This window comes from Bufo gargarizans, chromosome 10 (genome assembly GCF_014858855.1).
Source record: "Bufo gargarizans isolate SCDJY-AF-19 chromosome 10, ASM1485885v1, whole genome shotgun sequence".
NCBI classification, from domain to species: domain Eukaryota; kingdom Metazoa; phylum Chordata; class Amphibia; order Anura; family Bufonidae; genus Bufo; species Bufo gargarizans.
The window spans coordinates 18,410,428-18,554,606 of record NC_058089.1 but is presented as its reverse complement, the minus strand read 5'-3'; the positions used below and the strand labels follow the sequence as shown (position 1 = coordinate 18,554,606).

Genomic DNA, 144,179 nt, shown 5'->3' with positions numbered 1-144,179 from the left:
CAGCCTTTCCAGAGTAAGAACTGCCACATGGGGCTGCTAGCATCTCCTCAGCTCCTTCTCCAGAAGCATGTTCTGCTTGCTCTTTGTTCCCCATTCAGTTTTTTTTTTTTTTTCTTCAACAAGAAACCCATCTGCCACAGGATCGCCTTGAGGTTTCTTAAAATGCAGTTTTACAAGTTTGGAAGAATAGCTAAGCTCATTCATAAAACAGGAGAGAAGAATGTTCATGTTGCCTGTTCGCCGCGCAGCCTTGCAAAGTATGTGTGGGAAGTGAGCGGCAGACACAAGTCACCTCCACATGTGTGCGAGAAAGCAGCGTGTGCAGATGTCCTCAACATGTGTGTCGCCGCAGCCATGCGCAGAGTTTACTGCACATAAGTTCTTTGTTTTCATGAGAGGACTTTCATGCACAATTTCTGCACTGGGGTACGGCCGCGCGGTCAGGTTTGTGCGTGCAGTTTTGGAAGCCAATACCAGGAAAGAAGAAAAAAAAAAGAGAGAGAAGTTGTACCTGTTGTTTATACCTTCTATACTTTTATGATCCCCTCCTGATTTTGGCTTCCAAAACTGCCTCAGAAACCTGACCGCATGGCCGTACCCTAAGGCCTCTTTCACACGGGCGTTGCGGGAAAAGGTGCGGGAGCACGCGCGATTTTTCCGCATGAGTGCAAAACATTGTAATGCGTTTTGCACGCGCATGAGAAAAATCAGCATGTTTGGTACCCAAACCCGAACTTCTTCACAGAAGTTCGGGCTTGGGATCGGTGTTCTGTAGATTGTATTATTTTCCCTTATAACATGGTTATAAGGAAAAATAATAGCATTCTGAATACAGAATGCATAGTACAATAGCGCTGGAGGGGTTAAAAAAAAAATAAAATAACTTAACTCACCTTAATCCACTTGATCGCGCAGCCGGCATCTCTTCTGTCTTCTTCTTTGCTGTGTGGAGGAACAGGACCTGTGGTGACGTCACTCCGGTCATCACATGGTCCGTCACATGATCTTTTACCATGGTGATGGATCATGTGATGACCGGAGTGACGTCACCACAGGTCCTTTTCCTGCACACAGCAAAGATGAAGACAGAAGAGAAGCCGGCTGCGCGAACAAGTGGATTAAGGTGAGTTAAATTATTATTAATTTATTTTTTTAACCCCTCCAGCCCTATTGTACTATGCATTCTGTATTCAGAATGCTATTATTTTTCCTTATAACCATGTTATAAGGGAAAATAATAAAGATCGGGTCCCCATCCTGATCGTCTGCTAGCAACCGTGCGTGAAAATCGCACTACATCCGCACTTGCTTGCGGATGCTTGCGATTTTCACGCAACCCCATTCATTTCTATGGGGCCTGCGTCGCGTGAAAAAGGCACAAAGAGGAGCATGCTGCGATTTTCACGCAACGCACAAGTGATGCGTGAAAATCACTGCTCGTGTGCACAGCCCCATAGAAATAAATGGGTCAGGATTCAGTGCGGGTGCAATGCGTTCAACTCACGCATTGCACCGGCGTGGAATACTCGCCCGTGTGAAAGGGGCCTTAGGCCCCTTGCAGACGAGCGTGTCCGGATTAGGTCCAGATGCGTTGCGTCTGCGTTCAGTGAAAACTGAGTGAGTTCGCAGGCAAAGTCATTCAGTTTTGCCTGCGTTCGCGCTCAGTTGTTCAGTTTTTATTGCGCGGGTGCAATGCGTTTTGCACGCGCGTGATAAAAATAGGCATGTTTGGTACCCAGACTCGAACCCGGACTTCTTCACTGAAGTTCGGGTTTGGGATCGGTGTTCAGTAGATTTTATTATTTTCCATTATAACATGGTTATAATGGAAAATAATAGCATTCTTTATTACAGAATGCAAAGTGAAATGTAAATAGAGGGTTAAAAAATAATAAAAACATTACTCACCTCATCCACTTGACCGCGCAGGCGGGATCCTCTTCTTTGTTCTTCTTGAAGGACCTGCAAAAGGACCTTCGCTGACGTCATGGTGAGCGCCTAGGACCTTCTATCTTCATTCAGCAGGACCTGCTCTGACGTCACCACGTTCACCACATGGAAGGTCCTGAAAGGAGAAGAAAGAAGAGGATAACGTCTGCGCGATCAAGTGGATAAGGTAAGTACATTTTTCACATGAGCGAGTTTTCCGCACAGGTGCAATGCATGACGTGAACGCAGAGCACCCGCACTGAATCCTGACCCATTCATTTCAATAGGTCTGCGTACATGAGTGTTTTTTTCACGCATCAGTTCTGCGTTGGGTGAAAAACGCAGCATCTTCCATATTCTGCGTTTTTCGCGCAGCCCTGACCCCATAGAAGTGAATGGGGCTTCAGTGAAAAACGCATCGCATCCGGAAGCAAGTGCGGATGCGATGCGCTTTTCACTGATAGTTGCCAGGAGATGCTGTTTGTAAACCTTCAGTTTTTTTATCACGCGCGTGAAGAACGCATCAAAATGCATTGCACCCGCGTGGAAAAAACTGAACAACTGTAGAAGTGCATTTTATTTCTGTTACACTCTACAAATATTTTTTACAGTTCCTTAATACGTTAAACCTTGTCTTAAGATTTGTCCTAAGCACAATGAAAAGACCACATGCAGTAAGCTCCCCCTAGTGGTGGCTGTGGGTTACCAGAATTTCATTATTCCATTATATCTATGTAGGATATTTAGAGCTCTGAAACTGAAACCGCAAAATGGATATATTAGGAAATGAATCAGCACAGGATGTTCAATAGAACATGTACTTTAAAGAGCATGTCAGCAGGATCAACGCAATGATTCCAGGCATGTCACCTGGTCGGATTGATCCTGCTGATTAAAATGACACCTGTCTTATCAAAATTGATTGCGAATATCCTGAGAAAAAAAGACTTGTATTCTTCACGCAAATCAGCTTTTAGTGCACTGGGGGGCGGAGCCTGTCTTCTCAGTGCTGATCCCGCCCCTCAGTGCGCTGAAGCGCTCTAATGCATGAAGAATAAAAGTATTTTTTCTCGGGAACGCCACCACCAATTTTCAAAAGACAGGTATCATTTTAATCAGCAGGATAAGCCCTACCAGTCAGCATGTCTGATGACAGGGTTGATTCGTCTGACAGGCACCCTTTAAGATCTTTTGGAGCTCTGGACCATCACAGGAAGATACATCATAGATGCTGCACACATTGACTACATGGCTGTGAACATAAAGAGGAACACATTCAGCGACAAGCTTCTTCATGCCATCCAGAGCCCGTACATGAGCCTGGGCCTTTACTTGTGGGAGCGCTGATCCCAGGGCTCTCACATATTGTCACCTAATCCTTTCTTTCCTCCTCTGCCATGTGTGGTTTTCCCTTCTCCCTCCTCTCTGCTCTCTTTTTCCTATTCCTCGTCTGCCCTCTGCACATTCCAGGCCGAGCGCCTGCAGCACAAGGATTTTGCAGTGTGAGGGGGATTAGACATGCAGGAGACAGCCGTGGGCTCAGTATAACACTTTACCCAGAGACTGGGGGTTTACGGTGGGTGTGAAAGACCGATATTAATAAATCCACTTTCTCTCCGGAAATTAAGTTTGGATCTCAGGGATGTATCCAGGATTTTTAGATTCCTCCTCTGATCTTATCTTGCACCAAGTTCAATCTCCTTTAAACTGAAGAAATTGGTTTAAAGCGCATCTAATCGCTTGACCCAGGAATCTATTGCATGAGATGCAGAGTTTAAGGGGGTCTATAGGTTTACGTAAACGAGACTCGACCTGTAGAAGACGTGTAACACACGGCAGTCGGAATCTGGCTTCAGGGTGGAAAGATTTACTTGAGGTTCTTCAAGTTCTTGCCAACTTTTTGGGATGGGAATGCAGAAGGAGACATTTTTCTGATATCAAAGTCTCCTTGTAATGATGGAAGCCATATTGGCCTGAAAGAGATCAAACCATATAAGTTCCTCTAACAGTATCAGTAATGGCGACCCCCACAACTTTGCCAACCACAGTAATACACTCCCAATCTTTGCTCTACATTTCTCTAGCAGAAAGTCTCAAGTGAGCAACCAAAGGTTGACTTTAGTAAGAAGTGGTCTTCTTGGGGTCCAGGAGGCCTGCAGATGTATCAGAGACTTCAGGTGTGGACCCGTAAATCAGCCTGAAATTTTAAGACAACCTACGATGCTGACACTGAGAGTCAAAATGCAGGATTACCCATTATTCTATGTATCAATATGGGGGGAAAAGTCAAGTTGTGACCATGCAAACCACTCCAAATATCTGACTTTCTGGTAGCGATAGGCTGCTGACAACTTTTTTTTCCACAGGGAAAAACTGAGGATGTGTCATGACAATGGTGTGACTTTGCCATGACCCATTGGCCATGTCATTGTGGAGCCCTAGGTTTGGGTTCTTCTACACTTGCAGGAGCGCTGACCGACCATACAGCATGTCATGTTGGCCGTGTATGGGTCCACACGATCCTTAAAGGGGTTGACTCTTCTCAGACATTGATGGCGTATTGCTAGGATATGCCATCAATGTCTGATAAGTGCAGACCTTCCCACCTCTGGGATCCACTCCTATCTCCAGAACAGGGTCCCAGAAGTGTGTTGCTAATACAGCCAGCCTCCATTTACTGCTATGGGAATTCCGAAAAATAGTCAAGCGTTGGCTGGTCTGTGTCATGACAATGGTGTGACTTTGCCATGACCCATTGGCCATGTCACTGTGGAGCCCTAGGTTTGGGTTCTTCTACACTTGCAGGAGCGCTGATCGACCATACAGCATGTCATGTTGGCCGTGTATGGGTCCACACGATCCTTAAAGGGGTTGACTCTTCTCAGACATTGATGGCGTATTGCTAGGACATGCCATCAATGTCTGATAAGTGCAGACCTTCCCACCTCTGGGATCCACTCCTATCTCCAGAACAGGGTCCCAGAAGTGTCGTTGCTAATGCAGCCAGCCTCCATTTACTGCTATGGGAATTCCGAAAAATAGTCAAGTGTTGGCTGGTCTATTTCCACCAGACCCATAGAGGTAGAGCAGGGGCCGTGCTTGCACAGTAGGATCTCCATTCACCTCTATCAGACTTCCAATAGTAGCCGATCACACACCCATAGAGATGCGTGGAGAAACGCGGTTGCCCCCCTTCATTTTGCAAGCCTTGTTCTGTAGTTAGGAGCAGGTCCCGGAGGGGAGACCTTCACCTATCTGACAATGGTGACATATCCTAGCGATATGCCATCAATGTCTGAGATGGGATAACCACTTTAATGCATTTACATAGGGCAAAAGGAGCTGCAGGCTACCAATGCCACATAAAAGATCGCTCGTTTGCTGGGTGGTCAGGGGCATGTTTGCACATTTGCACCAGATCATCGGCCCATGTAGAAGGCCCCCGATGCTCCATAGGTTCGTACTAACAATATTAGTTTTCTTATGACTGGGCAGGGCAGACACGTCACCTTTCACTCTTCGTGCACATTGCCGGAAGGCTTGCAAACTTTGGCACGTACAGTACTTGCAGCGAGAAGTATGCCGATCAGTCAGGATTCCGGTGTAACCATTAACATGACATATAAGCATGTGCTTAGCTGGGTGTATTTCTTCACGATTTACTGCAATTATTTTGGCATATGATTGACGGCCATTATGAAACGTCAGATAAGATATGTTAATCCCTTTCCTGCTTCAAGGGTCGGTGAAATTGACAATACTGTAATATCACTGAGGTGGAAGGAAACGTAGCGTTAACTTCGGGAGCTGAAAATTACCCAAATCTGCGAGATACGTCTTGTAGGGATAAACCATATAGACATTACAGGATTTAGCATGTAACCTGGGAAGAGAGATATGGAATAAACTATAGGGATGGTTGTGCACTGCCAGGGCCCTAACTCATCATGGGCCCCAGTGCAAGAGTTCAGCTTGGGCCCCCCTTCCCTCACTGCTTTGTGGCCAGGGGCAGGGAAGCACATAGCCCTCCTGCTGCCTGGGGCAAAAATTGAAATGGCAGCCCCCCTTCCCATGCCAAAATTCTTGACATAACCCTTTACCTCCAGCCAGAGGTGCAACTTGACCAGCATGCGCTTTCTATAAGGCCTCTTTCACACGGGCGTGTGCGCCCCGTGGTCGTGCTGCGGCCAGCGAAATGCGGTCCGCAATGCACCAGCACAGTCAGTGGGGCAGCCGCAGCGGATCGCGGACCCATTCACTTGAATGGGTCCACAATCCGGACGTTCTGCAAAAAGATAGGACATGTTCTATCTTTTTGCGGAACAGAAGTACGGGACGAAACCCCACGGAAGCACTCCGTAGTGCTCCCGTAGGGTTCCGTTCCGTGGTTCCGTTCCGCACCATTCCGCATCTCCGGATTTGCGGACCCATTGAAGTGAATGGGTCCGCATCCGTTATGCGGAATGCCCACGGAACGGCACCCGTGTATTGCAGATCCGCAAATGCAGTTCGAAATACGGCAACGGGGCGCACACGCCCATGGGAAAGAGGCCTGATAGCGGTGTCTTCTTAGACTACTTTCACACCTGCGTTCGGTGCGGATCCGCCTTGTATCTGTACACATTCAGAACGGATCCGTTTGCATTATTCTTTCAAAAAAAAGTCTAAGTCAAAACGCACCATATTGTATCAGTGAAAAGGGATCCGTCCCCATTGACTTACATTGTAAGTCAGGACGGATCCGTTGACCTCCTCATAGTCAGACAGTCTCCAAAACGCTGCAAGCTGCGTTTTAGTGACCGTCTAAAAAACGCAACGGAGACCAAACGCAGCCAAATTGATGCATTCTGAACAGATCTTTATCCATTCAGAATGCATTGGGGCTGAACTGATCCGCTTTGGGCCGCTTGTGAGGGAACGGATCTCACAAGCGGACCCAGAAACGCCAGTGTGAAAGTAGCCTTATGCAGCACAAGGGTCTCTGGGCCCCTCAGGCTCCTGGGCCCGGTAGCGACTGCCACCTCTGCACCCCCTATAGATACACCCCTGTGCACTGCCTACTCAGTACTGGCCTGTTCTAGAGACTGGCTTGGAGAGGAATGGTTTGGTCTATGGATGATTAATGGAATCGTCAAATCTGCAGGATGAGGAGGTCGCCTTCCCTGCCTGAGGACTTACTGCGTACCGCTATACACTGACCTCTTCATTGGCGACACAGCGGGACGGCACTTAATGGTCAGCTTTGCTCATGTATGGTGCAGTGATGGCAGGGGGTATTCCCATCAAAGACATTTATAGCATATGGATAACATAGGTTAGGGTTCCACCTCCCAAGAACAGGACCCATCTAGCAATGGTGAGCACACCACGCATGACGTCCTCTCCATTCACTGCTTGACTATCTTCAGAGGTCCCATAGCGATGAATGGAGTGGTGGCCACGCATGCGCAACTTGCTCTCCATTCAATTCGGACAGGAGCGGGTCCCAGAGGTGGGATCCTCACCTATTGGACCGTTACGACATATATGTCTCTGATGGGAATATCCCTTTAAGCCTGCACCATACCGCTGTAACATAGAGCTGAGGTCTTGGCACAACTGGGTAAGAAAACACTGGGGGGCATTCACTATGCCGGTCTTAGATTTAGTCCTGAAGTGACGTAAGATTTGGCTAATTTATTGGCGAGGTGTCATAAATCATCATAAGATTAGACACATCTACGGCAGTCATGGGTCTGGCGAGAAAAACCACTCCACTCCCTGAGTGCGGTGGGTTTTCACCAATATTTACACCGGGAAAAAGTGTAAATGTTATTAAATTTGCTGGTGTCCATGTCCCAGACCACCTCCCCGACCAACGCGGACGCCACTCCAAAGTGGCGAACATGGCACAAAAACGCCCATGCGATAATATATGGTCGCACAGGTGAAAAGGGGATTTGCTACTTTTTTGATGCCTAAAACAGTCGTAGCTGCTCCTATGCTACCTACTGCTGCAGCGATGACGTGCCCATATACTACATGTGACCACTGAGTGGTATACAGCGTGAGACTGCTGACGATAGTGAACGGCTGCAGCGATGACGTGCCCATATACTACATGTGACCACTGAATGGTATACAGCGTGAGACGGCTGACGGTAGTGAACGGCTGCAGCGATGATGTGCCCATATACTACATGTGACCACTGAGTGGTATACAGCGTGAGACTGCTGACGATAGTGAACGGCTGCAGCGATGATGTATCCATATACTACATGTGACCACTGAATGGTATACAGTGTGAGACTGCTGACGGTAGTGAACGGCTGCAGCGATGACGTGCCCATATACTACATGTGACCACTGAATGGTATACAGCGTGAGACGGCTGACGGTAGTGACTGGCTGCAGCGATGACGTGCCCATATACTACATGTGACCACTGAATGGTATACAGCGTGAGACTGCTGACGATAGTGAACGGCTGCAGCGATGATGTGCCCATATACTACATGTGACCACTGAATGGTATACAGCATGAGACTGCTGACGGTAGTGACTGGCTGCAGCGATGACGTGCCCATATACTACATGTGACCACTGAATGGTATACAGCATGAGACTGCTGACGGTAGTGACTGGCTGCAGCGATGATGTGCCCATATACTACATGTGACCACTGAATGGTATACAGTGTGAGACTGCTGACGGTAGTGAACGGCTGCAGCGATGACGTGCCCATATACTACATGTGACCACTGAATGGTATACAGTGTGAGACTGCTGACGGTAGTGACTGGCTGCAGCGATGATGTGCCCATATACTACATGTGACCACTGAATGGTATACAGTGTGAGACTGCTGACGGTAGTGAACGGCTGCAGCGATGACGTGCCCATATACTACATGTGACCACTGAATGGTATACAGCGTGAGACGGCTGACGGTAGTGACTAGCTGCAGCGATGACGTGCCCATATACTACATGTGACCACTGAATGGTATACAGCATGAGACTGCTGATGATAGTGAACGGCTGCAGCGATGATGTGCCCATATACTACATGTGACCACTGGATGGTATACAGCGTGAGACTGCTGATGATAGTGAACGGCTGCAGCGATGATGTGCCCATATACTACATGTGACCACTGAATGGTATACAGCATGAGACTGCTGAAGGTAGTGACTGGCTGCAGCGATGACGTGCCCATATACTACATGTGACCACTGAATGGTATACAGCGTGAGACTGCTGACGGTAGTGAACGGCTGCAGCGATGACGTGCCCATATACTACATGTGACCACTGAATGGTATACAGCATGAGACTGCTGACGGTAGTGAACGGCTGCAGCGATGACGTGCCCATATACTACATGTGACCACTGAATGGTATACAGTGTGAGACTGCTGACGGTAGTGAACGGCTGCAGCGATGATGTGCCCATATACTACATGTGACCACTGAATGGTATACAGCATGAGACTGCTGACGGTAGTGACTGGCTGCAGCGATGACGTGCCCATATACTACATGTGACCACTGAATGGTATACAGCGTGAGACTGCTGACGGTAGTGAACGGCTGCAGCGATGACGTGCCCATATACTACATGTGACCACTGAATGGTATACAGCGTGAGACTGCTGACGGTAGTGAACGGCTGCAGCGATGATGTATCCATATACTACATGTGACCACTGAATGGTATACAGCATGAGACCGCTGACGGTAGTGACTGGCTGCAGCGATGACGTGCCCATATACTACATGTGACCACTGAATGGTATACAGCATGAGACCGCTGGCGGTAGTGACTGGCTGCAGCGATGACGTGCCCATATACTACATGTGACCACTGAATGGTATACAGCATGAGACTGCTGACGGTAGTGACTGGCTGCAGCGATGATGTGCCCATATACTACATGTGACCACTGAATGGTATACAGCGTGAGACTGCTGACGGTAGTGAACGGCTGCAGCGATGATGTATCCATATACTACATGTGACCACTGAATGGTATACAGCATGAGACTGCTGACGGTAGTGAACGGCTGCAGCGATGATGTATCCATATACTACATGTGACCACTGAATGGTATACAGCGTGAGACTGCTGACGGTAGTGAACGGCTGCAGCGATGACGTGCCCATATACTACATGTGACCACTGAATGGTATACAGCGTGAGACTGCTGACGGTAGTGAACGGCTGCAGCGATGACGTGCCCATATACTACATGTGACCACTGAATGGTATACAGCATGAGACTGCTGACGGTAGTGAACGGCTGCAGCGATGACGTGCCCATATACTACATGTGACCACTGAATGGTATACAGCGTGAGACTGCTGACGGTAGTGAACGGCTGCAGCGATGACGTGCCCATATACTACATGTGACCACTGAATGGTATACAGCGTGAGACTGCTGACGGTAGTGAACGGCTGCAGCGATGACGTGCCCATATACTACATGTGACCACTGAATGGTATACAGCGTGTGACTGCTGACGGTAGTGAACGGCTGCAGCGATGACGTGCCCATATACTACATGTGACCACTGAATGGTATACAGCATGAGACTGCTGACGGTAGTGAACGGCTGCAGCGATGACGTGCCCATATACTACATGTGACCACTGAATGGTATACAGCGTGAGACTGCTGACGGTAGTGAACGGCTGCAGCGATGATGTATCCATATACTACATGTGACCACTGAATGGTATACAGCGTGAGACTGCTGACGGTAGTGACTGGCTGCAGCGATGACGTGCCCGTATACTACATGTGACCACTGAATGGTATATAGCGTGAGACTGCTGACGATAGTGAACGGCTGCAGCGATGACGTGCCCATATACTACATGTGACCACTGAGTGGTATACAGCGTGAGACTGCTGACGGTAGTGACCGGCTGCAGCGATGACGTGCCCATATACTACATGTGACCACTGAATGGTATACAGCGTGAGACTGCTGACGGTAGTGACTGGCTGCAGCGATGACGTGCCCATATACTACATGTGACCACTAAATGGTATACAGCATGAGACTGCTGACGGTAGTGACTGGCTGCAGCGATGACGTGCCCATATACTACATGTGACCACTGAGTGGTATACAGCGTGAGACTGCTGACGGTAGTGAACGGCTGCAGCGATGACGTGCCCATATATTACATGTGACCACTGCATGGTATACAGCATGAGACTGCTGACGGTAGTGAACGGCTGCAGCGATGACGTGCCCATATACTACATGTGACCACTGAATGGTATACAGTGTGAGACTGCTGACGGTAGTGACTGGCTGCAGCGATGATGTGCCCATATACTACATGTGACCACTGAATGGTATACAGCATGAGACTGCTGACGGTAGTTAACGGCTGCAGCGATGACGTGCCCATATACTACATGTGACCACTGAATGGTATACAGCATGAGACTGCTGACGGTAGTGACTGGCTGCAGCGATGATGTGCCCATATACTACATGTGACCACTGAATGGTATACAGCATGAGACTGCTGACGGTAGTGACTGGCTGCAGCGATGACGTGCCCATATACTACATGTGACCACTGAATGGTATACAGCATGAGACTGCTGACGGTAGTGACTGGCTGCAGCGATGATGTGCCCATATACTACATGTGACCACTGAATGGTATACAGCGTGAGACTGCTGACGGTAGTGAACGGCTGCAGCGATGACGTGCCCATATACTACATGTGACCACTGAATGGTATACAGCATGAGACTGCTGACGGTAGTGACTGGCTGCAGCGATGACGTGCCCATATACTACATGTGACCACTGAATGGTATACAGCATGAGACTGCTGACGGTAGTGAACGGCTGCAGCGATGACGTGCCCATATACTACATGTGACCACTGAATGGTATACAGCGTGAGACTGCTGACGGTAGTGAACGGCTGCAGCGATGATGTATCCATATACTACATGTGACCACTGAATGGTATACAGCGTGAGACTGCTGACGGTAGTGACTGGCTGCAGCGATGACGTGCCCGTATACTACATGTGACCACTGAATGGTATATAGCGTGAGACTGCTGACGATAGTGAACGGCTGCAGCGATGACGTGCCCATATACTACATGTGACCACTGAGTGGTATACAGCGTGAGACTGCTGACGGTAGTGAACGGCTGCAGCGATGACGTGCCCATATACTACATGTGACCACTGAATGGTATACAGCGTGAGACTGCTGACGGTAGTGACTGGCTGCAGCGATGACGTGCCCATATACTACATGTGACCACTAAATGGTATACAGCATGAGACTGCTGACGGTAGTGACTGGCTGCAGCGATGACGTGCCCATATACTACATGTGACCACTGAGTGGTATACAGCGTGAGACTGCTGACGGTAGTGAACGGCTGCAGCGATGACGTGCCCATATATTACATGTGACCACTGCATGGTATACAGCATGAGACTGCTGACGGTAGTGAACGGCTGCAGCGATGACGTGCCCATATACTACATGTGACCACTGAATGGTATACAGTGTGAGACTGCTGACGGTAGTGACTGGCTGCAGCGATGATGTGCCCATATACTACATGTGACCACTGAATGGTATACAGCATGAGACTGCTGACGGTAGTTAACGGCTGCAGCGATGACGTGCCCATATACTACATGTGACCACTGAATGGTATACAGCATGAGACTGCTGACGGTAGTGACTGGCTGCAGCGATGATGTGCCCATATACTACATGTGACCACTGAATGGTATACAGCGTGAGACTGCTGACGGTAGTGACTGGCTGCAGCGATGACGTGCCCATATACTACATGTGACCACTGAATGGTATACAGCATGAGACTGCTGACGGTAGTGACTGGCTGCAGCGATGATGTGCCCATATACTACATGTGACCACTGAATGGTATACAGCGTGAGACTGCTGACGGTAGTGACTGGCTGCAGCGATGATGTGCCCATATATTACATGTGACCACTGCATGGTATACAGCATGAGGCCACTGAGGACAGTGAATGGCTGCAGTGGTCATGTGCAGTATACAGGCAAGTCACCGCTGCAGTCAGGAAAACAAAGCTGGCATCATAACAGAGGGGGCTCGGGATGTGAGTATATATTTTTTTATTATTCTTATAGCTTCTCTGCCTTTTTTAAATTAATTCGGACAACCCCTTTAAGGTTCTCCACCTTACAGAGCAGCAATCACATCTTCATCCCTCGCATTGTGCGTTCGCTGGAAGACGGTCATTCTGCATTCCGCGCTGTAATAAACACCCTGTATAATCTTCCTCGAGACATCCGGGAGAGTGCAGTTAGCACACGCTGCTCAGGGCAGGGAGGTCACATATAAAACACCACAAGTAATTGGGGCTAAGTCTTTCGCTTCTTGTGTGAGCCATTGTACAGTCTATCCTCCTTAATTAAAATGTAATGGGGCACTACCTCTGAAGAGCCTGAGAAGGAGCTTTTCACCACTGATGGATTTTTCTGTGCTGTTTAGCTAATTGCCAGCAATCAGTCCATGGTGGAGGAGAACCTTGCAGTCTCTTACAAAGACAGTGATCTCTCTTTACAATGATGCCTTAAAATCGATGCGGAGGCCGTTATACTTGAGGTCCTCTAATGTTAAGGACCTCATTCAACTAGTCCTATAAAAAGTCTCAGTTATGCACACACATGATCTGAAATGAATGGGCCTTGTGTGGTAGGACCGCTGACGACTGATTTGAAGAACATGTGGACATACTATTAGGGTATATGCAGTGGCCGGGCTTGGTGTTGCTCCAATGCTGTGCTGGGTCCCTGGACACCTGTCACCGCCAGGTCTGTGAGAAGGTCCTGGATGAGTTGTTCACTGCTGGAGCCTGCTTCTGCTGATTCCTCAGATAAGTCTGTTTCCTCTATTTGTGTTTCCTTGCTGGCTTGATTCTAGGTGACCCTGACTCCGTCCGTATTAAGTGCAGGGAGTCGGTGGTCGTGTCCCCTCACTATTATAGGGTTTTCAGGTGTCACATAGTATTAGGTACGTGGACATGCAATCGTCTACCATAAAGACCTTTGCATGGGCATAGCAGTCAGGGAGAGCTCTAGGGGTTTTATAGGGCTCACCCATATGCTCCTTAGTTTGGGATCAAGCCAGTCGGATGTTTATTTATAAGTTAAAGCTTTCTGCAACACCATCCGTGACAACACTGTTGAGGTGTCACCATGTGTTGCTCCTCTCAGGAGGGAACGGTAAGGCGTGGTGCACCCCAATGTTAAATAAGTCCAGAGAGTCAGGGTAAACCAGTGTGCTTCTTTACTGGAGGAACTCAAGTGCAAAACAATACAGGCAATGCACTGAGCTGGCTTCTCCAGTCTCCTCCCTGGAAGAAGGTTCTTTGCTGAGGAAAGGTCTGAGCTAGATGTCCCTTTCTCTCGCAGAAGGCAGGTACCCTGGCATAAGGGCCCAGGATCTGTGGCTCAATTGTCCTGTTGGGCCTCTGGTCACAGGGCTGGTGAACCGACGTCTTTGGCAGACTATCCTAATTTCAGTGTCTTGTTCTGGTCAGTCGTGAAGTCTGGAAGAGTCTCTTCTAGTAAACACTGGTCCCTATCTGCAGACAACTTGGGGCTCTGACTGCTCTCCTTATATACAGTTACTAACCCTACTAGAACCTTCTAGTTGGAAGGGTGGAGTGGAGAATCATAGCCTAAACAGAAAAAATTATGCAATTTCAGTCTGTCATAGACTTGTATAGAGTTTCATTGCAAGTCTATGGGAATGACTAAACAGTTTTTCCATACATAAACAACAGAGCTAAACTAGACAGTCACTGTCAGTGTGTCTGTTTTTCCCTCTAGAACTTTGCATAATTCCTTTAAAGTAACCGTGGAAGATTTCTAACTTCTCAGTGCATAGATAGAAAGTCCCAAAGTCTCTCAGTATTAGCTGGCTGTGCATTAACTCTTTCCACAGTGCAGTGCAGATATAGTGCAAATGAACTATTGTAAAGATATATTACAATATGCATATAAAATGTAGTTCAACTATATAAAACAGTATAAACAAAAAAGCATAAATCACAGTGCAAGTTAACCCCTCAAAGTGCAATAGTGGCAAATGTTCACAAACATTCCTAGTCCAAAGTACTGTTGCTCCAGGGCACTACATATACTCTGGCAATGTGGTACGTGTATGCTTGCTGCTCCACTATGGGATGACCCGAGGACCCTTTACTTGCCTGTTTATACAACTGACTTGGATTCGACCTCCACGTCAATCGGATAAAAGAAACACCCACGCCATATCTCATACTCCTCCCTAATCACTGACCTATTCTGACCAGTGACATTACCTCTGTGGCCAGTGAATGGCTGCAGCACCACACATAATCCCTGTCGTGGAAATGTTCCTATATCATATGGGATCAGCCCAAATTTGCTGTGACTGTCTCTGAAAATTAGGGACTGTTGGCAACTATGCTGGTGGCCCTCCATCATTTTCCCCATCTCTTGAGGAACCCCTTAGCAGTCTCATGGGTGGCCTTTATGATACATGGCCCCGCTTTGAAGCATATGGCACAGAACACTACTAACCGCAATGTAGCGCACAATGCCGTCCTGCATTATGCTCTGTCCTCCGGAAACTCGGAAATTCAGCATATTCTCATTTTCTCAGCCCTTGGTACTAAAGCTGACTTTGGATTCCTATTATAAATGTTTTTAAGTACACAGATAGGAATACCGAAGTCATTCACCGAAGTCTTGTGCAACTTCGGCCAAGGCGAAGTTTTGCTACACGGAGCCCATATATTTGAATTGACTTTGGATCTATGATAGGGAGAGAGAGAGAGATAAGTTCTGATGATCTCAATGATATTAGAATACATTGTTTGTGATGGGGGAAAGGGCAGGGTTAGTGTATGCATTCATTCACAACATACTTTCCCTGAGCTCACCGATGGATTAAACAGCCCCACTTACCACACATATAATTGGGATTCATGTTAATCCTTGCAACATTCTGCACCGACCACCAACATCCAGAGAACATTTGTGGTTAGAGTTAAAAATGCCAAAATAACATCTAAAAGATTCTTGTATTCATATATGGAATATTTCTCCAAGTGCAGTGACCCACTGGTTCACTGCTAAACGGTTAAAGGGAATCTGTCATCAGTTTTCTAGGGCAATATGAGCTAGAGACAGATACCCTCAGCAAAATGCTGGGTCACTTTGTTTAATTGACCCAACCGGATTGCTAAAATCTTGTATTGAACAGCTCCAGCGAATGCCGAACGAGTCCCCATATTCATGAGCTCATGGCTTTCTCCACCCATCTGCTGCTGATTCATATGGGGGAAAACCTGTTAATCGGAGTCAGGTGGGCGGGGGGAGCCGTGAGCTCATGAATATGGGGACTCATGCGCTGGAGCTGTTAGGACCTAGCAGCGGAAACTGGTGACAGATTCCCTTTAATGCTATAATGTTATGGTTCACTGCTAAAGGGTTAATGCTATAAGGTTATGGTTCATTACCAAAGCTGTTACAATCTTTACTGAGGGGCTGACTATGCACTATGTATTCCAAAAGGCTATGTATGTGTCAGAAATAGTTAACTGGCAGTCTTTAGTTTTAGTTGCTGAGTAATAGGGTGGTCCCATTTTCTTCTGGTTAGTTGAGAGTCTGCTGCTGTACAAACTGAGAGAAGACCTGTTTGCATGCCCTGCTGCCAAGTAGGCCAAGACATGCGCTTTGTCCAGGAAAACGCCGTTCTTGAGAGTTAACTGCCAAAAAATCAGCTTTGCTAAGGATTACCCTCTGAGAGAAGGAAGCATTGAATGTTTGCGTAAGATTGAGGACCATAAAGGCCACGCTGGACTGAGATAGTAAAGGTAATGCACGCATACAGCTTTAGACTTTACTGCATATGGTTAGGGTTAATTGCTTCTGGTGCTTGTCACACTATTGAGACAGACTGGCCCTCTGATCTAGGACTGCTCCCACAAGTGGGCATTACAGAGAATTTTTAGGAATTTGCAAGCCTCTGGTCCATTTGGGAAGTTTGTTAGTACTCACAGAGGACAATCATTACAGCCACCTCTTATTATCAGCGTTTGGGGGGGAAAAAAGCCTAATCTATTAGATGCCTGAGAACTATGTCTACTGCTGGTGATTGTACTGCAACCCCCATCATCTATACAGTAGAGAGAGACTTTATTTTATCGTAACATAGCGGGCCTCCCTCATTCGCCAGCTTTACTCCTGTTGTCCTGCCTTGTACCCCACTGCTCAGCTAACATCAAGGGCCCCCCAGCTGACATCAGGCAAGAGATCCCCAGGGTGTGTCCTAAGAGGATGAGGGTTGTGCCCCTCCATCCACTGCATGCACTGTCCCTGGCGAGCACTGGAACAGGGATTAGCCACCGTTAGGACTATGACCACCCTCACTGTCACTGCCATCACTCCTATCCTCCTCCTCAACCCCCTTCACCCCCAGTAGGCTGCATGAGCAAGGGAAATGTCAGAAGTTTACTGAGAAACCAGTTACAATGTCTTGTAGGGCTACTTTTAATCTATATGCAAATGAGCAGTTAAGTGCACCGAGGGTGGGCCCAAGTCACTCAGGGCACCCTTGCTCCTCCTGCTTCTTCTGCTAGCCCCTCCCTCTCCTTCTTGATTGACAGGGACAAGCAAGGGCTATGTTGTCAGGTTGAACCAAGACCACAATAGAATAAGGACCGATGCACACGACTGTTGGACTGTTGGATGTTTTGTGGTCAGTGTGCATTCTGTTATTTATGGAACAGTCCAATCCTTTTCAATAGGACAATAATAGCACATGTTTAATTTTTTTGTGGCCATGTGGACATACGGACACGGAACGCACACGGCCTCATTTCCGGGGTTTTTTGCGGCCCCATTTAAATGAATGGTTCCGCATATGGGCCACAAAAAAAAAAAAATGGAACGGCCACGGAAGAAATATACATTTGTGTGCATGAGCCCTTAAAGGGATATTTCCATCCAAAGTATAAGGATAAGTGCCGGTTCAACTTCCAGGATCCCCACCTATCTAGAGAACGGGGCTCCATTTCCGAGTGTTTCACTATGCCAATAAACTTCAATGAAGATAGTTTGACCACCTCTCCTTATCTACTCTCTTTTCTGGAGTGACACATGGAGGTCTGGAGGGAGAGATATGAAGGATCTCAGGGAGGCCAAACAGTGCACCAATAGCACTTATCCGCCCTGTTCCTGCACCGTGCACCAATCCTCCTCTTTCTGACATGTAAGCAACCACCGGGATATAGACAAGCATGTCTGTGACCAGATGGTTGGGATGCAGAGAATGACTTAGCGGGTCACGTCGGGTCCCCGGCCACAGATTGCACGCCCATCCTATATACAGTATGCAGTAAGCTCCTTGGCCATATGTGCTAGGGAGGCTGTGATGCTGAAATATCAATCTACTGCAGGGATCAGCAACCGCCGGCACCCCAGCTGTGAAGAACCTACCACTCCCAGCATGCACACTTGCTTGGCTGTTTTCAGAACTTCCATACAAGTGAATGGAGAATACTGGGAGTTGTAGTTACATAACATCTGGAGTGCCACTGGTTTGCTTTAGCCTCCAATGTCATATAATTGGTAACTGTCATAGGGGAATGCACTCCTTGCCAAAACATTGGTTAAAGAAATCTTCACAGATTGACTCGTGTTTGATGCGATATGTCTACCAATAACAACAATTTTATTTTACTATGTCGCACGTGGTGGGTTTTCGCTCCAGAGGCCTCTCCTCCGTCACAATACATAAGGATAAGTCTCTGCCAAACTTACATTTACTGCTACTGAGAACTCCATTTCCCCTGCAACACCACCACCGGAGAGATTATTACACAGTGTATTTGAATTAAAGGGGTTGTGCCATGATTAATGTGAAAAAAATGAAAATCAGACATCACATAGTCGTCATATATCTTCTATATAAAAGAATCTTCATATAAAAGAGAGGATAAAAAAAAATATGTATATAAAAAAAAAATGATATTATCCTTCGGGCGGACATAAACACGCCTCTAAGTTCTTTTTATCAAGTATCATTAGATAATATTGTATACGTATGAAAATGTACATAGTGCATGATAATTTTTTTCTAACAAAGCCAGAACCAGCCCTGCACCTCACATGGACCCAGAGATCTCCCCATTCATTGCTCTGCTAGATTTATTTTAAGCTGACACCTAAGGGGTCATGTCCTTTCTGCTGCAGCTCTCTCCCTATCACAGCTCAGGGGGTTTGTCACTTCTGCTGCAGCTCTCTCTCTATCACAGCTCAGGGGGTATATCCTTTCTGTTGCAGTGCTCTCCCTATAACAGCTCAGGAAGTGTGTCCTTTCCGCTTCAGCTTTCTCCATATCACAGCTCGAAGGGGGGTGTCCTTTCTGCTTCAGCTCTCTCCCTATCACAGCTCAGGGGGTATATCCTTTCTGCTGCAGTGCTCTCCCTATGACAGCTCAGGACGTGTGTCCTTTTCTGCTTCAGCTTTCTCCCTGTCACAGCTTGAGGGGAGTGTCCTTTCTGCTGCAGCACTCGCCCTATCACTGCTCGGGGGGATATCCTTTCTAATAAACAATAATAATAATAATCTTTATTTATACAGCAGGTGCATTATATAGCAACTAACAAGTCAGCAATTGAAACAAGAGGAATGAGGGCCCTGTTCACAAAAGCTTACAATCTGCTGCAGCTCTCTCCCCATCACAGCTGAGGGATTGTGTCCTTTCTGTTGCCATTTTTTCTTCCTGCAACTCTCTCCCTATTACGATCTAAGTTTTTAACAATAAATATGGCTGACGGCAGTTGAAAGATGGAATTGAGCATGTGCGACCACCCCAGCAATGTTACTGAGGTGGACAGAGAAATAAGGAAAAGAACACACAGTAGGTGGCGCTATACAGATTCATCATTTTTAATGACATGCAATTACAACAGTATTCAGATCCAGGGACTGGTTTAAAAAATGTAGAATGTTTTTCATGGGATAACCCCTTTAATGGGATCTCTGTTGGATGCACAGACATGCTGGATCCTCCAGAGTAAGGGATCATGCACATGACTGTTGTTAGAAAGTGCCCGTATTGCGGCCAGTGGGTCAGCAATATACGGGCACTGGCTGTTTGGATGATTCACTTGTTCTATTTTTGCAGTGTGGACAGTTTCCGGACCCATTCAACTGGAATGGGTCTGCATCCGTCTGCTCCAGCCACACGGACGGTGCCCGTGCATTGAGGACCACAATTTGCGGTCAGGCGGAACAGGCGGCACACGTTCTTGTGCATGAGCCCTAAGAGATGCTGTTTTCAATAGAGGTCCTTAATGGAAGACCCCAGCTCTCTATTGAATCAGGATTGACTAATAGGCTGTTTGGCTGTTGTATTTTCGTGAATGTCATATTAGGGGGTAAAGTGGGCAACCAATCCATAACCCCTATTGCAGGTTTTCTGTGATGAGTATTACGGTATTCCGTCATCTCCATGCTGCATTCCCATATATTTTCAGGTTATGTTCGAGGTAACGTGATCGTCTGGAAAGTATAATCAGCCGCATTCTCTAGGAAAAGTACTTTTTTGTGTGTTTTCCTCTTTGAGACCTCCCGGCAGGCAGCTGACGGTCACATTGGCCTGCGGTGCTTCCTCTCCGATGGCTCTCACTGAATAGTGTACATTATGATTTATGGAAACAAGTCATTCTCTCCTTTCAGGAAGTCGGCTTCATACAGTCCCACGCTGAGATGAGGGGATTTATTCGGTTGCACATTGTGCATAAATTATAGTTTGAATCTATTGCTTTTTGCTTACCTGGCTTCAGTCATTGTGTGATGGTCGCATTCACAAGGTCTGATTGTCAGCTCCTTATGCGTTATTAATCCCTTCAGGCCATTTTTCACTTTCCCAGCAGAGCCTATTTTTGCAAATCTGACATATGTGGTCGTAATTTGCTGTATGGGCACACGGCAGGCATCAGAAGAGAAGGAGCGCCATATGGCTTTTGGAGGGTAGATTTTGGTGGAATGGTTTACGGGCGCCATGTTGCTATTGATCAGCCTATGGACACCAGCACAGCCATTATCTGATAACGATACATTTTATTTTTCACTCAACGGAGCTTTAACATTGGCTCTATTTTGGGGTAAATACGACTTTTTGATAGCTTTTTATTTGTCTTTTTGGGGAAGCAGGATAAAGAAATGGGAGCAACTCTGCCATTGCTTTTTGTGTTTAGTTATTGCGATGAACACCATGCGAGAACAATACCATGTTACCTTTATTCTGCTGGTTAGTACGATTACTGGGATACCAATTTTATATCTTTTTTTTTTTACGTTTTGCCACTTTTACTTTTTTGAAAAAAATCCTGTTTTTGTGTTGCCATTTTGAGAGCCATATTTGTTTTATTTTTCTGCTGATCGTCTTATGTAGGGGCTCATTTTTTGTGGGACGAGGTGAAATTTTCATTGGTACCATTTTGGGGTTAATAGTACTTTTTGATTTCTCGCTACTACACTTTTTGTAAGAAAACGTGACCAAAAATGGCTATATTGTCACAGCTTTTATTTATTCTTCTTACGGCGTTCATCTGACGGGGAAGATCATGTGATATTTATATACTGTAACAGTAACGCTCCCGTTGCTCCTAGAGGCTCATTTGCATATATTAAAGCATCATTTTTCTCAGTAATGCGGGCACATAGGAACATGGGACCAAAACAGATGCCTTCAGCTGCCAAGCGCACATGTAACAGGTCAGCCAGTGTCAGAGGTACAAAACTGCTGACAGATGCCCTTTAAAGAGGAGCTCTCTGTCACCTCTCCTGACATATTTGGCTTGGTAACTACTTGTATCCTCCATGTTATAACAGTTCTGGAGCATCTATTCATATGACTCTGTGACATGCCATTCCTCTATTATTTCTGCTGGAAGTTAAGGGGGTTCTCTCACTTTAGCAAATGACATTTATCATGTAGACAAAGTTAATGTATTGTGATTGTCCATATTGCTTCCTTCACTGATTTCATTCATTTTTCCATCACATTATACACTGCTCATATCCATGGTTACGACCACTCTGCAATCCAGCAGCGGTGGTCGCGCTATAGGAAGAAGTGCCTGACTGTGTACGCTCCCACGGTCCTGGCCGACAGAGAGGCCGGGACCTTTTTTCTATAGTGTGCAAGCACGACCACCGTTGCTGGATTGCAGGATGGTCGTAACCCCTGGAAACGAGCCGTGTATAATGTGATAGGAAAATGAATGAAGCCAGCAAAGGAGGCGATATGGACAATCACAATACATTAGTAAGTGTCTTGTAATAACTTTCTCTACATGATACATGCCATTTGCTAAACACCTTTCATACAGAATTACTAACAGTTTGCCGCGAAGGTCCGCAGTAAGGAGGTTTATGTTTCATCTTCCCATTTTCGGCATTCATTCATAGAAACGAGGAAATAACATTGCGTGTAGCATACTCATCAATTTTTTTTCAGCTGCCAAATTCACTTTTTTTTCTGCTTTCATCATGAATCAGTCGTGTTTGTTTGCACGATATGGCATTATATGGCCACTGTGGAGAACCTGCGCTTCCCTTTATACAATCAAAACGAGAAACAGAACGGTTATATCAGAATACGAGAGAGAAGGTTACATTGTGTCAACGGCAATTCAATTCTTCATAGTCGTGTTTACAAACAAGTAGATTTGTGGGCGATCTGGTGGCTAGAGCTCCCAAGTAATAGCAATTATTGGATGGAGAACTGCACGTTTAAGGGGTTATCTGCTTTAGAGAACCCATTTTCGTCCTAATAATAAAGCTTGGTATCTGATAAGTGTCTGATTGGCGAGGGTCCAACCACAGGGACCCCCTATGGAGTTTGTGAGTTTCCAAGTCCCTTGTGTAATTGAGCACTGGTGCACATGCGTGACCACCTCCGGGCAATCTCCAGCAGTCCCATGAAAGTGAATACAGTAGCAGTTACACATGTGCCCCAACCCGTGTCAGTAACCTAATAATCAGGAAAACTGGAGTCCCATGCCCCCTTTTGAATGGGGTGGAATTACAGGACTGCAGTGCATGCCCGTCTACCGCTCCATTCGAAAAAGGGACCCTCGTTCTCATGATGGAAGGGCATCCTGTGGATAGGAGATAATTGTCATTATGGGACAACCGCTTTAATATACATTGAGCAGCTACAAAGAGCATAACGTATCTTACTCTGGAGGACCTGGTACATCATGCACTACAATACAGTCTGTTGATTTCAATGGGAGCCACTGTGTAATGCTTCATCTCCCCTGTGGAGGCGCCGCAGAGGAATTAAGTACTAGCTGTCAGGTCCCCCCAGATTACAACTGGTTCCATAGTAGTGACAATTGACTGGGATTATTTCCAACATACAATATGGTATTATGCACTAGGCTTGAGGTACCTAACCTTTGGTATGTTGTGATGGTGAGGAGAGAACGTTTTGAATTTGGAGAAACAAAAAAACATGAAACTGCAAATGTTTTTCCGCATAAATATTTTAGTATGAATTTTAAAAGTATTATTAGACCATCCAAATTGGCACCGTTTGGTGGCAAATCTAGGATAGGTCTGCAACCATGTCAATTGCCAGTACATATGGTGATAAATCAGGACTCCTGGCGAGCCACACAGCAGGGGCTCCTGAGCCACTGGTTGGGAACAACTGCACTGGGCCGCACTACGGATCCATGTTGTAGGCATCCATTACATAGCCATAATACTGCCTCTCATTACCAGATGGATTCTACATGTTTCTGTGCAAAAAAAAATTATTATGGAAATTTTCTTCCTTAAAATGTCTATATTTCTAGGGGAGAATATGACAAAAGCTGCCTTATGGTGACACACATAGATCCGCAATATAGTCTTCTAGAAGCTCTGTGTGTCGTCCTATATAGTGATGAGCGGCAGGGGCAATATTCGAATTCACGATATTTAGCAAATATTTGGTAGAATTTTCGTCATATATTCGCGAATTCCAGATTATTTTCTTGATCGCGAAAAATCGGCAATGTAATATTAGCGTAATGCGCGTGCATTTTTCAAGCTGCTAGAAGTTTCCTGAGACTGAAGAAAATGGTTGGCACGGCAGAACGTTACAATATCTTTATATGCAGATAGAGTGCTACCATGCATTTGCGATTGCGAAATCGGCACTAATGATGCGAATATTTTGGCGCAATACGTGCAACTTCACATTTTAACAGGTCTGACTACTTATTAGTGATGGGTGCACTAAGTATTGTTGTGAACTTGTGACATCACAGCACTGTGTATGTATATACAGTGGATATAAAAAGTCTACACACCCCTGTTAAACTGTCAGGTTTCTGTGAGACAAAGATAAATAATTTCAGAACTTTCTCCACCTTTAATGTGACCTATAAACTGTACAACTCAATTGAAAACCAAACTGAAATCCTTTAGGTAGAGGGAAGAAAAAAATTAAAAACAAATGATGTTTGTATAAGTGTGCACACCCTTAAACTAATACTTTGTTGAAGCACCTTTTGATTTTATTACAGCACTCAGTCTATCAGCATGGCACATTTTGACTTGGGAAGATTTGCCCACTCTTCTTTGCAAAAACCCTCCAAATCTGTCAGATTGCGAGGGCATCTCCTGGGCACGGCCCTCTTCAGATCACCCCACAGATTTTCAGTCGGATTCAGGTCTGGGCTCTGGCTGGGCCATTTCAAAACTTTAATCTTCTTCTGGTGAAGCCATTCCTTTGTTGATTTGGATGTATGCTTTGGGTCGTTGTCATGCTGAAAGATGAAGTTCCTCTTCATGTTCAGCTTTCTAGCAGAAGCCTGAAGGTTTTGTGCCAATATTGACTGGTATTTGAGACTGCTCAGAATTCCCTCTAGATTAACTAAAGCCCCAGTTCCAGCTGAAGAAGAACAGTCCCTTGGTATGATGCTGCCACCACCATGCTTCACTGTGGGGATGGGGTTCTTTTGGTGATGTGCAGTGTTGTTTTTGGGCCAAACATATCTTTTGGAATATTGGCCAAAAAGTTCAACCTTGGTTTCATCAGACCATAACACCTTTTCCCACATGATTTTGGGAGACTTCAGATGTGTTTTTGCAAAATGTAGCCTGGCTTGGATGTTTTTCTTCATCAGAAGAGGCTTTTATCTTGCCGCTCTACCCCATAGCCCTGACATATGAAGAATACGGGAGATTATTGTCACATGTACCACACAGCCAGTACTTGCCAGATATTCCTGCAGCTCCTTTAATGTTGCTGTAGGCCTCTTGGTCGCCTCCCAGACCAGTTATCTTCTCGTCTTTTCATCAATTTTGGAGGGACGTCCAGTTCTTGGTAATGTCACTGTTGGGCCATATTTTCTCCACTTGATGACTGTCTTCACTGTGCTCCATGGTAGATCTAATGCCTTGGAAATTCTTTTGTCCCCTTCTCCTGACTGATACCTTCTAACAATGAGATCCCTCTGATGTTTTGGAAGCTCTCTGTGGACCATGGCTTCTGCTGTGGGAAGCGACTAAGAAAATTTCAGGAAAGACCAACTAGAGCAGCTGAACTTTATTTGGGGTTAATCAGAGGCACTTTACATGATGGCCGGTGTATGCCGACTCCTATTTAACAGGATTGTGAATGTGATTGCTTAATTCTGAACACTGCTACATCCCCAGTTATAAGAGGGTGTGCACACTTATGCAACCACATTATTTAACTTTTTTTAGTTTTCTTCCCTCCACCGAAAAGATTTCAGTTTGCTTTCCAATTGAGTTGTACAGTTTATAGGTCACAATAAAGGTGGAAAATTTTCTGAAATGATTTATATTTGTCTCCTTTTTTTTACAGCACAGAAACTTGACATTTTAACAGGGGTGTGTAGACTTTTTATATTCACTGTATGTATGTTGCATACATACATACAACACTATGTCTGTAGCATGTATGTATGGACAGCAGAACCAGCTACACTATATCACTATCTAACCTAGACTGACTATCTCCCACTAACTATCTCATGTAATGACACTGCTGTCTCTCTCCGATCTGCAAAACACTGCATACAAGGGCTGCTGGGGAGGTTCTTATATAGTAAGGGGCGGGCAGCTTTCCTATTGGTTGCTAGGGATGTTGCTAAGCTCAGACAAAGACATTGCAGCCTTCTCATTGGCCCACAAGGGAGAAGGGAGGTTACTGATGAAAAAAAAAACTAGAATATTTGAAATTACAAATATATATCACTATATTCTAAATATTTGTGAATTCTCGAAGTGCTGATATTCGCGATTAATATTCGCGATTCGAATATTCGCGCCCAACACTAGTCCTATAGCAGGGATCAGCAACCTTTGGCACTCCAGCTGTGGTGAAACTACGACTCCCAGCATGCACACCTCCTTGGCTGTTTTCAGAACTCCCAAAGGAGTGAATGGAGCATGCTGGGAGTTGTAGTTTCACAACAGCTGGAGTGCCTGAGGTTGCTGATCCCTGTCCTATAGTATCCATGGCAAAAAAAGGAGGTCAAGGAGGTGAACCCTTCTCTACGCTCGCCGTCGTAGTCTCATGAAATAGATGCTGCGCACACGTCTGTAATACATTGTATCTCCTGTGTTTATGAAAACATTGTATACGGTGTGAAAACGTTTTGTAGCTTAAAAAACATACATGAAATAGATTGTACGTGCCTGCCCCACGTGTCAGCATGGGCATTACGCACGACAGCTTGGCACAATCGCTCCCTAGCAGATCTCAAAAAGTTTTAACATCTCAAGAAACTTATGGAAATGAGCTCCCCACGTAGCATTGTTAATACGCATTGATGGCACGGACCATCTGAGCTGCCCCCCCCCCTGCCCAATCCACCCTAGTATTGTGTCTCTACAGGAGAACAACCCCATAGGAGCGCTGGATGCGTGCTCCTGAGATGGCACATGGACAGCCGTTAACAGCATGCTTAGAGACAAAGTCGCCTAGCAGCAGTCGTGCACCTTATGTGGGCTTTCTTCTTTGGACAGGGCCCACCGCCGCTATGACTGACTTTGGGCGTTTTTTTTTTTTTTCCTCTTGGCCGGCTCTGCGTGAATAGCCTCAAGCCCTTTGACAATTGTCCCCCCCTAACTTGAAAGCTTCTCTCTGCTACAAAAAAAACAAAAACGTTTGACGGGGGCTTGCAGAGAGCCACACAGGCGCTTGAAGCATTGTAAGGACGGGGGACCCTTTTCTGGAAAGCAGGGGTCACTACAATGACCGGGGTGGGTGGGTGGGTGGGGGGGAAACATCTTTATTAATTTATAGCGTCACCGTCTTTTGAAGCGAAGACGCCAAAGTTTTGTCTTGTAACTAGAATAAAATGTTCGTCGCAGCGTGACAAGAGTGGGTATTTCTAAGTAATAATGCACTTTTTTTAAAAACTCGTAAATTCACTTTTTAATTATTCTTTCAATTCCATTCTCTATAGCAAATTTGAAACACTGTTCATTAAGATCTGTCTGGCGTTTGAATGCAATGCAAGAACTGCAGTGATGGCTGACACTAACAAGGGCAGGACAATAGGATAAAAGGAAGCAGAGGGATACTTATCTGTGTAACAATAGTTGTTCAAAAGTTATTAAAAGTTTGTGGAAAGTTAGTAAACAGCCCCCCCCCCGGGGTTAGTAGTGGTTGTCACTAGTAGTTGTCAGAGAGCATTCAATCCAAGGATAATATTAAAGCGTACCGGCCTGTCTTAGTAAATGCTTGTATTCCCCTATGAAATAACAACGCTGAAGCATCTTACTTTGGAGCTTTGCTTTGCACTGTTCCTCTGCTATTCTTCCTGGAAATGAAATGTATGAATATATTGACATCTGGGTGTTACCATTTCCTTTTGTCAATAGGGTTTATCTCTGCACAGTATAAAGCCTCATGCAGACGTCCGTGGAACGCGGTCCGTCAGATACCGGACTGGCATTGCAGGAGTCCGCACGGCGACATAGCAACCAATGTCGCCGTGCGCTCCTGCAATGCCAGTCCGGTATCTCACAGACCGTGTTCCACGGACGTCTGCATGAGGCTTAACACTGTCAGCACTGATTAGGCAGCATTAGGGCTCGTTCACACGAACGTGTGAAGCCCGCACCCGTGCTGTGGACCGCAAATTGCGGTCCGCAATGCACGGGCACCGTCCGTGGGGCAGCCGCATGGGGATCGTGGACCCCTTCACTTGAATGGGTCCGCGATACCTCCGTTCCGCAAAAATATAGAGCATGTTCTATCTTTTCGCGGTGCGGAGGCACGAAACGGAACCCCGGGAAGCACTCCGTAGTGTTCCGTTCCGTGCTTCCGTTCCGCATCTCCGGATTGAAGTGAATGGGTCCGCATCCGTGATGCGGAATGCACACGGAACGGTGCACGTGTATTGCGGATCCGCTAATGTGGTTAGAAAAAAATTATCATGCACTATGTTGTACATTTTCATACGTATACAATATTATCTAATGATACTTGACAGTATTTTTTTGCGGTCCGCAAAAAGGGGTTCCGTTGTTCCGTGATCCGTGTCCGTTTTTGTTTCCGTGTGTCTTCCTTTATTTTTGTAGGATCTCCAGACATGAAGGAAAGTTAAAAAAAAATCTAAGTCAAGTTTGCCATGCAAATGATAGGAAAATAACGGACACGGACGCGCGGACGACAATCTTGTGTGCCTTCGTGTTTTTTCACGGACCCATTGACTTGAATGGGTCCGCGAACCGTTGTCCGTGCAAATAATATTTTTTAACGGACTGGAACCACGGATCACGGACGCGGATGACAAACGGTGCATTAGCCGAGTTTTCCACGGACCCATTGAAAGTCATGGGGTCCGCAGAAAATCACGGAAAAAAGAACAACGGACACGGGACACAACAACGGTCGTGTGCATGAGGCCTTAACCCTGGGTTCAGACCTGAGCGTTTCTGAGACGCGCGTTTTACGCGCGTATTTGTCGCGCGTTTTTATGCGCGTTTTTTGCAATAGTAAACGCGCGTTTGACGCGCGTTTGTGTGCTTGACTGCAGTGTTGTCCAATGAGTCTATGGGCCATAACGCGCGACAAACGCCCCAAAAAAAGCTCAAGAACTTGTTTGAGCGTAGGGCGTTTTACAGCGCGTTCAAACGCGCTGTAAAACGCTCAAGTGTGAACCAGGGCCATAGGGAAGCATTGGTTTTCATGTGTTGAGCGTTTTACAGCGCGTTTGAACGCGCTGTAAAACGCTCAGGTGTGAACCCAGGGTAAGGGAATGATTTCAGGAGAACTGTATTTAAAGATGGGGTCCGTCCTACCATAGCAGAATGAACTGAACACTTTAGCAAGACCCCCTGTGATGCCCCAATATATGTGATGGGTTTGTACAAACAGATTGACCCTTAAAGGGGTATTCCAGGATTATATTATTGATGGACTGTCCTCAGGTTAGGCCATCAATATTTGATTGTCAGGGGTCGGACCTTCCCGCAGCCCCTCATTGAGCAGTGGTTGCAGTAACCAGCTCCAGTCATTGGGTGGAGCCGTGCAGTTTTGGTGTCGGAGCTAACCGGAAACAACTGATTGTCGGCGGTGCGCGGTTTCAGACCACTGCCGATCAGATGTTGATATCCATCAGTAATAAAATCCCGGACATCCCCTTTACGTGTAGATATTCAGCGATGACATAAAAAAATGTATCATTTAGTCGTAACTGCCTCAAGGATGAATCATCCTTTCCATGTCAAGGGCTGGCGGCATTACGATAAGGCCCACAGCGGGCGGCTGATATGTGAACGATACTTACTTATCGGACGGCTGCTTATTTTGATAATGGCAAAAAAAAAAAATTTACAAAAAAAGTCAAACAAGGTAATGTAGAAACAAGACTAAATAGAGGGGATGGTGGAACAGAGTCTCCGGAGAGAGGGGAAGAAAGCGGTCTTTGAACCCATGTGAGTATTAGATATCATACAGCACAAATGTTTGTTTGTGTACATATAAGACCGTCTCGCCAGACAAAGTGGCCGGGGGAACCGCAGGAGCGCGCGCCGCCATCATACACATTACATGGAGGGAGCACAGGCATGCACACATAGCACTAAGCAAATACAGGAATCCCTGCACCCTATGGGGAGGATGTTTAGACAGACACGCAAAGAGCGGAGGAAATACTGGCACCAACTCAGAGGAGAGGAAACACATGAATGGACTAGGTGGTGCCTGGAGGTCACCCTTTCTGGAGAGCGAGCCCCTCAGTCTTGCCCAGTGTGAATAAAAATAAAAAAATCAGACATGGTCATTTAGGACCTGAGAAGCCTTTGTCCTGAGTATGTCGTTTGGTTTCTCCAACTTTAAAGGGGGCAGCTAATATTTTTTACTTGCTCCACTGCAGCGAAAAGACCCCCCAATGAAGCCAGCTAAAAACGATCTTGTATCTCCAGAGGTTAGAAGACCTATGTGTCTCCATGGCAGGGGTGCACCACCAATGAGGCGAGGTGAGGTGATTGCCTCAGGTGGCGCCAGGTAGGGCCAAGTGTGGGCATCGGGGGAGCCATGGGCAATAAGTGGAAGCGCTCATCTCTGCATATCCCTCCGGCACATTTTACAGTAGGGAATGGGTTAAGTTGAGAATTTGGCATTGGGGGGGGGTTGCCGTTTCAGTTTTGCCTCAGGCAGCAGAAAGGCTAGGTGCACCCCTGCTCCATGGTTACAGACTACCCCTCTGTAGTCTGATCCTAAAGCCTGACGAACGCGTCCGCTCCGTGGCCGTATTGCGGACTGCATTTGCGGATCCACAATACGCGGGCACCGTTCCATGGGCATTCCGCTTCACGGATGTGGACCCATTTGGGTCCGCAAATCCGGGAGATGCGGAATGGTGTGGAACGGAAGCACGGAATGGAACCCTACGGAAGCACTACGGAGTGCTTCCATGGGGTTTCATCCCGTACTTCCGTTCCGCAAAAAGATAGAACATGTCCTATCTTTTCGCGGAATGGCCGGATCGCGGACCCATTAAAGTGAATGGGTCCACGATCCGCTGCGGCTGCCCCACGGTCGGTGTTCGTGCATTGCGGCCCGCAACGGCCACGGGGTGCACACGTTCTTGTGCAAAAGGCCTGAGACAGATTTTATTGTCAGGGCCCCCTCAACAGTATTATACAATGACAGTATATACAGTGACAGTATATATGGTATACAGACAGAGCGGATGCTGGGCCTGGTCTGAGAGAGTGAGCTTGACTAGCCACAGGAGTGGGGGTTGTGAAGAAGTTGCTGAGGGGGGCCCCATTCAAAAATTTGCTGTGGGGCCCAGTCATTTCTAGTTACGCCACTGGACAGCGCACTTGTGGGGCGTGCGCTCCATCCACTGCTATGGGAGCTCTGAAAATAGCCAAGTGACTGTGTTCAGCTATTTGTGGGAGTCCCATAAAAGGACAGGAGGGTGGTCATGATTGCACGGTGCGCTCTACTTCACTTGGGGGTCCCATTCTGGAGATAGGAGCGGGTCCCACACCTATCGGACATTGATGGCATATCCTAGCGATATGCCATCAACCCCTGAGATGGGAATATCCCTTTAAAGAAAGACCAGTGTTATAAATGGCACATTGTAGATGGGCGATCTTGTTACAGATTTTGCACTGGGGCCCAGAACTCCTGCTTCTGTCATGATGTCACTAGAAATGATGACATCACACTGTACAAGAATTGCATACATAAAAATGAAACCGTGTCATCACCCACTATAAAAAATGCCATTACCTTGCAAAGCTGACTTACAGAGAACTGTTCTCTTTGTGGCCCCCAGACTTAGGGCCGCTTTTGCAGCCTTTACAGCACAATTTATTATACTAGTGTTGTCCTAAGATTTAGGGGATATGTCTGATCGGTGAGTGATCCAACCACACGGCCTCCACCGATCACAAGAACGGGAGTCCTCTGTCCCCTGGTAGGAATAGAGTGGAGGTAAAGCATGCTCACTGTGGCTCCATTCATCCTCTATAGGACTGGCGGACTATAGAGCTCCGCCATCTCCAGCAGTACCAAAGAGATTAATGGAGTAGCAGTGCACACGCTTGACCGCTGCTCCATTCATATGGCCCCCATTCTCGTGATTGGTGGAGATCCCATTAGTCGGACCCCATCAACATACTTGATTGCTGCTCCATTCATACGGTCCCTGTTCTCGTGATTGGTGGAGATCCCATTGATCAGACCCACACCAACATACTTGATTGCTGCTCCATTCATACGTTCCCTGTTCTCGTGATCGGTGGAGATCCCATTGGTCGGACCCCATCAACATACCTGATTGATTCTCCATTCATACGGTCCCTGTTCTCGTGATTGGTGGAGATCCCATTGGTCGGACCCCATCAACATACCTGATTGATTCTCCATTCATACGGTCCCTGTTCTCGTGATTAGTGGAGATCCCATTGATCAGACCCACACCAACATACTTGATTGCTGCTCCATTCATACGGTCCCTGTTCTCGTGATTGATGGAGATCCCATTGGTCAGACCCACACCAACATACTTGATTGCTGCTCCATTCATACAGCCCCCACTCTCGTGATCGGTGGAGATCCCATTGGTCAGACCCACACCAACATACTTGATTGCTGCTCCATTCATACGGTCCCTGTTCTCGTGATTGGTGGAGATCCCATTGGTCAGACCCACACCAACATACTTGATTGCTGCTCCATTCATACGGTCCCTGTTCTCGTGATTGGTGGAGATCCCATTGGTCAGACCCACACCAACATACTTGATTGCTGCTCCATTCATACGGACCCCACTCTCGTGATCAGTGGAGGTCTCAGGGCCGGATCCACACCATTCAGACTCTTATCCCCTATCCTGTGGTTAGGCGATACGTTTAAATCTTGGTGCAACCCATATGCCATGTCTATGTCCTTAGATTCACCAGAAAGCAATCTATCTTCTTAAGTGCCTTCCCTCAGGTTACAAAAACTTTAAAGAGAAAATATTACGCTTTTACAAGGCGTTCAAGCTAAAATTGCATGTGTACCAATTTACAGGATGATGAAAGCATGATGAAATGCTGGATTTCTAAACATAAGATGATATAATTAAACGATACACGGAGGCGACCTGCCCTTTCATGTCGGGGGTGACAGCAGGCGTGGTCAGCACACGTTTTAATCAAATGATTAATTCTGAGAAAACCACCTGGAATAAGACGAGTAATCGGAGACAATGGAAACATGGCAAATTGTCCTCTAAGCTACATCTCTGGAGATATCACAGATAAAAGATGCTTCCACTGGTTTCCTGTAATTTTAAGAGAAAAAATGAGAAGTCAGAAGAAAGTTTTTTTGTCACTTCCTGATAACTGCAACATTGTTTATATTCAGTGATATATTGTTTCTTCTTAAAGTGAAATGTCCACCTTATAACACCATGTCATTTACAGGTCCCTCCTGCCATGCTGTTACATTTCTTACTATATCTTTCTAGTAATACGCCTTAGGCCTCATGCACACGACAGTATTTTTTTACGGTCCGCAAAACGGGTTTCCGTTGTTCCGTGATCCGTGTCCGTTTTTTCTTCTGTGTGTCTTCCTTGATTTTTGGAGGATCACCAGACCAGAAAAGTGAAAAAAAAAATCTAAGTCAAGTTTGCCTTGAAAATGATAGGAAAAAAACGGACACGGATCACGGACGCGGATGACGATCTTGTGTGCCTCTGTGTTTTTTCACGGACCCATTGACTTGAATGGGTCCGCGAACCGTTGTCCGTCAAAAAAATAGGACAGGTCTTATTTTTTTGATGGACAGGAAACACGGATCACGGACGTGGATGACAAACGGTGCATTTTCCGGGTTTTCAACGGACCCATTGAAAGTCAATGGGTCCGCAGAAAATCACGGAAAACAGAACAACGGACACGGATGCACACAACGTTCGTGTGCATGAGGCCTAACTGATAGAAAGCTCCAAATCCCCTGCATAGAATATAGAGTAAAATGATAACATTCTTATGTTTTTAGTGGCCACTAGGGGGAGCTAACTGCAATATAAATTACAATTACAATTGCTTATAGCAGTCAATACTTGAGATCTTTGATGGTACCTTAAAGGGGTTTGTATCAATAGGCTTCAAAATATTCATTTATGAAGGTAGCTGTAATTTATTTGTTTTACTTTTATTGCTTCTATCTTCTGCTCTGGGCTGTGATCACATAGTAAACTTCCCAGTAGAAGTTATGATTGAATTACTAGTGGTTTGCAATGAAGGTCTAGATGGGTGTTCCTGGGCAGTCTGACGCTGTCCAATTAGTGCTGCCAATGTCAGACTGTGACAACGCCAACTGGTAACATCCATCTGGACCTTTAGTGCAAACTGCTAGGACTCTAGAGCTAGCAGGAATAATAAAGGAATGGCACGGCATAGAGTCATAAGAATAGATGCTCTAGAATTGTTATTATATGGGAAATGCAAGTAGTTACGAAAACACGTCAGGAGAGGTGACAGGTCCTCTTTAAGTGGTTGCTGGAGTAGGATAGTGCCCACTGGAACCTGTGGTCGAGAACTGGTGGCCATCAACCACCGGAGCCAGGTGGTGAGTGAATGAAAAGGTTCTCGCTGTAGGGGGGGGGGGGGCACCATCTAACCGGGACATCATCTGTGCTGCTAAGTGCTGACGTTGTGAAGTTTACTTTCACCAGGTTGCAGATATCACAATCTGGAATGTCTCAAGAGTCAGGAAGCCAAAATAAAACCAGAGAGGACATGGTGATTAGTGACGGTGCGAGCCACATAATGGCTTTTATCACCAAAATGACTGGGACTGGTAGGAAACCTGCAGAATTTCCCAGCCCAACAAAGTGAAGTTTTGTTCTAAGGTCATCAACAGTCCAGAGCCAAAATGAAGGACTCTGCTGAAAAATGGGGAAGAATGAGTCAACCCTGCAGCACTAAACGCATTTCAATGTATGCAACCAGTCCTGTTTCCTTCTGTTTCCCGCAAGTTGTCTAGACACCATGGAGGCGGCCATTTTGCTCAAGAAAATGTATCTAAATTGCAACTTAAAGGGGTTGTCTGAGATTTAGATATCAATGGCCTGTGCTCTGGATAGGTCATCAATATCCTATTGGCAGGGGTCCAACTCCCGGCACCCATGCCGATAAGCGGTTTGAGGAGGCAGCATTGCTCTGGTGAGTGCTGCCGCCTCTACCTAGGCCAATAACATCACCTTTATTGATCACATGACCTCGGTCTGAGCTGCAATACCAAGCACAACCATTATTCAATGGATAGCGCTGTGCTTGGTAAGCTGCAAAGAGGCCGTAGTGCTTACTGGGGCGCCCCGGCCTCTTTGAACAACCAATCAGTAGGGGGTTTCGTACCCCCACTGATCTAAAATTGATGATCTATCATGAGGATATTTTATCAATATTAAACCCATTTAATAAAGGGATGGTAACCTGTAAATTATATCTCTAATTGCCTGTTATTTGACATTTTAGATGGAGCAAAGGCGGAATGTAGTGTTCTTCCGCCCCTACCTTATCTTATATATTGCCAGTCTTGAGGACCTCCTGAAATGTTCATGATTGATATTTGCAGTTTTTTTTTTATATATAGATGCATACAAAGATTTACTGCTGATGTATACAGCTCCTATGCAGACCAATGTGTTTCCATGGCTACAGATGGCAAAGAAACCCTGTGTAGTTTAATCTTACAGCCAGGAGAAACATGACTGCCGGAGATCAGTATGGATGGCACAGTCAGCTCTGCGTCCAGTGGTTGGCAGGCAACTAGATTGTTGGGGACAGTGCGAAGCTATTGTCTGTAAAGTGCTGCAGAATATGTCAGCGCTATATAAGTATAATAAATAAAATAATAGCGGCATGTAGTCACTGCGGAGTAGTAAACAGAGGCAGAACTGGAATGAAATCTGCTCTGACCTGGCCCTGCTGTATGGCTCATTACCAGAGATACATTGTATCAACTTGTGCTGGTAAATAATAAACATGGAGATACAATGTTTGGATGCAGGAAAGTACACAAGGGTATGCAACCTGTGCAGATGCACAGGGGCCCAGGAGATAGGGGTTCTGCACTTTCATTTAACTGATGATCGGCAGGGGTCCGACACCCGGGACCCCCGCTGATCAGCTGTTTGAGAAGGCAGCGGCGCTCCAGCAGCGCCGCGGCCTTCTCACTGTTTACTGCCGGGCCGCTGACGTCACGACTAGTATCAACTAGCGTGGGCGCGGCTAAGCTCCATTAAGGCTGGGTTCAGACCTGAGCGTTTTACAGCGCGTTACTACACGCTGTAAAACGCTCAACAGGCAAGAACCAATGATTCCCTATGTTCCCTATGGGAATGGTTCTCACCTGAGCGTTTTACAGCGCGTACGATCGCGCTGTAAAACGCCCGACGCCCCAAGAAGTACATGAGCTTCTTTGGGGCGTCTTGTCGCGCGTTCCCGTACATAGACTTCAGCGGGAACGCGCGACAATGGGCGTTCGCATGTCTCTGTATGCGCGATTGCAAACGCCGGTACAATCGCGCATACAGAGCGCTCCACCGCGAACGCTCAGGTCTGAACCCAGCATAAAGTGAAGAGAGCTTAGCTGCGCCCACGCTAGTTGATACTAGTCGTGACGTCAGTGGGCCGACGGTAAACAGTGAGAAGGCCGCGGCGCTGCTGGAGCGCCGCTGCCTTCTCAAACAGCTGATCGGCGGGGGTCCCGGGTGTCGGACCCCTGCCGATCAGAAGCTGATGATCTATCCAGAGGATAGATCATCAGTTAAATGAAAGTGCAGAATCCCTTTAAAAGTAAGTCCTATTTCACACTGGCGTTTTGGCTTTCCGTTTGTGAAATCCGTTCAGGGCTCTCACCAGCGCTCCAAAACGGATTAGTTTGCATTTTAATGCATTCTGAATGGAAAAGGATCCGCTCAGAATGCATTAGTTTGCCTTCGTTCCGCAATCGCTTTGGAGGCGGACACCAAAACACTGCTTGCAGCGTTTTGCTGTCCGTCTGACGAAACTGAGCCAAACGGATCCGTCCTGACTTACAATCCGTTTTCACTGACACAATCTGACACAATAGAAAACGGATCCGTCCTCCATTGACTTTCAATGGACGTGGCTATGTTAAAGATAATACAAACGGATCCGTTCTGAACGGAGGCAGACGGTTGTATTATCTGAACGGATCCGTCCATGACGGATCGACACAAAACGCGAGTGTGAAAGTAGCCTAACTGAACTAATGCATTTCATGGTTCCAAATTACTAGTGATCGACATAAAGGGGCGCTCTATGGTGAGCCAGTTGAGACAAAGGGGCCATATGCTGTTTTTTCATGAGGGCTCTCTAAATTAAGGGCTCATTCACACGACCATACCCATTTTTGCGGTCCGCAAAACATGGATTCCGACCGTGTGCCTTCTGCATTTTGCAGAAGAGAACATCCTTCTCCATGACAGGAATGCCTGTTCTTGTCCTCAAATACGGACAAGAATAGGACATGTTCTATCTTTTTTCTGGGGCCACGGAACGGACATACAGATGCGGACAGCACACATCTTATGCGGCCCCATTGAAAATGAATGAATCTGCAAAATTGCGGAACAGATTCGGACAGAAAATTACAGTCGTGTGCAGGCTCGGACTGGCCCACAGGGGAACAGGTGAATCCGCCGGTGGGCCCCTGAACAAGGTGAGCCTCTAGTCCCTCACCCTCTGCACAAGTGGTGCATGGCACACTAGACTGACAGCACTAGATATAGATGGGCAGAACAGAGAGTTTTAACCAGCCTATGTTGATATGAAAACCTGGGCACATTATTTAACACAGTGCCCAGATAAATATTGTAGACATATTGGGTGGCTAAGATGACTTTTAGATATAGAGTCAGCCTAGCCACGTTCTCTTTTCCCAGGGACCTGCCCTCTCAAAGTCACTGCAAGGACCCCCATAATCATATTGTAGCGTCTTGCGCTAATGGGTGGTCAGTATTAATATGTCGTTTTATAGTGGGCCCCAGGCATCCCAGTCCGACACTTGTCGTGTGAATGGGCCTGTAATGTGTCTGGATGTAAACAAGAACTCTACTGCTCACTGACAGGAAATAGAGATCTTGAAAATGGAGAGGAATTGAAACACAAAGCATATAAGGAGGTTGCTGATCACACAGAGATCTAGCATCGTTTTCCCCCTTCATACAGGCTGCAATTATAGACCCACTGGTGACTTAGGGAGACAGTGGGTCTTGTAGGCCATGCAATGCTCCCTGGGAACGTAAATTAGCTCTCATCCAGAAGGAAGAAGTCAGTGGTCTCTCTAGTCAACCAGTGCCATGCTCTGCATTGAACCCCAATGATGGAGAAGACTCTGCTTTGGCTTAAATTCCAAGTCAGAATGGAAGGCCTGCGAAAGGGTCAGGCACGGACTTATAGGGCGGCTACCTCCAAAAGATGGCACTAAAAAGGCAGCTTTCTTCATTGCTAGGGACAATGAGAGGTAAAACCCGGACTAGTACAGCGTAAGCTCCAGTTGTGGTCATCTAATGACTTTGCACTGATGGATATATGGCATATGCTCACACACATGGCCCTATAGACATCACATTCCAGATCCTAAGGGCTGAAAGCGTTGTGTTCAAGGTCAGTCCAAAGCACAGCTCGGACACATTTACAGCCCCGACAGAATAAACCTTATTCAGATCACATCCTGCATTTTGCACTTAAGGACCATAAAGCTTTCTTCGCCCTCCATAGTATTTGCAGTCTGCATCCCGATAGGAGCAGGGGGTGCATTAGAAGTGTGAAATTAGGAGACGATGCTTCATTATAACTCTGTAAAGAAGAGGTCAGGGGCCATATGATCCCATTTATGGAAGTATTTCTAAAGGTGTGGGGGGCGGGTGAGGAGGGATCAGCACTAAATACCATCTACCTACATGGTAGTCTGTCTGTGTCCTGCCTGTAGTACATGATTAGGTTGGCCGCAGCTGGTTTTGCCCCCTTCCCCCCATGCTTTCCAGAAAAAAAATTGGAAAAAAATGATGAGCCAGGTCCTCGCTGACACATCTGCAGAGTCATTTTTAGGCCTTATGCACATGGTTCCATAATGTGCCACTGACCATAGACTCTCATGTCCCCATGGAAATAAGGAGGCGTACAGAGGTTTCATTCTCATGGGTTCTGGATCAAGAATGAAAGTAGCCTGCACCAGACAATGCTAACATTTTTGCAATAATTGCAAACCATATGCAACCTGTCTTCATAGGGTCATCATATAAAGTTGCATATGAAAGTGTGCAGTCATGGTGTCTGTAGTCTAGGGGTCAAGTTCTCAACAAAGGCTGCATGGCAGATTTTTTGGGTGCAGTCATGGAACATTACCCTATGGCTGGCCATACGGGATGAAGGTCAGGATTTCTGCAGCACTGGTCAACCATCTAGCGTTTCCCCAGTTCTTGGGTGAGATGACGATCAGGCAGTTGGGTTTTAATGTGCCTGATCCTTTTGCTTCCACTGGTGTCTGGAAGTGGCTTATTCCCCAATCCTCATTTAGAACACATGCATGCTCAGCCAAGTCGATGTGTATGGGAGAGCTAGTTGTTGGCAGACATCTGTCTAATACATATGACCGGCTTGGAGGTTCATGCACATGGCTTTCTAGCAGCACTGTATAGAGTCCCTACAGGTAAATATTAGAGTACCATGGTCACTCTGTGTGCCGCCATTTGGTGATTTCATATGGATCTTGATTACACCTCTATGGGAGAATAACTCTGTATTATGGCATCCTATGGAACATGGCACACTATGGAATGCTTTCCTGCAGAATTAGAGGTTTTTGTTATATAAAAAAAAATAACATGTCCTCTTCTTGTCCGTTTTGCAGACAAGAATAGGCATTTCTACAATGGGCCGCCTGTTCCGTTCCACAAATTGCGGAAGGCACACGGGCAGCCTCCGTGTTTTGTGGATCCGCAATTTGCGGACCGCAAAAAACTAAACGGTCGTGTGCATGAGGCCTTACTGGCAGGTCAGGAAGATATAGTAGATGTGTTATGTGCAGCAAATGAACCTTCAGCTAAAAGGTATGCCGTGTGTATAAACAGTTTCCTTCTCAGTAGCATTCTGAATGCAGCTCTGGAGTACCATGCTGCAATGGGAACATTTAAATGGTTAATCTCAGTCTGTCCTTGTGCCTCTGGAACTTATATTTTTTAATACAGTCTCATACTGTGTCTGATAGCACACCTGATGTTATCACATACAGACAATCTGTACAAGGTGTCCTACATATCAGACGTCTCCTCGCCCAGGACCTGTCAGCGCCGCCCCCCTTGTGTCACCCGTCAGGATCGCCTCTCCTGTCAGCCATCACGGCCACTTTGTCAGTGTGACATCTCGTTCTCTCTCATCCAGATAGCGAGGCTTACATTTATCGCCCTCCAGATACAGAACCTGTTTACGAACCCAAGTGACAATTTATACCGTAAAATGGCTGCAGTTACCCCGCCTAATGCTTTTCACCTTTGGTGTACAGGAAGGGCCACCCAGAAATATTAAAGGGCATCAGTTAGCAGAATCAACCCTAATTACTTCCCTAATCTGTCGCTGCATTTAGGAGAAAAAAGTATTTTTTTTGTATATGCAAATGAGGGCTTAAAGGGAACCTGTCAGCAGGTTTGTACCTATGACACTGGCTGACCTGTTACCTGTGCACTTGGCAGCTGAAGGCATCTGTGTTGGTCCCATCTTCCTATGTGCCCGCATTGCTGACAAAAATTATGTTTAAATATATGCAAATGAGCCTCTAGGAGCAACAGGGGCGTTGCCGTTACACCTAGAGACTTTGCTTTCTCTGCAGCTGCTGCTCCCTCTGCACTGTGATTGACAGGACCAGGAAGGCATGATCATGTTTACACTGCCTGGTCCTGTCAATCACAGTGCAGAGAGAGGATGTGACAATTGCGGAGAGAGCAGAGCCTCTAGGTGTAACGGCAACACCCCTGTTGCTCCTAGAGGCTTATTTGCATATATTAAAACATAATTTTTCTCACCAATATGAGCATGGGACCAACACAAATGCCTTCAGCTGCCAAGCGCACATGTAACAGGTCAGCCAGTGTCATAGGGACAAAACTGCTGACAGATGCCCTTTAAGTGCAACATAGTTCCTCCGCTCTTCTTCCCTGGACACCCCCCCTCTCTACCTGGATGCCTGGTCCTGTCAATCAAGTGAAGGGGGAGTGTCCAAGGGAAGCAGTGCGGAGGCACTAAGGTGCACCAAGTGGCTGGGGCCTGCCCCCAGAGCTGCAACGCCGGAAACGAACTGCATACAGCTGTGGCGCTGTTTTTGGAAGAAAGCAGACATGTTTTAGGGGTTTAACGGATATCTTCTTATTGGCGTTTGTGACGAATGATGAACCTCCATCATAACATATGGTGATCAGTTAAATTTCAAAACCGCCAACGTCCTTTCTGGCGATAATCAATAATAGCCTTAACGTCCATCTTTATTTCCATAGCCATTAATTAAAAAGTAATCATTAGGAATTAACCCTTTCACTGCGGCGTTACTAAAGAACAAACAAAAAAAAAAAACAGCCCTTCCCCCAGACATATTGAGTTCGCTAGAGGAATTTCCTGGCTGGTGCCCTATCTGTCATTAAAAGAAATAATGAGGAGGACGACAGACAAAGGACTTCAGGGACCTTACATGCCTAGGCCTTTGTGAGGAGATTGGATATGAAAGAGAGGTCAGCGAAGGGGAAGAGGTCGGGGCATTTAAACTGCAATCGTCCATTCACGTTTTTTTTTTTTTCTCTTTTTCCTGAAGTGAGAAGATATTTGTGAATGCAAGGACTGTGGGAAGCAGCGGCCGGGGGAAGGGCAGCTCCCAGTGTCAATGATGGTGGCCTGTGTTTTTCTTAGGTTGCTGCCTTTCATCTTACTAATGTCATGCTCCATTATGTCTAGGGCAAGCTGCTTCATTTTCAACATAAACAGCGGCCCCTTCACTCCAGGCTCCTGGCAGCTGTTTTCTGAAGCAGCAGAATCATTATTTGCAGACTGTGATACCTCTGGGTGAACTAACAGGGATATTATGTCATGTGCCAACGCATGACGCGAAAGAGACCGGCCAATGGAAGCCACAGACATGAAGCCGTGCAGCTCTGGGGTCCATTCATCGATGGGCGGCTCATGTCCGAAGCACCCACCGCTAATTGAATAGCGTCATAAATTAACCAGGACATTTATTATAAAAAAATATATATTAAAGGGCAGTTCCATTTTTTGTGTCATTGCAAAAAATAGTTTGTGTCATTTTTATTTTTTGGTGCCGCAGATTGGGGGTCGATTTATCAAAACTGGTGTAACGCAAAACTGGTTCAGTTGCCCATAGCAACCAATCAGATTCCACCTTTAATTTTTCAGAGATCCTTTTGAAAATGAAAGGTAGAATCTGATTGGTTGCTTTGGGCAACTAAGCCAGTTTTCCTTTGCACCAGTTTTGATAAATCGCCCCCTTTTTGTCAGTTTGTCTATGGTGCTGCTGACATTTTTTAGCAATCATTACATGAAATAAATAGGCTACAGAGGTGTCAGAAGTGGTGCAATGGAAAAGTAGAGGAATTATTCATGGCGACCAATGAGGTAGCTGCTTTCATTTTCCAAAGGGTCTCTGGTGAATAAAAGCTGGAATCTGATTGGTTGCCGTGCACAGATACATCTCCCAGCATTAAATGTCAAATTGGCTGTCTATTGCTGGGCAAGGTGGCTGAATGGATGCCTAGTGCCATGATGTCCCCACCCTTTAGGCTTCATTGGGGGCCATATGTACAGAGGTATTCTGGCCTAGAAGCAAATACGTGAGGTAGATTTATGAAACTGTCTACAAAGTGAAACTGTCCTTGTTGCCCATAGTGACCAATCACAGCACTTCTTTCATTTGGCATTCTGCTTTTGAAAGATGAGAGCTGCACTGTGATTGGTTGCTATGGGTAACACAGTTTCTGTGTTGGACAGATTTAGAAACCGACTCCAGCTAGTAGGCCTCAGTATGAACCATAACCTAGCCACGTGCACAAGGTCTAAAGGTGGTTTTAGGCTATTTTGCACAAAAATTTTAAACCAACCTTAAAGGGATTCTGTCACCTCTTTTTACCCTATAGAGATGCGGACATGCACGGCTAAATCGCCGCTAGCATGTCCGCAATATACCTGTCCCGTATCTCTAAGTGGTTTTATGGAGTGTAAAAAATTATTTTATATATATATATATGTAAATCAGCCTGGTAAGGAGCCCAAGGGGCTGCACTAACCGTTCTGGAGCCCAGCTGCACCCCCCTGTGAAGGAGCCCAGCACCGCCTGTATCCACGAATCTCCTCCTTGCTCACAAAGTCAGATCGCCGTAATCTCGTGATGTGCGAGCTCGCGCATGCGCAGTGCCGGAATAGTGTTCCTTCGCTGTCCTGGCATCATTCTCAGGGAAGGAACTGCGCATGCGCAAGCTCGCACACCACGAGATTACGGCGGTCTGACTTTGTGAGCAAGGAGGAGATTCGTGGATACAGGCGGTGCTTGGAGCGTTTCTGACTCAAAATCAGCTCCAAAAACAACTCAAAACAGCCTTCCATTCATTTCAATTGAAAGCAGCACTTGCTTTTTTTTCCACGTGGCCTATCTTGGGGGAGAATCTGCTCTGAATTTCCCATTGAAATGAATGGGAAGCATAAAAAAACAGCTTCATTTAAGTACATGCGTTTTATGTCAGTGCACCAAAAATGTTGAGCAGAAAGTGCAGCTTTGTACTGAAGTGAGCATGCATTGGTTAAAAAAAAAGACCGCATCAAAAACCGCACAAAAGAATATGCTAAAAAAACATGTATGGATTCCGCACAAATTTTTTTAAGCATGTTTTTTCAAATCAGTTGTGGGGAACTGGCCCTTAAGGTATGTTGACACAACCTACAAAATTCAGCGTTTCTTTTTTTCAGTGGGGTTTTTTTTGTGCTGTTTTCGATGCGTTTTTTTTAAACGCTTAACCAATGTAGAAATAAAAAAGGGCTTTTTTTTGTTTTCTTTTATGATCCCCACTGACTGGAAAAACAAACCAAAATGGCGGGTGCAGAATAATTTGCAAGATAGTGGAAGTGCTCAATGGCTTATCACATATATGCAAAAAGTATGACAGAAAAAAATCATGTATATATACCCCCAGACAGGTCTTTATCTGGGACACACAAATGCTATCATCCAGAGCAGGAACCAGCAGAGGACAGATCTCCATCTCCTGATTACTGGTAATTAGCTAAACATTCCTCACCTTTTGTCCCTGAGAATTTCCCCCATCAAGATAAAGATGCAGAAGACAAATAACACCTTTAGGGCTCATGCACACGAACGTATATTCCTTCTGTGTCCGTTACGTTTTTTTGGCGGACCGTATACTGAACCATTCATTTTAATGGGTTCGCAAAAAAACGGAAGTTACTCCGTGTGCATTCTGTTTCCGTTTTGTCTGTATTTCCGCTCCGCAAAAAAATAGAACATGTCCTATTATTGTCCGCATTATGGACAAGGGTAGGACTGCTCTATCAGGGGCCAGCTGTTTCGTTCCGCAAAATACGGAATGCACGCGGACGTCATCCGTATTTTTTGCAGACCGCAAAATACATACGGTTGTGTGCATGATGCCTTAGCCAGCAATCAGATCAGATTCCTATGATATGGGCTCCTGCAGACACCGAAACCATGTACAGTCCTGGTATAGAGCACCTATGGGACCGGATCATATAGTGCCGCCATACATCGCTTTAATCCGGCGTTATGTTGTCCCATAGAAGTAATATGGCGTTTAGCAGAAATGCCTCTGTGTGAAATTGGAGACATAATTCATGTGTACAGCCCCATCGAATAATGGCGCTTAAAGGGGTTATCCCAGGATTAATGTAAAAAAATGAAAATCAGACATCTTTCTAACAAAGCTAGAACCAGCCCAAAGATCTCCCCATTCATTGTTTTTCTAGATTTATATCGAGCTGACAGCTCAAAGGGAGTGTCCTTTCTGCTGCATCTCAGGGGGCGTGTCCATGCTCACCCTATCACAGCTCAGGAGGCAGTTGAAGGATGAAACTGAGCATGTGCGGCCATCTCAGTGAGCAGGACAGAGAATTTTGAAAATGAACAAACAGCAGGTGGCGCTATACAGAGTCATTTTATAGAATAACTCAGTGACTATACAACATTTTTAGTTACATGCAATTACAAAAGTATTCAGATCCAGGTGCTGGTTTGAAAATTGTAGAATATTTTTTGTGGGACAATCCCTTAATAAATAATAAATACTAATGAAACACAATATGGCCCTGTAGCCTTTGATGACGGCTATTTACTTCCCTCTACAACCAAGAGCCTAATGCATGAGGCAATGAGCGAGTGCCTACAGGTCAGTATTAGGCCTCATGCACACGACCGTATCCACTTTTGCGATTGGCAAATTGTGGATCCACACAACGAGGGTGCATCCCGCATTTTCGCCTTCCCCAGGTCCATCCCTATGTTACTAATGCCTATTCTTGTCCGCAAAACAGACAAGCATAGGACATGATCTATTTCTTTGCGGGGGTGCGGAACTGACATACGGTTGCAGACCGCCCACGGTGTGCTGTCTGCATCTTTTGTGGCCCCATTGAAATGAAGGGGTCCGCATCCATTTGCATGGATTGGATGCGGACCACAATTACGGCAATGTGGGTGAGGCCTTATGGAGTCATAGGGATTCCATGTGCTACTGTACGGTCCCTCCATGATATCTACTCTACAGGCATTGCTTATAGGGAACAGTCCCTCCATAAATGAGTGCATAATCCATGACAGTATTAGGCTACTTTCACACTAGCGTTCGATCGGATCCGTTCTGAACGGATCCGATCATAATAATGCAGACGGAGGCTCCATTCAGAACAGATCCGTCTGCATTATTTTAGCATATAACAGCTAAGTGTGAAAATAGCCTCGTACGGATCCGTCCAGACTTTCAATGTAAAGTCAATGGGGGACGGATCCGCCTGAAGATTGAGCCATATTGTGGCATCTTCAAACGGATCCGTCCCCATTGACTTACATTGTAAGTCTGGACGGATCCGCACGCCTCCGCACGGCCAGGCGGACGGAGCGGAGGCTGAACGCCGCCAGACTGATGCAGTCTGAGCGGATCCGCTCCATTCAGACTGCATCAGGGCTGGACGGCTGCGTTCGGGTCCGCTCGTGAGCCCCTTCAAACGGAGCTCACGAGCGGACCGACGAACGCTAGTGTGAAAGTAGCCTAACCTGTATGTTTTGTAGCTCTGTATGTAATGTTTTCCAAGTATGTCTTTAACAGTAGGGCTGGAGGGAAGGGGTTAGGTTAAGAAAGTGGCATTGGAAGGGGGGGAGGGGCACCGTTTCAGTTTTCGCCTCAGGCATCAGAAAGCTAGGTGCACCCCTGGGTCCATGGGACTCCACACGCATGCGTTCAATGGAAGAATACCTCCGTGCATAAGGTATCTCATGGAACATACCACATTTTCTTTCTGCTGGATCCAAATTCTACAGAAAAACTTTGGTACGAATTTGGAGGCAGCATTATGACACACAAGAACCAGTGCTGCGGTCAGGTAAATGAGCCCAAAAGACATTTTGTTTGATTTTTCTTTTTTTACTTTAACCTTTAAACATTATCCTACCCGAAAAAAATGTCCCATTCGACTGATATGCAGCGATGTGTAAGGGCTTAATGGTTCCAGTGTGTGATCTTTGCACTGCAAGAGCCCCGTGGAGCTCATGTTAAAATGCGTGAAGAGGACACGGATTTAGAAGAATGCGGCAGAGCACGCCAAAGATTTTAGCAATGTAGGTTCTGCAGCAAAAAGTGTTAGGGGCGTACATGCAGTCCTCAAATCGTAGATCTGCAAAACACGCATCCCGGCCAAGTGCATGCCGCAAAGCGGACAAGAATAGAACATGTATTTTTTGGGGGGCTGCCGGACCCATGTGCTGCCCGCATCTTTTGCGGCCCCATTGAGATGACTGGGTCCGCATCTGATCTGCAAAAAAACACAGCTGGCCCTATCGTTCAGCTGACAGCTCACGTGCACACGTATGTTCGGCTCGACTGAGCATGCATGTGTCCTAAATGGGGAGGAAACAAAAGGATGGGTCAGTTATCAGATGCTGGGGGAGACTCAGAAGGTACAAACTGAAAAGAATAACGTGGTGTCAGCAGGAGGTGCTCAAACCCACATGCAGTCGTGCATATATATATATAGGGGAGCAAATCCTGCACTTGTGGCCCGTTGCTAACGGCGATCCCCAGCAAAAATGCATACGGTGGAGGATGCCCGCAGCGAACCACAAGTACCACAATAGACATCCTACACAAGGTAGCAATTGTGTGGATGTGATAATCAATATAACAAAATAACAAAGACAGGTGCACTCTGTGGTCTTACTAAACCCTCAAACTGATTTTAAAATTGAGAGATTAGTCAACATATCCTACGGTGTAGGACATGTCTAAGCCCGGGGACCACGGCAAGGTTTCTCAAGTAGCTCGGGACCTAACACTCTCCTACCTGAGCCGTATGGGCAAATACCAGGAGCCAGTGGGCAAATTACAGGAGCATAAGGCCGACTCACCAACAACTCACCAGTTACCTCCAGCATGTAACCATGCTTGCAATGGGAGGAGGGAGGAGTCTGCGAGTCCCACTCAAGACTGGCTGATATGGCCCAGGCCTCACAGGTGCACCTAAATGTAGCCTGTAGATGGAAAACAGGCACATTTGAATTGGAGTTTATACACCTCCAAGAATCTCTATATATATATACAAACTGAAAAGAATAACGTGGTGTCAGCAGGAGGTGCTCAAACCCACATGCAGTCGTGCATATATATATATAGGGGAGCAAATCCTGTTGTTTGTGAGTCGGCCTTATGCTCCTGTAATTTGCCCACTGGCTCCTGGTATTTGTCCATACGGCTCAGGTAGGAGAGTGTTAGGTCCCGGGCTACTTGAGAAACCTTGCCGTGGTGCCCGGGCTTAGACATGTCCTACACCGTAGGATATGTTGACTAATCTCTCAATTTTAAAATCAGTTTGAGGGTTTAGTAATACCGCAGAGTGCACCTAGTCTTTGTTATTTTGTTATATGGAGACTCAGAAGGGACTCATACACATTAGATGGTCAGCTGTCGGGTTTTGCTCAGTATTCCAAAATAATGGGGTATAGTGGTACAACTCCAGGGGGTTCTGATTGCTCTGGGTCCCGAAGTGAAGCTAGGTCTGTAGGTGCTAGGCCCATGAAACAGCACTAATGTTACAGTATGCATTGGGGAGCCCTATTACTGATTCTACACCTCTACATATAACTGACCCGAGAAGAGCAGGCCATACATTTTAGACAGCATTTTAATTTGGCAGACAGCTGTTGCTCCCAACTCTCCCATACACATGAGCATCTGACTGAAAGGGTTAATGCAGAGCTAGCTAATACTGAGAGTCTTTGGGACTTTCTAACTATGCACTGAGAAGTTAGAAATCCTCCACAGTTACTATTACTAAGAGACATTGCAAAGATATAGAAGGAAAAAAATAGACACACTGGGGGAGATTTATTAAACTGGTGTAAAGCAGAACTGGCTTAGTTGCCCATAGCAACCAATCAGATTCTACCTTTTATTTTCCAGAAGAGCTGTCAAAAATGAAATCTGATTGGTTCGTATGAGCAACTAAGCCAGTTCTACTTTACACCAGTTTGATAAATCTGCCCCACTGACTTTTTGACTGTCTGGTTTAGCTATGTTTATGTCTGCAGACTTGTTTATGTCTGGAAAAACTGCTTAGTCATTCCCATAGACTTGTATTGAAACTTTATACAAGTTTATGTCAGGCTGAAATTCAAACATTGTTTCTGTTTAGGCCGTGATTCTCCACTCTATTCCTTCCACTAGAAGATTCTAGTTTGGTTAGAAACTATATGGAGCACAGTTAGAGCCCCGAGTTGTCTGCAGATTGTACAAGTGACCAGAATAAGAAGCTGAGACAGGGATACTCTGCCAGCCCTTTGGCCAGGGTACCAGCCTTCTGATAGAGAGAGATAGCTTTACTCAGCATGGAACCTTCTTCTGCCAGGGAGGAGACTGGGGAAGCCAACTGGTTTAATGCAGACCCTGAATCTCTGCACTTATTTCCCACTGGGGTGCATCATGCCTTATGATCTCTTCTGGAGAGCAGCAACATGTGGTGACACCTTGACAGTGTCTGGCGGACCCAGCATAGCACTGAGGCCACCCCAAACCTGGCCAGTGTACATATTTTCTGACAGGACAGAAGGGAGAATGTTGCTGTCAGACACCCGTCTCTTGAAGACAAAATCCATCAGCCCAGTCCTTCTCCTTCTAGGTCATCAATATCTGATCAATGAAAGCCCGACACCCGGAACCTCCACTAATCAACTGTTTAAAAAGGTTGTAGGACTTACACATTGGCCATGTGACCAATGAACATGACATCACAGGATGCGGCCCCATTGCTCACCGGAGCTCCACGGATTCTTTAAACAGGTGATCGGCGGTGGTCCCAGGACTCTGATCAGATATTGATGACCTATCCTGAAGACATGCAATCAATATCAAACTCCTTGGAAACCACCTTTAAAGAAATAAAAAACAATATGATCACATTTTTTAAAGAAAAATTGCATTTTTCCCAGACAAAGGGGCTTTAAAGTCCTCAATTAAGATTAACCAAGAGTAACACTATTTATTAGGCCAGCGCGGGGTTTTATGGAACGTTCCTTCACATAAAAGCGCATGTATTAGGCCACTTTTTTGAAAAGCGGCTTTAATTTAGTAGCATTTTTCCTTCTTCATGTAGGTGAAGGGCCCCCCCAATGTGACGTGGCTAGGTTTTAACGATCAGCCCCATCCTCTAGGCCCCGTATAAAGCCCACTGGTGTAAATATCTCGTACAGGTGATTTATGAGAGCCTGCGGTTTGGTACGGCTAATGATTCATGAAGGCTTGTTCATTGGAAGTCTACGCCTGCTTACTATCGGCACACACTGGGTAGAGTAGACCTGCTCTGTCCTTCACAAATTGCCCCATTAAAACCCCAAACAAAAGGTCCTCTCAGTAGCTTACATATTTTCCCACACGTGAGAGAGCAATTGGAAACTTCCTCCTGATAACTAAGAACGTTTGAATTAGAATTTATGAGAAGGGTCTTATGGTCTCCTGGCCTGGGGGCTGAAACAGATCTGCTTGAGCAGAGGGTTTCTCTTTGATGCTGAGAATAACATTCTGGGAGGGATCAGGACGGGCTAATGCAAAGGAAAAGCGCGGAGGCCCATGCTCGGGTCACGCACACTTACCACGCTCTTTTCTTTTCGCTCACATGGTATAAAAGGATGGGTTACGCTTATAGGAAAAAAAACTTATCAGCTGCCGCGGGTACAATTTCTAGGTATGTTGCGTAGTTTTCAACTTCAAGGGGCGTTAAACCTAAGTTCGCAAAAAAAGAGCCTATTGAAAGACGTAGTAGAGCTAAATTTGTCTTTTCACTCGCTCTCTTGGCAGCTCACAAGTAACAAGTGTAACTCATCTGTACATGATGGTCGTAGACCACCTCAGTCTGAGCCTTTTGTCAGTATGAGGTCCCACTGTAACAAAACATGGCAGACTGCAGATTTTTGAGCATTTAAAAATAAGGTCTGTCGATGCACTCCATCCAGACGGATGCCGGAAGGGTATTCTTACAAAATAACTGCATCGGGTGTATATATACAGCAAAGTGCGAGGCCCTAAAGGTGCCATTGCAACGTGCCGGTCCGCAGGGGAGAACACGCAAGGTTCACAATGTGCCGAAGGGTACAATAGTTCATTGGGTACTCACGGTTGGCAGATGCCTCCCTTGGGCCAGCAGTGCAGTGAAGGGGAGAACAGCACTGGATTCTCCGGGGCACACTCTATTACAGGGGACACCGGCCAGGTGGGGATTGAGGTGCCCTTCATGGTGATTGGATTTTCTGGGCGCTTGTGCGGCTGAGCCCCTGAATTAGGTATTGTCGTGACACCAGCACCTTGATGGTGCAAAATGACAAGAGTGGTTGTAGTATGGCGATAGAAGAATGAGGCAGGGTTTGAATCCAACTCAGAACTTTACTGTAACCGAGATCTTGACAGCAATTTTACATCCAGTTATAAACAGTCTCTTATGAGCATGTAGGTTGGATGTGGCAAATCCCAGTAACAAGCTCTACATGTGGCTATATCTCAGGCTCCAATCTCAGTAAAGGTGGTTCAAGTCCTTATTTTCTACACACAAGTGATGCAACAGATGGCCTAATAAACCTACACCTGATTACAAATGCGCCTAGAGCCTAGAATAATGGCTATTGTCCTTCCTTTGTCTTTCCACAATAAAATTAGTAAAATCCACTTGGCACTCCAGTAGAGTAGACTGTAGAATACAGACTTCACCTCTGCCTATTTTCCTTGCTTGACACTGAGACCATGAATTGGCTCCTCTGGGCCGTGGAGCCCAAGAGAGAGCTGAGAGGATGGGGTCCTCTCCTTTCCCATTGCCCCTCACTCCATCTCCTCCTGCTTCCACACTCTAACTCCAACTCCCTACATCTCTCCAACTAACTAGGCCTGAACTGAGCTATATATACTGTGGTGCTATCCCCATCTAGTGGTGTAATATGTGTAGTGCACCTACCAGCCTGTTAACAGGGATCTTTATACAAAAGCGCAAACATACAATATAACAAGATTTGCAGTGCCCAAGTACATTAGTGGGACTCTGCACCATCACATATAAGAGTAAAGTGATCCGAAACTGATTTCAGAGGAACTGGTCAACTGTCTCTTGTGTACGGGGGTGTGCCGACTCTCCCCAGCTGGATACGACATGTTGAGTTTCAATGATGGGTCCTCTTGTTCTTAAAGGGCATCTGTCAGCAGATTTGTCCCTATGACACTGGCTGATCTGTTACATGTGCGCTTGGCAGCTGAAGGCATCTGTGTTGGTCCCATGTTCATATGTGCCCGCATTGCTGAGAAAAATGATTTAATATATGCAAATTAGTCTCTAGGAGCAACGGGGGCGTTACCGTTACACCTAGAGGCTCTTCCCTCTATGTAACTACCGAGCCCTCTGCACTGTAACAGGATCAGGCAAGGAAAATTTCATAAAGCCTGGTCCTGTCAAGTAAAGTACAGAGGACATGGCAATTGCAGAGAGAGCTGAGCCTCTAGGTGTAACGGTAACGCCCCCATTGCTCCTAGAGGCTCATTTGCATATAATAAAACATCATGTTTCTCAGCAATGCGGGCACATATGAACATGGGACCAACACAGATGCCTTCAGCTGCCAAGCGCACATGTAACAGGTCAGCCAGTGTCATAGGTACAAAACTGCTGACAGATGCCCTAAGGGCTCATGCACATGAACGTGTGCCGGCCATGCCCTTATTGCAGACTGCAAACAGCGTGCCGCAATATACAGGCACGGGCCGTTTGCTCACTGTCTCACGGATGCAAACCCATTCACTTGAATGGGTCCGCAATCAGGAGATACGGAGCGAAAGGCAACCGAAGCTAGTACGGAGCACTTCCACTGTATTTTGGTCCATTCCTCTGTTTTTATTTTTTTTCTGTGAGGACGAATCGCGGATCCATTTAAGTTAAATGAGTCTGCATCCGCCATCGCAGGCCGCACGGACAGTGCCTGTGAATTGGAGTCTGCAATGCATGGCACGGGTGTCACACGTCCGTGTGCATGAGCCCTAAGGGAGATAAAATGACTCCAGAAGTGCCCAGCAGCGGCTTATTCCTCTCTCCCCTCACACTCATATCATGCCAAGCTGGCAGATGGATAAAGAGGGATGGCAGGGACAGCTCTCAGCTAGAACAGCGCTCAGCCAACAGTTATCTAAGGTGTACGGGCACCTTAAGGGTATATTCACACTGCGCATACAACGCATGGACTTTCCACAGCCTAGCAGTCCTGAATACACGAATACCCGCCATGCGAACTCCATGCTGCAGACCTGTTGACTTGAATGGGTCCACGATCCGCAAGATACAGCAAAAGATAGGATCTGTTGCGGAGCGGAGGCACGGACTGGAAGCCCACAGATACACTCAAAAGCGTTTCCATGGGCTTTCGGGTCCGTGCCTCCGCACCGCAAAGATAGGACATGCCCTATCTTTTGCCGTATTTGCGGTCTGCAATATGGGCATGGACGGAGGCCATACATTCGTCTGTATGAGCCCTAATACAGTGCCAGCTAAGAAGACGAGATTTTCAAAACCTCATTTACACAGTACGGAAATGGACGTGCCATACGGATTTTGACATTTCCTGCATGTCATTTGCTTGTGTGGATTTTTCGGAGCAGATTTCACCTTTTGCAACGCAAGGGCTGAGAACTGGGGAGAATCCACGTCAAACTCCGCAACAAAAACCACAAGTGACACCAGTGGATTCTGGTGCGGACATGTTAAAAAAAATACTAACGACCCCCAAAAATAACACCGCCCTGGTACAGACCTGGGCCTTTGACACAGTGCCGATACTCCTGGTCCCCTCTGCCATAGAGAAGAGGATGATGGCCGCGGGTGGAACTCTGGTCATGTCATGGTTTATTTTTGGGATTTGGGGTGGGGATGCGGAGTTCTCCTGTAATCTGTTTGCTGGGATTTGCATTTGCTTATTTATTTCTAGGATGACTAAGACACCATGTGAAGGAACCGTTGACATTTGCATCAGGGGAAAATCCGCACAAGTTTTTGGGATGCCCTGCAGTATTTCCTGGTCACAATTAGTTCCAAGGGTGATCTCCTCCCCCCCCTCCATGGAGTGTGAATACACAAGCGCCTCACACATCCCAACTAAAACAGATGGCTATCAGTGATCACTGTGGCCAGGTCCATTTCAGCTGTCTGTTTCCTCTAATCTGGGGTCTCCGAGGGTCTTCGACTAGGTACACACATAAGGATGCAATCAGCGGGGTCTTTATTTATATAGAGGCATGGCTACGTTAAAGGGGGAGTCCAATCTTATGTAAGAGCACACCTTTCCTTGTATGGAGATTGGACGTGCAAATGCGGTCAAGTATTCTGCAAGGAAGGGGCCCCTTAGTTGCATATGATAACAGTTTGCCCTAATAGACAAAATAAAGGTGTCTGTACAGATGATGGATCCCTTACAAGATATTTCCATGGAAAATTGTTTAAATTTTTGCAAATATTGGAGGTCATTTGATGCCTCCTTGCTCTGCCAGAGGATGCACATAATTTATCATGAGGAATGGCGCATCTTTCCATATAATGCTATATGGTGCCGTTCCCCTATTATTCCTATAAATTGCAGAACACGCACAGACACCGTCCATGTTTTGCAGATCCGCGATTTTGCGGACCGCAAAACACACCACGGTCGTGTGCATGAGGCCTATCAGTGATCCCATAGAATTAAATAGGATCGCCGCGGCAGTCACAAGAAATTCAATTCGCCGTGTAGCCCTTGCCTTAGGGCTGTTTCACATGAGCGGATGCAGTGCGTGACATCCGCTGCGTGAATGACAGCCAAGACCCGATGCGGACAGCAGAAGCACGGAGCATTAACATGATTGAGATAAAGTTGTCACCGTGATTTCGTAGTAAAGAGATCACAGAGTCATGTTAAGGGTCCATTCACACGTCCGTTGTTTCTTTCCTAGTCTGTTCCGTTTTTTGCAGAACAGATCTGGACCAGATCAGGACCCATTAATTTTCAATGGGTCCTGAAAAAAATCGGACAGCACAATGTCAGATTTTTTTTCAGGACCCATTGAAAATGAATGGGTCCAGATCTGGTCCAGATCTGTTCCGCAAAAAACGGAACAGACCAGGAAAGAAACAACGGACGTGTGAATGGACCCTTAACATGACTCTGTGATCTCTTTACTACGAAATCACGGTGACAACTTTATCTCAATCATGTTAATGCTCCGTGCTTCTGCTGTCCGCATCGGGTCTTGGCTGTCATTCACGCAGCGGATGTCACGCACGGCATCCGCTCGTGTGAAACAGCCCTTAGAATTGTGCCCCCGCAGAGCACTGAATGGATAATCTAAGACTGTGCAGGCACCCCACCCAACTGGTAACACCAAGTTGTCAATTTATTCATATGCTTCTAGTAGGAATAACAGAGGGATGACACAGAGTCATAAGTAAAGTTGCTCCAGATTTGTCATTTCATGTGGAATATAATTATTTACTAAAACAGACATGTCAGGAGAGGGGACGTGTCCTCTTTGAGTCATATAATATAACCCATCGCTTGCACCACCGCTTTTCTACAGGTGAAACTCGAAAAATTAGAATATTGTGCAAAAGTCCATTTATTTCAGCAATGCAAATTAAAAGGAATTGCATTAATGCAGCTTAAAATTAGAATTTTGTGAAAAGGTTCAATATTCTAGGCTCAAAGTGTCGCACTCTAGTCGGCTAATTAATCCATACCCCCTTAGCAAAGGGGACCTGAGATTGTGACTTTGGGGTTTCATAAGCTGTAAGCCATAATCATCCAAATTATAACAAATAAAGGCCTGAAATATCTCGCTTTGCATGTAATGAGTCTATCACCTTTTAACCTGTTCCGGACATAGGGTGTACCGCTACGCCCTGATTTCTCGATCCTTAAGGACACAGGACGTATCGGTACGCTTGGCGGGCGGTGATCGGAACCCGGTACCTGCCAGGCACCTTGGCTAAATGCGAGGCCCCCCCCCCGTGTAGGCGTTTGCAGCAAACCGCAGGTCAATTCAGACCTGCGGTTTACTGCGTTTCCGGTCATCGATCACTTTGGGGCCAAATTTGTACAGGCCTATGTAGATGGAAGGGAGGTCGCGGTTGATGAGTCTCTCATTGCTTTCAAGGGGAGACTCCTTTTCCGCCAGTATGTGCCCTCCAAGCGGGCGAGGTATGGCGTGAAGCTGTACAAACTTTGTGAGAGTACCTCAGGGTACACTTACAAGTTTCGTGTGTACGAGGGGCGAGATTACCGTATTCAACCCCCAGAATGTCCCCCCACTCTGGGTGTTAGCGGGAAACTTGTGTGGGACCTTATGCACCCACTGCTAGATAAGGGTTACCACCTATACGTGGATAACTTTTATACTAGTAACCCCTTGTTCCAGTCCCTCGCCGCCAGGCATCATCCTGGTCCCTGTGCGAGGTACCGCGGCAACGGCCCTCAAGCCCGATTGTATCGTCGACTACAATCGGTATATGGGAGGAGTTGATCTCTCTGATCAAGTCCTCAAGCCATATAACGCCATGTACAACTCTTTTGTGCTGTCCTGGAGCGCTGGCAACACAGGGACATTCCTTCAGTTCTATGAGGCAGTCCTCAAGGCCCTGATCTTTAATAACCGGGAAGGAGCAGGCCGGAGTACCTCGGGAACTGTAGGCGCCTGAATCGTCCCTGGCCAACACTTTCCAGGTGTGGTCCCCCATACTGGAAAAAAGGGACGGACCCCCAAAAAAGTGCAGAGTGTGTCACAGGAGGGGGATACGGAAGGACACCACCACTCAGTGTGACATGTGCCCCGATCATCCGGGCCTCTGCATTATTGGTTGCTTCAGGGAGTACCATACTTCCATGGAGTACTAAATTTATATCCCAATTTAGCCACTGACAATCGGATAAAAAACTGGTTCTCAGATATGAGACACTAAAACGAATATATATATTTTTTAAATATATTATTTTGTAAAACTAAAATACATATTAGGTATCGCCGCATCCGTAATAATCTGCTCTATAAAAATACCCCCCACCTAACCCCTCAGATGAACATGGTCAAAAAAAAAACTAAATAAAAATGGTGCAAAAAAACTTTTTTTTTTTGTCACCTTACATCACAAAAATTGTAATAGCAAGCGATCAAAAAGTCATATGCCCCCCCAAAATAGTGCCAATAAAACCGTCCTCTCATCCCGCAAAAAATGAGTCCCTACCTAAGATAATCGGCTAAAAAAAAAAAAATGACTCTTAGACTATGGAGATACTAAAATGTTGATAAAAAGATAATATAGTGTAAAACAGGGCCGTCTTTAACAAGGGGCAAAAGGGGCAGCTGCCCCGTACCCAGTTGCTCCTGGGGGGCCCAAGGCAGCTGCCTCTTGAGCCCTACTGGCCACTGCCCCGAGTATCAGGCTATCAGCTACACAGGGGGGTGCTGCCATGCCATGCCATGCCTGCCTGCCGACACTCCAGGCAGCGTACTGTGAGAGCTGTGATTTTCTAGGACCTTAAATGACATCATCACCATGTGACCAGTAACCTTGCAATATTACTGGTCACATGGCTATGAGGTCATCACAGGTCCTGTCTACCAGGAGTGTTGCTGCAGGAGAAGTTTCCCATAATTGTGGAGCTTTTTTTGAGAAGGTTACATCAGGAAAAGGTGACAGGGGCTGTAATGCTAATATACTGTAAGCTACTGTATAGTGGGGTGCTATACTGCTCTACTGTATACTATGATGGCCTATTTTTTGGGCACCATGTCCCATTTGAAACCCCCCTGATGCACCCCTAGAGTAAAAACTCCATAGAAAGCAGCCCCATATAAGAAACTACACCCCTCAAGGTATCCAAAAGTGATTTTACAAACGTTGTTAACCCTTTAGGTGTTCCACAAGAGTTATTGGCAAATAGAGATGAAATTTTAAAATTTTATTTCTGTTAACCTTGCCTCACAAAAATGTAATATAGATAAACTAAAAATCATATTTAGTGCCAACAAAACTGCCACCTTATCCCGTAGTTTCCAAAATGGGGTCACTTTTATGGAGTTTCTACTTTAGGGGTGCATCAGGGGGGCTTCAAATGGGACACGGTGTAAATAAACCAGTCCAGCAAAATCTGCCTTCCAAAAACCACACGGCGCACCTTTCCCCCTACGCCCTACTGTGTGCCCGTACAGTAGTTTACGGCCACATATGGGGTGTTTCTGCAAACTACAGAATCGGGGCAATAAATATAGCATTTTGTTTGGCTGTTAACCCTTGCTTTGTTACTGGAAAAAATGGATTAAAATGGAAAATTTGCCAAAAAATAGAAATTCAAAAATGTCATCCCCATTTGCCAATAAATCAGTTTTGAATACCATGAGGGGTGTAGTTTCTTAGATGGGGTCACTTTTATGGAGTTTCTACTCTAGGGGTGCATCAGGGGGGCTTCAAATGGGACATGGTGTAAATAAACTAGTCCAGCAAAATCTGCCTTCCAAAAACCACACGGCGCACCTTTCCCCCTACGCCCTACTGTGTGCCCGTACAGTAGTTTACGGCCACATATGGGGTGTTTCTGCAAACTACAGAATCGGGGCAATAAATATAGCATTTTGTTTGGCTGTTAACCCTTGCTTTGTTACTGGAAAAAATGGATTAAAATGGAAAATTTGCCAAAAAATCTCCATTTGCCATTATATCTTGTGGAACACCTAAGGGGTTAACAACCTTTGTAAAATCAGTTTTGAATCCCTTGAGGGGTGTCGTTTCTAGAATGGGGTCATATTTTGGTGGTTTCTATTATGTAAGCCTCGCAAAGTGACTTCAGACCTGAACTGGTCCCTAAAAATTGTTTTTTTTTAAATTTCTGAAAAATTTAAAGATTTGCTTCTAAAATTCTAAGCCTTATAACATCCCCAAAAAAATAAAATATCATTCCCAAAATGATCCAAACATGAAGTAGACATATGGGGAATGTAAAGTAATAACTATTTTTGGAGGTATTACTATGTATTATAGAAGTAGAGAAATTGAAACTTGGAAATTTGCAATTTTCATTTTTTTTTTTAAATTTGGTATTTTTTTAATAAATAAAAATTATTTTTTTTAATTTCATTTTACCAGTGTCATGAAGTACAATATCTAAAACTATCTCAGAATGGCCTGGATAAGTCAAAGCGTTTTAAAGTTATCACCACTTAGGCCCCTTTCACACGGGCGAGTATTCCGCGCGGGTGCAATGCGTGAGTTGAACGCATTGCACCCGCACTGAATCCTGACCCATTCATTTCTATGGGGCTGTGCACATGAGCGGTGATTTTTATGCATCACTTGTGCGTTGCGTGAAAATCGCAGCATGCTCTATATTCAGCGTTTTTCATGCAACGCAGGCCCCATAGAAGTGAATGGGGCTGCGTGAAAATCGCAAGCATCTGCAAGCAAGTGCGGATGCGGTGCGATTTTCACGCATGGTTGCTAGGTGACGATCGGGCTGGGGACCCGATCTGTATTATTTTCCCTTATAACATGGTTATAAGGGAAAATAATAGCATTCTGAATACAGAATGCAAAGTAAAATAGTGATGGAGGGGTTAAAAATAAAAAAAATTAACTCACCGAGTCCACTTGATCGCGTAGTTGCATATCTCTGTCTTCTTCTGTAATGTTGAGCTGCCGGCTAAGGACCTGTGGTGACGTCACATCACATGATCCAATCACATGGTCCCTCACCATGGTGATGAACCATGTGATTGGACCATGTGATGAGCACAGTGATGTCATCAAAGGTCCTATTCCTGTGCACAGCAAAGAAGAAGACAGAAGAGATGCCGGTTGCGCGATCAAGTGGATTAAGGTGAGTTAAATTATTATTATTATTATTTTAACCCCTCCAGCGCTATTGTACTATGCATTCTATATTCAGAATGCTATTATTTTCCCTTATAACCATGTTATAAGGGAAAATAATACAATCTACAGAACACCGATCCCAAGCCCGAACTTCTGTGAAGAAGTTCGGGTTTGGGTACCAAACATGCCGATTTTTCTCACTCGCGTGCAAAACGCATTACAATGTTTTGCACTCACGTGGAAAAATCGCGCATTTTCCCGCAACGCACCAGCATCTTATCCGGGCAAAAAACAGGACGCCCGTGTGAAAGAGGCCTTAAAGTGACACTGGTCAGATTTGCAAAAAATGGCCTGGTCCTTAAGGTGAAATAAGTCTGTGTCCTTAAGGAGTTAAGTTGCATTACTGAAATAAATAAACTTTGCACGATATTCTAACTTTTCGAGTTTCACCTGTATATTGTCAGGGTTTACACCTGGAACTTCCTCCCTATTGTATTCCAAGTGCACGGACAGCGCGTTCCATTGTTTGCCGTGATAATCACATTTATTTAGTCAGTTGATGACGTGATCTTCATCTGCGGTTGACTTGTAAAGAAAGTACCCCCCTCCCCCTCCCGCCTTCTAATAAGAGGTATCACCCTGGGTAATAATATTTCACCCGGCAATGATAGGCGCCATTATTGGGGATAGGTTATCCGCCTGCAGATCTTTACAGGGTTATTCAGTTCCATTCACATTCCTATCATGAACCCCTTCCTTAATGAAGATCCCATTATCTTCTCCAGCCCCCTGCAGTTATAAAAGTCTCCCCCACCCATAGCATGGTCAAGGCATAATAGGCTATAATAAAGGCAGAAGTGAGCGCACGCAGCTTCATATCAGCAGCATCAATTACATGCAAATTGCACAGCGTTAAATGGGGTGTTGGTTAATTGCCTAATTTGACATAATAATCAGTGGTGAAGAGCTCCCGCGCCGTCACGTCATGCTTTCATTGGAAGCCTTGTGGGCTGTATACCAGCCTGAGGCTGTTGTCAAACTACTACTCTCAGCATGCCCTGACAGCTGAAGACCACTGTACCATAGGAGCCTTTCATTATGAAGAGATACCGGCGATTAGTGAAACGTTTTTCTAGAAACAGCGCCGCTCTGGTCTAGACTTTGCGCCTGGTATTGCAGCTCAGCCCAATTCCAGTGAATGAAGCCCCGGCTGCAATACCAGTAACAGCCCACAGACAAGAGTGGAAACAAAATGCGATAAAATACAACTCCTCCGGATGCGGACCATAACTACGGTCGTGTGCATGAGGCCTTAGGGTCCATTCACACGTCCGCAATTTCGTTCCGCATTTTGCAGAACGGATTTGCGGACCCATTCAATTCTATAGGGCAGCACGATGTGCTGCCCGGATCCGGAATTGCGGATCCGCACTTCCGGGTCTGCAATTCCGATCCCGAAAAAAAAACATGTCCTATTCTTGTCCGTAATTGTGGACAAGAAAAGGCATTTTCTATGAGAATGCCGGCGATGTGCGGTCCGCAAAATGCGGAACGCACATCGCCGATGTCCGTGTTTTGCGGATCCGCAAAACACACACGGCCGTGTGAATGGATCCTTAGGCTACATGTACACGACCGTTGTGTGTTTTGCGGTCCGCAAATTGCGGATCCGCAAAACACGGATGGCGTCCGTGTGTGTTCCGCAATTTGCGGAACGGCACGGACAGCCATTGATATAACTGCCTATTCTTGTCCGTTTTGCGGACAAGAATAGGACAGGTTATATTTGTTTTGCGGACCACGGAACGGAGCAACGGATGCGGACAGCACACAGAGTGCTGTCCGCATCTTTTGCGGCCCCATTGAAGTGAATGGGTCCGCACCCGAGCCGCCAAAACTGCGGCTCGGATGCGGACAAAAACAACAGTCGTGTGCATGAGGCCTTAGGCCTAGTTCACACGAACGTATGGCTTTTATAGTTTTTACGGTCCGTTTTTCACGGATCCGTTGTTCTGTTTTTGAGTTCCGTTGTGTTTCCGTTTCCTTTCCGTTTTTCCGTTCCGTTTTTCCATATGGCATATACAGTGTACAGTAATTACATAGAAAAAATTGGGCTGGGCATTACAATTTCAATAGATGGTTCAGCAAAAACGGAACGGATACGGAAGACATACATTTCCGTATGTGTTCCGTTTTTTTTGTTGCGGGCCCATTGACTTGAATAGAGCCACGGACCGTGATTTGCAGACAAGAATAGGACAAGACTCAAAATCTAGCGGAACGGAATTGCGGACATACGGAATGCTCACAGAGTACATTCCATTTTTTTTGCGGACCCATTGAAATGAATGGTTCCGTATACGGACCGTATTATACTGAACGCAATAAACGGCCCGTATACGTAACGCAAAAAAAGGTTGTGTAAACTAGGCCTTAGGCTGGACCTTAACTGCAATCTGCTAGTCCTTCATTCATAACTTCTAGCAGGAATAATAAAGGAACGGCACAACATAGAGCCCCGAGAATACGTGCTGCAGAACTGTTATTACATGGGGGATGCTAAAACAGACAGAAGTTGCAGGTCTTTTTGTAACTTCTTTTTCACTGACTTTTGTGCTGTCGAGTCCTTCTTCTTGCAGTTTTTGACTGGAGAGCTTGCACTTTATGTATGTGAAGGGTTCAGATGAGAACGTTTCCTATAGATCTCGTTATAATACCCCGGCAAGCATCTTGCTTCATTTACCAGATATCGATCTGCAGTTCCTGGCTTCGCGTTTCAGGCAACAATGGATCCTTTAAGCGGTTACTTTACATCGGCAGACACGCACTCTGGTATTTGGTGGAAGTCCCCTGACTTTGTGCAGACTCTGAACTCGGATGCCGTTCCCTTCCCCATGATCCTGAGTATCACAGTATCCCTTTCGGCATGCTTCTGAGCCCACTCCAATCAGACAGTGCCACTGCTATGTCAGGCAGGTTGCTCCCTCCGTGGCCTTGAATAATTGGAGGAATGTTGGCACTTGTGCACAGGCCATGAGAACCTGACCTGTTCTGATATTTAATCTGCTTGGGTGCGCAGCGGCGCAGACATCCAGCCGTAGTCCCAATCCGCACAGCAGTTCCCTCCGGCACACATCACTTTCCCTTCTGCTTCATTTACCGTCAGAATATAGGTAGCGAGATCCTCCATGGCCTCCAGCCTCGTGTCCTGAAGACGTGGCCCTAGCCGACAGAATAGGCTGCCAATAGGATCCGTTTTTAGTAACTACTTGAATTCCCCATGTAATAACAATTCTGGAGCATCCATTCTTAGGACATTATGTTATGCCGTTCCTCTATTATTCCTGCTAGAGGCTATAAATGAATTACTAGCAGCTTGCATAGAAGGCCTAAATGGATATTACCAATTGTGGGGGGGGGGGGGGGGGGTGTCCCTGCACAGTCTGACACCATCCAATCAGTGCTGCCAGGGTCAGACTGTGCAGGGACACCCCCGCAACTGGTAACACCCATCTGGACCTTCATTGCAAACTGATAGTAATTCCTTCATAAACTTCTAGCAAGAATAATAGAGGAACGGCACAACACAGAGTCATAATAATAGATGCCCCATGATTGTTATTACACGGGGAATGCAAGTAGTTACTAAGTCAGGAGCGGTTTCAGGCCTCCTTTAACATACACAAGAATGAGAAGCAGTGCAAGAGGAAAGGAAGGAAAGAATTAAAGGGCATCTGTCAGCAGTTTTGTACCTATGACACTGGCTGACCTGTTACATGTGCGCTTGGCAGCTGAAGGCATCTGTGTTGGTCCCATGTTCATATGTGTCCTCATTGCTGAGAAAAAGGATGTTTCAATATATGCAAATGAGCCTCTAGGAGCAACGGGGGCGTTGTCATTACACCTAGACTAGAGGCTGTGCTCTCTCAGCAACTGCTGCGCCCTCTGCACTTCAGGAGAAGTCAGTCACGTTTTCACTGCCTGGCCCTGTCAATTAAAGTGCAGAGAACACAGCAGTTGCAGAGAGAGCAGAGCCTCTAGGTGTAATGGAAACGCCCCCATTGCTCCTAGAGGCTCATTTACATATAATAAAATACAATTTTTCTCAGCAATGCGGGCACATATGAACATGGGACCAACACAGACGCCTTCGGCTGCCAAGCGCACATGTAACAGGTCAGCCAGTGTCATAGGTACAAAGGTACCTTAAGGGTCCATTCACACGTCCATAGAATGGGTCCGGATCCGTTCTGCAACATTGCGGAACGAATCCGGACCCATTTATTCTCTATGGGACCGTTCTGTTTGCGGTCTGTATGCGGAACCATTCACTTCAATGGATCCGCAAAAACAATAGAAGGTACTCTGTATGCCCGTTCCGTTCAAAGATAAAACATGTCCTATTATTGACCGCAAATCACGTTCCGCGGCTCCATTCAAGTCAATGGTTCCGCAAAAAAAACGGAATGCATTCGTATGTCTTCCGTATCCGTTCCGTTTTTGCCCAATGTTTTTATGTACTTTACTGTTTAAACATTATTGTATGCTTCTGTTTCCGTTTGCGATCCGCAAAAAACGGATCACAAACGGAAACCAATTGGAACGGCAAAACGCAACGGAAGCGGAACGGAAACAGAAACATTACTGAAACCAAAAAACGGAAAAACTGATCCGTCTAAAACGGAACGTAAAAGCATACGGTCGTGTGCAGGAGGCCTCAAGAAGATAAGCAAGAGGGTAACCATAGTCACCTCTCTATAACGACGGACCACCCTCTCTTCATTTATACCAGGAAGAACAGCTCTGGAGCACAAAAATCTGCCTTAGGCCTCATGCACACGGCCGTTGTTTTGGTCCGCATCCGAGCCGCAGTTTTTGCGGCTTGGATGCGGACCCATTCACTTCAATGGGGCCGCAAAAGAGGCGGACAGCACTCCATGTTCTGTCCGCATCCGTTGCTCTGTTCTGTGGGGCCGCAAAAAATATATAGCCTGTCCTATTCTTGTCCGCGTTTTGCGGACAAGAATAGGCAGTTATATCAATGGCTGTCCGTGCCGTTCCGCAAATTGCGGAACTCACACGGACGCCATCTGTGTTTTGCGGATCCGCGATTTGCGGACCTCAAAACACACAACTGTCGTGTGCATGAGGCCTTAGGCTTATTGCACACGAAAGTGTGCGCCCCGTGGCCGTATTGTGGACCGCATTTACGGATCCGCAATACACGGGCACCGTTCCGTGTGCATTCCGCATCATGGATGCGGACCCATTTACTTTAATGGGTCCGCAAATCTGGAGATGCGGAATGGTGCGGAACGGAAGACACACAACGGAATCCTACGGAAGCACTACGGAGCGCTTCCGTGGGGTTTCGTCCCGTACTTCCGTTCCGCAAAAAGATAGAACTTGTCCTATCTTTTTGAGGAACAGCCGGATCGCGGACCCATTAAAGTGAATGGGTCCCTGATCCATTGCGGCTGCCCCGCGGTGGGTGTTCATGCATTGCAGGCCGCAGCACGGACACGGGGCGCACACATTCGTGTGTAACAGTCCTCAGGACTCATTCACACGAACGTTTTTTGCGTTCCGTATACGGGCCATTTTTTGAGTTCCGTATACAGTCCGTATATGGAACCATTCATTTCAATGGTTCTGCAAAAAAACAACGGAATGTACTCCGTATGCATTCTGTTTCCTTATTTCTGTTTTTCCGTTCCGTTCAAAGATAGAACATGTCCTATTATTGCCCACAATTCACGTTCCGTGGCTCCATTTAAGTCAATAGGTCCGCAAAAAATACGGAACACATACGGAATGTACTCCATATGTCTTCCGTATCCGTTCCATTTTGCGGAACCATCTATTGAAAATTTGATGCCCAGCCCAATTTTTTCTATGTAATTACTTTATACTGTATATGCCATACTTAAAAACGGAACAGAAAAACGGAACGGAACCGGAAACACTACTGAAACAAAAAACTGAAAAACGGATCCGTCAAAAACGGCCGCAAAGCACAGAAAAATGCATAAGGTCGTGTGAACGAACCCTTAATAAGGCCTCATGCACACGACAGTATTTTTTTCACGGTCCGCAAAACGGTGTTCCCTTGTTCCGTGATCCGTGTCCGTTTTTGTTTCCGTGTGTCTTCCTTGATTTTTGGAGGATCACCAGACATGAAGGAAATAGAAAAAAAATCTAAGTCAAGTTTGCCTTGCAAATGATAGAAAAAAAAACGGACGCGGATGACAATCTTGTGTGCCTCCGTGTTTTTTTATGGACCCATTGACTTGAATGGGTCCGTGAGCCGTTGTCCGTGAAAAAAATAGGACAGGTCCTATTTTTTTCACGGACTGGAAACGCGGATGACAAACGGTGCATTTTGCGAATTTTCCACGGACCCATTGAAAGTCAATAGGTCTGCAGAAAATCACGGAAAACGGAACAACGGACACGGAACACAACAACGGTCGTGTGCATGAGGCCTATGTCAAAGTCACCCACCACAGCAGTGCAGACTACGGCATGGTCATGAGCACATCTATGAGCAGAATCCAGGCTGTAGTAAAGCAGCATTATAAAATAAGCAGAAAACAGATGAGCGCATTCCAGCGTGGCCTGTGACCGGGGGATTAATAGTCCACGTACTCAGCGTATACACAAACTCTAATAATGTTACAAGCTGTACGTGTGATATGTTTTTATATACATTCTAACGTGAGAATGCCTACAAATCACAGCAGGTCTACAAGAAGATGGCAGCCCTCATGCCGCACGGTGCCCTAATATTTGAAACATTGCCTGGCCTTTCAGTACTAGGGCTGAAAATGTGAAGCTTAGGGTACTTTCACACTAGCGTTAGAAGAATCCGGCAGGCAGTTCTGTTGCCGGAACTGCCTGCTGGATCTGGAAATCCGTATGCAAACTGATATTTTTTTTCCGTTAGACTTAGGCCTCATGCACACGACCGTTCCGTTTTTTTGCGGCCCGCAAACCGCAGATCCGCAAAAAACGGATTGTAGAAATGCCTATTCTCGTCCGCAAAACGGACAAGAATAGGACATGCTATATTTTTTGCGGGGCCACGGAACGGAGCAACGGATGCGGACAGCACACAGAGTGCTGTCCGCATCTTTTGCGGCCCCATTGAAGTGAATGGGTCTGCCCCCGAGCCTCAAAAAACTGCGGCTCGGATGCGGACCCTAAAAATGGTTGTGTGCATGAGGCCTTATGCATTGAAATACCTGATCTGTCTTTCCAGTATCATCCGGAATAACGGATCCGGTATTTAATCTTTTCAAAGCTAGAAAGAACTGGCATGCGCATACCGGAAAACCCGATCCGGCAATTTCCGGAACCCTTGGTACCGGATCCAGCATTAATACATTTCACTGTAAATTATTGCGGTAGTGTTCCGTGATTTTGGCCGGTCAAAATACCGTACAAGGGACGGAACGGAAGACATCCTGATGCATACTGAATGGATTGCTTTCCATTCAGAATGCATTGGGACAAAACTGATGCTTTTTTTTTCCGGTATTGAGACCCTTTACCGGATTTCAATACCGGAAAAGAATAACGCTAGTGTGGAAGTACCCTTATAGAGCTAAATCTTCTTTAATAAAAAGTGCTTACTGCAGATATAAGCAGTGTCTTGTCATTCCTCTTAATTAGGCCTCATGCACACGACCGTTCAGTTTTTTGCGGTCCTCAAATTGCGGATCCACAAAACACGGAAGCCGCCCGTGTGCCTTCCGCAATTTGCAGAACAGAACAGGCGGCCCATTGTAGAAATGCCTATTCTTGTCCGCAAAACTGACAAGAATAGGACATGTTTTTTGTTGTTTTTTTGCGGGGCCTCGGAACGGAGCAACGGATGCGGACAGAACGCGGAGTGCTGTCTGCATCTTTTGCGGCCCCATTGAAGTGAATGGGTCCACGCCCGAGCTACAAAAACTGCGGCTTGGATGTGGACCAGAACAACGGTCGTGTGCATGAGGCCTTAAAGCGAGCCTTTTACTAGTCGAATTGGCTCATGACCGTATAACAAAATGTAGAATCCCTTTAATCACCTCCCGTCCGTCCATAGACTAAAAATGTCCGGGAGGTGGTTCTCTATTTCTGAATGGACGTTCCTGAACGTCCATTCAGAAACTGCAGTTGCACCAGGGGCGTAGCTAAATGCTCATGGGCTCATGGGCCCTGGTGCAAGCTCAGCTTGGGCCCCCCTTCCCTTAGTGCTTGTTGGCAAGGGGCAGGGGAGCACATAGCCTTCCTGCTGCCTCAGGCAAACATTGAAAGGGCACCCCCTCATGCCAAATTCTTGACCTAACCCATTCTCTACAACCACAGGTGTATATTGACCAGCATGCACTTTCTATAATGCCAGTGTCTTAGGCTACATGCACACGACCGTGCCGTTTTTGCGGTCCGCAAACAGCAGATCCGCAAAAAAACGGAAGCCGTCCGTGTGCCTTCCGCAATTTGCGGAACGGAACGGGCGGCCCATTGTAGACATGCCTATTCTTGTCCACGTATCCCAAACTAAAGAGCATATAGGTGAGCCCTTTAAAACCCTAAGAGCTCTCCTTGACTGCTATGCACATGCAAGGGTCTCAATGGTAGACGATTGCATGCCCACAAACCTAAGACTGCGTGACACCTGAAAACCCTATAATAGTGAGGGGACATGACCACCGGCTCCCTGCACTGAATACGGACGGAGTCAGGGTCACCTAGAATCAAGCCAGCAAGGAAACACAATAAAGGAAAAGACTTATCTGAGCAAACAGCAGCAGCAGCCTCCAGCAGTGAACACTTCATCCAGGAAGTAGTATAAACTACAAAGTGAGGCAGTATGGGAGGGAATATAAAGAAAGACGATTAGTCTAAATAAGTGACACCTGGCAGAAGGAAAGGAGCTGACAAAATGATACCAAAACAAAGAACGTCATGCAAGAGGTAGAGAAGAACGTCTGTCAGACCTTCTCACAGAACTGGCGGTGACAATAATTTTTTTGTTTCAAAAATGCTATTATTGTGTAAAACGTAAATAAATAAGAAAAGTATACATATTAGGTATCGCCACATCCGTAACGATCTGCTCTATAAAAATGTCACTTGACCAGTCCCCTCAGGTGAACGCTGTAAAAATAAATAAATAAAAACTGTGCTAAAACAACCCATTTTTTGGTCACCTTACCCCATAAAGTGTTATAATGAATGATCAAAAAATCATATGTACCCAAAAATAGTACTGTGGCGAAACCAACCTCGCCACTGGGTTTTGGAGGGGGCTGTTTAAAAGCCTCTTGCCTCAGGATTATGGCCCATAGTAACTTTTAAACCCCTGAACCTATTCCAGGGAATTTTGGATAGGTTTGTCCCCCAAGTTATACTGTTTAAATTGATGTAAGTTATATGTATGGACAATGTAACCTCACAAAGTTATAACAACTTATAATAAGTGTAACTTGTCAGCTTGGGAGGAATATGCTGGGTGTGGTTCTATTGTCCCATTGTGTGTTTAAATGGTGATGTCTGTCCTGTTGTCTCCACATGTGTATTGGTGATCTCCCCTTTGTCCTGAGAGATAATTGGATTGTCTTCGGTCGTCTCCCAGGCAGAGAGGAGGAAAACCATGATGCATTGTGGGGATATGTTGTATCTGTTCTGTGTCGCAGTCTCCCTTCTGGTCCTCTAGGGGGCGGGAACGATTGGTTGCTGTATTTACATTGTGTGTGTTGTAAATTACTGATTGGTTGGATTTCAAAACCCTGTGGGCAGTACTATGTTTGGTTTTTATCAATAAAAGAGGCTGTACTTGAAGTATAGTCAGAGCACTGCTTGACCCTCAACACGGAGCCTTGTCTCGTTATTGGGGGGATTCCCTGTATGCTGTTGGAGACTGATTGCTAGGAGTGTAAGCTGACTGATACGCTTTTCCTGTTCGTCTGCTGGCAGCTATCCGCGAGGTTCCAGTTTGGAGTGCTATTTTGTATCCAGTTCGGGAGGTTGGTGTTCTGCAGTAGCTGTGCCTGTCTCTCGGAAAGGGGCATATCGCCTAAACGGATTTTAACCCCTTGTCTGCAGAAACGGACCGTTACATTGGTGGCAGCAGTGGGATCGTTCCTACAGCCAGAAGGACAGCTACAGGAGACACCATTTCTGTGGATTCTACAATTTAAGGGCAACGCATGTCTCAGTACAGCGACCCTAAAAGCACCAGGATGGAACCAGCAGTGGAGTACAGATACTCTGTGGAGGAATTTGACCGTATGATGTGGTTGCGGCTGAACTTCTTCGGACCCAATCCAGCTGAGAAATACGTGAAGTTCGTGAGGAGTCTAGTGTCTAAGACCCTACTATACCGGGCAGAAGGTGACGGTCAGCTGCCACGTTGGGTGGACCTCCATCGGAAGTTACGGTTGCGGGACAGTGGGAGCCCAGTCTCCATTCCCCAGCGGCAGTGTGAAGTGCAGGGAGGGGAGAGCAGCGGCCTCCCTCCCCAGCGGCAGGCTGAGTTACAGGGGGCAGAGGTAGTTGTTCCTGCCCCCCAGCAGCAGAGTGATATGCCGGGAAGGCAGTGTGGAGTGCAGGGAGAGGAGAGCAACGTCCTCCCTCCCCAGCGGCAGGCTGAGTTACAGGGGGCAGAGGTAGTTGTTCCTGCCCCCCAGCAGCAGCATGATTTTTGGGGGAATTGGGAGCCTAGTCTCCATTCCCCAGCGGCAGTGTGAAGTGCAGGGAGAGGAGAGCAGCGGCCTCCCTCCCCAGCGGCAGGCTGAGTTACAGGGGGCAGAGGTAGTTGTTCCTGCCCCCCAGCAGCAGCATGATTTTTTGGGAATTGGGAGCCCAGTCTCCATTCCCCAGCGGCAGACGGAGTTACAGGGGGCAGAGACAGTCGGTCCTGTCCCCCAGCGGCAGAGTGTCCTACAGGGAATAGAGAGCCCAGTCTCCTTTCCCCAGCAGCAGGACACTGCATTGGGAGCGGAGGCGGTCGGTCGCCCTCCCCAGCGGCTGGAAGTATGTATGGGAGAGGAGCTCGTTACCCCCTCTCCCCAGCGGCAGCTTAACGCACCAGGGGGAGACAGTAAGCCCCACAACAGTGCAGATGGGACCGTGGTCTCTGCACTTACAGCACAGGGGGTAGGGACAGTCGGTCCTGTCCCCCAGCAACAGGGCTGTTTAGCCAAAGGGGAGACAGTCGGTTTCCCCCTCCAACAACCAGACTCCAACCAGGCTTCTTCCGTGGTAACGCTGGCACCAGGGCAGAGTCCCGCTGATACCTGCCCACAAAGCAACCTCCACTCCAAGCCAGGGAGCAACTCAGAGACCGGGAGTACCAGCTACCAATATAACCTTGGTGAATTCACTGGACAGAGACAGGCTACGAAATTCAGCAGGTCCAGTATTTTGTTGTGGGTGGCCTGCCAGACTAACCCAGGTACCGACCGGCGTGAGGTCAGGTATCTGGTTAGTCTTCCCTGGGGGGGGGAGATGTGTGGCGAAACCAACCTCGCCACTGGGTTTTGGAGGGGGCTGTTTAAAAGCCTCTTGCCTCAGGATTATGGCCCATAGTAACTTTTAAACCCCTGAACCTATTCCAGGGAATTTTGGATAGGTTTGTCCCCCAAGTTATACTGTTTAAATTGATGTAAGTTATATGTATGGACAATGTAACCTCACAAAGTTATAACAACTTATAATAAGTGTAACTTGTCAGCTTGGGAGGAATATGCTGGGTGTGGTTCTATTGTCCCATTGTGTGTTTAAATGGTGATGTCTGTCCTGTTGTCTCCACATGTGTATTGGTGATCTCCCCTTTGTCCTGAGAGATAATTGGATTGCCCTCGGTTGTCTCCCAGGCAGAGAGGAGGAAACCATGATGCATTGTGGGGATATGTTGTATCTGTTCTGTGTCGCAGTCTCCCTTCTGGTCCTCTAGGGGGCGGGAACGATTGGTTGCTGTATTTACATTGTGTGTGTTGTGAATTACTGATTGGTTGGATTTCAAAACCCTGTGGGCAGTACTATGTTTGGTTTTTATCAATAAAAGAGGCTGTACTTGAAGTACAGTCAGAGCACTGCTTGACCCTCAACACGGAGCCTTGTCTCGTTATTGAGGGGATTCCCTGTATGCTGTTGGAGACTGATTGCCAGGAGTGTAAGCTGACTGATACGCTTTTCCTGTTCGTCTGCTGGCAGCTATCCGCGAGGTTCCAGTTTGGAGTGCTATTTTGTATCCAGTTCGGGAGGTTGGTGTTCTGCAGTAGCTGTGCCTGTCTCTCGGAAAGGGGCATATCGCCTAAACGGATTTTAACCCCTTGTCTGCAGAAACGGACTGTTACAAGTACCAATAAAACTGGCACCTTATCCCCTAGTTTCCAAAATGGGGTCACTTCTTGGGAGTTTCTACTGTAAGGGTGCATCAGGGAGGCTTCAAATGGGAGATGGCATCTAAAAACCATGTGGAGTTCCTTTTCTTCTGCGCCCTGCCGTGTGCCCATACAGCAGTTTATGACCACATGTGGGGTGTTTCTGTAAACTGCAGAATCTGGGTAATAAATATTGAGTTTTGTTTGGCTGTTAACCATCGATGTGTTAAAGAAAAAATTGGATTAAAATGGAAAAATCTGCCAAAAAAGTGAAATTTAAAAATGTGAATATCATGAAGTACAATGTGTCACGAGAAAACAAACTCTGGATGACTTGGATAAGTAAAGGCGTTCCAAAGTTATTACCACATGAATTGAGATACGTCAGATTTGTAGAATTAGGCCTGGTCAGGAAGGGGGCAAATGGCTCAGATGGGAAGTGGTTAAATAGAGCCACTCACCTCTCCTGACATGTCTGTTTTAGTAACTACTTGGATCCCCCACGTGATAAGAATTCTGGAGCATCTATTCTTACGGTTTTACGTTTTACCATTTCTCTATTATCCACACTAAAAGTAGTAAATTAAATTCCATCAGTCTGCAATGACGGTCCAGCTGGATATTACTAGTTGGGGGAAGGTGTCTCCCTGAGCACTCTGACACTATTCAATCAGTGCTACCAGTATCAGATTGTGCAAGGACACCCCCCCCCCCAACTGGTAATACCCAGATGGACCTTTATTGAAGACTGCTGGCAATTCATTCATATATTACTAGTAGGGATAATAGAGGGATGTCACAACATACCATTATATGCATAGATCACATGCCTAGTTTTACACCAGTGATTTTAAAATAGGCATCATGTTAAAAAAAGAAAGGACATTTCACTTTTTGATGACTATTCCATGAAATTTCCCATGGGAAAATATGTATCTGATATAGGTTAAAATGCATGTAAAATTGAAAACTGAGAAAAATTTTTTTTTTTAAAACCTGTAACTCATGGGTTTCATCCGGTGGTCTCTGAATATTTCTAATAAAACTGTTATTTTAGGGTTCAGCCTTAAAGGGTTTTTCCAGTTTGCAAATCATTCATGAAGGTCACTGTAATTTCTTTTGCCTTTATTGCTCCTATCGTCCATTCTGGGCTGTGGTCACATGACCATGTCCATGCAGCTGTTTCCTATTTCCTGTGATGTCATGTCCATGGGTGGGACGGTGATGAGGGAGCATCTATGTAACAAGCCGGGTGGGTGGAGCTACACACTAGCTGTGCCTTATTGGGGGCGGTGCTGGAGCTGTGGCAGAGAAGAGAGAAGTGCATGATGGGTTTGGTTGGATGCAGCAACAGGAAGTTCTACAAACAAACCAGGAGGGTCCAAACCAAAAAAGAAAAAGCATTAGGGAAGATGTGCCTGAGGAAAGCAATGAGCAGATCTGTTAAACACCATGGTAATCCTGGAAAACCCCTTTAATCATTTGATCACTGTGGACATAGCTTGAGAAAGATCGAACTGGTAACACATATTCCCTTCAGCTACCCCTATAGGAGGAATGCATCATTACAGGTCTCCGCCATATGCCCTAACCAGTCATATGAAAAGGTCAAGCCCTTAAAAGAGCATCCATCACCAGGATCAACCCTGTTAATCCAGGCATACTGCCTGGTAGGGCTGATCCTGCTGATTAAAATAATACCTGTCTTGCGAAAATCAGTATTGGCATTCCTGAGAAAAAATACTTTTATTCTTTATGCATCTGAGGGCTTCAGTGCACTGAGGGGCGTGGCCAGCACTGGGAAGCTGAACAGCAGGGAGGAGCTAGGCCCCGCCCCTGCAGTGAGGAGCTAGGCCACGCCCTGGAGTGAGGAGCTAGGCCCGCCCCTCCGTGCACTGAAGCCCTCAGATACATAAAGAATAAAAGTCATTTTTCTCAGGAACGCTGCAACCGATTGTCACAAGTAAGGTATCATTTTATTCAGAAGGATCAGTTCTACCAGGCAGTATGACTGGTCTAGTAGGGTTGATCCTGCTCACAGATGGTCCCAGCATGGGCAATAGATTAGTCATGACTAGATAATCATGGAGCATTGATGATCTTTATATCATTAGGTCATCTATTGCATTTTACAAAAAAATTGCTTTCTGTACATCCACCTATCATCACCCATATAGGAATCGGCGGCTGGGTTGGCAGAAAATGTGTGTTTTTTCAGGGGGAGAAAATTTTGTAGAGCATTCGAACCTAAAATAAACTATAACAGAATGGAGCTGGGGTCTACGTGTCTCATATGAAGCCATCAGACCTCAGCCTGACAACTTAACCAATTTTCATTTAAACAGTAGAATCATTAGTAACCGAGGGGGTCAGAGTTCATGGGAAGTCTGTCCTATAAAATACCGTGTCTCCTACTGATTGGCGGATGCAAAATGGATGAACCCGTCCGTCAGGTCTCACCCTATGATGTGAGGCTTGGGCAGAACAATCCCTTCTATCAGCGTGAAGCAGCAGGGATCCATCAGTGGAGTTACTGATTAACTGCACAGGGCTATGTCTTCTTAGTTCATAGACTTCCATTGTCCTCGGCTTCTGGAATATGCGGCATGACATATCTGGGGAAAGCTCTTTCAATGACTCAGCTCGATGATAAGATTCCTCAAGACGTGGCCACGCTAGGACTGGGCCATGGCATGAAGACTGCACTTGTTATAGCATCAAGCTTTCAAATTGCTTCCATCTCCCTAGGAAAGTAGTATCTCCTAGCCTAAGAGATACCTCTCTTGGGAGATACTTCTTTGCCTAGACGAGATTGAAACAATTTGATAGCTTGATGCCATAACAAGTGTGGCATTATGAATAGGCAAGTTCTTTGCCTATTCGTTTCCCATGGAACATTGTCATTAAGTCTCCATACAGGACTGGTCTCTTTAAGGAGATTCAGCACCCTGCTTAAAGGGGTTGTCTGGGTTCAGAGCTGAACCCGGACATTCATTTATTTTCACCCAGGCAGCCCCTCTGAGGCTAACATCGGAGCATCTCATGCTCCAAGGTCTCTTGTTTATCATAACACACTGCCGGGCAGAAACTTCCGCCCGGCAGTGTGTTCAGTGATGTCACCGGCTCCGAGGGGCGGGCTTTAGCTCTGCCCTAGCTGTTTTACTGGCTAGGGCAGCGCTAGATCCTACCCATCAGTGCCGGTGACGTCACCGGGGTTCCTGGCAGCCCCATGGAATGCCCCGATGCGTCACCAGATCTCCAAAAAATGCCTTTGCCCTGCGCGATTTAGCGCAGGGCAAAGGAGAGCATGGGAGCATGAACTGCTCTGATGCTTAAGTCAGGGGGGCTGCCGGGGTGAAAATGGAGGTATGTCCGGGTTCAGCTCTGAACCCGGACAACCCCTTTAAGTTGTCATTAAAACATTTAAAATAATGTCCTTTATGATCAAAATTTGTAATACCAGATACAGTTTGGATGCAATGGTTTTAGAATGCTCGTGGTAGTAGTCTTGTAGTTACGGAAGCCATTGTGAGCACCATTGTGAGTTATCGTTTAGTCAAGTGGTCACCCAAGCTTCATAGAAATGCATAGCCCCTGCTTATTCTGGTTGCCCATGCTCCTTACTCCCCCATACACCAGCTTGTGGTTTCAATGGATAAAGATGGATAAGTTGCTGCTAGACGCCCCTTTGAAATCCAACATTTTTGATTCTTCTTTCCCCTGACATAGTTGGGAAGTTCTGTGATCTCCTAATTGTCAGCTTAGCCTAAAAAATGGCCATTCACGTCAGATTGAACTCAGCCGGATCAGTCGATGTTGGCAGGACCGGCTGATCCACTAATGTGTATAGGCAGGGGCTGTCCGGACTCTTCCCCTACAGGGGAAAGAAGAACAAAGTCAGCCGAACCGTGACCTGGACCTACCATGTTAAGTGTGTGAGGATCTGCCTGCCCCTGTGACAGATGATATCTGGGGAAAAAAGGATCAGACATGTTGGATTTCAACACACCCGATTCTTTGGTCTCTTGCAAGATAAGGCTACTTTCACACTTGCGTTGTTAATTCCGGTATTGAGTCCCGGCAGAGGATTTCAATGCCGGAATTAAACGGATCCGTTTTGATTTTGCACATCGGGAGGCATCCGTTCCGTTAAAAAAAACCATTAAAAAAAACTGATCCGTCACTAAAAACATTGAAAGTCAATGGGTGACGGATCCGATTTTTTAGGCTCCTGCAAAAACGGATCCGTCACCATTGACTTACTTTGTTTTCAGTGACAGATGCATTTTTTCAGTTTTTATGACCGTACACAAAACCGCAGCTTACAGCGGTTTTGTGTCCGGTCACAAAACAATGCTGCAGGAATGGAAGACATCCTGATGCATACTGAACATTCAGAATGCATGAGGACTAAACAGAAACGCCTTTTTACGGTATTGAAATCCGGAAAACAACAACGCAAGTGTGAAAGTAGCCTAAGCCTTCCCCAGAGGTCCTCATTGAGAACCAATGCATGCTGCACACACATGGAGGGGTCAGAGGGAATGGCTGCTGATCCTAAACAGGAACTTAAACATTCACTAGAGGTTCATTTAAGAACCATTATCCTGGTGGTGAAGAATATTGGATCGGGGACCGATCCCCCACTTCTATGGTCAGCTGAGGAGAGTAACCCCCTGCGGTCTATCATATTCTTTGCTATGCTGGATGGGCATTGTGAGCGTTACGTAGAGGAATGAACGCTTTACTGTGTCCGTCTCATCCACCCTGCAGGGGGTATGTGGTCTTTCCAGAATACAGTGCTAACCACATCCTCCTCTATTCTAGTATTACAGCAGGAAGAGAAAGGGCAAGCGCTGCCTGCCGGGTGATACCGCTTGTGTCAGACCGCAAGTCACTGTGCCAGGAGCTGACATTTAAACCTCGGGGGGGTGAAGACCCTCTGTGCTGAGAAGACGCATGCAAAATCTAGATACAATGCCAGGTTCTTACCCAGCAAAGTGACACGTGTTTATGGAAATTCCCTTGGAAGTGGGCGATGGAACAGAGATGACTCCCTAGAAGCTTGTTTCACGTTAGGCTGTGGGGGTATATCATTGTGACAATGGCTGCAAAGCCCCGTTGTAAAGCGTTGGCTCCCATAGGCCCTCTCGAGATGTCTCTTGAGTATGTGTGCCCACAGTAATCTTCAAGGTTTTCTTGAATTGGCATATGGGCAGTGTGGTGGCTCAGTGGTTAGCATTGGTGTCTTGCAACTCTGGCATCTTAGGTTGAAATCCAACCAAAGGCAACATCTGCATGGAGTTTGCATGTTCTCCCTATGTTTGTGTGGGGTTCCTCCAGGTACTCAATTTCCTCCCACACTCCAAAGACATACTGATGGGGAACGTAGATTGTGAGCCCCGTTGGAGACAGCAAGCAATGATAATATCTGCAAAATAAAAAACAGTACATACATATATGGGAATTCTAAAAGGCAACTCAGCCAAGCTTGTATGTGTTCTTGTAAGGTGAAGATGGAGCTCACCTTAAAAGTGTGGTGGTCCCTTTCCCGGGTGCTCGGGTGGGGCTGCGAAGAAAAGAAAGTGTCACCCTTTTGATGACAGAAGCCCTGGTGCGGGCAGCACATCACCCGGTACATGGTGCTAGGTCTGAGCGGTGACGCCATCCAGTGCAGACCGAGAAGAACAGGAGAAAAGGGGACGACTGATGAGATGCCATCTTGGAAGAAGTAGAGTTAGTGCCATGGGGCCAAAAAGAAGCCGATGTTCTGGTTCATGAGTCAGGCCCTGAAAACAGTGGAGCAGCAGCAGGACTAATGCCTTGGGCAGGTGTGCGGACTAATGCCTTGGGCAGGTGTGCGGACTAATGCCTTGGGCAGGTGTGCGGACTAATGCCTTGGGCAGGTGTGCGGACTAATGCCTTGGGCAGGTGTGCGGACTAATGCCTTGGGCAGGTGTGCGGACTAATGCCTTGGGCAGGTGTGCGGACTAATGCCTTGGGCAGGTGTGCGGACTAATGCCTTGGGCAGGTGTGCGGACTAATGCCTTGGGCAGGTGTGCGGACTAATGCCTTGGGCAGGTGTGCTAACTGCAAGTGAGTGCAGATCCAAGCTGGGCATCTCCTCTGGGGCAGAGAGGTCCCCCTTGGGACTAGGGAACGTGTTGAGACTAAAGAGAGTTAAAGAATTGCGTCTCTACATGAGTGCCGATAGGCTTATTATGCCTTTGGACTAAGAAGTGAAACTGCTACGGACTGGGAACTGAAAGTGGCCCTGGAATTTTTTTTTAAGTGGCCCCATGTTTTAGGTGGGTCCAAACTGACAGAAGGTGGGGCAGCACAAGTAGGCAGGGACAACAGACGTAGGTGGGGCCAGCAATACTGTAGTGCAGGACAAAATACCGCCCCAGCAGAACCAGATACCACAGTGCAGTACAAATACTGCCACCTGCACCACATTATGAAACTGTATCCTCGTCCTGAGGATGGCAATAGAGTTAAATTCAGGAGGGCATCTGCAGCCATTGGTTCCGGAGCATAAGTATTTGATGCTTCTACATGATTTAATGCTAAGAGAATCAGATCTTTATGTACCTGGCTGGCAGCCATGAGAAGGCCTTGGGTGGCTTCCTGGGCGTCAGCCCACCGGGAATGTTTCCTGTAGAGTCTATGGCCATTACAAGAGGTTAAATGCATGTGCCCTTCTTGAGAAGCAACTGCAACCACCAAGCATATTGACTATGTAAATATGTTCTAATGTGACGATGAAAAGTACCGTGCGTACATGAACAGTAAAGATTTGTGCTTTCCTTCAGTCTTATATCCGCGACGTCCAAAGTACCTGTAGACTGCAACTCCCTCCGCACTTTACCTTATCAATGAGGAGAATAAGCTGCTCCTGCGAGACATAAGGATTGGACATGTTGAAAGCCCAAATCCCTGACTCTTCTTTTGGCCAACACCTGCCATCAAGAGACAGTCTGTGCCCCCTTCCCCCATCCAAAATTGGCCGGTTTGTCCAACATTTATCTCTGTGTGGCCCGCAGTCCTGCAATTTTGTATATCTTCACTTTGTATTAGGATTACACTGAAGTGTTTGGTGCAAATACCGTGCAGACCGCTCATAGCTCGGAGCGCCCTTCACCTTATGCAGATTGAGTCGATTTGCAGACAATGGTCGGACAAATGGTTTACACTCTGCAATCTTTCTTTCCCTTTGTTTTCCTTATCCCTCCCCATCCCCCTTATTGCAAATTCCACTGTTATCCAGAAAAGCCTATGGATCCACACCGGACCCCCAACAGATTAACCACTGGAGGTATTTAAAGAAAAGGGGTCAATCGCTTTTGTAGTAAAGGGCTCTTCAGTTGCAAATTTTAAGCAGTTTGGCTCCCATCATTTCTACAGAATCCAGAGAAATCTGGCCAAGAACCTGACATACCAAATCGTATTAAATCGTGATAGACAGTGGGTTGTTTGGTGGCTGAAATTCCCTTTAATAGTCCGAAAATGGATTTCTAAACTGAAACTGCAGAAAGATAGGTGGAACATTGGTAATTAGCAGAGTGACAGTCATTGTAACTGAGCTGCCAATTCAAAGATGGATGCAGCGGGGTTATCTGCGGTGTCAATGCAGTCACAAGGACTAACCTCTGAATTCCACCTTTGAAAACAAAATCCATGGATGTGAAAGCATTCTTTCTTTCCTGTGTGTCGGCTATGGATGTTCTCACCTGTCAAATTACTAGCCTTCTGTATATCCTTGCTGAAGCCGACTGCATTCCTGACGACTCCAGGCCTTTTTGTTTTTCCCTTAGACAATCTGAATTTAAAATATACACAAGATAAAGGTTACAAAGTAGCTGCCTGTAGACAACAGGCCGAGGTCCGGCCGTCACACAGGTCTGGAAAAGAGCGGAAAATAAATAATCAATAAAAAATAAATAAATAAATAAAAAGAAATGCTATTTCAATATTTGTAAGAGAATGAAGAGGTTACAACATGACCCGGTGGCCACAACCACATGTGAGGATCGACGCTACAGGAAGCCGCCTGTCTTAAAAAGAATCTCCACTTTTAGGTCCAACATTCTGCGTTCATTACTTTCTCAATTTATCTTTATATCCAATACAGCGCTCCAAATACGCTGCATAGACATGGGGAGGGGGGGTGGGGGGATTTATCATGAAAGTAATCTATTAAAGGGGTTATCCCATAATTAATGTAAAAAATGAAAATCAGACATCATACAGTACATGACAACCTCTTTCTAACGAAGATAGAACCAGCCCTGTGCCTCACTTTATCCAGAGATCTCCACATTCATTGCTCTGTTAGATTTAAATCAAGCTGACAGCTCAATGGGAGTGTCCTTTCTGCTGCAGCTCCGGGGACATGTCTTTTCTGCTGGAGGTCTCTCCCTATCACAGCTCAGGAGGCAGTTGAAGGATGATACTGAGCATGTGCGGCCATCTCAGTGAGCAGGACAAAAAAATTAAGAAAAAAAACAAACAGCAGGTGGTGCTATACAGATACATTTTATTGAATAACTTAGGCTACTTTCACACTTGCGGTAGCCTTTTCCGGCGGGGGAACAGCCGCTAGTCCACCGTGCCGCCGGAAGCCCGCTCTGGCCCCATTCACTGTAATAGGGGCCCGGCCGGAGGTCAGACAATCATGCAGAGAGGCGGCCGGACAAAAAACGCAGCATGCCGTAGTTTTATTCCAGCCGCTTTTTAAGTAGCCTTAGTGGGTATGCTAAAGTTTTTATTAAATGCAATTACAAAAGTCTTCAGATGCAGGTGCTGGTTTGAAGACTGTAGAATACTTTTCATGGGGCAAACGCTTTAAGTCAATTCTGTTTGAGTCTGCATTGTCATACTTAGGCCTCATGCACACAACAGTATTTTTTCACGGTCCGCAAAACGGGGTTCCGTTGTTCCGTGATCTGTGTCCGTTTTTTCTTCAGTGTGTCTTCCTTGATTTTTGGAGGATCACCAGACAAGAAAAGTGAAAAAAAAAATCTAAGTCAAGTTTGCCTTGAAAATGATAGGAAATAAACGGACACGGATCACGGACGCGGATGACAATCTTGTGTGCCTCCGTGTTTTTTTTTCACGGACCCATTGACTTGAATGGGTCCATGAACCGTTGTCCGTCAATAAAATAGGAGAGGTCATATTTTTTTGACGGACTGGAAACACGGATCATGGACGCGAATGACAAACGGTGCATTTTCCGAGTTTTCAGCGGACCCATTGAAAGTCAATGGATCAGTAGAAAATCACGGAAAACGGAACAACGAACACGGAACCCAACAACGGTCGTGTGCATGAGGCCTTAGGCTACTTTCACACCTCTGCTGTGAAACTCCGGCATGGCCATACCAGCAGACAAGTGGAGAATGGACCGAATACAAACCGCAGCATGCAGCAGTTTGTGTCCAGCTGGTTCTCCGCTTGTCTGCCGGAATGCCTAGGGATTTCCGCCGGACCCCATTTTACCTAATCTAGAGAACTGCAGCAGGCTGATCTCTGCCGGAATTCAAACCGGAGATGTGAAAGTAGCCTTAGTGCCAGATTTATCATATGTCGCACAGTGTTTGTTAAATTTGGTGCATTTTTTAATGTAACACCCTTGAGTTAAAAGGGAAATTCAGATTACCTTCGGCAACCACAGAGGGGAGCTAAGCAGTTTATTGCATACAGAGATAGATAGATAGATAGATAACAGACAAGATAGATAGATATCAGATAGATAGATAGGAGATAGATAGAGAGATAGATAGATATCAGATAGATAGATAGATAGATAGGAGATAGATAGAGAGATAGATAGATAGATAGATAGATAGATAGATAGATAGATAGATATGAGATAGATAGATAGATAGATAGATATGAGATAGATAGGAGATAGATAATAGATAGATAGATAGATAGATAGATATAGATAGATAGATAGATAGATAGATAGATAATAGATAGATAGATGATAGATAGATAGATAGATAGATAGATAGATAGATAGATAGATATAGATAGATAGATAGATAGATAGATATAGATAGATAGATAGATAGATAGATATGAGATAATAGATAGATAGATAGATAGGAGATAGATAGATAATAGATAGATAATAGATAGATAGATAGATAGATAGATAATAGATAGATAGATAGATAGATAATAGATAGATAGATAATAGATAGATAGATAATAGATAGATAATAGATAGATATTAGGTCTAGTTCACACGAACGTTTTTTTTTTGCGAGTGTACGGGCCGTTTTTTTGTGTTCCGTATACGGTCCGTATATGTAACCATTCATTTCAATGGTTTCGCAAAAAAACGGAATGTGTTCCGTATGCATTCCGTTTCCGAATTTCCGTTTTTCCGTTCCGTTGAAAGATAGAGCTTGTCCTATATTTGGCCGTAAATCACGGGTCGTGGCTCCATTAAAGTCAATGGGTCCGCAAAAAAAACGGAACACATACGGAAATACATCCGTATGTCTTCCGTATCCGTTCTGTTTTTTTCTGAACCATCTATTGAAAATGTTATGCCCAGCCCAATTTTTTCTATGTAATTACTGTATACTGTACATGGCATATACGGAAAAACGGAACAGAAACGGAAACAAAAAACGGAAAAACTGATCCGTAAAAAACGGACCGCAAAAAACTATAGATGCCATACGTTCGTGTGAACTAGGCCTTAGATAGATAGATAGATAGATAGATAGATAGATAATAGATAGATAGATATTAGGTCTAGTTCACACGAACGTTTTTTTTCATGCACTTATATTGCGCTGACATATTCCGCAGCACTTTACAGACATTAGCGTCACGCTGTCCCCAATGGGGCTCACAATCTAAGGTCCCTATCAGTATGTCTTTGGAGTGTGGGAGGAAACCGGAGAACCCGGAGGAAACCCACACAAACACGGGGAGAAGATACAAACTCCATGCAGATGTTGTCCTTGGTCGGATTCGAACCCAGGACCCCAGCGCTGCAAGACTTGGAATAATGGCAGCCTGTTCCTTTAACAATAAATTAAGCACATTTTGAGGTATATTGTTCCTTGATGGGTTTAATACTGATTTACTTCTATATTCTATAGGTCTCATATACACGAGCAATAAAAACCAAAAAGTTCCGTTTCAGTTTTTCTAGTCTAGGTTAGTCAGTAGCTGTGAGTAGCTGTCCTGCCTATATGCACTTTATGGCACTTTATGGGTTTTTCTATTTAGGACAGTGAATTTTTGATAGAAGGGAGCCACAACAAAAGGCTGATGACGTGTGTCCATTGCTAGGGTCCCCAGCAATCTGCTGTGGTATGTGGGGGGACTCTGCAGGAGGTGTTTGACTCTGTTGCAGCTATTTTCAGAAGTCCTATAGAAATGTATGGAGAGCTTACCACGCATGCATGGCTGTTCTCCATTCCCTTTGGGGGTTCCGCTCTGGAGATAGGAGCAGGTCCCAGAGGTGGGATCTGCACCTATCTAACACTGGTGGCCTATCTGTCTGAGGTGAGAAAAAAATCCCTTTAATTTTCAGCCTGGCAAAAGATAGACACACAGATCAAACATGGATCCTTCCCAGACAACATCACGGATGAACCACTGACCATCTGGTCACAGATGTCATCATGGACACGGACGTGTGAAAGAGGCCTAACTATGTTGTCCTAAGGAACAAATCAGAATTCAAATCTTTAATTTTCCCAGTCCAGGTAACATAGAAAAGCTGAATTCTTATTAGTGGACAAGATGACTCCATCCTTGAGGCCCAAGTCACCATTTTAGACTGACCCAAAAGGAACTGTTTATACGAAACTGGAAGTCATTGAGAGGAAAAACGAGGCTGATTACGAGCCTTCCCACAGCTCGAGTGTGTCCTGGTCACTACATACTTGCCCTAGGCCTGCTTGTTAAAGATTATTTGAATAATGGACCCCTGTAAGATATCAACGTGTAACTCATTTAGCTGTCAAACATCTGAGCCGGTCTCATTTTGGCGACATTTGGTTGTATATCTTACCCACAATCTGGCTTTCATTTGACTCCCATTTAAGGATAAACAGTGTGACAGGGTTATTGCCGGCAGGTCTGGGTAAGATTTGGAAAGTGAGCTAGGCCCGGGGCGGTATTTATTGCAGTAACACAATCCTTGGGCCCCAAAAAAAAAATCCAAAAAGAAAAACAAATGCCCCTTTTACCCTACGCAAGCTGTTTAGGCTTTCTTTCAAGATGACTACAGTTTAGTGCATTGACTTCGAGATGACTGAGTTAAACGTGGAGTCCTCCCCCCCCTCCATTGAAAAGGGATTGGGAAAGAAAGAGAGAAAAGCCGGCGTGAATGAGGTTTTACAGTCAAGAGACAGGATAAGTTTATCTTCTATTGGGGATAATTAAAGGGCTTGTACATGTGTTTTCCATAACAAAGCTCGACTACAGGGTAATTGATCAACCGGACAATATGTATCGGGCCCTTTCCATTCGAATGCCAATTCATTTCGAGTGGCTTTTCCATTAACAGAAGGTGTTACGTTATGGCCCGTACTGTGAGACATCAGACGTGAGCATGTTCTCTAGGTTTTGCTAGGTAATCCCCTCACCCACCAACTCTTTCCCCCTTCTTTGTGCTGTCTGGGACTATTTATTATGTCTCTCTCTCTCGGAGCAGACCTCTCGGATGCACATATGGTTCTTATTGACTTGATATGATTACATTTTTATGAATGATACATGTTGCTTGGTATCTGTTACGCCCCTCTCATGTTCTTGCTCCTTGAATGTAGACTTGTAGGAATTTGTTCAATGAAAAGTTATTAGCTATCAAGGTGATGTTAAGTTGCTTTTTGTGCTGCTCAGAAAGAAAGACCGTCTTGCAGAGTTCATTCTGGAAATTCCAAGAAAGTACATACCATAGAAGGATCCTTAAAGAATGCGGCTCCTTCTCAGGTGGGCCCATCCATCCTTCTCATGGACAGTGTGGGTCTAGATTGGGGTTCTAGTTCTCTGTAAGAAACAAGGAAGGAAGAACACGCTTGAGGTACATTCTGTTCTTTAAAGGGATTCTGTCATGAGATTTTACAAATTGAATGGAATGACGTGGTATAGCAGGAGGTGCTCAAACCCACATGCAGTCGTGCATATATATAGGGGAGCAAATCCTGCACTTGTGGCCCGTTGCTAATGGCAATCCCCAGCAAACATGCATACGGTGGAGGATGCCCGCAGCGAACCACAAGTACCACAATAGACATCCTACACAAGGTAACAATTGTGTGGATGTGATAATCAATATAACAATATAACAAAATGGCAAAGGACAGGTGCACTCTGCGGTATTACTAAATCCTCAAACTGGTTTTAAAATTGAGAAATTAGTCAACATGTCCTACGGAGTAGGACATGTCTAAGCCCGGGCACCGCGACAAGGTTTCTCAAGTAGCCCGGGACCTAACACTCTCCTACCTGTGCCAGTGGGCAAATACCAGGAGCCAGTGGGCAAATTACAGGAGCATAAGGCCGACTCACAAACAACTCACCAGTTACCTCCAACATGTATCCATGCTTGCAATGGGAGGAGGGAGGAGTCTGCAAGTCCCACTCAAGACTGTCTGGTATGGCCCAGGCCTCACAGGTGCACCTAAATGTGGCCTGTAGATGGAAAACAGGCACATTTAAATTGGAGTTTATATACCTCCAGGAATCTCTATATATACAAATTGAATGGAATGACGTGGTATAGCAGGAGGTGCTCAAACCCACATGCAGTCGTGCATATATATAGGGGAGCAAATCCTGCACTTGTGGCCCGTTGCTAATGGCAATCCCCAGCAAACATGCATACGGTGGAGGATGCCCGCAGCGAACCACAAGTACCACAATAGACATCCTACACAAGGTAACAATTGTGTGGATGTGATAATCAATATAACAATATAACAAAATGGCAAAGGACAGGTGCACTCTGCGGTATTACTAAATCCTCAAACTGGTTTTAAAATTGAGAAATTAGTCAACATGTCCTACGGAGTAGGACATGTCTAAGCCCGGGCACCGCGACAAGGTTTCTCAAGTAGCCCGGGACCTAACACTCTCCTACCTGTGCCAGTGGGCAAATACCAGGAGCCAGTGGGCAAATTACAGGAGCATAAGGCCGACTCACAAACAACTCACCAGTTACCTCCAACATGTATCCATGCTTGCAATGGGAGGAGGGAGGAGTCTGCAAGTCCCACTCAAGACTGTCTGGTATGGCCCAGGCCTCACAGGTGCACCTAAATGTGGCCTGTAGATGGAAAACAGGCACATTTAAATTGGAGTTTATATACCTCCAGGAATCTCTATATATAGATTTTACCCCTATAACCTAAACATATGCTCATGTCCAGAGTAATAATAAGAATCCTAAGCTGGCATTATTAAACTTCACTGTGGCTCTATTTGCACAAAAAACTGTTTTTTATAACCTGTCAATCACTCACTTAAGGTGCCCAAGGGGAGGTCCGTTAATCCAGGGTGCCCAGCCGCACCCCTCGCCGTCCGGTGCCCAGCGCCGCCTTCCTAGCTCAGCGCCACCTCCGCAATCCTACCCGTCCCTAGGCTCAGCCTGATGCGCTGCGGACTCCTGGCAGCGGCTTCGTGGTGCGTGAACAGGATCTGAACAGTGCAATTAACTCACAGCCAGGCTCTCACATGCCTCCATAGTGGTATCACCAATGCATTGTGAGGTAAAAAAAAAACTGTAGGGTCACTTTAAGAAAACGCGGTATCAGCCCCCTGGATCCATCATAATCCAACCCCCTTGATCCATCATAATCCAACCCCCCTGGATCCATCATAATCCAACCCCCCTGGATCCATCATAATCCAACCCCCTTGATCCATCTTGAAGGGAACCCCCAGGATGCGTACATAACATATAATTAGAGAAGATTGAACACTATGGTCAACATTACAGTAGACTTCTTATTGGTGCTGGTTTATACAACCCTCTTTTTAGGAGTCCCATCGCTCATTTATCCCTTCCATCCCTTGTAGAACAGAGGTCATTCAGCAGTTGATGTTATTTTTTCTTAAACCGTAGGGTCACTTTAAGAAAGACAAGTAGAAGAGATTTCCACTGGGTCAAGGATCCAAGGGCTAATAAGTGACCTTGACAAAGTTCTCAAAGTACTGGTTTGGAACCAGGTCTGGGATCTTAAATGAGCCGTTAGGGGTGTCCTACTGTCTTCCTTGTAAGATATTAGTTAAAATGATCATTTGTCGGGTGAAATTTAACAAGCATTGTTTTAGCTGACTGATGAGAGACTTCTTCATCTGGAAAGATGTGATCTACCACAACCAAGCGGTCCACAGTGCGATCATTTGCCCAGTTATTGGCCTTTGTACATAGGCCTTTAGACCCCTGGGTCCTGATGACTGTGTATGTAAGTGATGGGCAATAGGCTACAGGAAGTCATGATTTTTTTGGTCACCAACCTTAGAGCAACAACCACCATTGCCTCCTATAGATTTCCATCTGTTGATTGTTTTTGTCTGTTTTCCTCTTTTTCATCTCATTAACTGTTAAATGTATGTTTTTGTTCCCTAACCTTTTTATGTAGGGAAATTTAAGATCTGCTGAAACCTGGAGAGCAAACCACGTGTGCACCAAGGACGGTACGCCAGGGGCGATGAGAAACCACATAATGTATGTCCCATTCATAAACTTACAGTAAGTGTGAAGACTCTGAAAACTCTGCAGCCACAGCTAATGAGACTCCTGCTCCATACATCTCACAGGCGTAATGTAATTATAGTCAATTAGACACTTGGACAACTGAGAACAAGTCATTGGGCTTAATCTTCTCCGAGCCTGGAGGTCACGTTTTTCTACCGTCTCTGCTGCATGTAATTCAAGGCAACACTGTAAAAAATGACATTACTGTTGTATATAAACAGGTCGTAAAACTGTATTAAACGCATACCCCCTAAACATGTATTTCTTGCAGACATCTTGATTTAAAGGGGATGTCTGGTTTTCAAATACCCTATTAAAGAATTCAGTGCTAACAGGAAGGATCTCTCAGTGACCACTATGACTACTAAGAGCATCTCTCAACCCCTTTGGAGGACCCAGCATGTCCATACATTATAAAGACAGACCATTTATTTTAATGCACCCTGCAAAACTTTGTTTCTCCTGTGGAGGTGCTGCAGGGAAATGTTATGCTCCCTGAATGGGTCCTCCAAACATTTAGCTGATTAGGGGAGTCCCAGAAACAAGATATCAGCTTACTGTTCTAAAAAACTTCTTTAAGTTACGCACAGTGAGACGTGTTTTGCGCTATGATATTACTCCCAAGGGCTGCACGCTATCACAGCGACTCTCTGAGACCACCAGAGATAAAATGCTATACCACTGACGGCAGGACTGACAAATAGCACTGAATGATGAATGTCCCACTGACCAGCAGGGACTGTAATATGGACCAACAGAATGAAACAATGAATGTCCCATTGACCAGTGGTATGAAACACTCATGTTCCACTGACCAGCAGGGACTGTAAGATGGAGCACTGGGATCAAACAATGATTGTTCCACTGACCATCAGGGACTGCAATATGGACCAATAGAATCAAACATTGATTTTCCACTGACCATCAGGGACTGTAATATGGACCAATAGGATTAAACAATGAATGTCCCACTGACCAGCAAGAACTGTAAAATGGACCATTAGGATCAAACACTAAAAGTTCTACCAACCAGCAAGGAATGTATGATGAAGCACTGGGATCACACAATGAATGTCCCACTGACCAGCAAGGACTGTAATATGGACCATTAGGATCAAACAATGAAAGTTCTACCAACGAGCAGGGAATGTAAGATGGAGCACTGGGATCAAACAATGATTGTTCCACTGACCAGCAGGGACTATAATATGGACCCATAGGATCAAACAATGAATGTCCCACTGACCAGCAAGGACTGTATAGACACTAGTAGGATCAAACACTAAATGGACACTGACCACCAGGAAACTTAAAATAAAGTAAGCTAAGATAGTAAGATAGTTGGGACTCTTTGGACATTATATAGTACATGTTATTCATCACAGCTACATAGAAGCTAGTGCATTTTGTACTGGAGCTAATTTTTCCATAAGAATTCCTGCTTCTACATTTAAGTTTATAAAAAATAAATAAAAAATCCTATTTTTATTTTTCATATTTCTTATTTTACTTAATTTCTATGGTTTTTTTTTAAACTATTTATATGATGTATGGGTTTAAGCATTATGGGAATCATTTATGACCAGATAGCAAGGAAGCTGTCTTACATTTAGAATTAATGTTAAAGTTATGTAGAAGCCGCTGCCTATACATAACTGCGGCGGATCCACCACCAGCTATAGGGGTTATTAAGACCGGAGTCTACAACGCTAGTCTTAAAAATGTGGCCCTATTTGTACATTTGTAGATTTCCTCTACTTTTACGGCATACTATGTAATAATAATATATTATTATTATTATTTTTATTATTATTATTATGTACAAATCTTATGCCACCTATGCAAGTGCCAATGAACACATATATTTTGCAGACCAGTTGGATTCAGATTACAATTTCTATTTATTTATTTATTTATTAAAATGCATTTTTAAATAATATTTTCATATGAAGTTTCTAAACTTGTTTTCTTAAATAATATTTTTTTTTCTGTACTTTTTTCTTTGCTAGAAGATCTGTGATTGGAAGAAATTGGATACATTTTGTTTATTCTTAGAGGTAAAAAAAATGTAGATTGTGGAATGTCCCTGTTCCTGGGTAATTAGATGACGGGGATTTTCTTTCTTGAAGGCACTTGGTGTATTGCTTGTCTTTTAACAATAAAATAAACACATATCAGCACCTGAAGCTGCGGACTATAAAACTGGAAGCCTCATTAGTCTGCCCTGAACTGTCTCACAGCTCGCAGGGTCCAGGGATTAGTCCATACTGTTTGATCTTATCTAAGAATGTCAAACACCCCCTCCTGAATAATTCCCCTCTTCAAGTGACTTGTCAGTGGGTACAGCAGTAGCACTTAGTTTTCCTTGTGGGTGGTTTTCTGGATCTGAATATCCAAATGTATATATTTATTTTTATGAAACTATACAAAAGATAAATGATAGATATAAAGATAGAATGAGAGATGGATAATAGATGGATATTCGATATGAGATAGACAGATAATTGATGGATATTAGATAGATAGATTTGACAAATAGATAAGAGATAGTTATGAGATAGATGAACTGATCCAGTTGTATTATCTTTAAAGTAGCAATGACCGATCCGTCATGAACACCACTGAAAGTCAATGGGGGACGGATCCGTTTTTTATTGTGTCTGAGAAAACGGATTCGGTACCAATGACTTGCATTGTGTGTTATCCCACACCGCACAGAAAACCGCAAGGTTTGCTCTCCGGTCTGGGAACACAAGCAAACGGAACGGAATGCATTTTGGAGCATTCCGTTCTGTTCAGTTTTGTCCCCATTGACAATGAATGGGGACAAAACAGAAGAGTTTTTTTCTCCGGTATTGAGATCCTCTGCCGGATCTCTATACCGGAAAACTTAAAAGCTAGTGTGAAAGTAGCCTTAGATAGATAAATATGAGAGAGAGAGTTAAAAGATGAATATTAGATAGATTTGACAGATAGATATGAAATAGATAGTTATAAGATAGGTAGATAGGTAGATAGATAGATATTAGATAGATTTGACAGACTGACATGAGACAGATGACAGATTGACAGAATTGCAGAAAAGACAGCAGCACAACTAGGGTCCATTCACACGTCCGTTGTTTCTTTCCTGATCTGTTCCGTTTTTTGCGGAACAGATCTGGACCAGATCTATACCCATTCATTTTCAATGGGTCCTGAAAAAAAATCTGACATTGTGCTGTCCGGTTTTTTTCAGGACCCATTGAAAATGAATGGGTCCAGATCTGGTCCAGATCTGTTCCGCAAAAAACTGAACAGATCAGGAAAGAAACAACGGACGTGTGAATAGACCCTAAGACAGTGTGAAGATGGGTGCAAATCCTCAGGGGAGATAGGTATAACTTCCACTGATAGATCCAAAAAACAGGCAGCACTCCAATTGTGGTGAAAGGGTGAAGAACCGTTTGTTCCCAAGGCAACGTTTCAGCCCAGCACAATGGGGCCTTTGTCAAGATAGATAGATACTTCTTCTTTGTTTAGACTTTTAGCAGGGCAGACAGCCTCGCTTAACTCTCTCAGTCAGACCATCACTGCGGCCAGAGATGGTAGGAGGATGAGTAACTTTAAAGCATCACTATTCAATGCTCTTCTGTGGCCATCTTTATCTATAGGAGAAAAAATTGAGTTGTCATACTGTTATCCCAATGCTACACTTACTATTACCCCATGGATTACCCTTCAGATATCTTCTCCACACAGCAGCAGTAAACTAATAATGGATAACCTATCTAAATAGGATTTTTATCCCTCTGTGCTGACTGCTACGGAAAGACGAGATTTTGTATTTCATTTTCAGTGGCATACTACTGCCGAAATGAAAAAAAAAAAAAAAACAGCCAAAAATTTGAAATTAAAAAGTATGGGACACATTTATTAAGATCGGAGTTCTAGACGCCCTATTGCTGGCGGAAGAGCCGGCCTCTACATAACTTCGGGAGATCCACTGCCGCTTCTAAATGTAAGAGCTTCCGAGCTATCTTACATTTACACCATTTTCTACGCCTGTTCCCTTCCCTGCCCACTTTTTTATACTTAATATAGGCATATTTCTATTTCATAAATATTTCAGTGAATATTAAAAAACACCCCTTTCTTATGAAAGTTTGCCTTAAAAAAGTTATTATGACCAGTGTTTGCAAATGTGGTAAAAAAGAAGAGAGGTAAGTGACCCTTTTAGGTTTTTACAACCCCTCAAAAGTCCCTCAGGTCAGTGACCACAGGAACAATATGGTTGCACTGTAATTGCCACAAGGATGATTTCAATTATGACGGCCATCATGGGGCTCTTCTGCAATGGCCTAATGACCCCTTCAGACCAAGTGTAAAGAAAGTGAGAAAAACCTGTTACCCTTCACACTTCCAAGACATCTTATGTAATAGAGATAAAAAAAATATTTATATCACTCTGCCCCCCCTCCATTCTCCTTGAATGCTCCAGAGCTGACAGGCATCACCTGGGTTCAGGCCCCTAGTCAGAGGCTCCGTAATAGCCGAGGGGTCACCTCAAGTCAATGTAGGTCGCCGTCACTCCGAATAAAATTAGTTGTGACCAGTGAAAGGAATAAAAGACCATACATTCACAAATATATGACCCGAACTTGTAAGAGGGTCCCGTGGGCCCGGGCTGTTACCAGAACAGTATAAATGGTGGTATTGTTTAGTGATGGAGTCCTCTATTTGCCTTAAAGGGGTTTTTCAGGATTACTATGGTTTTAAACAGATCTGCTCATGTAGTTGCTTACCTCCGGTACAACTTCTCCGTGCTTTTTCTTTTTTAGTTTGGACCCTCCTGACGAGTTTTCACCACGTAAACCGATCCCTCTGGTTTGTTTCCATCCTGTATGCAGCACTTCCTGTTGCTGCATCCAACCAAACCCATGATGCACTTCTCCTTTCTCTGTCACAGCTCCAGCACCGCCCCTAACCACGCCCAGCTAGTTTATAGCTCCTCCCACCCCGCTAGTTACATAGACACTCCCCTATCACTCCCCCGCCCATGGATGTAACATCACAGGAAATAGGAAACTGCTGCATGGACAGCCCAGAACGGGAGATAGAAGCATCCAAGGTAAAAGAAATACATTACAAAATTACAGCTGCCTTCATAAATGGTTACTTTAAATGAAGTAAAGATTGTATCCTTAGTGGTTAGTTTCCCCATAACTGCAATATCTAACTAGTCTCCCGCTCAAGATGAAGATATTTAATGTTCCTGCACGTTTCTCTTCACGTGTGTTGTCTTTTGGCTGGGCTTACATGGAGTCTTTCAGTCACATGACTTAAGCTTTAAATTGCGCTGGTCAGGTGATATTTTCCTATGGGCGAAGAAGTTGCAAAATAATTGCGAGGATTCCCACATGGTCGGAATTCTTGAAAATTTAAGTCACCTGCGACTTTATCTGATCTATTACATGCAGCGATCTCCTCCACAGTATGGGAAGAAGAGATCGTTATGCAATTGCTCGTCCCCATACTGACTAGTGGTTTGCCGGCAGCAGATCGCGATTAGACAGCATGATCTGCCGCCGGCAAACTATAATTTTTAAGCCTGCTTAAAAATCTGGATTGTCCGATGAACGACCGTTTGCTTATTCATCGTGTAATTTATCGGTGGCAGTATTACACTGCCAGATCATCGCTAACGAGCGTTACTACAAACGCATGTCTGCGATGGTCTGGCCCGACAATCGGCCAGTGTAATACTAGCCTTTCCTCCTGCAAGAACAAAAGGAGCAGGCTAAAAAAATTAATTTGCCTGATCCTTCTCTCCCAAGAGTCTGGAGCTCCCCATGAATATTAAATTATTGGCTGTTCCCCCCCCCGAAAACTAAAATGTGTGGGGGATCTTTATGGTGCATGGTAACCATTGCCCATGGCCTTTCTGTGCATTGGGGACCACAATTTGTGGTTCCCAATGCATGGACACCATCCGTGTGGCTGCCGCAGACGGATCCAGACCCATTCAACTTGAATGGGTCCGTGATCCGTCCGCACCGCAAAAAAATAGAACATGTTCTAGTTTTTTGCGGTGCAGAGGCACGGACAGAAACTACGTGGGGTTCCGTGTGTCACACTTCGGTGTGGGAGGGAAACACCACACCGAGCATAGGAGGGAAGGGGGGAACAGGGAATCAGGCTCGAGAACTAGGGAAGGAAAATGGACACCTCCTAGTGAAAACCCTAAACAAAATCCTGACTGACTACCAGTATGCTACAAGAGAATTTAGACTAGAACCTTCAGAATCACAAGTGTATATCCATGAAGCAAACATATTTACAAAAAACAAGATGACTGCACACCATTATACATACAAACAATAGAGCTCAGAAATGGGGGTCATTCTAGATAAAAGTGGTACAATACCGACTATAAATGAGTTAATGGAAGCTCTTAGCGCACATATTTGCTCAAAATGTGTCGGGCCCATCTACCACCTTGACGCCTGGTAGATGGGCCCGACACATGTTTGAGCAAATATGTGCGCTAAGAGCTTCCATTAACTCATTTATAGTCGGTATTGTACCACTTTTATCTAGAATGACCCCCATTTCTGAGCTCTATTGTTTGTATGTATAATGGTGTGCAGCCATCTTGTTTTTTGTGACTACCAGTATGAACAGACCCCAAAGGTAAGTGAGTTCATACGCAGGAATACCTATAGTCCTATCAAGCCCTATAGGAGCCTGGTACTACCTGTTCCTTCAAAAGGAAGGACAAACAGGAGTCTCCTACAGGCCTAATACAAACAATAGAGAAATGCAACACACAGAACCCAAACAAAATACAAAAGGGAAAGGAAAGACTTAACTTCAAAGGAGCAATGGAAGCACTAGGAACTCAGCCGAGATCCAACCACAATCTATCCAAAAGTCCAAACAGAAGCTATAAACCGCACAGCATTGTGGGAGAAGCAACTATAAATAGAGAAGGTTAAATTACCCTAATAGCCACACCTGGGGCAAGAAGGTGTGGCAAGCAACAGAAACAACACAGACGTCATTTGATCCAAACGGAAAACATGTCAGCTCAAACCACGTGTTACCAGTCTCACGATCTCCTGCCACCTGACGCGGGAATGTCCGTGACACCGTGCTTCCGTTCAAGTGAATGGGTCTGCATCCGTGATTCGGTGCAAAAATGGCCGCTGCCCGTATATTGCGGACCAAAGCAACGCCCGTGTGCATGAGGCCTTAGGTTGAAAAAAACATTTGTCCATCAATTTCAACTTCTTTTAGACCTAGATGTGTGATTCAGAAGAAGGCACCAGAACGTCCTATCCTGAGTGGTTTGGAGTGTGCTAATGTCAAGCGGCACCTTAAAGGGGCCTTGTTTTATTCGCTGCTTCCTCTATGTATACTAATGCCGAGAGCTCGATCCTGTTGCAAATATAAGACAAAAAAACACATCAACTAAACATTAGACTTTCGGTTTCACCTTGAGGAACTTGTCTATCTGACTTTCCGTATCGCTCAGATACAATAAGGTGGCATGACACCGCTCATGTGGCGCTCTGTTCGGCCAGACACCATCCAGTCTCTTCAATAACACGTCGTGACATTATCACAGCTGTTTCAGCAACACATTCCTGAACGAAGGAAGTTATTGTACGTATGTGCGGTGCTGTGAAAACACTTGAAATATCAAAGAGCGGAAAAAGAACAGATATGAAATATTTTTTTATAGGCTGCCTTGGATGGCTTATGGTGTCTCCCCCGATCCCCCAACCCTGTTGATATCAGATAATTCTCAGGGATTCTACTTGTCTTGTTATTGTTTGGAAAGTGCATTCGGTTCTCATGATCTTATTGGCCACGGTTGTTCCTGACATTCACTTCATCGTTGATTGATTGCATAATTCTTCAGAAGAAGCTTTGAGGTCATATGACCCGGAGACATCATCTCTATTGGTTTTATCCACAGTAGATGTCTATATTGGCATAGTAATGAAACCCAGACAACTATTTTGACTGTTGGCACAGTGGGAGCCTCCATAATGAACCCATAAGGAATGAGAAGGAAAAACTGAAAGGATGAACCCTTCAGCTCCACCATCCCAGGGCGATCATCACGCAAGAATCCAAGTTCTGCCTCCTGTGTATTAAAATATCAATTAGATCTTTCTCCATAAACCGAGGAAGCTAAAAGAGGAGGACCAGATCAGCTTGTTGTAGCTATGTCAAGGTACAGTAAAGATGTTAATGTACTTTTTGAATCTAAAATTGCTCATACACCATAGATGAATGTCAACATATGGCTAAATTCACCATGCTGTGTCTTTTTTTGACATATACTCTGAGAATACTTCAGGAACATACATCAAGTGTATCATCAGTCCTCCATTGACCCAACAGAGTGTGCTTTCGGCCTCCATTGGGTTGGTACATGTTGGAATACTCATTTGTATGGAGACATTCCAACTGTCCACCTATGAAAGATGCTAGGAGAAATGAAAATGTTGGCCTGATCCTTTTATCTGCCAGGGGATAAGTCAATGGTCATGCTCATAAATATGGAAAATTTTGAACATTTCAGCCACAAACGTTCCTGGTGGCAGATTACTGTGTGCAGAAACATGGTTTTCTCATGTTGGAATTTTTTGGTCATTGTCACCTTAAATTAGACCTAAATGAGATGGTCAGCCAATTACAACCGATCATTAATGGATCATTCACCAATTTGCGAAAGCGTGTAAAACTGTAGACATGTCAGCAACTGAAGTGGACTAAGATGAGGGCTGAAGACTACCAAGTTTACAACACTGGAGTAAACCTTGAACAGATAAGTCTTGTTTTCATTGACCACCCATCTTGATGTTGCGCAACAATATTTGTTAAGTTTTTTAAGGCAGCCATACACATTCGAGAACACTTGACCGGCTCTGTCGATTTCACAATCTATTGTGCAAGAGTGTCTGTAGCATGTGACTAAACTTCCAGAATTTTGACATAACCCATCCCTTTCCCTGCTGTAAAAGAAGGATCCTCTCTCCCATGTTTATTTTGTAGTGGAGCTGAGTAAATTAGTTGTTAGCCAGAGAACTGTTCATCCAACAGCTATGGCAAGTGTATGGTTAATTATACGTTAAAAAAGACACATGGCCACCAAAGTTCAACCTTGAGGTATTAGCAAAGATTGTGTCTTATTGACTTGGAACTTACAAAGAAAAAAACATTTCTTCAGATCACTATGTGCGTCAAAGTCCTGCAAGAAGATGACACAGAGATGGTGGCAGGCATTATTTGATACAGAAGCACATGTTATATCCGTGTATTTGTGGTGCGTTCATCTAGGTACTTTAGTCTCTGACAATACTCTAAGAAATGTACCAATAAGTTATTTGGCTTCCGAAGAAAATAGGCCCTAGGAAATCTGGAATGCAAGCTGATCTGGGGGCATGGACAGACAGACAGTTACACTCCACCTAATTACTTGTCAATTTTGGTGGAAGTGACCAAATACCTCACGTGTATAGATGATTGTTGGAGGAAAGAAGGATCAGACTGTTGAATTTCAATGCCTGATTCTTTTGCAGTTTGGGGACAGAGGTGTCTAGCTGTGGATTACTCCCTCTCCCTATTGAGGACACATCTATGCTCCATTGACCTAAGCATACATTGGTATGGGGTAGTCAAGTGGAATAGCTGGAAGCCATGTGTATGGTAGAGTCAGGAAGAACAGCTGGCGGCCATGTGCATGGTGGTGGAGTCAAAAAGAATAACTGGCTGCCATGTGTATGGTGGCGAAGTCTAGAAGAACAGCGGGCGGCCATGTGTATGGTAGTGGAGTCAAGAAGAATAACTGGCTGCCATGTGTATGGTGGCGAAGTCTAGAAGAATAGCTGGTGGCCATGTGTATGGTAGTGGAGTCAAGAAGAATAGCTGGTGGCCATGTGTATAGTGGGGGACTCAAGAAGAATAGCTGGCGGCCATGTGTATGGTGGTGGAGTCAAGACAAATAGCTGGTGGCCATGAGTATAGTGGGGGACTCAAGAAGAATAGCTGGCGGCCATGTGTACGGTGGTGGAGTCAAGAAGAATAGCTGGTGGCCATGTGTATGGACACCCAGGGCCAGTGCAACCATATAGGCGAACTAGGCGTTCGCCTCTGACTGGGGCTGCAGCCCTGGGCGAGCGGCTCTTGAGCCACCCCCAGCACCGTTACAGGGGGGCCAGGAGGTGGAGGTCCTTCTTAAATATAGCAGAGCAGGCATCTGCTTACCCTGATGGCAGGTGCCTGCTCTGCCAGGAAATTACCGGAGGAGAAGAGGCAGGCGGCAAGGTAGGCTGTTCTAGCAGCTCCCCACTCCTCCCTCGCGCGCCATCGTGATGCCGGAATATGACGTCATTCCGGCCCCGGCATACTAACCGGCGCGCTGGAGGACTGAGGAGCTGCACCACACTGGACCCCAGGGAGGTGAGTGTTTAAGTGTTTGACTGAGTGAGTGTCTGCCTGTGTATTTATGTCAGTGAGTGAGTGTATGTCTGTCTGTCTTTCTGTCAGTAAATGTATGTGTGTCTGTCATTGAGTGTCTGTGTGTGTATGTCAGTGAGTGAGTGTATGTCAGTGAGTGAGTGTATGTCGGTCAGTAAGTGTCTGTGTGTTTGTCAGTGAGTATGTTTGTGTTTGTCAGTGAGTTTCTGTGTGTGTGTTTCAGTGGGTAGGTGTATGTCTGTCAGTGAGTGTCTGTCAGTGAGTGAGTGCGTGTCTGTCTGTCTATCAGTGTGTGTGTGTGTCTGTCAGTGAGTGAGTGACATGAGGGGGCGGCAAAATGGATCTTTGCCTAGGGCGGCAAAAATCCTTGCACCGGCCCTGTGGACACCTTTAGACAGCTGGAAGGTTTAATTCTTTCATTCTTAATATGCAATGCTTTCTTCCTTCTTGAAGATGGTAAGAACAGGAAGGACTCCATGAGCCATGCGGATGTCCACGGGGTTAAATAGGCAGCACAGTAGGGATGGTCATGGGATAAAGTGTGTGGTTTCTGAATTCCAAGCATTCTCCTGCTGATAATTGAAGAGAACTCCATATATTTATGGCTGGTCATCAGCTGTTCCTTATCTGTTATTTGCTGAAGAGAAGCTTTTAATCATTTCTATCAAACAGACTTCTGAACGCTTTGACCACTGTTGCATGGTGGTGCGTCTTCTTCCCCAGGAAAGGCGGGGTAATTGATGGTTTATTATTATATGTAGATTGCTGTACATGTGTGCTCCTTATCCTACAGCCATGAACGCAAGTAATAGAAAATATGCAGTGTCAAGGCTTTGTGCACACAGCTGTATGAACAGTACCGATGGCCCAGTGTACGAGTGCGCAAACTGCACTTATTGTATTGCATTCTACCATATACTGCATTTCCAATTATGGAAACTTTATGAATTTCATGTATAGTACTTTATGTTTCTTTTTCTTGGTGTTTGGTATAGGTGTCATATGTGTTCTATGTACTGTATGAGTTCTGTATGGTGTTCTGTATGGTTACCATATGCGTTCTATGTGCTGTATGAGTTCTATATGAGTTCTAGATGGTGTTCTGCATGGTTACGATATGAGTTCTAGATGGTTTTTTGTATGCTTACCATATGCGTTCTATGTGCTGTAGGAGTTCAGTATGGTTACCATAGGCGTTCATTGTACTGTATGCATTCTATGTATGCCTAAAACAGGCGTAGAGAATGATGAATGAGGCAGGTCTACCGACCCGTCCCCTTACCCATCCAGGCCATGCCCAGTATTTTAGACCTGGTGTGAGCGGGTAAAAGTCCCAGCTTAAGGCGCAAATAAGGCGTCTAATATAGGCGTATTTCTGGATAGTAAATGACCCCCTTTGTGTATTATATACTGTTATGTACAAGTGCTGTATTAGTTTCTTGCAATCTGTGGGTTCTGTATGTTGTTATGTATAGGTGCTGTATGAGATCTCTGTACTATTTGTTTCTATATGGTGTTCTGTATGGCTATCATATGAGTTCCATATAGCATATGCTTTCCATACGGTGTTCAGTATAGCTGCCATATGAGTTCTATGTACTGTATGTTTCCACATGGTGTTAGGTGCAAGTACTGTATGAGGTCTCTATAGTTTTTGTTTCCATATGGTTTTATATATGCATTCCATGTACTGTATGAGTTCTCCATGGTGTTCCATATGGATACCATAGAAGTTCCTCTTTATTCCCTGCCCCTAAAACCATTCCTCCTTTCTAGAAGCTTGGTGTAGAAAAGTGTACCAGTAGAGTAACATGTTTTTTGTACATGAGTCTGCATACATACATATTGATTTTCAGTGTCCATGGACATCTAAAAAGCAACGGAGAATCAATGAAGCAAGGCTGGGAAGTATGGAGGCCTCCATAATATAACATTATCATATTGTGGTTCTGTATCACTCATAACTGGTAGGAGTTATAGTCCTCTCATGTGCATGAGCCCTAACAAGCTTTGCAAAACCAGACCAGAAGAAAAATTTCAATTATGTCCAGTCACCCGTCCTTAGTTCTCGTCTTTTGTTAAGACTTGTATAGAAGCTATGTTGTAGTCCTTATGATGCAGTTCACCTGATTTATAGATTTCATCCTTCACGTCCTTAGAGTTCCATCACTGATCTTCTATAAATCCCAACATTTATAGCCCATATGATACCTCTATGTGCCCCCAAAAAGTCCAGCAGAAAACACCCCTATTTGGAGTTGACTTTGAAGTCAATCATTTGCCACCAGGGTCTATTACTTATGACCTAGCTCATTAATAACCTATTCTACATCATTGTTATGTTCTATGTCTTATGCATATGCTGTATGTAGATCTTCTGTATAGATGGAGGATGGGCCCTCAGAAACATCTTCTCTGGTTGGCCCCGAGAACCGAAGTCTGAGGGTCTTATTTGCTAAAAGGCTTTGAAGCAGCTCCTCCAGAAAGCTCACCCTGATGGTTTTCTACCCAAATCTTCTCCAGGGTAAACACACAAGGGTTACTTGGTGGAAAAGGAACAGCTAGTAATTCAGGTCAGGAAATAGTCTGTGCTCTTAAATATGTAATTATCATGGAAATACAATTAGCAGACATGATTAAGTGGAATGCTCAGTGTTCTCCCAGACTGAGCGCTGGTGGTCCCGACACAGCCGGATTATCCAGTTATTCTATGTCTATCTGTAATCAGCTAAGTCCAATGAAAGGAGATATATGTATATATACAAAGTAGATTGTATAGATGGATGGATAGATAGATATGGAATAGAAAGATTGCTTCTATTTATTTATATAGATAGATACATAGTAGGGGTGCACCACCAATGAGGCGAGGTTAGGCGATTGCCTCAGGCAGCACCAGGTAGGGGCAAGAGGGGGGCAGCAGAAGGGGTATTATCTGTTTCTGCAGTATAGTATTGGGAAGCACAGTGGGCACAGTATGTGGCGCTGTAATACCCTGTACTTTCGTAGCTCTTTATGTAACGTTTTCCAAGTATGTCTTTAACAGTAGAGCTGGAGGGAAGGGGTTAGGTTAAGAAATTGGCATTGGGTGGTCGGGAAGCCGTTTCAGTTTTCGCCTCAGGCAGCAGAAAGGCTAGGTGCACCCCTGATACATAGTTACATATTATTTAAATCGATCAATCAGATAGATAGAAAGACACATAGATAATACTACAAATATTATAATTTTTTGTCTGTAACCATAGAGACGCATGGATTTGCACAGGGGCTGTATACCAACATGTTTCTAATCACGATAATTTGCAAATGTTCCCAGGACTCTTATGCTTACTTTATTACATATGGCATGGTCAGAAATGAAGGAATCTTGCTTCAGGTCAGTGGCAAACTACAGACAAAAAGTTAAGCTCTCCTTAAAGAAAATTTTTATTCTAATGAAAGGACTGCAACTGGTTTTTCTGAGAAATTTTCACCGCAGTTCTGGGAAAAGCTGGTTGGCAGAGGACAACAGACAGTTTTTTTTCCCTTGGAATATTTGCCACTCAAAACCCAAACTCCTTCTTGAAGTTTCAGTCCACTGGTAGTAAATGGTAAAACATGATAATTATACCTTATCCGCTGTGCCTGGGCCTTACATTGCCAAAACCAGAATTCCGAGGCTTCTTATCTAAGCATAATAGCATTCAGACTGGTGCCTCACATGGAGACCAGAGACTGGGCGACACAACAACTCAAAAACGTATCCATAACACGTGGTACCCAAACATTCAGCTTTAATCCTAAAAAAAAAATATTCTTACAAAATCAGGCCTTAATCAAGTTACAGACAGGAAAATTATTTAAAGGGACATAATCAGAAAAGGATAGATATCGAAGAATCTATTCCAAACATGTTCATCCGGAGGTTGAGATCTGGAAAGAGGATGGGAAGAGGATCAGAAGCTGCCTTCTCATTAAAGGGAATGTATCATGACAAAATCCCAAAAATTTTGGCCATACATAACAGACCAATATTTTCTCTTCTCTGCATCTAACTCTTCAGCTTTGCTGTGTAGACTGGAACAGAGTATATATATTTCATTTCTCACTGGAGAGAGCCATAACTTTTTTATGGTACCATTTAAAATTGCATATGATGTAATGGGAAGGTGGGAAAAAAAATCCAAAATGGGATGAAATTGGGAAAAAATGCAATTCTGCCATAGTTTTATGGATTTCTTTTTTTTTAAGGTAGTCCCTATGCTGTAAAGCTGACCTGTTCCCTTCATCTTCCAGGTCAGTAGGATTACAACGATACCACATTTGTATAGTTTATCTTGTGTTGTAATACTTATAAAAATAAAAAACTTTGAAAAAAAACATGATTTTTGCTTTGCATTGCAATATTCTGACCCCCATAACTTTTTTATATTTATGTATACAGAGCTTTGTGAGGGCTCAATTTTTTGGGGGTGATTTGGGATTTTTGGTGATACCATTTTGGAGTGTGTATGTATTTTTGATCATTTTTTCTTCTTCAATTTTTTGGTAGGAGGTAAAGCAACAAAAAAGGTGAATCAGCCATTTAGATTTTTTTCTGTTACAGCATTCACCATATGGGATTAATACTTTTATATTTTAATAGTTTAGAAATTTTTGGATGCTGTGATGCATATGATCTTTTTTTATTGTTTGTTTAGTTTTTTTATTATGGGGAAAGGGTGAGTGATTTGAATTGTTTTATTTTTTTTAATATTCTAAAGAACATTTTTTTACTTTTTTTAAGTCCCCATAGGGGACTTTAACAAACAATTGTTTTATTGCTTGTCCCATCGACTGTAATACATTACCATTGCAGCCTATGGGAGTTTCACTATGTTGTTATGGAGCCCTGACACCTGCAGGCCTCCATAAGAAAATACTGCTGTGGCAGCCTCAGATCCTTCAGAGGGATCAAAGCTACTACAAGTAACCAACAGCTCCCCCGATTGCCACTCAGGGGAATTATTTCGAGCCCCGATGGCACAGTCCTCCCAGGGAAAGCCACCAGAGATGCTGTAGTAACAACTGACCACGGCATCTGAGGGGATAAATATCTGCGATCAGTGCTATCGCCAATCGCAGACATTATCCCTGAGTGTCTGCTGTGTGAAACAACAGAAACCCGGAGGCTATGTGGCCCTCTGCGCATCCTTAAAGACCCAACTTGTACATGTACAGTAAAGGTTGGGAAGGGCTTAAATATCATTTACACAAGATATTCCCTTAAATGCAGATTACTTACATTTAAAAAAAAAAAATTGGCCATACAACCATACAATAAGAAAGATTTACCTTACTGCTCCCCTCCACTCCCATTCTGATCTTGCTGGGATCCTACTGGTCTCCACTTCCTGGTCCCTTCTCGATACAATAAATGCCTGCTCAGCCAATCAATGCATGAAGAGGGGGAACTGATACATTTTCACTGATTGGGCATTTCCTGTGTCTGTAAAGGGACTGAAAGAAGAGAATCCGGAACGGATCAGAATGGGAGCAGCAGGGGATCACTAATGGAAGTATCCCTTATATTATTGTTTGGTGCCAATTTCAGCTGAATTAAAAAAAAAAAATAATTATGGTTGGAGAGCCCTTTTAATACTTAGCAGCATGTACGGTACATAATTTTTCTTACATTTTACAGATCTTGCTTTATTATATTATACGCACTTATACATCGCTGACATATTCCGCAGCACTGTACAGACATTACCATCACGCTGTCCCCAATGGAGCTCACAATCTAAGGTCCCTATCAGTGTTTCTTTGGAGTGTGGAAGGCTTTGCAGTTAAAGGCATTTATTTATTTATTTTTAAAGGATTTTAAAACAAGAAAAATCTTCATTGATTTCAACAGGGAAAATCTATAATAGAAATATACCACTAAAAAACTGCAATGAACCCATAGAAGTAATTGTCAGAACATTTCCTATAAAGCTGGACTTAACCCTTCTGGCGCATATCAATACAACTGTATTCTCTATGGAACGTCCCTTTAAATGAAGCCTCACACTCGGTTTTTGATGTTCATAAAAAGGAACTTTGTGTTGTCACCGCTGATTAAAATATCAGTTACATTTACTGGATGTCACAAGTGTGAAAAAGAGGAAATCCTGCATTCTTTTCTCTTTCAGAACTCCACAGAAGTTCATCAGAAGTTCAACGCTCCACTCCAAAACTATAGCACAGAGGAATACAGCTCTCCTCCATCATTTTTTTTTTTTACAATTTTCAAACAAGCGACCTGAATACTTTTGTAATTGCATGTAATTAAAATTGTATCCTAGCCACTGAGTTATTCAATAAAATCTATCTGTATAGTGCCACCTGCTATCTGTTCTTTTCCTAATTCTCTGTTCACCTCACTGAAGAGGTCGCACAACCCAACAAGTTTGCAATCTTGTCAGATGACGGGGATGTCTGTTCAGGGAGAGCACTGCTGCTTCCGCTACCAGTCAGGGGAATGTCAGCTCCAGTAAGCAGGAGAGCAGGGCAGGCCAGACAGGTTCTGGTAGTGGCAGACTCAGGCTACTTTCACACTAGCGTTCGATCGGATCAGTTCTGAACGGATCCGATCATAATAATGCAGACGGAGGCTCCGTTCAGAACGGATCCGTCTGCATTATATTGGCATATAAAAGCTAAGTGTGAAAATAGCCTCGGACGGATCCGTCCAGACTTTCAATGTAAAGTCAATGGGGGACGGATCCGCTTGAAGATTGAGCCATATTGTGGCATCTTCAAACGGATCCGTCCCCATTGACTTACATTGTAAGTCTGGACGGATCCGCACGCCTCCGCACGGCCAGGCGGACACCCGAACGCTGCAAGCAGCGTTCAGCTGTCCGCCTGTCCGTGCGGAGGCGAGCGGAGCAGAGGCTGAACGCCGCCAGACTGATGCAGTCTGAGCGGATCCGCATCCATTCAGACTGCATCAGGGCTGGACGGAAGCGTTCGGGTCCGCTCGTGAGCTCCTTCAAACGGAGCTCACGAGCGGACAGCCGAACACTAGTGTGAAAGTAGCCTCAAGTATTAGGGGTACAGATAGGGCGATCTGTCACAAAGATCGGGATTGTCGAAACGGTGTGTTGTCTTCCTGGTGCTCGAGTTCGACACATCGCGAATCGGGTTGTAGTGTAAATATAGAAAAACAACAGACCATGCCGGTATTTTCTGTACCGGCATTGGTTGTTACCGTTGAAAGTGAGCACCTGGTACATGTTGTGAGGTGGGTGAGCCACTACAAAATTACACTTGTTGTAGCGTATATATGTGTATATAAACTACAGAAGACAGTATACTGTGTGTATACACTACAGAAGACAGTATACTGTGTGTATACACTACAGAGGACAGTATACTGTGTGTGTAAATATACTACAGAGGACAGTATATACAGTATACTGTCTTCTGTAGTGTACATATATATATATATATATATATACAGTATACTGTCCTCTGTAGTATATACACACAGTATACTGTCCTCTGTAGTGTATATACACAGTATACTGTCCTCTGTAGTATATATACAGTATACTATTCTCTGTAGTATATATACAGTATACTGTCCTCTGTAGTGTATATACACAGTATACTGTCCTCTGTAGTATATATACACAGTATACTGTCCTCTGTAGTGTATATACACAGTATACTGTCCTCTGTGGTATATATACAGTATACTGTCCTCTGTAGTATATATACACACACAGTATACTGTCCTCTGTAGTGTATATACACAGTATACTGTCCTCTGTAGTGTATATACACACACAGTATACTGTCCTCTGTAGTGTATATACAGTATACTATTCTCTGTAGTATATATACACACACAGTATACTGTCCTCTGTAGTGTATATACACAGTATACTGTCCTCTGTAGTGTATATACAGTATACTATTCTCTGTAGTATATATACACACACAGTATACTGTCCTCTGTAGTGTATATACACAGTATACTGTCCTCTGTAGTGTATATACACACACAGTATACTGTCCTCTGTAGTATATATACACACACAGTATACTGTCCTCTGTAGTATATATACACAGTATACTGTCCTCTGTAGTGTATATACACACACACAGTATACTGTCCTCTGTAGTATATATACATAGTATACTGTCCTCTGTAGTGTATATACAGTATACTATTCTCTGTAGTATATATACACACACAGTATACTGTCCTCTGTAGTGTATATACACAGTATACTGTCCTCTGTAGTATATATACACACACAGTATACTGTCCTCTGTAGTATATATACACAGTATACTGTCCTCTGTAGTATATATACAGTATACTGTCCTCTGTAGTATATTTACACACACAGTATACTGTCCTCTGTAGTGTATACACACAGTATACTGTCTTCTGTAGTGTATACACACAGTATACTGTCTTCTGCAGTGTATACACAGTATACTGTCTTCTGTAGTGTATATACACAGTATACTGTCCTCTGTAGTGTATATATACACAAACAAGCGACCTGAATACTTTTGTAATTGCATGTAATTAAAATTGTATCCTAGCCACTGAGTTATTCAATAAAATCTATCTGTATAGTGCCACCTGCTATCTGTTCTTTTCCTAATTCTCTGTTCACCTCACTGAAGAGGTCGCACAACCCAACAAGTTTGCAATCTTGTCAGATGACGGGGATGTCTGTTCAGGGAGAGCACTGCTGCTTCCGCTACCAGTCAGGGGAATGTCAGCTCCAGTAAGCAGGAGAGCAGGGCAGGCCAGACAGGTTCTGGTAGTGGCAGACTCAGGCTACTTTCACACTAGCGTTCGATCGGATCAGTTCTGAACGGATCCGATCATAATAATGCAGACGGAGGCTCCGTTCAGAACGGATCCGTCTGCATTATATTGGCATATAAAAGCTAAGTGTGAAAATAGCCTCGTACGGATCCGTCCAGACTTTCAATGTAAAGTCAATGGGGGACGGATCCGCTTGAAGATTGAGCCATATTGTGGCATCTTCAAACGGATCCGTCCCCATTGACTTACATTGTAAGTCTGGACGGATCCGCACGCCTCCGCACGGCCAGGCGGACACCCGAACGCTGCAAGCAGCGTTCAGCTGTCCGCCTGTCCGTGCGGAGGCGAGCGGAGCGGAGGCTGAACGCCGCCAGACTGATGCAGTCTGAGCGGATCCGCATCCATTCAGACTGCATCAGGGCTGGACGGAAGCGTTCGGGTCCGCTCGTGAGCTCCTTCAAACGGAGCTCACGAGCGGACAGCCGAACACTAGTGTGAAAGTAGCCTCAAGTATTAGGGGTACAGATAGGGCGATCTGTCACAAAGATCGGGATTGTCGAAACGGTGTGTTGTCTTCCTGGTGCTCGAGTTCGACACATCGCGAATCGGGTTGTAGTGTAAATATAGAAAAACAACAGACCATGCCGGTATTTTCTGTACCGGCATTGGTTGTTACCGTTGAAAGTGAGCACCTGGTACATGTTGTGAGGTGGGTGAGCCACTACAAAATTACACTTGTTGTAGCGTATATATGTGTATATAAACTACAGAAGACAGTATACTGTGTGTATACACTACAGAAGACAGTATACTGTGTGTATACACTACAGAGGACAGTATACTGTGTGTGTAAATATACTACAGAGGACAGTATACTGTATATATACTACAGAGGACAGTATACTGTGTGTATATGTGTGTATATATACACTACAGAGGACAGTATACTGTGTATATACACTACAGAAGACAGTATACTGTGTGTATACACTACAGAAGACAGTATACTGTGTGTATACACTACAGAAGACAGTATACTGTGTGTATACACTACAGAGGACAGTATACTGTGTGTGTAAATATACTACAGAGGACAGTATACTGTATATATACTACAGAGGACAGTATACTGTGTATATATACTACAGAGGACAGTATACTGTGTGTGTATATATACTACAGAGGACAGTATACTGTGTATATACACTACAGAGGACAGTATACTGTGTGTATATGTGTGTATATATACACTACAGAGGACAGTATACTGTGTATATACACTACAGAAGACAGTATACTGTGTATACACTACAGAAGACAGTATACTGTGTGTATACACTACAGAAGACAGTATACTGTGTGTATACACTACAGAGGACAGTATACTGTGTGTGTAAATATACTACAGAGGACAGTATACTGTATATATACTACAGAGGACAGTATACTGTGTATATACTACAGAGGACAGTATACTGTGTGTGTATATACTACAGAGGACAGTATACTGTGTATATACACTACAGAGGACAGTATACTGTGTGTATATGTGTGTATATATACACTACAGAGGACAGTATACTGTGTATATACACTACAGAAGACAGTATACTGTGTATACACTGCAGAAGACAGTATACTGTGTGTATACACTACAGAAGACAGTATACTGTGTGTATACACTACAGAGGACAGTATACTGTGTGTGTAAATATACTACAGAGGACAGTATACTGTATATATACTACAGAGGACAGTATACTGTGTATATATACTACAGAGGACAGTATACTGTGTGTGTATATATACTACAGAGGACAGTATACTGTGTATATACACTACAGAGGACAGTATACTGTGTGTGTATATATACTACAGAGAATAGTATACTGTATATACACTACAGAGGACAGTATACTGTGTATATATACTACAGAGGACAGTATACTGTGTGTGTGTATATACACTACAGAGGACAGTATACTGTGTATATATACTACAGAGGACAGTATACTGTGTGTGTATATATACTACAGAGGACAGTATACTGTGTGTGTATATACACTACAGAGGACAGTATACTGTGTATATACACTACAGAGGACAGTATACTGTGTGTGTATATATACTACAGAGAATAGTATACTGTATATACACTACAGAGGACAGTATACTGTGTATATACACTACAGAGGACAGTATACTGTGTGTGTATATATACTACAGAGAATAGTATACTGTATATACACTACAGAGGACAGTATACTGTGTGTGTATATACACTACAGAGGACAGTATACTGTGTATATACACTACAGAGGACAGTATACTGTGTGTGTATATATACTACAGAGGACAGTATACTGTATATATACCACAGAGGACAGTATACTGTGTATATACACTACAGAGGACAGTATACTGTGTATATATACTACAGAGGACAGTATACTGTGTATATACACTACAGAGGACAGTATACTGTATATATACTACAGAGAATAGTATACTGTATATATACTACAGAGGACAGTATACTGTGTATATACACTACAGAGGACAGTATACTGTGTGTATATACTACAGAGGACAGTATACTGTATATATATATATATATATATATATATGTACACTACAGAAGACAGTATACTGTATATATACTACAGAGGAATGGAATGGGGCAACTACAGTACCCTGAAAGATTATCAAAATTAGGGTTATTCACTTTAGAAAAAAGACGACTGAGCAGAGATCTAATTACTATGTATAAATATATCAGGGGTCGGTACAGAGATCACTCCCATCATCTATTTATCCCCAGGACTGTGACTGTGACTTCTGGAGGAAAGAAGGTTTGTACACAAAGATAGAAGAGGATTCTTTACGGTAAGAGCAGTGAGACTATGGAGCTCTCTGCCTGAGGAGGTGGTGATGGTGAGTACAATAAAGGAATTCAAGAGGGGCCTGGATGTATTTCTGGAGCGTAATAATATTACAGGCTATAGCTACTAGAGAGGGGGCGCTGATCCAGGGAGTAATTCTGATGCCTGATTAGAGTCGGGAAGGAATTTTTTATTCCTCTAAAGTGGGGAAAATTGACTTCTACCTCACAGTTTTTGTTTTTTGTCTTCCTCTGGATCAACTTGCAGGATAATAGGCCGAACTGGATGGACAAATATATTTTTTCGGCCTTATGTACGATGTTATTATTATGTTACTACAAAGGACAGTATACTGTATATATATATATATATATACTACAGAGGAAAGCATACTGTATGTATACTACAGAGGAAAGCATACTGTATGTATACTACAGAGGACAATATACAGTTTATATATATATATATACTACAGAGGAAAGCATACTGTATGTATACTACAGAGGAAAGCATACTGTATGTATACTACAGAGGACAGAATACTGTATATATACAGTACAGACCAAAAGTTTGGACACACCTTCTCATTCAAAGAGTTTTCTTTATTTTCATGACTATGAAAATTGTAGATTCCCACTGAAGGCATCAAAACTATGAATTAACACATGTGGAATTATATACATAACAAGAAAATGTGAAACAACTGAAAATATGTCATATTCTAGGTTCTTCAAAGTAGCCACCTTTTGCTTTGATTACTGCTTTGCACACTCTTGGCATTCTCTTGATGAGCTTCAAGAGGTAGTCACCTGAAATGGTCTTCCAACAGTCTTGAAGGAGTTCCCAGAGATGCTTAGCACTTGTTGGCCCTTTTGCCTTCACTCTGCGGTCCAGCTCACCCCAAACCATCTCGATTGGGTTCAGGTCCGGTGACTGTGGAGACCAGGTCATCTGGTGCAGCCCCCCATCACTCTCCTTCATGGTCAAATAGCCCTTACTTTCAAAGTTTTCCCAATTTTTTGGACTGACTGACCTTCATTTCTTAAAGTAATGATGGCCACTCGTTTTTCTTTGCTGCTTTTTTCTTGCCATAATACAAATTCTAACAGTCTATTCAGTAGGACTATCAGCTGTGTATCCACCTGACTTCTCCTCAACGCAACTGATGGTCCCAACCCCATTTATAAGGCAAGAAATCCCACTTATTAAACCTGACAGGGCACACCTGTGAAGTGAAAACCATTTCAGGTGACTACCTCTTGAAGCTCATCAAGAGAATGCCAAGAGTGTGCAAAGCAGTAATCAAGGCAAAAGGTGGCTACTTTGAAGAACCTAGAATATGACATATTCTCAGTTGTTTCACACTTGTTTGTTATGTATATAATTCCACATGTGTTAATTCATAGTTTTGATGCCTTCAGTGGGAATCTACAATTTTCATAGTCATGAAAATAAAGAAAACTCTTTGAATGAGAAGGTGTGTCCAAACTTTTGGTCTGTACTGTATATATATATATATATATATATATATATATATTACAGAAGACAGAATGCTGTATATATACACTACAGAGGACATTACACTATATATATATATATATATATATATATATACACACACACACTACAGAGGACAGTCTACTGTATATATACTACAGAGGAAAGTATACTATATATATACTACAAAGGACAGTATACTGTATATATATTATAGAGGACAGTACACTGTATATATACTACAGAGGATAGTATACTGTATATATATACTACAGAGGACAGTATACTGTATATATACTACAAAGGACAGTATACTGTATATACTATATATGCACTACAGAGGACCGTACACTGTATACTGTATATATACACTACAGATTTATTTTCTGATATTTAGAGACTCTATATTGACAGGGATTAGCGCTAAGCAAATGTGGTGCCAATATTCAAAAAAGAGTCCAAAAACAGAGCCCGGAAACTATAGGCCGGTAAGTTTAACATGTGTCGTGGGTAAACTGTTTGAAGGTTTTCTAAGAGATGCTATCTTGGAATAACTCAATGAAAATAAGCAAAAAACGCCGTATCAGCATGGCTTACATAGAAACATAGAATGTGTCGGCAGATAAGAACCATTTGGCCCATCTAGTCTGCCCAATATACTGAATACTATGGATAGCCCCTGGCCCTATCTTATATGAAGGATGGCCTTATGCCTATCCCATGCATGCTTAAACTCCTTCACTGTATTTGCAGCTACCACTTCTGCAGGGATCGGTCATGTCAAACTCATTTAATCAGTTTCTAAGTCCTAGACTTGACCGTGGCGAATACACTACAGCTTTCTTGCCGTCTTACATTTAGACCATTTTCTAAACCTAAAACAGGCGTAGAAAATGATGAATAAGATGGGCCTGCTCACCCGTTCCCTTCCCCACCCATGTCATGCCCACTTTTTTAGACCTAGCGTTAGCGGGGAAAAGTCACAGATTGCTGCGCAAATAACCTTTGCGCCCCAATCTGCACCAGAAATACACCTAATACATCAGAAATACACCTTGGATAATAAATGACCCCCTATGTTACTATGACAGATTTTCATTTTTTACATCAGTCATGGGATAACCCCTTTAAGGACGCACACTGCACTTGTAGTACACCTCACTGCCCTAAACACTTCTAACCAGCTGCATCCGAAATACAGAAACAAGACAGGACACCATAAAACAGGACTAGCTCTGTAGGAGAGTAGAGTCCTACATCGCTTCCTACCGCCACAGATAAGGGCTCATACACAAGAACGTATTTTTTTCTCTGTCCGTTCCATATTTTTGCAGTCTGTATGCGGAACCATTGACTTCAAAGGGTCTGCAAAATAGACGGAATTGATTCAATGTGCATTCCATTTCCGTATGTCCGCATGGCCATTCCGCAAAAAAGATAGAACATGTCTTATACTTGTCCGTTATTCATATATTTTTTTACGCATCTGTGTTTTGCAGACCGCAAAATACGTACGGTCGTGTGCATGAGCCCTAACACAGATGGTGGCAATCTGAGCAAAGCTGGTCTCCTAAGGCCCCATTCGCAGGACCGTATTTTTGGTCTGCATCTGATCTGCATTTTTTGCGGACAGGATGCGGACCCATTCATTTCAATGGGTCTGTAAAAAATGTAGTATGTCCGTTCCGCAGCTCTGTTTTGCGGACAAGGATAGGCATTGTTACAGTGGATCCTCAAAAAAACAGATGCAACATGGACATCACATGGACATAATCTATATTTTTTGCGGACCACAAAATACATACGGTCGTGTGCATGAGCCCTAGTGTTGTATGCATGCCCTTAGGGCTCATGCACATGAACGTATTTTTTTGTCTGTGTCCGTTCCGTTTTTTTTTTTTTGCATGTAAGTGGACCCATTCATTTCAGTGGGGCCGCAAAAAAAACGGAAATGATTCCGTCTCTGTATGTCCACATGTCCATTTCACCAAAAAATAAAAAATGTTCTATTATTGTCTGCATTACGGACAAGGATAGGCATGTTCTATCATGGGTCAGTTGTTCCGGCCGGTATCCGTGTTTTGCGGATCCACAATTTGCAAATCGCAAAACAACAATGGTCGTGTGCATGAGCCCTTAAAGGGGTTGTGCTATCTGGGACATTTTTCTGTCTGTCCATGGATAGTATCCGTTTTTGGAGCTCGATCTCATTCACTTCGTTGAAGCTGAACTGTAATGCCAGACACAACTCATGGGCAGCGGGTGGCGAATGTTTTTGGAAGGAAGCAGCCATGATTTTCTAATCCTGGACAACCACTTTAAAATAACAATTTTAAATGGCAGGGAAGGGGTTAAAATACTAAAACAATAAAACAAGTCATAGTCACGGGTTCAAACCCCCTCCGCTCCAGTGCCACCTCTTTGGTCGAGCATTCTTTACGTGGCTGCAGAGGTGACAGCCACGTAACCACTGCAGCCAATTACTGGCCTCAGGCCGTATACCGCTGAGGCCGGTGATTGACTGCAGCAGCGGCGTGCAGTTTACAGGACATCATTGCTGCCAGCAGGGAGATGGCTGCAACGAGGGGGAGGAGCGGCGCTGGAGCGGAGACGAGTATTGTTGTTTTTGCTATTTTTAACCCCTTCCCTGCCATTTCGCAGTGTTTCATGTAACCCCCTTTAAGAAGTAGAGGAATCCACAGCGTACTTCGAGGATTGGTGAGGCGAACATGGGAAGCAGACGTCGCTGGTGGGATCGAGGGATTTTTTTTTTTTTAATTGAAGCAAGGCCCGGTGAAGATGAAGCAGCACAGACAAGAATTTGCTGGGGTCGATTTTCTTGCCAAGCGCGGTCCCATCATGTCTTCTCAGACTTCGCATCTGAATTCGTTTAGACCATGTTTTATTTAACGAGGCTGCTCTTAAGAAAGCGCCAATTACACGGCGTTTGGCTCCAGCACCGGGAATAAAATGAACAGTATTCATGTAATAAGCCGGATTAACTGCGGCCGCCGCTCTCCTAACGCCCTCAAAAAAAATAAAAAATCCTCTCTCTCCCCCGATGCTCTGCGGGGAACGCTCTGCTTAATGAAATCCAACACAGATCCAACCACCCAGACATCGGCAGACTGAGGTCACAGAGGAATATCAGGAGATGACTTAGAGGGACATAAAAGGGGTTCTGCAGGGTTAAAAAAAGGAAAGAAAAAAAAAGGGTCTGGTTCTCGTCCACAAACAGCGCCACCCTTGTCCATGGACTGTGTCTGGTATTGCAGCTCATTTGCTTTCACTATAAAGGGGTTCTCTAGGATTTTTAAAATTGATAGCCTAACCCCAGCACAGATCTGTACCTATTCGGATTTCATGCAGATTTTGGAACAAAATGCATGCCAAAATCTATGTGAAAATTCTGTGGTGTGAGCATACCCTTAGGAACCAGATCATTACTGGGCGATCTAATGAGTTTATTATCCTCAGGATAGGTCATCAATATCAGATCGGTGGGGGTCTGACCCCCGGCATCCTCGACAATCAGCTCTATGAGGAGACAGCACGCAGCAGTAGAGCAGGAAGAGAGAACGGAGACAGCACGTGCAGACTGCGCGCGCCATCTCCTCATACAGCTGATCGGCAGGGGTGCCGGGATCCTGAGGATAGGTCATCAATATCAGATCGGTGGGGGTCTGACCTCCGGCATCCTCGACAATCAGCTCTATGAGGAGACAGCACGCAGCAGTAGAGCAGGAAGAGAGAACGGAGACAGCACGTGCAGACTGCGTGCGCCGTCTCCTCATACAGCTGATCGGCAGGGGTGCAGGGATCCTCAGGATAGGTCATCAATATCAGATCGGTGGGGGTCTGACCTCCGGCATCCTCGACAATCAGCTCTATGAGGAGACAGCACGCAGCAGTAGAGCAGGAAGAGAGAACGGAGACAGCACGTGCAGACTGCGCGCGCCATCTCCTCATACAGCTGATCGGCAGGGGTGCCGGGATCCTGAGGATAGGTCATCAATATCAGATCAGTGGGGGTCTGTCCCCCGGCATCCTCGACAATCAGCTCTATGAGGAGACAGCACGCAGCAGTTGAGCAGGAAGAGAGAACGGAGACAGCACGTGCAGACTGCGCGCGCCATCTCCTCATACAGCAGATCGGCAGGGGTGCCGGGATCCTGAGGATAGGTCATCAATATCAGATCGGTGGGGGTCTGACCCCCGGCATCCTCGACAATCAGCTCTATGAGGAGACAGCACGCAGCAGTTGAGCAGGAAGAGAGAACGGAGACAGCACGTGCAGACTGCGCGCGCCATCTCCTCATACAGCAGATCGGCAGGGGTGCCGGGATCCTGAGGATAGGTCATCAATATCAGATCAGTGGGGGTCTGACCCCCGGCATCCTCGACAATCAGCTCTATGAGGAGACAGCACGCAGCAGTTGAGCAGGAAGAGAGAACGGAGACAGCACGTGCAGACTGCGCACGCCGTCTCCTCATACAGCAGATCGGCAGGGGTGCCCGGATCTTGAGGATAGGTCATGAATATTAAAAGCCCGGAGAACCCCTTTAATGTACGTTTATTTCCCAAGTCCAGAGAGGGACGGAAGCCCTTTGGTCAGGAGTTGCGCCTAATGCACGTCATATCTGCTCATACACAGACTGGATCCTGCAGTTTTATGTGCACCTCTACAGAAAAGCCAGGGTACGTTCACACCTGCGGCATCCCGGATACGGCAGGCAGTTACGACAGAGAACAGCCTGCCAGAGTTAAGCCTCATTCACACGCCCGTGCTCAAATCCATGAGACAACACACGTCCCCATTCATTTTAATGTGTGTATTCAGACATCAGTGTTTTAGCACGGTCCGTGGGTCAGTGTTTTTAGCATGGATGCATGCTCTATTTTGTCCACGGATCCATCACGCCCATTAATAGTCTATCAGTCCGTGAAAACCACGGATGCAACACAGATGCCATCCGTGTTGCATCTGTGTTTCACGGATCATTAGGAAGAGATGCTTTGAAATTTATTTTTCAGCTGTTCAGTGTCAGTAAAACACAGAAGGCACACGGACAGCAAAAAACGGACACACGAACCCAACACGGATCCTTCACAGACAGCTTCACGGATGCATCACTGACCACCTGCTCACGGATTTGAGCACGGACACGGATGTGTGAATGAGGCTTCATGGAGAACTAAATTTGCTATCCTCTGGATGGAGCGGATCGGGCTTCCTATTTGTCCAGCCTGCAAATGCAACGGGCGGCCTCCCCCTAGGGCCCTCTATAACGCATCCCAGGTGTAGGAAATGCCGAGTGGTATGTTGCGGCCTAAAATGTCTCTTTATGTGTGTCACGGTGCTCCTACCTGGATACCGCTGGACCCCAGGCTTTGGCTCCGAAGCAATAAATAGGGGGAATAATTGAGAAATAAGAGAATAACTGGAGTCCGGACCTTGAGATGAAGTTTAATCGCAGCTTTACTTTCAATAAACGTTCTCCAAAATGGTTTACAGGCTTTGTCTTGGTTCCAGCAGGCTTTAGCATGAAACTGGCAGGCAAACTCCACTCTGCTATATCTGATTCTCTCTGACTCAGCTGTACTGACAGGCTAGCTATATAACTCAGCTTATTCTGGGTGCTGCACTTCACTTTGTAGTCTGACTCTAGGTTATGCCAGGAAACTTTCCTTCTGGCTCCTGAGGCTTCAAGCTTTGGCCTCCATGGCCAGCAGAGCTTAGGGTGCTCTGGCTGGCGTAGGTATGTCCAACAGAGACTTGCCCCTGCACACCCTTCCCCTAGCTGGGGGTAAGCCAGACTGACTAGAACTGGTCTTCACCCTTCCTGCAGGAAGTAGGGCTGGCCCACTCCCCTACAGAGGGGGGTTAGAATGGAACGGTAAGTTCCATTCTCTCTAAGTAGAGCTCTGCCATATTTGCTGCCACCTGCTGGTGAACCAGGCACATTACATGAACATAACAGTTGCAAACAGATTAGGATGGAATGCACAGTGTATAGGACCTGGAAATAAATGCATAAGTTGACATGAGGTTAGACCAATAAAGACAGTAGCAGGGTGCAGGAATGGTAACACCACTCTGGGGTGTCACACAAATAGCTCAGCAAATCAGCTGCAGCCTCAGCCCGGCCATTCATAAAAGCCAGCATGGCTCTCGGCTAGTTATGTAAGGAGGAAGTAGGACAAAGGCTTGTGTTATCAGCCAGGCATCAAAGCTTCATTGAGACATTCTTGCACAGTTAACCCCTTCCCTGACGGATAGCCTTTAACCATTGCAATCGACTGGCCCTATCAGCTGCAACCTCCTGCGGCAGCCTTATTTCAACCGTGATAGAACGCCCCCTAATAACCTAATAACGCTTTTTTTACTCCCTTCTCCTGATCTAAGTCAGAAACGTCTACTTCTTTTTGCATTATTGAAACGGACTTTCCCGGGGCGAGCGTCTGACGCCAATTGTCCGTCCTGCCGCTGACGATCAGCGCAAAGACACAAATTATAGTTGGAACTGAATTCTTGATTGAGATCGTCTTGGGAATGTCTTGCAATAAAGGAACCCAGAAGTATCTTATCGGGTTAAACTGGTTGAAGTACAAAGAAATGCAAGGAATCAAAACGTGTTTGGAGGAAAAATTTTGGGCCATACGTTTTTTTACAAGAAAAACACATTTTCACCAGTAAAAAAACATCCTGCCAAAGATAACTTTGGAAAACCGCAGCAAATTGTTGTAAGGCCTGGGCTACATTGCAACTTTTTGTAGTGCTACTGATTGACTTTAAAGGGGTTGTCCAGAATTAGAAAAACATGGCTGTTTTCTTCTAAAAACGGTACCACCCCTGTCCATGGGTTGTTTCTGAAATTGCAGCATGGCTCTATTGTATTCAATGGGACAGAGCTGCAAAACTGCACAAGAACAAGGAAGAGGGGGGAGGGTGTTGTTTGTGGAAGAAAGCAGCTATGTTTTTTTAATTCTGGATGACCCCTTTAACTACTGAGTGCACCGAGTGATGGCTGCAGTCGACACCACTGCACCCAACCTAATGTATTCCTTTTGGTCTGCTGCTTTGACTTAGGACCCTTGCACAAGAACGTATTTGCTTTCTCTCTCCGTTCAGGTTTTTTTTTGCGGACCATTTGCGGAATTATTCTTTTTAATGGGTCCGCAAAAAAAACGGAAGTTACTCAGTGTGCATTCTGTTCGTATTTCCATTTCGCTGAAAGATAGAACTTGTCCTATTATTGTCCGCATAACGGACAAGGATAGTAATGTTCTATTAGGGGCCAGCTGTTCCGTTCCGCAAAATACGGAATGCAGACGGACGTCATCTGTATTTTTTGCGGGTCCGTTTTTAGCGGACCGCAAAATACATACGGTCGTGTGCAAGAGGCCTCAACCTGTACGGATACAATGAGACACAGAGGGTGTAGCTACAGAGCAGTGATGGCTAACCTCCGGCACTCCGGCTGTGGGGAAACTACGACTCCCAGCATGCTCCTATCATTTCTATGGAGTTCTGAGAACAGCCAAGCAAGTGTGCATCTTGGGAGTTGTAGTTTCCCCACAACTGGAGTGCCGGAGGTTAGCCATCCCAGCAATAGGGGTGCAGAGGTAGCAGTCACTAACCCCAAATACCCCGTCTGCCACAAAAGAAGACACCATTATTATTATAGAAAGCACATGGCAGGTGGGGGCCCCTGTTGCAGATTTTGCACTGAGACCCTGGAGCTTCAAGTTATGCCACAAAAGCACATCAAAAGTTTGATAAAAACACGTAAGACAGCAGGAAAAAAAAGCCTAAAATATATTTTATTTTTCATTGTTCTCAAGAGCTCTGCTTACTGTCAGGGAATGGCAATATCTTCTCTATTATTTGCCACAGCTGAGAATTTGCAACAGTTGTATTTAGGCTATAATATCATGTTTACATCACAGATCTCTCTCCTCTGATACATTGTATCAGTTTGGCCTCTTTCACACGGTTAGTAAGCCAAAACTAGGAGTGGGTCCAAAACATATCTGTCGCAGATTGCGGTGCAAAGGTTATTTGCGCCGCAATCTGTGTCTTTTCCCCATTAATGCCAGGTCTGAAAAAGGGGGCGTTGTGTGAGCGGGGAAGGGGGCGTACCGGCATGCCCGTGACATTTATCATTTTCTATACCTGTTTTAGGTGTAAAGAATGGTCTAAATTCCTTTTTGCTATTTCTATGTTGGCCACTAGGGGCAGTGTTTCACCGGGACTGCGAATACTGAGTCATAGCTGCAGTGTGGTTACAAGTGCAAAAAAACTTGGCCACATATTAAGGCCTCATGCACACGACCGTTGTTTTATTCCGTGTCCGTTGTGCCGTTTTTTGTGATTTTCTGCGGACCCATTGACTTTCAATAAGTCCGTTGAAAACTCGGCTAATGCACCGTTTGTCTTCCGGGTCAATGATCCGTGGTTCCAGTCCGTCCAAAAAATATAACCTGTTCTATTATTTTCGCGGAAAACGGTTCGTGGACCCATTTAAGTCAATGGGACCGGTAAAAAACATGGAGGCACACAAGATTGTCGTCCGCGTCCGTTTTTTTCCTATCATTTGCATGGCAAACTTGACTTAGACTTTTTTTTACTTTCCTTCATGTCTGGTGATCCTCCAAAAATAAAGGAAGACACACGGAAACAAAAACGGAAACGGATCATGGAACAACGGAACCTCTTTTTACGGAACACAACAACGGTCGTGTGCATGAGGCCTAAGGCTGGGTTTACAAGTGACTGAACATCCAGCGGAAAAAAAATGCAACAAAACAGCGATTTTTTACATGAGGTTTTTGCTGCGGAAAAAGCAGCAGATTTCACCCTCTCCATTGTGCAGATCTATGCTGTCCGCAAAAATGCGCATCATTTTTCTTGCGACAGTCCAGGAATGCATTCCGCTTTTTGGTGTACCCATAGACTTCAATGGGGTACCACTTAGAACGGAATCCAAGTTCGATATCAAGGTTTTTTACATTAATAATGAATTCACAAAGTTATTACACGAGGTCTCGTGAGACTTCGCGAAGTGATAACTTCGGCTCATCGGAGCCAATACATTCTAATAACACTGTACGGAGCTCCAGTACAGTATCAAACATAAAAGATTTTCATTTTGTGCAAAATTTGACAATTTGATTCTCCTACCATAGCACATTTCTGTAGACGGCTTCCATTGCCTCTCGCTGTCCTTACATGCAGCATCCTTTCTCTTTACTAGTACAGTATCTTGTTTGTGGTGGAGAAAAAGATTGCAAGCTCCGATGGTTCATCTGCTGATATTAATGGGGAACTGACATGTCAGGTTTCCTATAAGTCTGAAGCAACTTTTCCTAGGACTCAATGTTGTGCTGTTCCTCTATTATTTCTGCTAGAACCTATGAATACATTTCTAGCAGTTTGCAATGAAGGTCCAGCTGGATGTTACCAATTTGGGGGGGGGGGGGGTCTGAGAGTATACAACCAGTGCTGTCAGTGTCAGACTGTGCAGGGATCCCCCTCCCTCCCCCCGACTGGTAACACCCAGCTGGATCTTCATTGCAAACTGCTAGTAATTCATTCATAGCTTCTAGTAGGAATAAGGGCTCTTTCACACTTGCGTTGTTCTGTTCCGGCATAGAGTTCCGTCGTCGGGGCTCTATGCCGGAAGAATCCTGATCAGTTTTATCCTAATGCATTCTGAATGGAGAGAAATCCGTTCAGGATGCATCAGGATGTCTTCAGTTCAGGACCGGAACGTTTTTTGGCCGGAGAAAATACCGCAGCATGCTGCGCTTTTTGCTCCGGCCAAAAATCCTGAACACTTGCCGCAAGGCCGGATCCGGAATTAATGCCCATTGAAAGGTATTAATCCGGATCCGGTCTTAAGCTAAACGTCGTTTCGGCGCATTGCCGGATCCGACGTTTAGCTTTTTCTGAATGGTTACCATGGCTGCCAGGACGCTAAAGTCCTGTTTGCCATGGTAAAGTGTAGTGGGGAGCAGGGGAGCAGCATACTTACCGTCCGTGCGTCTCCCGGGGCGCTCCAGAGTGACGTCAGGGCGCCCCACGCGCATGGATGACGTGATCGCATGGCACGTCATCCATGCGCATGGGGCGCTCTGACGTCACTCTGGAGCGCCCCGGGAGCCGCACGGACGGTAAGTATACTGCTCCCCCGCTCCCCACTACTACTATGGCAACCAGGACTTTAATAGCGTCCTGGCTGCCATAGTAACACTGAACGCATTTTGAAGACGGATCCGTCTTCAAATGCTTTCAGTACACTTGCGTTTTTCCGGATCCGGCGTGTAATTACGGCAAGTGGAGTACACGCCGGATCCGGACAACGCAAGTGTGAAAGAGGCCTAATAGAGACATGGTACAACATAGAATAGTAAGAATAGATGCTCCAGAATTGGTAGTACATGGGGAACGCAGGTCAGTAGAGGCGACAGGTTTTCTTTAAAGGGAACCTGTCACTGGGATTTTGTGTATAGCGCTGAGGACATGGGCTGCTAGATGGCCGCTAGCACATCCGCAATACCCAGGTCCCATAGCTCTGTGAGCTTTTATTGTGTATAAAAAACGATTTGATACATATGCAAATTAATATAAAAGAGTCATATCTTACTTGTGTGACCAGAGAAGAATCATATTTTCAAGCTCTGACTCATCTCAGCCGTTTTAGACGCCGATCTTAATAAACCGCTAAGCTGGCGCCGGAGTTATGAAGAAGCGCAGGCTTCCACATCACTTCGGCGGATCCACCGCTGCTGCGAAATGTAAGACAGCTTCCGAGCGGTCTTACATTTAGATCTTTTTCTACGCCTCAGGCCTCATGCACACGACCGCTGTTTCATTCCGTATCCGTTGTTCAGTTTTTTGGTGATTTTCTGCAGACCCATTGACTTTCAATGGGTCCGTTGAAAACTCGGCTAATGCACCGTTTGTCATCCGCGTCCGTGATCCGTGGTTCCAGTCCGTCCAAAAAATATAACCTGTCCTATTTTTTTCACGGAAAACGGTTCGCGGACCCATTCAAGTCAATGGGACCGTGAAAAAACGCGGAGGCACACAAGATTGTCATCCGTGTCCGCGCGTCCGCGTTTTTTCCTATTATTTGCATGGCAAACTTGACTTCGATTTTTTTTTTACTTTCCCTCATGTGATCCTCCAAAAATAAAGGAAAACACACGGAAACAAAAACGGAAACGGATCACGGAACAACGGAACCCCGTTTTGCGGAACGGAACACAACAACGGTCGTGTGCATGAGGCCTAAAACAAGCGTAGAAAATGGTAAATAAGACGGGTCTTCCAACCCTTCCCACGCGCGACCGCTTTCTTAGACCTAGCGTGTGTTGCGCTGCAATCTGCACCTGAAATAAGCCTAATAGAGGCGTATTTCAGGCCCCTTTATCTACATGTAACAGAAGAAAAATGGGTGACATCCCACGATTTTTAAAACTGCAACATGTCAATTCTGGAATTTTTCGTGTTTGCATTGCATAGGGCGACTATGACCTCAAAATTTGCGTTAGATTTTGCAGCAGACTCCTTGCTCATTTGCTACGGCCTTTGGGAAACAACCCTCCAACCACTTCTAGCTACTCCCCTTCCAGTGGTTGTAGGTCTACATATTCAGTCGGGTAATCTAGAATTGGGAGATATGTCAGTTTTCTTCTCATCTATGCTCCAGTCGCGCGCAGCGGCCATGGTGTTAATATAGTGTGTATACAGCAGACATGAGTGGAATTTCCCTCGCTGTCTGCAGATTGTAATAAACAGACATCTCCTGTATTAACATGCCCTTATGTAGTAAATCCACAATAGGCCGGTGATGTGCTACATTTCTTCAGAAAATGTCAAATCAAACAGTTTGAAAGGCTTTAGGCACTCTGGAATGTCTTCTGATGGGATTGTTTAGCCTGGTTGGGGGAGAGGTAATGAATTTAAGAATGCCTAAAATATACAGGATGACTTGGGGTGAAAGTCTCTATTTTTAGAGGTACAAAAATATGAATGTTATGTCATCCCCTAGGCTACGGGCTGGAACGATCTGTGCTTCCTCAATGCATCTAAAAGGTAAAATGAAGCAACTTTGTGGACAGCCTTGATTAAAAAGATCCTACCGTATTGCGCATACAGCTCTATGTGTAACCATGGTTACAGACTACAAGTTCTGTGTAGTCGGATCCTGCACTTATACTTACTTTCCATCTATCCCCTTGTTCTTTATGCAAATGTATGACGGCTGTGCCCACGTTTTGCGGACCACAAAAGGCGGATCCACCAAACATGGGCACTGGCCACATCGCAATGCGGACCCATTGACTTCAATGGGTTGGTAATCCGCTAGAACATAGTCTATCTTTTGCGGCACGGAGGAAACCCTTCTGTGTGTTTCCATGTGCATCCGGGTCCGTGCCTCCGCAATGCTCTATCTTTCGTCACATCTTGCAGATCGCCGCCCTATTGAAAGTCAATGGGTCCGCACAGTGATGCCGGGTGCACACGGCCCGTGTTTAGCAGATCCGTGGTTTGCGATTCGCAACACGGGCACGGCTGTCCCACGGTCCTGTGAATGCACCTTAACCTACCAAAGGTACGTAAGCAAGACGCGGGGGACAGGTGGAAAGGAGTATGACTGCAGGGTCAAACTGTAAACATGTCTGTAACCATGGAGACACATAGATCTGCATAGGACACTGAGCAGAGTAGCGCCTCTTCTTACGTAAGGTTTGGGAGACTTGGGTTAGAGTACGACCACAGGGCACCATCGTGTCGCTGCTGCGATGAGGCCGTGCAGGCCCTAATGAGGACCAGACTGTTTTAGCTGCATTGTTAATGGCCGCGCAGTATTGTGGGTGCCGCATGGCTATTAACAATGCAGGCCGACCATACAGCGCGGTGCTCATTAGTTTAGTTAGGGCCCGCTGTGGCCTATACAAAGTGGCCACGTCTCATCTGCTACATGACCATGCCGTGTGGTCGTATCCTTAGGTCCCTGATGTACAACTTGAATCACAGGGGCCCCAATGCCTAATTTGCAACAGGGGCCCCCTGCCTATCACGTATCATTTATAATACTGATGCCTTCTTACATGACGGAGGGGCTTTTGGTCCCCTCGGGCGCCAGGGCCTGAGTGCAATTGCCATGTCTGTACCCTATGCTCCTGTCAAATCTCATTCAAATATATTAGAGATTTTTAACTGAGGCCTCATGCACACGACCGTTGTTGTGTTCCGTTCCGCAAAATGGGGTTCCGTTGTTCCGTGATCCGTTTCCGTGTGTCTTCCTTTATTTTTGGAGGACCCCCAGACATAAAGTAAAGGAAAAAAAAGTCTAAGACAGGTTTGCCATGCAATAGATAGGAAAAAAACGGACGCGGACGACAATCTTGTGTGCCTCCGCGTTTTTTAGCGGTCCAATTGACTTGAATGGGTCCGCAAACCATTTTCCGCGAAAATAATAGGACAGGTTATATTTTTTGACGGACTGGAACCACGGATCACGGACGCGGATGGCAAACGGTGCATTAGCCAAGTTTTTAACGGACCCATTAAAGATCAATGGGTCCGCAGAAAATCACGAAAAACTGCGCAACGGACACGGAATAAAACAACGGTCGTGTGCATGAGGCCTTAGGGAAAGGATTTTGCAAATTTAAGACCCAGATCTGGGTCCAGATGAAGACTGTCTCCTGCATTGAAGGACCCAACACGTATTTTGGAGGGCACCATGCAATGCCTCATCTTCCCTGTAGGGGCGCTGCAGGCAAATTGAACACATGCACTAAATGACCTCTTCAATCACTGGTCTCCATCCTGAAGCTCTCCGGCTGTTGGGCATGCTGGGAGATGTAGTTTTCCAGCGGCCGGAGAACCACAGGTCGGAGACCACTGCCGTACAGCCCTTCCCCTCCATCCTTGTACTTTATCGCATCCACGCCCTTCTGTCTCCCGAAATGGCAAATATTTCTCACCGTGTCGTCAGTCACTTTTACTACCAGGTATCCAGGCAGGTTAGACGAGAAAGATTACTGATTGACCCCCTCGACCAACCCTGTTATGACATGTTGTCTAAATCTGACCCATAGAACGAGTTCAACAAGTGAAGATGGGAGGCAGATCCCCGCGATAAGAACGAGCGACCAGTCACTAAATGCAATAACTGGTTTTCTGCTCTATACCCAGGGGCGGACTGGGAACTTAAAGTGGCCCTGGAAAGAAAAAAAACTAAAAATAGCCCAAGTTTGTAGTTGGGTCCAAATTGATGGAAGGCAGAGCCAGCAATACCACATTGCAGCACATTATACCGCCCCGACAGAGCCAAATACCGCAGTCCATCACAAAATACATCCCCAAAAACTTCCACTGGCCGGCCGTGAGGAGGGCTCAGGCGGCCCCCTGGCCATCGGCCCACCGGGAATATTCTCTGCAAGGTCTATGGCCCCTGTCTGTAACAAGCCACTAGTGCTGCCACTTGTGGCTATCGCTCTGCCACGTTTAACCCTACAGTGGGTTGTCATGAGGAACATGAGATCGCTGGCACCAGTGAAAAAGCTTAAAAGAATGGTCCACTTCTTACTACTGATGGCCTATAACCTCTGTATAGGACATGTATATCTGATGGACAGGGGTCCAATGCCCCACATCCCTGCTGATCAGCTGTTTCAGCTCTGTCCATTGTGTAGTGGATGGAGCTGGTCTCACTGAATGGGAGCAGAGCTGCAGTTACCAACTCTGTCCACTACACAATGGGTGGAGCTGTGAAGTTCCGGCATTGACTTCTGGGAAGGGGTGCAAGGTGATGGAATAGTAAAGGAGTGGACAACCCCTTTAAAGGGATTGTCTAGAGCAGGTATGCCAAACCTGTGGCCCTCTAGCTGTTGCAAAACCACAATTCCCAGCATGCATGCACGCACAGGCTACAGCTATTAGGGCATGCTGGGAGTTGTAGTTTTGCAACAGCTGGAGGCCCGCAGGTTGAGCATCCCTGATCTGGAGCTAGAAAAATATGGCTGCTTTTTTTTTTGTTGCAAAATGGCTCCTAAAGGCCCCAGTGCCATATAAGAAGACAATGGCATTGTACTGTATAAACATGCTTGCCGAGACTCTCCCAGAAAAAGGGGGGACCCCGGAGAATCTCTCAGAACCAGAATGGAGGGTCGCTTTCTCCCAGAAAACCAGGATGATGCATCATTCCAAGCAGCCCCAGAGCCCAAATGTGTATTCAGGGAGCTGGGCACCACTCAAAGGCTATGGGGCTATGTGCAAAGGGAGCATGGCCTTTAAAAAAGGGGAGTAGTAATGCCCTAAAATATTCCAGCACATACCACTGCCCCCCATTTTCCTGCATGCCAACTGGCAAATGTTGGCAAATATGATTGCAGGTTATGCATTGGGCCCAGAAGCTTTAAAGAAGAGCCGTCCCCTCTCCGGACATGTCTTGCATCCCCCATGTAATAACTATTCTGGAGCATCTATCCGTATCTATTCTCCAGGTTGTGCCATTATCCCTGCTACTGTAGAAGCTTATGGATACATTGCTAGCAGGCTGCATCGAAGGTCCATCTGGGGATTACCAGACGGGGCGGGTGTCCCTGCATAGTCTGACACTGGCAGCACTGATTGGATAGTGTCAGACTGTGCAGGGCAACCCCCCCAAAGGCTAATTGTGTTTACATTTTCCGGTATTGAGACCAGTTATAGGATCTCAATACCAGATAAAAACACTTCGGTTTTGTCCCCATTCATGCATTCCGGAAATGCATTTCGTTCCGTTTGGTTGCGTTCCCATCCCGGAGAGCAAACCGAAACCGCAGCCTGCTTCTTTCCGTCATGGGATGCAGAGCAAAATGCATGACCCACAATGCAAGTCAATGGGTCGGATCCGTTTTCTCAGACATGATAGAAAACGGATCCGTCCCCCATTGACTTTCAAGATAATACAACCCGGATCCGTTCATAACGGATGCAGCCGCTTGTATTATGAGTAACTGAAGCTTTTTTTGCTGATCTCTGCTAAAACACAAGTGTGAAAGTAGCCTAACACCCAGCTGGACCTTCATTGTAGACTGCAAGCAGTGCATTTATAACTTCTAGCAGGAATAATAGAGGAATGGTGCCGCATAGAGTCATGAGACTAGAAGCTCCAGAATCGGTATTACATGGGGGATGCAAGAAGTTACTAAAACAGACATGTCAGGAGAGGGGACGGGTCCGCTTTAAGTTACGCCTCCGCTCTCGAAGTCTGGACAAAAGCCTGAAGATCTGCAACGTGTGGCTGGGGCCCCTTCTCATGAGGATGGAGAAAGTGAAAGGAAGTCTGTGGAATGCTTGCTGCCCGCTGCAAGGTGGGACATGGTCCTAACAAAGGCCTCTGATGTAGCAGCACCCTGCAGGATTTCCTCCCTCGGACTCATCCCTGCTATAAGTAACCACAGGCGCTTCCTTCCACAACTGTCAACATCATGCAGCTTCTCCATACGACACAAATAACCCCTGAGGAATTACGCCAAACTGGAGAACGTTCTAGAATCCTTCCCCTAGTGTCTGTGTGTCGCCTTAAAGGGGTACTCCCATCTCAGACATTGATGGAATATCACTAGGAGAGGCCATCAATGTCAGATAGGTGCAGGTTCCACTTCTAAAAGACTGGGACCTGCTCCTATCTCCGGGATGGGGTACCCTGAAGGGAAGGGGAGAGCAGCCATGGAGGTCCGGCCTCCCTCCGTTCACCGCTATGGGACGTCTGAAAATAGCCAAATGCTCTTTGCTTTTTTTCAGAACTCCCATGTCAGTGAATGGAGGATGCGTGGTATGCTCTCCTTCACTTAGAGGACCGTTTGTGGATCCATCTCACAAATGCATTGCAAGAACAGATATGTCTCTCCGTTTGTCATACAGACAAAGGGATCCGTTTCCTATTTTTATTTTCACATTTTTAAAGGTCTGCGCATGCGCAGACCGGAATAGCGGATCCGTCAATGCGGTAATGCACTAATACATTTCAATGGATATTAATGCCCGTTCCGGCATTCCGGCATGTGTTCAGTCTTTTTGGACGGAGATTAAACCGTAGCATTCTGCGGAATTATCTCCGTCCTGAAAAGGCAAAAATACTGAACTGAAGACATCCTGATGCATCCTGAACGGATTACTCTCCATTCAGAATGCATGGGGATAAACCTAATCAGTTCTTTTCCGGTATTGAGCCCCTAGGACGGAACTCTATGCCGGAAAAGAACAACGCCAGTGTGAAAGTACCCTAACTTGCCCAAAAGATGTGTTCGGTCTTGAAGTGGTTGTATCTGCTTCGAGTTTTTACAAAGCTGCAGTTTGTTACAATGTATCAATCTAAGTAAAATCAATCTGAAACAATGTTGCTGTATTTGGCTTACAGCTGATACATTGTACAACCCATCAGCAGGGATGTTTTTTTGGGCTCTGAATGGATATGAAAATGGCTTGATACATTGACAGCAAGCAGAGATCTTTGAGGTATGGAGGGAGTAACCCATCAGGCCCATAGTTATCAAAACTGTGTACAGTCCTATGCATAGATTAAAGAGTACCTGTCAGCAGGATTAATCCCATCAAGCCAAGCTCACCATCTTGTAGAGTTGATCCTGCTGATTAAAATGGTATCGGTTGTGGCGTTCCCAAGAAATAAGACTGTTATTGTTTATGCAAATTCCCTGGCCAGCACTGGAAAGCTGAAGAGGCTAGGTGCACTGAGAAGATAGGCCCCACCCCTGGTGCACTGAGAAGATAGGCCCCACCCCTGGTGCACTGAGAAGATAGGCCCCACCCCTGGTGCACTTAAGCCCTCATTTGCATAAATCAAATACTTTTTTTTCTTTCCTCTGGAACGTCACAACCAAGGCAGGTATCATTTTAATCAGTTGGATCAACCGTACCATTCAGCATGCCTGTTCATGTGCAAATCTTGCTAATTTTGGCTGCACTAGCCAACCATTACATTTATATGGGGGGGGGGGGGGTGCTGACTGTCCCCCGACAAGGGAAGGAAGGATCGGGCTGGGGATTTCAATATGTGCGATCCTAAGCCTGAGGTCCCTGGAGAGGAATGAGGTCTCTCTTTCCCCACATGCACACTCAGCCGAGCCCAGCATGCACCTGTGTGAGGGTCGGACTAAGGGTATGGCCGCACGGTCAGGTTTCCTGATGCAGTTTTGCCAGAAGTGAATCTTTCTACCTTCTCTCCTTATGATCCTGATTCTGGCTTCCAAAACTGCATCAGGACACCTGACCGTGTGGTCGTCCCGTAATGGATGTAAAGTGCATTGTCAGCATGTAGTGCACCGGAAGACTTCTAATGGGATCCATCTGTATATAGGAGGAATTAGCACTTAAAGGGCATCTGTCAGCAGTTTTGTACCTATGACTCTGGCTGACCTGTTACATGCGCGCTTGGCAGCTGAAGGCATCTGTGTTGGTCCCATGTTCATATGTGTCCTGCATTGCTGAGAAAAAATGTATTTTATTATATGCAAATGAGCCTCCAGGAGCAACGGGGGCGTTACCGTTACACCTAGAGGCTCTGCTCTCTCTGCAGCTGCAGCACCTTCTGCACTGTGATTGACAGGACCAAGGTTGATGATGTTTTCACTCCCTGTGCAGAGGGTGCTGCAGCTGCAGAGAGAGCAGAGCCTTTAAGTGTAACGGTAACGCCCCCGTTGCTCCTAGAGGCTCATTTGCATATATTAAAACTTAATTTTTCTCAGCAATGCGGGCACATATGAACATGGGACCAACACAGATGCCTTCAGCTGCCAAGTGCACATGTAACAGGTCAGCCAGTGTCATAGGTACAAAACTGCTGACAGATGCCCTCTTAGTAAGGACTCAGCTCGGGGCAGGGGTCCTCATACTGTCCCTGCATACCTAGCAGCTGTAACCAGTGGCCCCTTTACTCCAGAAGACACCATTATTATAAATGGCACACGGTAGGTGGAGGGTCCTGGGGCCTCGGAGCTTCAGAAATGTCTTTCTCCCTGCGTTTTGGGCCCCCTGGAAGCCTTGGTCTCCCGTCAGATACATGCGCTTTGACATTCATCACCATTAATGTGGAAATTCAGCCTCGGAGCAGAAGTTGATTGGATGCCCAGCTATGAGTCACAATCTCCGGACGGTTCACAAGCTGCGAGACAGTTTCCTGCAGATAAGAGGCAAATGGCAGCGAAAAGTGACAGAAGCGCAGCGTCCGAGAGCGGAGATATCATTTCCTCTCATCCCCCTGACAGGCTAATTATCCATTCCAGTCATATTTTCAGCATCATCGGGGGGATATCCTGATCGTAATAAACTTCCTGTCATCCCCCTGCTCTGGCACCGGCCGCGTGCTTTGTCCTAAACTGCGTTTAATAGAAGTAAATACGTAGCGCGGAGGGTGATAATAAGACATGACGCCTCGGGAGGCTGGAGAGAGCAGGTGTTAGAGGGTAGCGCCCGCTTTGGGGAACGTAAGATGTTTTGGGAATGGCATACATGGAATTTCAGTCATGAATATTTATTAAAGGGGTATTCCGATTAGACGGTTATGCGCTATCCTGTGGATAACTATTAGATTAGTGGGGGTCCAGGGCTGGTGCAAGGATTTTTGCCACCCTAGGCAAAAGCTAATTTTGCCGCCCCTTGACTCCGCCCATTGACCACACCCTTTGACCCGCCCCTTTTTTGTCAGCCACCTATTTAATTATTGTTGCATGCAACATTTTACTTGACCAGCTAATTTTAGATATTCTACGGCAGTCCCGTTACAATCCCCCCTCCCCCCCAATCAGCCTTTCGACCAAATAATACAAATAGAGTCCTGCTACGCGTGATCCCGCGGCACTCACCTCGGGAGGTCACTGGTCACGCGGGATTGCGCGCCAAAGTGAGTGAACTCATGCCCGGGCAGCCGGCAAGTACAGGATGAGATCAGCGACACAAGTACATGCGGGCGGGTGCTAGTGGTGTTGGGAACTTGGGTCCGGCGGGTGACACCCCATCAGACTGGTGTCACCCGGGGCAGCCCGCACCCGCCGTACCCACCTCACAACGCCACTGGCGGCCAGACTCCAGAGCGCCAACGCCCCCAGCAAGAGTGCGATCTACGCGGTGGCCTACGCTGCTTATGGGTGGCGCCGGCCCTGTGGGGGTCCAACGGCTGGGACCCTATTAAGAATGAACGTGCATGCTCAAACTCCAGGGGTACAGGGCCTTATGGTTAACGGCTGGGACCCCCACCAATTTAATAGTTATCCCCTATTCTTCAGATCGGGGTAACTTTATCTTACCCGCATACCGCTTTAATACAATTGCCTCCCCTAACAGCTACAAGGAACTTAAAGAGAAGCCTCTCCTGACTTGTCTTAGTAACTACTTGTCATAACAATTCTAAAGCATCTTTTCTTATGACTCTATCATGTGTCATTCCTCTAATATTCCTGCTAGGAGTCATGAATTGCTTGCTGTTTGCAATGAAGGTCCAGCTGGGTGTTACCAGTAGGGGGGGGTCCCTGCACAGTCTGACACTGGCAGTACTGATTGGATAGTGTCAGACTGTGCAGGGACATCCCCACAACTGGTGACACCTGGCTGGACCTTCATTGCAAACCGCTAGCAATTCATTCATAGCTTCTAGCAGGAATAATAAAGACATGGTACATCATAGAGCCATAAGAATAGATTCTCCAAAAACGTTATTAGACGGGGGATGCAAGTAGTTACTAAAGCTGACATGCCAGGAAAGGTGAGGGGTCCTCTTTAAATTCCCTGTCATTTCCTTGAAGCTTCTGGACCCCATTGCAAAATTTGTAGCAAAGCTGCCACATGCCATTTCTAATACTTGTTATGTGGCAGAGGAGCTATTAGGGGCACCTCCGGTATCAGGGTGCGGGTGCGACCTCAGTCTCTACACCCCCTAGTGCTCCATTTTCTCCATTTTCAGGTTTCTAGCTTTTCCTTAGTCCCTCAGGCATCCATTTCCCAACTCAGAATGATTGTTCTCGAATCCCCAAGCGTCAGTGATATACTTTTTGAATGGGTCCGGCCCGCTGCACGGATGTTGCCCGTGCATTGGGGACCGCAATTGCGGTCCCCAATGCACGGAACTGCTGCACAACGGCCGTGTGCATGAGGCCTTGTAGACACGTTTGTGAAGATCTACAAACAACATCTTTTAGCAACCATCAGCGAGAAGCGCACTGCATCCGGAGGCAATGCGTTTTTCAGAGAAGCTCCATTCTCTTCTATGGGGCCAGGGCTGCATTAAAAAACGCAAAATATAGAACATGCTGCAAAGCAGAAGTGATGCTTGAAAAAAGCGCTCATGTACACAGACCCATTGAAATGAATGGGTCAGGATTTAGTGCGGGTGCAATGCGTTCTCTTCATGCATCGCACCCGCGCGGAAAACTCGCTCGTGTGAAAGAGGCCTAAGTCCTCCATTGGGTTGGCTGATTTCTAAGCTGTAAACCTTCTTCAGATAACGCTCTAGATATACATATTTGCACATTTTCGGGTAATTCCATAACAATCAGGCTTTCTTCTCACCTGACAAACCTATATGGCGGTGTCATTTATGTGCGATTAGATTTAAGCTTTTGTATTCATTCTGTGCAACCGAGAAAAGTTTCTGTAATCTCCATAATGCAACATAACAAAAAGATATATTATACAGCACTTACCGGTGAAACCAGTACCACGCCTTACACTGGGTAAACACTTACCCCTCAGCCGGTGTGCAGTATACATTACAGTGGACCAGTCACGTATAGGCACATAGTGTGGGCTGAGCACATTTATCATAGGCAGTGCTATTCCTTTATTCTGCCACCTTTAATCCTTGCTAGACTGGCATCCAGAGCCGGCCTTAGGGGTGGGCGACTCTTGCATTCGTGCAGGGGGCCATTGCTAAAGGGCCGGGCATACCTCAATGGCCTAGCACCCGAGTTTTCTGACATTAACTGTGTAGCAGTATTATTTAGTAGTCACTGTATTGCACTGCTTTTTGATGACTTCAGGTATGGCACTATTATTTTGGTCACTGTATGTTGGTATGTATCAAGCACTGAATGATCAGTTCACCATCGAAAAGGATGACGCCTGCTAGCATCCATGTAATATTACCAGTGGTCACCTTGACCCCTTCAAAGCATGACATTAACTATCATATATTCCAAAATGGAAATTCCTAAAAATTTGACATGAGCTGAGACGGATGTTGTAGGTTCCATGGATGGACTTCCTAAGGACAGATGTTTCTGCAGCTGACAAGTTCTCATTGAGTCGAAGCTATATTTCAATAATGACCAGCGGAAACTTGTCTATTCTGGATCCTGAGAAATCTATTAGGCCAGGGCTATTTCTGGGGGTCCTCGTACGCCGTGTGGGTGGTTTGCATCCATGGACCAAAGTTCACCATCGAAAAGGATGTGAATTCAAGATCTCCGAGGACTGAATTTAGCCTTGTAGAGATAGCAGCTCTCACTAGTACAGAACAAACTCAAGAAAAGATCACAAAGCGTTTGGAGGAGTTTAACCCTATCTCTTCTGTCTCTTCTCAGGACTTGAAGGTCTGCAATTACTGTCTAAGAGAAGCGAAAACCATAAAACTCTAAAAAGCTATTTTCCATGTGACTTATTTGGGCCTTTGGAAATCACTCAGGACCCTCCTCTGTTAGCCAGAATGGAGAACATCTCAACTTTTCACAATGAGAAACCTAAAACTGTGACTGTGATTCACACAAGGACAATATTACATTAGGATAACAGGTTTTTATTTATCTTATTTATTCACCCTAAAATCTGCTTTTCCAGCTGCTGCTTCACATTGAGTAGTGCTTCCTAGTTTACTTGTACCCAATATGCCAAAGTCATCCTCTTGATCTATTAATCCGCAATTTGATTCCATTCAGTGCATATGCAGTAATACTTTTACTCCGGCCTAGGTGTAATACTTTACTTTTATACCTTGCCCATCCATTTTAGTATGTGTAGCATTTGCTTTTGCAGCTGCTGCTTGACATTGAGTAGTGTGACCTAGTTTACTTGGACCCAATATACCCAAGTCCTTCTCTTAATCTATTATTCCCTAATTCTATTTTCAGTGCATATTTAGTATATACTTTTACTTCGGCCTAGGTGTAGTACTTTGCCTTTATGTTGTGGGGGGAGGGCTTTTCAGTATGCCCCTATACAGGAGAACCAATTAGGCAAATATTAGTTCTTATCATACTGGGGGACTAAAACTAGCACCATAACAGGCTACTATGGGACCTCCCTCTTTCTATGCAAGCCACTGCATTCTAGTATTAGTCCTTAATGTTCATTTTTTTATTCTTTAGTTTAATTTACCTTAAAGGGCACCTTTCAGCAGGATTAAACTTATTAAACCAGTCATACTGCCTGGTAGGGTGGATCCCGCTGATTAAAATGATACCTGTTTTGTGCAAATCGGTTATGGCATTCCCAAGATAATAGACTTTGATTATTTACACAAGTGAGCACTTCTGCGGACCAAGGGACGTGGCCAGTACTGGAGAGCTGAGGCACACTAAGAGTCTAGGCCACACCCCTCAGTGGATTAAAGCTCTTATAAATGTATTTTTCTTTCTGGAATGCCACAACCGATTTTCACAAGACAGGTATCATTTTAATCAGCAGGATCAATCCTACCAGGCAGTAGTCATGGTTTAATAAGATCGATCCTTTTGACAAGTGCCCTTTAAGCACCACACAGAAAGAAACCTTAAAATCTGGAATCCCGACCAGTCTCTACTTTTCTTACCCCAAATCTACTACCCTCAAAATCTACTTTCCCCATATTCCAAGCTCCTAAGAGAACAAACGGACAAGACAAATGAGTTCCTTCAACTAGGGGGCCTTCAAAAAACTACCAGGAAGATTTGCAAGTCATAAGGGTTTCGCAGGGTGTCACCTCGAGAATAGAGAGGCCTGAGCTGAAATCTTTGTCTTCTTCGAGCCATGTTACAAATCACATATCATCTCAGACACCCCCCTCTGTGTACCTCAAGTCACTGAGGCCTGGCAGAAGACGTAGATCACTAAAGAGTTAATGAACTCTGGCACCCTGGTGCTGAGCAGTAATCCAGCAAATGGTCAGTCTGTGGTTTCTATAGATCTCTTATGACAGGAGAGCTTTTGTTTGCAATGGCACTCTCCTCTGTATAAAAGCACATGAAGAGTGGAGGATTCTCTGTGCAGAGGTGAAAATGTTTTCACAGTGGTGACAATTTATGCATCTCTGGTCTCTGTTCATTTGTTAGTGGGGAAGCATTTTCCATGTGAATAGAGTCTGTCCTAGAGCAGCAGTTGTTGCAGCTAAATTAGGCAGACTTGTGAAATCTTCTCAAAAGCCTTTGATTTGACTCATGTTTAAGGGCTAGCTATATAAATGGGGCTTGTGATTAGGCCCAGACCTGGAATATCTATGTGTGAAAGTTTGCAAGACACCAACTTGTTGAATAGACAAGGTTTTTCGTAGCACCAAAGTGGCAGTCTAAACAGTTCACCTAGAAAATACAGATCTAAAAAACACTGAGGGGTTCATATAAATGCTTAGCTTCTCATTTTGGACCCCCAATAAAAAAAGTTTAATATATAATGACCAATAGGTACCATTGAGGTAAACTACTTCTTCTTATGGTGGACTACAAGTGACCATTGAGGTTAGCCACTACTTCTTATGATCGACTTCAGGTGACTGACCATTGAAGTTAGCTAGTACTTCTCATGGCGGATTACAGGTGACCATTGAGGTTAGATGCTACTTATGGTGAACCACAGGTGACCATTGAGGTTAGTTGTCACTTATCATGATGGACTACAGGTGACCATTGAGGTTAGTTGTCACTTCTCATGGTGGACTACAGGTGACCATTGAGATAAGCTCCTACTTCTCATGGTGGACTTCAGGTGACCATTGAAATTAGATGCTACTTCTCATGGTGGACTACAGGTGACCCTTGAGGTTAGTAGCTACTTCTCATAGTAGACTACAGGTGACCATTGAAGTTAGATGCTACTTCTCATTGTAGGCTACAGGTGAGCATAGAGGTTAGTTGCTACTTCTCCTGGTGAACCTTAGGTGACCATTGAGGTTAGTTTCTACTACACATGGCGGACTACAGGTGACCATTGAGGTTAGTTGCTACTTCTCATGGTGGGCTACAGGTGACCATAGAGGTTAGTTGCTACTTCTCATGGTGGGATACAGGTGACCATTGAGGTTAGTTGGCACTTCTCCTGGCGAACGTTAGGTGATCATTGAGGTTAGTTGCTACTACACATGGTGGACTTCAGGTGACCGTTGAGGTTAGTTGCTACTTCTCATGGAACACTACAGGTGACCATTGAGGTTAGTTGCTACTTCTCATGGTAGACTACAAGTGACCATTAAAGTTAGATGCTACTTCTCATGGTGGACTACAGGTGACCCTTGAGGTTAGCTGCTACTTATCATATTGGACTACACATTAGACTATTGTTGACCGAATCAGCCATCTTCAGACCACAATCTAATGTGTATGGGGAGCTCCCAACACCATCTGTTGGAGGAGAGAAGGATGTGTGTTAAAATTCACAAGAAGTGACTGACAATGGCTTTCTCCCCTTTCTCCATTGAAAACATACAGGACTGGTCTCTTTAAGGAGATTCAGCACCCCACCTAACCCATTGAAAACGCATACACATTTGGCCAAGTCATGTGTATGGGAAGTTTGGAACAATAGATAGCAAACCCACTAATTTCTGGACTGAACAACCATCGAAGCGAAAACACTCGACTAATGTTATATGTTGGAGGAAGAAAAGATCAGGCACAGTGGACTTCAACACATCTGATGCATACCTTCCCAACTTTTGAAGATCGCAAAGAGGGACAATATGTGCGGCGCTCATCGCGGAAATTTTTTTCATACTAGGCCACGCCTCTAACTCCGCCAGTTCCTTAATTTTTTTTACAGCATGGGGCTCCACATGGGTCCACAGCATGGCTCCACTAGGACAATTTTTTGCTTGCTCTTCAATACCCATTTAAATATTAGCACATAAATTATCAGATTTTAGATATTTTAATGTAGAAATTGCACAAAATAAGGAAGTTCTGGTCTAATATACAGGTAGAAACCATATAGATACTTTAGTAAGGAGCAATTTAGTAAATTTATTAATGCACATTTATGCATTCATTTCTCAGGTCAAAAAGAGGGACATTTAAGGGTCAAAGAGGGACAGAGGGACTTGGGTCAAAAAGAGGGACTGTCCCTGCAAAAAGGGACACTTGGGAAGTATGCTGATGTTGTTCTTGAAGGGGTATACCCAGCTCTACATTTATGACATATCGATAGGATATGTCTTAACTGTCCAGTTGGTGCAAGTCCCACCTCTGGGACCCACTCCTATCTCAAGAATGTCAGTGGTCACCTCAGTGGTCAAGAGCACCTCAGTGGTCAAGATATTATCCAAAGTGGAGTCTTAGGTTCCCTTTACACGGGACGATGTACAAGCAGATTGTTGGGAAGGAAGCGCTCCTTCCCGAAAATCTGCTGATCGCTAGTGGAGGAGATTGGTGCATTTACATGCACCAATGTCCTCAAGCTCCACTAGAGTATAGAGAGGAGCGATCACTAATGCCATTACTCTTCCCCATACAGACTCGTTGTTTGAAAAAAGGATTTTTGTGCTGCAATAACGATCCAATTACCCAATGAACGAGCGCTTCACTCATTCATCGGGTAATTGGCGGTACATTTACACCGCCAGATCGATAATGAGCATTACTCTGAACGCTCATTAGCTATGATCTTTTCAATTCTTGGTCCGTGTAAAGGGAACTCAGTATAGATAAGTAGTGCCCAAACTTTTGTTTTGGGAGAACTCTTAATAACTTTTCCTCCTCTTGGGCAGCTCTACACGTAACAGTATTTACTGCTGTATGTTTGCCTGTGGATTTTGCTGTAAATCCTTGGACTTCACTGTGTTGAAAGGGATGGAAACCAGATCTTCGTCCCATGTTGACTTACCCAAGAGTGGATGTTCTTGGTGTTTCACCCTCTTCTATGGAACTGCTAAATAAAGCTGGAAATACACATTAGATACATGTTGGCTGAACCTGTCAATCTCAGCTGAACCAGTTTACCACCTAATGTGTATGGTATCCCCCTGAGGACAGATGTTGAGAGAGATAAGAATTAGGTAGTTGTATTTCAACATGCCCAATCCTTTGGTTCTCAAGGAAAGAAGCCGCTGCCAGAGGATTCCCCTGTCCCCCATTTAGAACACGACACACCTGCCCAAGCCAAGCATGCATGCATATGAAGGGACTGGGACAGGTAGTATTTGGCCATGGCTAGCCTTAGTGCCTAGAAACACTAGGATTTGGTTGGGAAATAGTTGAATAGATCTAATTGTCCACTTGTACACCAGTTGGTCTGTAGCTATAGCAAATCTATAACTCCCAGTATCAACTGCTGGGAGTTGTAGCTGTTAAACCTCAGGTAGGAACCCCTGTACATAAATATATATATTTATTAACGTTCCTCCTGTTGCCTATGGATCTCCATCTTTGGGTCATTCCTCGGTCATATATTGCCGTCTCCACATTCTCGGCTTTAACATATTCCTAGAAATCACATTGTTAATGTAGAATGACCTAATTATTTTCTGTTCACCTGTCGCTCACATGTGCCCATAACGGGCCGGGCACAGATCCCAGGAAAAATGGACCGGGGCCTACAGGCCAACCATATCATTACCGTCTGTGAGCCATGATTTCATTGCGTTGGCTCTGGCTCCTCGCCAGGTGGAGTCTTTGGTATGGGCGCCTACGTTCCCAGCTGTTGACTTGTGGCACCCTCCCCTTGAACTCCTTGGAGCCTGCTCTGCTGTTTGGCAAGAGACGAAATCCCTAGAAATAAAGGAATAATAGAAAACTGTAAAACCTCTTTTATTCCCAGAAACACGGATACAGAGCTCATTACTGAGAAATACATTTGTAAGCGCCGGGTTCTTGGATGGTGCCCGTGCTGAGATAAACATCCCAACAGCTGTCCCGGCAAAAAGCGTGTTGCACAGAGCTGCATTCTCTCCCCAAATATGCAGGCACAACTGGTGCGATTATTATGGGGCTGTGTTTAAAAAGCAGCAATTCATGTCAAGGAAAAATATACTCTAGCCCCTGAAGTATGAGTACGGTAGAGTGAAAATATGTTAACCATGACTATGCACAACTCACAAATCTTCTGCTGGTAGCTCCAGCCTCCAAGGCACCACCTTCCATGTTCTCAGAGCCTCATTAGAAACAAGAATGTTCAACTAGCTTCTTTACGATCTTTGTAGGGACTTGTCCAGGATTATTTTGCATTCATTCTATTATGTTTATTTTGTCTTTATTTTTTTACTCTTCTACACATATTCGAGGTCCCCTTTGGAGACTTTAACAAGCGATTATTAGATGGCTTGTCCCATACACCGCAATGAATTACCAATGCAGCCTATAGGAACTACTGCTGTGGTAGCCTCGGAGGGACTGAGGTTGCCACAAGGAATGGCATCAATGGCAGATGTCCTGATGGGGTTCAGGAAACATCTTAAGTGCAGCGCATGAAAAATAGACCTGGTAGATTGGTGGCATCGTCTGCTCCTGTGTGGCACATTTTAGGTCTACATTGGATCTCAACAGTTTAAAGTCAATGTGACAAATATTAAATGAGTGGCTCAACTTCGAGCTGAGATGTAAAGAGTTACGGTTCAGTTATAACATGGAAACTATGGCATGTGCTGTGCCGGATATAGCCTGTTCCCAGCAACTGAGAGTTGGCAAAGACTTTGCCAAGTTGGTCCTGGTGTAAGGGCTGGCCCTCTACAGTAGGTGAATCTGGGTTCGCTCCAGTAAGTGGTGTGGATATCCTGTGAACACTTTGTTGCCATAGGAATGGAAAAACATTCCGAAAATATCGGGGACGGTAAAACATTAACTTAGTATCTTCTCAGAAACATATTTACCGCAACGGATATCTTGTGGCTCGATGTTCTCTACACTGCTTGATATGTCAGGATTAAAAAAGGTGGGTTACCAACGTTCATGTAGTTCAAACCATGCAGGCTCAGCAGTAGTATCTCCGCATTTTAGGATGCATGTGCAGTGTATTCGTGAACATTTGGAGGTCCACTGCAAAAAACTCAGTGAATTTAAGGGATTGTCCTACAAAAAATATTCTACAGTGTACAGTTTTCAGACCAGCACCTGAATACTTTTGTAATTGCATGTAATTAAGCATTTTGTATAGCCACCGAGTTATTCACTGAAATCTATCTGTATAGCGCCACCTGCTGTTTGCTCTTTTTTCTAATTTCTCTGTCCACCTCACTGAGGTGGAAGCACATGCTTAGTTCCATCCTTCAGCTGCCACCCGCTGCAGCAGACAAAACATGCCAACCAAGAAAGAACACACCCCTGAGGTGCCAGCTTTAAATAAATCTAGGAGAGCTAATGGATCAATGAATGGGAAGATCTCTAGGATCCATGTGAGGTGCAGGGCTGGTTCTAGGTTTGTTAGAAATAGATTGTTATGTACTACATGATGGCTGGTTATCATTTTTTACATTAATCATGGGATAGCCTCTTTAATAGGGTCACGGGTGAGACCTGGAAGTTTACTCATTAAAGTGCTTTCTACACATAAAGGGGTTTTCCAGTTTGTAGATATTGATGTGATAGTTTATTGATATTAGACCAGTAGGGATTTATTGATGGTTACCAAAAATAGCTGAGGGGGTTTAGATGTCGGCCCCCCACCATTCTGATATTAAAGACCTATGCTGAGGATAGGTCATTATTACCTAGAAACCAGACAACTCACTCAATATGGTCATATATTTTAGAGAGCTGAATATCTCTCCATCCCCCCCCATGCATATGCCCACTCAACTTCACCATGATATCTTCTAAATGGTGAGAACTTCTGACAAACTCCTCTGATAGCAGCTTAACAGCCCGATCCTTCTTTCCCACAATTTTGGGAAGACAGTCAACATTGACCTACTGTGAAGAGCCGGTTGATGTTTAGCCACACCCTATCAGTGCTATTAGTGGGGTCCGACTGCTCAGCCTCTAAAGATCCCAAGAATTAGGTGGGTCTTGGTCTCTATTCTCAGTTTAGAGAGGACAATGAAATCTCCTCCATCTTCCTGAATGTTAAGTTGATTAATGTCAGCCAAACCAGCTAATTTCAGACCAATAGACCATCTAATGTGTATGGGGGTCTACGACTTTTCTCATGGATGCAGATTTCTGGGGTAAAAAGGATCAGGTTGTTGGATTCAAACATGCTTGATCATTTTTTCTAAGGGAAGTTAAATGTATGAACAGACTCACCAAAAATTCTACCATAATCCAAAATGTATTTCCACCATCAAGTCACTTTCTGGGTGAGGAGGTGCTGAAGGAGGTGTTGTCAAGATATCTATCTATATATGACCAGATTTACCAAAAATTCTACCATAATCCAAAATGTGGCTCCATCATCAAGTCACTTTCTGGGAGAGTAGGTGCTGAGGATAGGGTTGTCAAAATATCTGACCATGTATGACCAGACTCACCAAACATTCTACCATAAACCAAGATGTATTTCCACCATCAAGTCACATTCTGGGTGAGGAGGTGCTGAAGGAGGTGTTGTCAAGATATCTATCTATATATGACCAGATTTAGCAAAAATTCTACCATAATCCAAAATGTAGCTCCATCAATTCAATTTCTGGGCGAGGAGGTGCTGAAGCTCAGGTTGATGGTAATGAATATAATTTTACCAAAAGAAGATGTGGCCTAGTTTATGTTTCTCTAGTTTATTGTGAATTCAGTGCTTTCCTGGTGCCGTCATTGTCTCAGCCTTTTCTACCATTCCGTTTCATGACCTTACCTATTGACTTGAGTCTTCTCTTATTACTTTATGCGTATGATATTTAACTTTCAGGGTGAGATCAGTGAAGCTTGTAGAGTGTCGTAGGATATTCCAGTCTGCTTTTCAGGATTTTTTCTTAAAAAGATTACTGGCCAAACAGCTTTATGCGCTGCTGTTGGATTCCTGGATTTCTGACCACAACAAGTCAGTGTAATGTTCCAATTTTCTTAAGAGCCAGGAAAATAGAAAAACACTGACAAGAAATTGTTCCAAAAAGGATTAGAAAGCCTCATGACGACATGGCGAATGCTTCCAAAAATGGTTAAAGACTGAGTATTATTCTAAACCGATCATCTGAAAAGACCAGACTGGATAAGCATCCGGTTCCTTACTTCATGTGGGGGCAATAATACCTTTATACCAGGGTGATATGTTATATTATGACATCTGTAAGGTGGTCTATCAAGGAGCCTGCACAGAAGGAGCCAAAATTCACAGATCCACAAAATTTTGAGCTCTTAGTGTTCCTCAACACTAGTCCTTGTGTGGTCCCAACTGGTCATACTTTCCAAATTTCCCTAGTATAGTACATGCGATATAATTATGGTCAACGTGAATAGATATTATTACAATGAGACTTCCGTAAAAGGGTTGTCCAGGATTTTAATGTTGATGGCCTATCTTGACACCCCAAACTCCCACCGATCATTCTACTGTGGCTCTGGTGTCAGGAGTAGGCACCAGAAGTACACAACTCCGTCCACTGTGTAGTGGATAGAGCAGGTTACGGCAGTTGTCGTTGTGGAGGACAACGCTATACCCACTAACACATTAATAAGAGGAACTGCTCAATGAGCCGACATATCAGACCACCTATGGCCATACATGGCCCAATATGTCAAACCATTTAGCTCCTCATCTTGTGTGATACATGACCAGGTTATTGTCTATTCTTTCGGGGCATAACTATTACCTAACGCCCCAGACCTCCACCCGTTCCAACTTACTGCCTTATGCATAATGAAGACACAGAGACCGATTTCGGATTAAATGGCCACAGCAGCCGTTTATGCCCAAATATTGGATACATAACCATCAATAACGCATCAATAAGATTAAATAACATTAAATAACATTAAATACAGTATTCTCTTCCCCCCTGACGGGGAAGGTCCTCGAAGCCCCAACTTTATTAACATGCACTTGCCCAGACTGGCGCCTCCGTCCTTCCTCCAGCCGTAAAACGCCAGCTCGGAGACCAACTCACGGACGCTTTCTCCACGAGCCAACTACCCCAACCATGGGAGTCCAGCCCCCCACCATTGAGACACTCCCATCCTCCATAAGCATCAGTGTCACCAACTTCAAGGACCTCCCCCCGCCAACGACACGCAACCTGACAGCCACCCTCAGGCTTGCGCGTCCCTCCACAACCCTAGCGCTCGCTCAACTGTAAAAATTCAGCCCATACCGCTAGGTCCCCTTTTAGCTCCCTGCCTAAGCGAATGAAATGATGCAGGGCCGTTACACCAACCGTAGCCCCCGCCAACCGCCGACAAAATATCCTTCCCATGGGCATGATTCGACACGCGAAATTGAGTTTTCCCAGCAGCGACTGTAAATCCTTCAATCTAATTTTTTGGGACTGCCTAGCCCTGTCCACAGCCAACCTTAAATCTAACAACTTATCATCTGGCAGACGACATTCTAGCCTCTCAGTGTTGATCACAATACCTAAAAAACTCAATTCCGTT

At 45.1% G+C, this 144,179-nt stretch overlaps 2 long non-coding RNA genes across 2 annotated transcripts; both read right to left on the bottom strand.

Moving 5' to 3' along the window:
- Positions 1-47,039: 47,039 nt before the first annotated feature.
- On the bottom strand, positions 47,040-120,776 carry LOC122920704. Its single transcript, XR_006386928.1, has 4 exons — positions 120,652-120,776; positions 85,011-85,104; positions 79,809-79,897; positions 47,040-47,192 (listed from the first exon to the last, which is right to left on the bottom strand). It is a non-coding gene; the product is annotated as an uncharacterized LOC122920704 (long non-coding RNA).
- LOC122920705 lies at positions 73,162-78,322 on the bottom strand. Its single transcript, XR_006386929.1, has 3 exons — positions 77,603-78,322; positions 77,068-77,506; positions 73,162-73,376 (listed from the first exon to the last, which is right to left on the bottom strand). It is a non-coding gene; the product is annotated as an uncharacterized LOC122920705 (long non-coding RNA).
- Positions 120,777-144,179: the final 23,403 nt, after the last annotated feature.